The sequence below is a fragment of the Lagopus muta genome, chromosome 5, assembly GCF_023343835.1.
Source record: "Lagopus muta isolate bLagMut1 chromosome 5, bLagMut1 primary, whole genome shotgun sequence".
Classification (NCBI taxonomy): Eukaryota; Metazoa; Chordata; class Aves; order Galliformes; family Phasianidae; genus Lagopus; species Lagopus muta.
This window is the reverse complement of record NC_064437.1, coordinates 24,189,808-24,330,733: the sequence shown is the minus strand read 5'-3', so window position 1 is coordinate 24,330,733 and position 140,926 is coordinate 24,189,808. Positions and strand designations below refer to the sequence as shown.

Genomic DNA, 140,926 nt, shown 5'->3' with positions numbered 1-140,926 from the left:
CCGTTGTCTTTCCGCTCACTCCATGTCATGGCTTTGGTCTGAATGTTTGAGTTTAGCATTGAATCATAGAGTCTTTAAGGTTGGAGAAGACCTGCAAGATCCCCAAGTCCGACCCCAACCCATCCCCCCCCACTAACCACATCCCTCAGTGCCACATCTCCACAGTTCTTGAACACCTTTAGGGATGGTGACTGCACCACCTCCCTGGGCAGCCTGTGCCACTGCCTGACCACTCTTTCGGAAAAGTTTTTCCTACTATCCAACCTGAAGTTGAGTGAACTTCTGTGCTGTACAGCCCTCTCCTCAGGGTGATTGCTTATCTGGGGCAGCCCAAATGGAAGGCTGACCCCTGTGCAGGAGCACTGGCAAGGTGTGCGTTCTACAGGCCGTCCTTTGGGAGCAGAAAGAGGTTCTCAGGCCTTTGTGTCAGGCTATCAGTCACTGTGCTCAGGTCATGTTGGGAGCATTGCTGAATAGTCTCCATGGTGTCCTTGGGAAGTGGGCTGCTTCACTACTTTTGGATGCATGGCTGTAAAGACTTTTATGGGCTCTCCTGCCATGTTTATGGGTCATGGTGGGATCCAGAGGCAGAGCAGAGACTTGAGGGTCATGAGCGTGCTGCTGCATGACCTTGCCATTTGCCTGCCTGTGGTGTTCAAAGGCACATTCTGGAGCAAGTGCTTTTCTTTACAGGACTTGACCATCTCTCTTGTGCTCATGGGCTTGTCAAACATGGGGCAACCACCAATGTCCCATAGGCTGCAAGCAGAGCTTGGATTTTGTCCCCAGCTCCAGGTGGCTCATAGCAATGTGGCATCACCAGGGCTCCCAGACCAAATCGCCAGCAGGATGCTGGGGCTGCACGTTGGGCTGGGGTGGCATCTGTAGGTCTCATTTGCTTTTTGGAGACACGGCCCAGGAGGTGGGGAAGAGAGGAGGAAGGGGAGGGGGGCAGAGGAGGGCTGGGAGAAGGTGAGAGAACAGGAGGAAGGAGGGAGGGGGAGCGAGGGGAGGAAGGAGCGGAGCGAAGTAAACAGGGCTGGAATTGCAGGTAAAAATAAAGCTGAAGAAGCCCAGGTGGAATTCATGCAAAGTCTCCTCATCAACACTGCGACTCCCTCCTGTCACGGGAACTGTCATCCGGGCTCGGCTCGTAATGAAAGGGAAAATATTTTATTCAGATTTATTAATTTGAAAATGAAGCCCGCCTGTCGAGAGGGGGACAGTTCTTCTCAATCTGTCATCGTTGAACCACACGCTCCTGACACCGGGATTCATTTGTCTTGTCGGCTCTGACAGTCGGATTCTCCCAGAGCTGTTCCTGGTGGATCGCCCTGGGATTTTAAACCGGATGAAACACATTCCGACAAGGAACAGCCTCTTTATTAATGCAAATTACACGAGGAGAGAGCGCGAGGGAGGGGGAGAGGGAGGGAGGGTGACGCCAGCAGACGCACTGGTTCCTCTCCCTGTATCAGTCATTTGTTATCTACTTTTGCACGCATTTTTCAGGTTTAATAAAAGGAGACTGGGATTTTCGGTGACATTTATGGACGGGTTGGTTAAAAAAGAATGGTACCGTCGCCACAAATGTATGCAAAAATACATGTGTGTGTGTGTGTGTGTGTGTGTATTCGTGTGAGCCAGCCCAGCCTCTCTCTTGCTGGTCCGTGGGGAAGGGGTGGACTGGCCCAAGATGAGGTGCCTTGGAGCAGCTCCGTTAGCCCCTTAGCTCATCAGCACGGCATAAAACAAATGCCAGAGCCGGGAGTGTGGAGAGCCTGAACGTATGTGTCTAATGATGTCTCCACAGTCTATAGAATGAATATTTAATAGCGCTTGTCAGCAAGATCTTATAGAGGGATTTCTTTCCTAAAATGCTCGTTAACTCTTGTGATTTCCACAGCGGCCTCGGTTTTAGTGTTGGTGTTTATGGTGGCATCTGGCAGGCTTGTGGCTGTCCCCTGTGTTCACCTCCTCGGGGTCCATGCCAGCTTCAGTGAAGGCTGCTGCCACTGTCACAGCCCTTGGCAGCCCTGTCCTTAGTGATGCTGAAGATGCAAGGCTGTGGGGCTAATGGGCACCATTCCCAGATGAGGAGGCAATGAGCTTCAGGCTTGAGGGCTTTGGGAGCAAGCGGTTTGCAGTCCCCCTGGGCCAGGATCCCCACAGTAGCAGAAGAAACAGGATTGCTCAGATATTGCCACTGGTCTCCATACATGGACCTACAGAATCTTTAAAGTTGGAAAAGACCTCTGAGATCGTCGTGTCCAACCACCCACCTCCACCATGCCCACTAAACCACGTCCCTCAGCGCCACATCTCCACGGTTCTCGAACACCTCCAGGGACAGTGACTCCACCACCTCCATGGGCAGCTGTGCCACTGCATCACCACCCTTTTAGAGAAGAAATATTTCCTAATATCCAACCATTTCCTAATATCCAACCATGTCACACCCAAAGTGTGCCTGTGCCTGGATCACAGCCCATGGGTAGGTGGGAATCCCTGTCACCTTGTGGGTCTGAGACCCTCATCCCTGAATTCCCACACCCTGCACAACCTTTCCTGGAGAGACGTTCAGGCTTGACTTGAAGCCTGCAGGTGATGGAGAATCTACCACGTCATTAGGCAAATTGTTCTGCTGGTTAATTAGCTTTGCTTTTAATGCGTGGTGAGAGCAGTAATTCACATTAGGAACAGGGATGTGTGGTGAGGTGCTGGAGAGGTGGGGAGGAGGAGAATGGAAAGTCGGAAAATGGACTTGGAATTACAGCAGAGATGTTTTTCAGTGAATCTGTAGTTTGTGAGAGATAATGAGAGAACAGGAGGAAAAAAATAAAGGAAAAAAAATAAGCAGAGAGGAGAAAGAACATTTCAGAGGGACCGATGTTATTTTTGAATTTGGGTTGAGTTTTGCGAATGCTATTTTTAAGACAGAAAGCTAAAGGCTGGAAATGCCAAAATGCCATTTGGTGACATCTCTGAAATGTACCCTTGAACTTTTCATTGCCAAATGGTAATTTTTTTTTACATTTAAAATGTGGTCTGGAACCTCAAAGGAGAGAGAGAGAAAGAAAAAAAAAGTGGATGGATGGAGTATTTGACCCAGATTTATGTTTCTGAGATGGAAAAAAGAGTGTGATGGAGACCTCAGTGTGGTTTGCCCTGAAGGAATGTGTGTCTTTGTGGCCACCCAGGCACATCAAATGGGTGCTGCCCTCAGCAGTCCAGTGGCCATCAGTCCCCTGAAAGCCGTGTTGTTTCTGCACTGGGGTGGATGCAGCCACCAGCAGAAGCCAAAGGGACGTGGCCCCAAGCCCATCGTGAGGACAGCTTTGAGTGGAGCCGCCTGGAACCCAAACCCACTGCACTCAGAGCACCTCTAGATGGTATCAAGGAGCCCACCAGGTCTGTGGGGACTTTCTGAAAAATCACTTCTGTCCTTGGATTCCCATCTCCTTGCAAAGCCCATGGCTAGGGCTCAGCCGTGGGGTAATAGGCATCTGCCTGCAGTAATCTCACCATCCCTCCCCAAACCTACTTATAAAATAATGTACCTTGCACCAATTTTATCTGTGACATTGCATTAAAAAAAAAAAAAATCCATTAAAAGAAATAAAAGCAGGTGCAGTTTGTGCTGCAAACACTCCTTCACTCTCATTCTCTCCCTTCCGTTCTCTCTCTCCTTCGCTCCTGGTGTTTGCTAGTTTGTATGATTAATTTTATCAATTTTCCTGACCTGCTTTGCCACTGAAATAAATATGACAGCTGCAGTGCTGCCTCAATTCGTTCTCTTGCCAAGTGAGCTGCTGAGATGTGTTTTCTTGTTGATCGCAGACTTTGGTAAATATCAAGTAAATAGACTGAAGAGGATTCATTTCAGCAGCTTGGATTGTCAGGACTTCAGCCCCAGAGCCCATCCTTCAACAAGGAGACAAAGAGAGAAGGCAGGCTCCCGTCCCTCCCCAAAAAAGCAATCAGGAAATTTGCACGCTGTACCGAGCTGTGTCAGCCTGGCTGGTGATTAGCAGTGTCAGCAGGTGTGGTGGTGGGGACTCCTAAAGGCTGGGTGGAAGAAAGCCAGCCCCATGGCTGCTGTGCACAGGGCAAGCTTGGTGCATGGCATGGTGACTGACCTCCTGGTCCATTTTCTTTATGGTTCTGTTCTGTATCTTACTGGTTGGCAACCCTGCCCACGGCACGAGTTGGAACGCGTCGATATCCTTAAGGCCCCTTCCAACCCAAGCCACTGTGTGATTCTCTGATCACAAATGTGATCCATCATCAGCTCTCCCTTAGCATCTCGGTGTTGTCTCCTGAATGGGAGGGTAGCAAATGGGAGCACCCAAACAGACATCACTCTGTTCGGGGCCAGTGTTGGTGGAAATGATGGGGTGACAACCTGGCTTTGCAGCGTGTCTTCACATGAATGGGTTGTGTCCAGTACAGCATTTCTCCTGTGTGATTTTGTTTCAATGACCATAGAATCATAGAGTCACCAAGGTTGAAAAAGACCTCCAAGATCATCCAATCCAACCATCCACCCACCACCATATTTGATATAGTGACATTTGCAATATATCTTTCCATTTCCTTTTGGCATGACCAGCCCCTAGATAAGATCCTGTGATAGATCTGCCTGCAAACCATTCACCTGGTAACCCAAACACCTGATTTTTCAGTTCTGTCTCTCCTGATGGAACTCAGCTGATGACCTCCTGTCCTTTAGGGAGTGTCTCCAGGAGATGTTTTTCTATGGGGAGGATGCTGGAATACAGCTGTGGGTGCAGCATCTTCAGTGCTTCCAGTCCCATGCAGCATCATGAGCATGGCCAGATCATGGTTATATGCACCACACATCGTTGTGCACATAGGGAATTGAAAACATTAGAGGGGAATTCTGGAGCAGACATAGGCAGTAATGTGCCTACTGCACTCTTACATAAGTGGCTGTAGTCTGCCTATTTGGAAGTATGTAGGGCCGTGTCTACAAAAGAAAACTAAGCAGTGCTGGGGGTCAGTTATGTTTTATTCTATAAATGAAAGGGCTTTTGCTGATTTCTATATGAATTCTGTATTTTTAGGAACTCTGTGAGTAAGGAATGCTATCTTGAAGTCTTTGCGGTCTAATCACTGATAAACCTGAGCTGTGCTCCAGCTAACTGTAAGGAGCAATACCTGGCTCAGCCCCATGCTAAGGCCTTCAGCTGGCACGTACAGGCAGGTGGGGAAAGGAATAAATAGAAACTTTCAGCCTCCAAAATTGTTCTGAGAACTTGTAAACGTGACCCAGATAAACATGATGCGGGACGGCTTCCTTGAGTCAGCAGAGCCTAAAATACCGCCTCATGCGACCTTCATCCCTGCGTGTCTGAAGCCTGAAAATGCCTTTCACAAAGGCTGGGTACCCTGCAAACCACCCCAACCTGCTCTTTGCTCATCCAGAGTGGTTGTGCATGGCCAAGCCAAAGATCAGCAGGTCGAAGGCAAGGAGGAGAGCCCCATAAAACACCCGTGGTTGCCTGTAACACCAGAGATGTAGGGCTCCCCTGCTGCCTCCACTCCAATTTCTTGCAGATTGACTGTGCACTATAGCTTTATCTCTTGGAATTATTATATTATTACCATTACTAAGACAATAATTTTCATTAATGACTTGCTGCTGGAAGCTGCAGCTCTCTGGGACTTTCTATCAGAAGGAAGGTCTGCCCAACTGCAGGATCCCACCAGGGCTGAGCAGGTGCTCTCCTCTCCCCATGGCTGAGCTCTGATGGGCTAAACTGGCCAAGCAGATGCCTTCTACCGTAGGCAGAGAGAGAACAGCACTTCTTTGTTGACCCAGTGGTCTGGGTCTGACTTCTGACAGTCCTTTGGTGGAGTCAGACTCCACTGATGGTGGAAGAATTAGAGACGACCAGGACAACCAAGGCTGAAATGTCTGTAGGCAGTCATGGGGCACTCACCTGGAAACCAGGAGCTGCTGAAAGGTCCCTGCTTTCACTGGCCTTGGGGCAATTATTGTATTGTGGTGGTGTCATGCTGCTCTAAGTCCTTGTATGCCATGCTCTTGGACAGAAAGCCCAGCCTGGAACAAAGCTCCTGGCCAGCCTCTGTTGCGATATGACTTTTTGGATGAGGATGCATCACTTCTTGATGCTGGCGGAAATGCCCAGGGGATGGGAATGGGAACGGGGGGTGCTTCCCAGCAAAGCCGTGGTCAGCAGCATCCATCCTACTGGTAGTACTCAGCTGGGCTGAGCTGACCAGCAAGAGCTGGGAGCAGGAGTGATGGGGAGCAAATGCATTCAGCACTGCCCTCCTTCCCATGGGGATGGCCAGAAGCCCAGCTATGTTGACTGGGCATATTTTTCTCACTGATGCAGCTCACCTTGGTCCGGCAAGGAGTGCGTACAACAGCTGCCTGCCATCAATTCAGATACCCCCTCCCCTCATTTCAAGGACTTGGGAGAGCACAAGGCTTGTGGCTACAGAGATTTACACCCCCTCAGCAAGGGTTAACTTCATCTCGCCGCCACTATTGTCTCAGGACAACTTGTCAGTCTGCAAGAACGTGCCGTAATGGATTTGAAGTGGATTGCTCAGCCCACGGAGAGGGTGATGCTGTATTTATTGAATAGACATTAAAAAGAACATTTCTCAATTTCTCAGCACTGAACTCGAGGTCAATGGATCTTTTTGGCACTGACATGCTGAGTCAACTCCTAGCTTAAAGCTTTTAGAAGGACCAGGGTTAGATGAAAGGATTAGACTCCGTCTTTAACGTTTCCCTGGCAAAATTGTTGGGTTCTAAATCATTTATGTTGCTTTGCTCTGCTTTGCTTGGCCTCTCCCCATTACCTTGGGGAAAAAAAAAAAAAAAAAAGTTGGCTTTTTTCGGATTGAAATGACATAAGTTGATTATTTTCACCGTGCTGCCCCAAGATGGAATGGATCCAATGTGCATTGGGCTCCTAGGGCGTGGATCTGCCCTGACAATCATACAGGGCTTTGGGCAGTGCCGGGATGTTTGCTTGGACAGCAAGGAGGGGACATCTCAACTGAGCCCACCGGCTGCCAGCGATGTTTCCATGGATATGAGCAATGCTGACCTCCTTGCTGCCTTGCTTGTTGCTGCCATTCCCTGAGGTTCCTGGCAATTTTGTTGAGGTACGTTGGTGTCACACTGAGTGCAGAGCTGCAGTGTGCTGGGCAAGGTTTGGGTGAGCTTAAGAGAAAACCTTGGGAAAGATGTTTTTGGAACCACAAAGAGTGTTGAGCAGTGAGAAACTGCTGCACATCTCTGGTCCTCATCCTCCTGCAGTCAGCGTTTACCTGGAAAGGGCCCACGGTTTCAGGGCTTCTGGTAGCAGTGCAACAAATAAAATGCAATCCGCCTGTATCATAAAGTCCAATAAAAATGAAACTGAACATCCACTTTGCAGACAGCAAGTACACTGTAAATTTATGAGATCATATCTCGTGGAGGACAGGGTAGTTAAGGGGGGAAGGAAGGGGCTGGCAAAAATGGGAGAGAGCGGCCAAGGGGTAGTAAATATGTTTTCAATAATGAAGAGGCCCGATTACCCTCTTTGCAATAAAAGCGTGCACAAGGCAGAGCTGCTGTAAAAATTACTCCCGAGCAGCCCGGCATATTTGCACCTTGTCATCTTGTCAGCTCCATGCAAATCCGCAGGGCGGTGGAGGGCCAGGTGACCGTCCTCCCTCCTGCAAGAGCCATTCCATTCACAGCCCCCGTCACCCCGGTCCCATCCACCACCCCCTCCTGCTCTGCAAAATGCACAGATTTGCCCGTAACCGTGGCAACCGGCGAGGCTGCAGGATGCAGGGATGGAGCTGAGGGCGGCCGCGTGCCCTGGGTGCTCCCAGCCAGGCGAGGTGGTGGAAGGGGCTTTGGTTCCTGTGGGATCCAGGGTGTGAAGCTCTCCCCAAAAAGCAGTCGGGAAGCCCCATCTGCAGCCTCCTGACCTAGTCACTGCACAGAGGGATGTTTCTCATTTTTGGGGTGCCTCATGCATCCTCACTGAGTAAAAGGTAAGCAGGTGGAGCTGGGTGCCATCGGGCATCACGTAACTAAAGCAAAAACATGTTTTGTTTTCTCCTGGCACAGGACACAGCAAAGGCTGAGGCCTTGCTCCTCCAAAGGGGCTTCCAGAAGGTGTGGGTTGAAACTGAATTACTGGAGGTGAAGTAAACAGCACAGGTGCTGCTTTGTGTCGTCTGAGAATCAGTCTGAGCTGTCCTCAAATAAACCACCACTGGGCCCGGGAGAAAGCAATTACACAGGGGCTTAACTGTGCTGATTTAACAAAGCTGCAGTAATTAAACCTCAGACACTCAAGGCTGGGGATTCAGTGCTGAGTGCTGGCAAGATCCTGCCTCCAAAGGTGAATCTGGTCTGTGCTGGCAGCTGGGTGGCTTTAAGCACTGGGGTGATTCCCTCTTCCTGCCCCACTGCTTTTTGGCTTTGCCCTGCATGGTTCACAGCCTCCATCTGAGCATTCCACTCATCATCAGCAAGCTCTGAATCGGGCTGTGGAGGCAAACATGGATGGAAGGGTCCAGAATGGGGGCTCCCCATGGAGCATCCCAATGCACTGCATCCCACAGCCCCCAAAGTGCCATCCTCCAACCAGCCCGAGTCATGGGATTTAGGGACAGAAGAAAGGAATCGTGGCCGTGCAGCTTGACCTCTGCTATTCAGAGTGAGATCAAAGCAGGGGCAAAAAAGAGCACAGGGGCTGCTGGCCTGTGAGCTGAATGCTGAAGGAAGTGGGGGGGCTGGGGCCTTCGGCTCGTGATGCTGCAGCAAAATGAAGCTTGTGGGCGAGGTCGTCTTGTGAAGACAAAATGGTAATAGGATGCAGCTGGAGCAGGGAAGGTAAGGGCTCTGGGGATGAAGGATGTTGTGTGTGTGTTGAGGATGCATGTTCTTCTGGAGAGCTGAAAGCTAGGGGAGTTAGACGTGCTGGGTGTTAAAAGGAAGAACGCCAAGGTAATCATTGGAGGGGTAAAGGAGGCTTTTGGTGAGTGATGGGTAGCATTGCTGGATCAGTGTGGGGAATAGCTGCCTGGGGAAAGAGGTCCCAGCAAGTCCTAGGGTGGGGGTGACAATCTCCACCAGGGAGGGTGGGAGAGGCTGGCACCCCTGCAGTACAGGCTGGCTGGGGATGTGCAGATGGAAGGGCCCTGTGCTAAGGGAAGGGGTGGCTGAGCTGGTGCCTTGAGCGGGAAAGGAGGGAGCGCTGAACCTATGAGCAGAACTGGGAAGCCCAGCATAGGCAGGTCACCCTTCTGTGAGTAGATGAGTACGTCTGTGGGGAAAACATTGTTAAGGGGGTGTTGCCAGTTATTATGGGCACGGTCCAAACTCTGGTGTTGCAGGAGAAAGAGAAAAAGCATGGGGAGGGATCACGGAGCTTGGATTTGAGCAATAAACCTGGGGGAAACGAAAAGTAGGTCAGGCCATGAAGATCAAGTAGAAAAGCGCAGCGTGCGCGTGCAGAGAGAAGATCAGATGAGCCAAGGCACATGGTGAGATACAATTAGCAGGGGACATCAAGTGTAACGAGCGTTCGCTCCAGAAGCACATTAGCAGTCGCAGGAGGGCTGCAATTTTGGTTTGGTGCTCAGGGAGAGGAGAAGCACTCGGCAGGTGATGCCAAAGGAGTGTGCTGTGCCTTTTTCCCATTCGTTTTCACCTTTAAGGTCAGCGAGGATCCTGGTTAACAGCAAAGGCCTCGGGGGAGGGAGGTGTTTGGGCATCGCAGAGATAGGTTGGGTGCTCCCCAAGACCTGGGATGAGAGAGCTTCATCCTGGGGTGTCTGAAGAGCTGGGTGCAGCCTTCCCAAGGGATGCCTGGAAGGTGGGCAGAGTGCTGGGAAAAGGAAAATATCCCTATCATGGAATTGTTTGAGTTGGGGTGACCCTTCAAGGCCATCTGGTCCCACTCCCTGCACTGAGCAGGGGCACCTATAGCTCCATCAGTGCCCAGAGCCCATCCAGCCTGATCTTGGCTGTCTGCAGGGATGGGGCACCACCTCCTCTCTGGGCAACCTGTGCCATTGCCTCACTGCCCTTGTTGCACTTCACTTTCATGAATCTGAAACATCACTGTTCATGTGCAGGATGTCTGTGTGCTGGTACTGGATGCTGTGTTGGATGTCTGTGTGCTGGTACTGGCTCAGAAAGTAAAGAGATCAGACAGTAACCTTATTATAATACCTGTTTATTGCAGTACCGAGGCTGGCAAACTTTGGGAGGTATGGTTTTGAGATGCTGAAATTAGGAGAGAAAATCCTCCTGGCCGTTCTGCAGCTGAAACATTCTGGAGTGAATGAGGATACTTGTGCCAAATCTATTCAAGCAAATGGAGTTTTTTTTTCTGGTTCAGATGGTAAATGGTCAGTTATGTGCCCCAACCTCTCCTGTTTCTCACAGTGGATGCAACAGGCTCATAGTTTTTGGATGCCATGCAGACTCAGAGTGGTTTTATCTGTCTGTGCCTCATTCACGAGGCGTTTAGAAGGAGGCTGAGTGGAAAAGCCCTGGTGTGGAGAGCATCCCATGCATGGAGTGCACTCAAACCAGGGGAGCTCAGCCACTTTAGGTGCTCTAAGCCTGTAATGGGTGGAGGAGGACTCCATCCTGAGCAGCCTGGAGAAGTGTTTCTCAGGCCTCAATTGCTCCCATTGCAGGGAGAATATTTAATTTCAAAGCCCAATAGATCAAATGCAGCTGTGGGGCGGAGCTGCATCTTTTCTCTTGCCTACTCCAGTTGTTGGAACAGCAGAACAAATGATTTGATCGTGTTTTCCCCCTGCTTCTTCCCCCTCCCTCCTATCAGGGAATCATAAAACAGAGAGAGTCTGCAATTCTCCCTGGTTAATGGCATTGCTCGGCCACCTGAATGCCAGTGCCTTGCAGGGAAAATGCCCTATGTTACCTCAGTGCTCCATGGAGCTGGCTGTGTGGCCCAGAGCCCAGCTCTCCCCAAGGTGAGAATTTTTGGATACGCACCATGGGCACTGCAAGGGTGTTCCTCCAGCCCAAAAGGTAGGAAGGACTTGATGGGGAAAGAACCAGAGCCTGTGTGCAGGGAAATAAGCTAAAAACGGGTAGGAAAAATGGCCATTAGGCTTCATATTTCAAGCCCGGAGTGGTACCCAGTAGGATGGAAAGCTGTTTAACAGCAGTGGAGACTTGAAAGCCAGCAGGCTGCTGGCTGATTTTTGCTGAAATATTAGCTTTTTTTCTTTTTCTTCATTATAAGAGGGTTAAATGGAAAAGGAACCATGTGCTTGGGGAAATATATATATTTTTTTTTTTTCTAATGCTCCACACTGCTGACAAGAACTTGCCAGCCATGGCTGCTCCCTGCGGAAGCTCCCTCTGTGGGTGATGCTGTGGTAGAGTTGCTACAGCTCCAAGCCACGACCCTCTGACCCATTGCTCAGAACATGCAGATTTCCCAGCTTCTGGGTTCAATCCTTTCTTCTTTTTCCCCCCATCCCCTGGACAAAGAGAGGTTAAAATGTAAGGGAGTGTTTCTGAGCGGCTGCACTTGGAGGAGATAGGGCTTGGTGTGTGGTGGGGAAACTAAACCTGCTGGCACACATTGTTCCTTTGGGGTTTGTCCAGGTTTGTGACCTGTTGTGCAGGTCTGGAAAGTGCTTTTGCTTTGCATGGCGATGAAAAGCTGAAATTTCAGAGTAGCCATTGGAATTGGCATAAAACACTACCGCAATGTTTTGCTGCTGAAATATGGAGCATCCTACAAGGAAGTTCAGGGTCAAGGGGAGAAATCCTGTTTGATGGCCATGAAATCTCGCTTTGAAAACCTCTTGCTTTTGCAGAAGACCTGGAGTTGCTGAGGCAGCATTTCCCAGCAAGAATATCTGTGGGAGCGCATCACAGGGCAAAGCACAAGAGCTGGGGTTGGATGCAGAAGGTTTCTGCCTAGGGTCCCTAGGTGCCTAGGGTCCCCCCCTTTGCTCTGGGGCTGGGCCCTTGGCTCTGAGATGCCCTGACCTCTTTGCCAAGCAGAGTTATGCCAAGCTGTCATGTCAATGCACACCCAGTGGGAAGGGCAGAAGTGTTGCCACGTGAGGGCCATATTTTCCCTCACTGAGTAAAATATGGTGTAATTTTATCTAGTTACTATAAAGCAGTTTATAATCCTTGTTTATAAAAAAAGACAGGAAATAAAACCATTTTTCACTTCCCCTACTGACAGGGCATGGAGGAAAAATAGGTATTTTTTCTGCATTTAGTATTTCAAAACAAGTAGACCCAAAAGAAAAAGCAGCAATTAACCACAAGTACCAGCAATGTGTGCCCTGCATTTCTCCTGTCTGGATTCAGCTGCCAGGAGTGAGTTTGGAACAACTTGCTTATAGTCACACCATACCTTTTTAGAAGCAATTCTGCAGGCTGGGTAAGGAGGGAAGTAATTGGCACATGCACCTTTCAGACTATGGAGCTTTGTGATGAGACCTGAATTTGGTGTGATGATGTGCATGTAGGAGCTGCATCCTTTATGGTTGGTAATGATGAGCTGATATTTCACCTTATGGTGGAGTGTGTTTACGCATAGAATCAGAAGACCATGGAATCATTAAGGTAGAAAGAGACCATCAAGATCACCAACCATCAACCCATCACCACTAACCGTGTCCCTCAGTGCTATGTGTGCATAAGGGAATCTTTATAAAGGGCACACACAGGTGTGTGTTGCATGTGCAGAGCCATGTATTTTTCACCTTCCACACAAGACCTGCTCTGTGACCCCAGGTGGTGAGAGGAGCCTGACTGTTGTCTTGTCTGTGCCTCCTGCATCACCTTGCCAGCACTGCTCAGGCTCTTGCCACCGAAATAACGTGTGCTGTAAAGCCAGGATTAGCTGAATGCTCAGCAGGAATCCTGCAAGGACGCCGGGCTCCTCGCCTGCTGCCTGTGTCTCTAAATAGCCTGCACCCAGGCTGGCAGCATGCTGTGACTAACTCTTGTAGACTGGATTTCTCCAAGGGAGGACCGGTGCTTAATTTGGCTGACTGTGCTCTGTGGGAGCTCTCATCCATGCCAGCTCGAGTCCTTGCAAAAACCCATCATCATTAGTCCTCGAAAGGAACGGCTGGGATCTTCTCCACCCCCATTTGCACAGGCGCTGCGCCTTCCCCCCAACTGAAATTCCCCTGCTAGGCTCAATTACAGCAATCCGCCTTCACGCTCCTTTCCATGCTGCTGGCTCAGCTCGGCCACCGTGCTGTGCCTGGGGGTGGCTGTGCTCCCACTGGGGACAGCGGTACAGCTGTGGGATGCCCTGGGCACAGCTCCGTGGAGTGGGCAGAAAGCAGGGTGCATTCACTCCAGTGCAATGTATTGGGGTGGGGAGGATGAGGCCAGTGTATTTCTCCCTGCTGCCATGTTTGGAGACTTTCCATGAATAAAACAAATCCAGAGTAGCTCTCATGGCTGTTAGCAGGGCTGAGGAGCACCGGCTGCTTGGCACTGGCCTCTTCTGCTGCCTTTGGGGTGAGCAGTGAGCTGCTGGCCCCTTCTGCAGCTTTCCTTCTGCAGCTTTCCCACTCCAGCTTGGCATCCAAATCCAAATTTCATGGCTTCACGTGCTGCCTGCACTGGGCTGGGATCAATGCCTTTGCTCCAAGTGCAAAACCCCTCCAAAGAGCTGGGTGATGCCAAGGTTCTTCCATCTTTGGGGATGCCTGACTATGTGTCATGCTGACTTTGGGGGGGGGGTGCATGAAGGGGATGAGGGCAGAGAGGGGACATGTTATTTTGGCATTAACTAATCCTTTCTTGGAAGCAGACTGAGCCTGGAAGACCTGCTGCTCTTCTGTGTTTTGCAGCCGTGGCTTCTCCAACACCAGTTGTAGTTGAGGAGGGCTCCGCGTCTGCTGTTCTACACAAGGGTTGCAATGCCTGGTTCCATTTGGGAAGGGTTTGGTGGAAGGAGCTCCATTTCCTTTCCCTCTAAGATCCACCAGTTATTAAGCACCAAGAAATGTTAAGCGTGTCACAAAGTCTCTGCTGTCCAAGGGCACAACTAGAATCACAGAGCAGTTGGGTTGCAATGAGTCCCAAAGCCCCCCAGCCCCAACTCCTGCCATGGGCTGCCTATCAGATCAGGCTGCCCGTGGCCCCATCTATGGCTTTGGATACCTTCAGGGATGGAACACGCAGGCAGCCTATTCCAGCACCTCACCACCCTATACGAAATGATCTGGTGGCACCAAGCCAGGGTAAGTTCTATATTGCATCTCTATTGCAAAGCCCTGGAGTGCAGGAGGAGATGGGCCACCCAAAATACCTAACGGTCCCCATGACAAGTCCAAGATGCCATTGGGATGTACTGTAGGTGTTTCTTGGTAGGGTGTAGATCCAGCCACCATTGGCTGGGAAATTTCTTTTCCCTTGTCCTTGAAAATATAAAGAGGAGCAAAGGACTCTAATCAGTACCACACAAGTGCAGCTCCTGGGGTGCAGGGTTTTCTGCCTGCCCTTCTCCCAGCTCCCACCCTGCTGTCATCTCCTCCCTCCTCCTAGGATTCCCCTCCTGAAGCCTCACCCTGCTGTGGCACCTACTGTCAAACGCTTCACACGTTTGTCACCAAAATGTTTTGGCAGCAGCAACATCTCTAGGTTTTGACATAATCCCGACAGGAGACTTTCTCAATTATTACTAATGGAACATTATGCTCCTCTTTGGGAACTCCTGCATGAATAAAAAGGGTCATTAATGACATCTGCGCAGAGCCCGGAAATTATTAGTCAATGCTGATACAGTTTGATTTTAGTTTTTTAATTTTTACGTATATATTTTCTTAAGCTCCTGGTAATTTCCCACCTTGCCTCCCACCCTCTTCTCCAAAGCCTCCCATGCAAGCCAGAGCTGAGTTGCGTTACTGCCAACATTCTTGCTTTGTTCAGGTAAATGCAGCTCCCCTCCCACCCCTCTTCCCTTTTATTCCCTCTTGGCTTCTCTAAAGATTGTAGCTCTCATTTTGCTCCCAGGAGATCTCGTCGCACCTTCCTCTGGGCTTCATTTTACTGTCAGTGCAGCTCAGACACTCCTTGGGCCTGGAGAGCCCAACACTGCCTGCTTCTCCTGGCTCCATACTGGGTTATCAGTGCTCCCAGCCCCAACTGGCCTCCCAGGCTTTCTGCATAACACTTAGTGGGATTGGAGGTCCCCACACAAAACAGAAGAAGGACCATTTTCATGAATTTTCTACACTACAAACCTGTTGTTTTTTCTGTTTTTCTGCCAGGTATTCAGTTCTGTCTACTCAATAACCCTAAAAATAACCCATGACATATATTTTTTCCCCCTCTCTCTAGAATAATGCAGCAATTGGAGAAAATGGTACTTTGCAAGCAGCTCTTCCTGCGTGCGAGCATCCCAGACATGAGCTGCACCTTCCCAGGCACTTCCTTTTGCCCACCAGAGCATGAGCACCATGGCACATCTCTTCCTAAAGAGTGGGAAGGTCTGAAGGAAGGGAAGGACCTACCTTCAGGTACACAGATATCCCCTGACCTCATCACCCCCTGATTTCCCTAATGAGCCATAGGTGGGAGTGCTGAGAGCAAAACCCAGGTCTCACCGCCAAGGGGTCACGGCGTCTCCCCCACGGCCCCACCAGGGATGGGTAGGAGCTTTGGCTGTTCCCCATGGGATGTCTGTGCCCATGACAGAGCTGCTGCGTGGCCCTGGTGAAGGTCAAGCAGGGATCGCTGGCTGCAGTTCAAACCTGGCACCGGGGCTAAAAGGTTGATGCAGTAACTCTGAAAACTGCTAAACAAGAAATAGACTCCTTTACAAGGAAAAAAAAAAAAAAAAAGAAGTCCCTGGGAGAAGAGATATTTCAACCCCTTCTTGATTTATGACCTACTATAGGATATTGAGACATTATTTACAATCGATATATGCTCCTGCAGGACTCCCGCCGGAGCCATAGACCCTGCCTGTTAGAGGCAGACCGGTCAGCTCGCGCCTCCGGAGCGCGGCCGTGTCCTGTTGGAGCGAGCAAGGAGCCCCACGCCGCCGTATATCTCTCAGAAAATGGACCTGGTTACACGTGTCTTTGGGCAGCTGACAAGGGGATGTAGTTTAGGGCTAAGACAGCAGTTCGGTGACAGAAATCAGCGTTCTTCAGCCTCGCCAATAATGAAATCTCTCGCACAACACACTGAGAGCTCCGCAGCCTTCTAGGTGCGAAATGGAGTTGTTCCGTTGGCTTGGAATGGAGTCAGGCCAATTTTGAAGCAAGCGCTGGATTTTATTCTGGGATTTTATCTTTAAAGGGGGATTTGCAAACACTTGAAGGAGGGGAGGGGGGAAGTTCATTCAGCGTAAAATTGCGTCCTGGCCGAATTCCAGTTTGGGTAATTACATTCTCTTTCTGTAGTGGCTGCAGGACAAAGGGCCATTCATCACGCTCCAAACTGCTGCAAAGGGCTCCCGTGCTCCTCTGCAGAAGGGGTTGAAACTTTTCTCCCCGTGGTTGAGGCCACTCCAGAGAGTAATGGAGCTTGGCAGGGTTTTAGGATGCTTTTGGGTGAGATATAGGGGCAAGCGTGCCGTCATGCGCTGCTCGGCCTGCAGCAAATCTGGGTAAGTAGGGCGCTTGGAAATAGGCTTGTGCTCGCCCCGAGGACACGCTTTGCTTTGCAAAGTGCCTCCGGAGCTCCATGGGCACTCAAGGGAGCTGGATTCCCTCTCTGCCAGTCTGCCCTTTGGAAATGCCTCCGGGCTGGAGGTTGGGAGCTGAGTGGGTTGCAAGGACCTGGGGCTCGTTTGGAAACGGAGCAGCTCCTCTGTCCTTCTCTCCCTTTTTCTCCCTGGTAGAGTCCAGCTTGGTGAGACCCAGCAAGGCTCCAGGCCCAGTGGCCATGGGGAGGCTGTGTCCTGTGGGGCCAGGGGGCAGAGCATGTCCATGGGCTGTGTGCCTCGAGAGTGTCCCTTTGAAGCAATTTGTAGACTGTTATCCTGTATCATTAACCTAATTAGTGTAATTGCCGCCATTTATGTAATGAGTATAAATACTGGAGGAATCCCATAATTAGAAGATGTAATTAGGTAATTAATAGATGACATGGTAACAAAAATCCAGGGGAAACTTTGCAAGGTGGACAGTGTGTGCGTGCATGCATGCGGCTGCTCAGGCACGCCAGCCCCTACTGCAGGCGTGCTGTGGGGCTGGAGTCCTTTGCATGGCTCTGGACACGTCAAGGGCCCTCCAGGAACCAGAAGGCTCTTGCACACCTCCACCAGGCCTGCACAGAGCCAGCTTTGGTCAGGGGAAAGGGCAGACAGGCGGACATCGCCTTGACATCCTTTGCTTTTCAGATCTGTGGGAAAGCGAGGTGAAGTGAAGAGCTCTGCGACTGGCTGAGGAAGTTTCTGCTCTGCATGGAGGGCAGTTTTTGGAGAGGTTCCTGAACTGTCAGTGTTTTAGCTGAACCCTTGCTCATTGTTGAAACACTGAATTTTTCCTGCTGTTCTTTGTATCTTGCTCCTGTTCGTGCTTCCAGAGTGTTTGCACACAGAGATGCACATGAAGAAAACACTTTAAGGAAAAGTTTGCTGTTGCTGAGGATGGTTGGATTTCAGTTTGCACCTGCCAGGAGTCATTCCCTCCTGGCCTCCCACCTCCCTCTAGGAGCATCTCCCCTCCAAGAGCAGTGCTATACCACACTCCATTGCCATAGGAGGTGACTCCAGGGCCCGCAATACTGCAAGAGGGTTCCCAGGAGCCAGAGGGCAACCTGTGCAGGTGTCGGGTAGCCAGAGGCTGCAGAGTCCCCAGGACCAGCAGCTAGAGGGAGATATGACCTCACGCTCAGGGCCAGCCTCCTCCTGCTGCTGATGCCTGTTGGAATGCCAAAGCAGATCCACTCTCTTTCCAGTGTTTAGGGTCCATGTAATGAATGGCCATAATGCAGGCTTCATTATGTGGAATAAGTAATTCTCGAGATTAAAGACTTTGAAAATGGCTCTTGCTGGAGTTTCTGCCAAAGCGTTTTTCAGTCCCTGTCTCCATGGGGAAGTTTTATCAGGTGTATCATGATCAGTATGCAGGGGTCCAGTTACACCAGGAAGACTCTGTCTAGACGCTTTAATTCCAGCACAAAAAGGGCTTTTTTTCCCCTTAGCTGAAATTCATTTGCAAACAGCCTTCACAACATCGGTGCTGCTTGATCAGTGTCAGAATCTCCCAGAGCAGAGCACGACGTTTTGATGTTGAATCCCCTCCCAAACACCACTCTGCTCCCATCACGGCCCTGGCTCAGAAGGTGGAGGTGACACAGAGCTCGGCAGAGAGCTCTCAGTCCCAAAGTTTTATTCTGAGGCTCCCCGGGCTCTGACCTGAGTCCTGCCAGCTATCCTCTCCTGTATTTCTTCATTTCCAGATGTGTCTTCCTTTGCCAATTTCTCTTGCGACTCATCTTTTTCCCTTTGCAATCCTGATGCTAAGTGTGAATACCCTTGTCCTCTTAAGGCTCAAAGCCTTGCTTGAAGGGTTGTTCCACCTGCCTGTCTAATTAAAAGAAAAAATCTGAAATCTCCTCCCTGTTCAAATCTTCAGTCATGTTGTGCATGTCAATAGCGTCCTAGTTCTGCCCTAGTTTTTGTGCATTTTTCCTGTGAATTTCAATATCCAGGATCAGTATGAAGTTATTTTCTCTGCCAAAACTACAGATAAATGAGTGTCAGAAGAAAGCCCAGGAGCGGGTGTGAGCTTGGGTATAAGAAGCAGCCCAGTTTGACCAGTTTGGAGCAGCCATAAAGCAATGGCTGACACTGGAGGAGGGAGCGAGGCTTCAGCTGGTAGTAGTTAATTATGTTCCTCTGTAAGCTTTGTTCTGCTGCAAAGCAAAATGGATCCAAGAACGTGGCACAGTTCATGTTAGGCGAGAAGATCACAATGTTACACGTATTTTTTCCTCCTAACTATCTGTCTACATGCTTACTGCAAGTCAGGTTGCCAGGAGTGTAACTGAATAATTACCCTGTGCTGCCTTATGGTAACCTTTGCAAGAAAGTGTTTAGATCGAGGAACCGTGTGAACTACTCATTAATATCTTATAGGTCAGAGTTAAGGATGTTGCATTGTGATGAAATATGTATTTCTCCTTATTTCTTAGGAAAATGGGCTCCTGAGACAGAGGAAGATTTATGGTGATCTTAATTAGTTATTTCCTAGCTTTCAAAATGTTTGGGTTGCAGCGATGATATGATAGATAATTAACTTGTTGTCACACAGTGACTTTTAAAATTAAATGTTTGTTCTCCATACTATTTAATCTCAGTACACATCGCATGTGTGCCACAGTACATACACACAGGTATAGAGAGAGAATTGTGTGCACATGCATCCCTGCACTGCTCCCACTGTGGCACGATGCTCACTCCTTAGATATTGAGCCCAGGGTGTAGCAACACAGTGCTGCTAAGAGGTGGGGTGTCGTGATACTTTCTGCTGAAATGGTAAGGTCTAAAGGAAGGGAGCTGTATCACTTGGTGCTGCATCCCTCGGAGACAGCAGGGATCTGGAGAGCAGCTGCAGGAAAGGCAGAGGGAAGGGCAGCACTGACCCCAAATGGAGGTGGGCCCTGTGCCCGTGGTGCCTTGTTGCTCCAGGGAGCATGATATCATTTTTTTCCTTTATCTTTGGGGTTTTTCATCAAAGCTTTATAAATAACAGACAAAACCTCCCAGGGAAAACCCTCCCAACCGGCCGCCTGTTGCAGATCCTCCAGGAAACGGGAGGCGGAGGGAAGGAAGGCTAAATTTGGTGGCTCTTATTTTTAACAAGAGCTATTTCAATCCATTTAAACCCACGCAAAAAAAATAAAAAAGCACAGCCATGGGAAACTTTTGCTGGTGCCAGAGGAGCCTGGTAAGGTCTGCAACATGGCCAAGGGCATCATGGGGATGGGGAGATGGAGTGACATGCTCAAGGCTTTGTACAAGCAAAGGCTTTCTTCAAGCAAAGCCAAGAAATTAGCTTGCGTCCCTCAAATTCTAGGCTTGAAAGCTGCTTTTATTTTGCTTTATGAAAAACTCCATGATGAGCTTGTTCCTCCTGGCTGGACCTTGCAGGAGTTGGAGGCACATCCAGCAGCTTGGCAGCATCCATCCATTCTCCCCTGGTACTTTTCTGAGAGTGAAAGTGTTTACCTTGGTGTCCTGGCCTCCTGTCACAGTAAGTAATTACATTGGGCCTCCATAACCGAGTCCACTGCCCCAGGGTTGCACAGTGCCCAGTGTGCCCCAGCCCAGCACCATGGTGCAGGAGATTGGGTGGTAACCAGGCATGAGGGACATGGAGAACATTCTCATCCCACCACCGCCGTGTTTCCTGGTGCAGACCGCAAGCTGAAGCTGTTGAATCAGGTTGGATCCAGGACACAAGTGAGGCTGCACAGATGATGCAAAAGGTCTCAGCAGGAAGAGGCACGGTGGCATGTTCCAGGTCACCTTCTCATGGTCCTTGTCACAGGTTGGCTGCTTGGACTTCATTTCTGAGGCTGGGGACTGTGAGTCTGAGGACCACAGGGCCTCCATTTTGGAGTCTGGTTGGCTGCTGAGTGGTGCGCAGACCTCAGGAGCTGCTCTTTCGCACTGCTCCTCTGTGTGTGGGAAAGGATTTCAAGAAACTATTGACCAAATGAAACCTCCGTAATGCTTCTAAATACTCAAACACATTAGACATGCCTGCCCAGCTCAGAGATAAATTAGAGCTATTATCACTAGAGCCCAGACAAACAAACGGAGGGCTCTCTCCAAACAAGCCATTCACTCAAGAGACTGGATTTACAAGGGTCAGGGAAGCAGCGTGAGCTGCAGGCACCTGCTTTCTCCTGAAACCTCTTTAAATTGGCCATATTGACTGGGGCAGAGGGAAGGGAGGGAGCACTGCTCTGCCCTTTGGGGTGTGGCGATCCCATCCATGCGTGGCACCACAATGTACTGCTGCCGTTCTGCTCTCTGTCTGCAATTATAAGCTGCAAATCCAACCCTAATCCATTTTGTTTTTCTCCCAGATGTGGTTGGGAGAGTGAGGGGTTTGGGAACGTCAGGGATGTCGAGGCTGTTTGCTCTGCTCTGCTCTTGGGTTTTTGCTTCTGCTTCTATGGAGGGGTGGGAGCTGCGCTGGTGGTAAGGTGGCGATGGGAGAGGTCAGATCAAATCAGCATCTTGGGCATCACTGAGACTGCCTGAAAGGGTAAACAGAAGCTGCAGTGTGTATTTTGGGCTCGGTTTCATGCGGAGGAGGGAGGAAGAAGCAGACACAAAGAATAAAAGGAAGAAAAGAGAGCATTATTCTGCTGCCTCGATGCAGGGAACCTGGTAGCACTGCTTGCCACAGTGGCTGCAGGACTCTGCCCCCAACATGGCTGGGTGTCTGCAGATGAGCCATGCTCAGTCCCAAACCTAGCCTTGGTGCAACCAAAGGGAGCTGCAGGCTCATCAGCACCACGACCCCAGCCATGCGCTTGGCATCACATGGTGGCTGTGATGGAGAGCACTGTTCTCCTTGGAGGGATATTCTTGAAGCCAAAAGCTTGGTCCTGAACCTGTGTCTCTTCTTGGAAGACATCCAGCCTCTGTGTGCGACCTCTGGCTGGTGATGAATTTGCCATTTCCCTTGGTAACCAGACCTGGTGATTAACTACCCTCGCTGCTCAAAATTGTCTTTTATTTCCCATTCAAGGTTCCCTCACTCAGTGTTGTCAGCTCCTGCTATTTATTTTGGGTTGTGCTGCTTACTGTGCCTTTTACCTGCGAGCCTAACAATCATGCCAGTCTCAGCTATTTTCACTCTGTGGGTATCTGGGCTCAAGTCACGACGAAGATTTCCTCTGACTGCTGAGCAGACAGAGCCCTTTCAGCCTTTTGCAGGGTTGAGCACAGGCGAAGCAGGAGCTGTGCTTACCACTGCCTCGAGCATCTCCCAGCGCATGGGATTTTATTTAAAGTCCCAGCCTCTGGACTCGCACCATTACAAGGACTTGATTTTGCAGAGGCATCAAAGCATCACTCAAAAGGCAAACAAAAAAATCACCATATTCAGAGGGATTTTTTCAGTTGCGTAAGGAATTTTGTGATGTTTTGATTTATTGGGAGTTAAAGGGGTGAGGGTGCTGGCTTAGTGGCTGATTAATGAAGCTGCCAGCCCACTTGGGACATTATGAGGGTCAGGGGGTCCCGTGTATGTGGGGGTCCTGCAGGATCCAAAATTCCTTTGGCTCTTTCATCTGTACATCTCCCTCTGCTGGGCTAATGCATTTTGGGAACACCAGGGTTTAGGCTTTCTCATCTTCCACTGCTTTGGCCACCTCAATGTCTGCTGGTGGTGATAGATGGTGGCCACCCCTACATGGCCAGGACATTCCCGGAGCTGGAACTGGTGACTGCACAGGCTTCACGTGACAGAAAAGCTGCAAACAGAAGAATGTGGAAGGGAAATGGTAGTAAGGTCTTGGAAAGAGTGGAAAAGGATCTGCTGTGGACTGGCCTGGAGGTCAGAGGTTGGGGCAGTGGTGCTGACACATTTGGGACAAGTAGAAGGTCCTCTGAAATGAACCAAAAGTGTTTTGAACTGGCACAGCAAGATGCCTTCTTTAGACATAGTGAAACAAAATGTTCCGTCTTTCTTCTTCCTTCTTGCATTTCTTTCCAGGAAAAAAAAAAAAAAAAAAGACCTATTGGTGAAGTTGGATCTGGAGCAGCAACAGCTTTGGTTGCTGGCACAAAGTGCTGAAGCCCCTGGTACCAGGGTGCTGAGGGTGAGGAGAGGCTGGGGGCTCCAAGGCTTTGGAAACTTTCCTTCTGTCATAGGAGGGATAAGTTTGTGTTTAATGCCAGCAAGTTAATGAATTAGAGGACAAAGGATCAAATGAATGTTCTTTTTTTTTTAAAAAAAAAAGCAGGCTCATCTTGGCTTGCAGTTACTGCAGGAGCAGCTGAGAGCCATTCACATACTTTCTCTGCAAAATTGGTAATTTCTCCCTTTATTGCATCTGCCATTGCCTACCTATCCAGCACCTAGAAAAACGTCCTGATCCTGTCCACGGAGCAATACCAGTGCCAATTACCTGCACCTGGAGACCCCGTGGGTTTGGAGCTGAGCTCTGCGCTTCTGCTCAGCTCAGTGTCTGAGGAGGCAACGGCCTGAGCTGCTGAGGTGTGGGCATGGGCTGCAACTCCATCTCCATGTACCACACTTCTTGGGTTGGGAGAAGCTTTCCTGGCAAACTGGAAAGGAATCCAGCTGGGGAGCTGGTGTGATGGGAGTGACAGGGCTGGAAATTTGATTTCTGACTGTGCGTGCCTATGTGTTTCTTGTGAAAGAAGAAGAAGGAGAGAAAGCCAGGCATACTTTGAATCCTGCAATCATTAAAACCAATTCCACTTTTCCTGCCCCTGCCCACCTCCTGATATGTGTGTGAAACAATCTTTACAGCTACACAGCCATCAGATGGTATCGACCCAGCAGGGGAAATTGCTATTGACTGCTGCTGGTGCTGCTCTCTGCACTTCCGTGGCTTTTAAAGCGACACTATCCAGGTGATTTCATTTTGCCCATGATAAAGCCTGGGAAGCTGAGCCTCAAACAGGCTGGAATGGGGCTGTGTGTGATGTGTGTGAGCAACAGAACACTGCTCACTGCTGCACAGACAGAGGAAGGGTGATAAAGCCTGTGGGGAGAAATGCTGACTCCAGAAACGCTTGCCTGAAGGGGAGGCTCAGGAGTGTGCTTCCCATCTTTACTCCAGCAGGAATGGATTCCTGCATCCTGCTGCAGTTTTTCCATTTCAGCTCTGCTGCTTAAAAATCTGCTGCAATTCCAGCATCAAGCCAAGACTAGCCCACTGCACTTGTGAAGGATCCATCTAGTACTAGAGAGATTGAGGGATTGGGTACATTGATTTCTTGTTTTAAGGGACCCCTCTGATTCTGCATTATGAATTCTCTCTCATCTGCACTAGGTTCCAAAGGAAAAAGCAGGACATAGTAACGTTTGCCTTTTAGCACGAATGGTTTGTGCAGCCTAAAGAAGTCCTTTCATCATTAAGCATGAGAACAGGGCTCCAGATCAGAATGTAAAAATGTGCATTTTCTCTCCTCTGAGGCAATTTAATTGATGGCATTTGGTTAATCCAGCACTTGGAGCTAAGTATGGTGGTGAGGGGAGATAGTATAAAAGCTAAGGCTGGAGTCTGATTCCAGCAGCACAGAGTAAATGTTGTGTAACACCATTCTTGTGTCACCAGTATCACCTGAGCTTCTAGAATAGAAAAAGCCCTGAGACTGAATGGAGTCCAGCCCAACCAATGGAGGTGCAGTGGGGAGTATGAAAATAGCCTGAGCAAGCTTTGCTATATGGTTGTGGCCAAGGAATAAAGTAGAGTGCTACTTGTAACCAGGCCTGGCCAATTTTCCATCCTTCCTCAACCAGAGAGTTGGAGGTGCTGTTATGGAAGGAAGGGAGGTTGTTCATTCTCCTAAAACTCTGCCTTTGCTTTTCCTCCTTGTGCCTTTGACTTCAACCACACGGCAGTGCTCAGGGGCCAGATGTGTCCAGGAGCACGTCTCCTTTCTTGTGATCTGGAAGTGACAACCTAAAGCTTCTCAGACCCCAGCTCAAATGCAAGTAACCAATGCTCCAGCCCCTAACTGAGACTTGCTTTCAAACCCACCAGTTTCTCTCTGCCCTAATTCTTGTATTGCTCCAGAAATAAACTGTTCCACTGGGGAAAGAACAATTAGCTGGAGAAAGGGGCTGAGCAGTCTGGAATGCGCAAGGAATTTTAGTTCTTTCATTCAAGGCCAGGTAAGCTTGAGCCTGGTGAGGTTTACTCTCGAAATTCAAGCTCCTATGCAATGCTTATTTAGGGACCCTAACATCTGAAAGTTAGATCTTCACTGTGAGTAAACTGGTATTCAATAGGATCTCCTTCTAAAGTCACAAATCTGGAGAATTTGGCTCAGGGCTGAGGCTTGCCCTCATAGTAGGTGATGAACTGACCACCCATTGCATCTCGGTGCTTGGTGGATTTGAGCTCACTGCAAAAGATCCAAACACATTTTATTCTGAGGGCTTTGCTCTCATTGAGAGGTAACCACAGCCTGTCCTTTCTGGCTTTCCTTTGGGACAACTGTGCCTGTTCCTAGGGAGGACAGTGCACTCCCCCAGCTCCCTGCCAGCCCTCTTCCAGTGTCCCACACTAACTAGGTGCCACTGGACTGCCCGTGTGCCCTTATCAAACAGGCAGCCTTTGAGAGTTTTTCTTTCTTCCAGGCTCAACCTGCCTAAGTCTTTCTGGGGGGAGATACGATATGCGATTTGACAGCAGTTCTAGGTGAGATTTTTTCCTCCTGGGAAAGCGTGGTAAGAAATTAAGCTTTGTGGGTTTTCTGCCCAGTCGACCAGGAAAAGTGAAGTCCTTGGTGAACCTGGGTTGGGTCTGGAGGCGGGAGAGCTGCTGCTGTGATTTGTGGTTATAATCTCTGCAGCACTGCCTCCTTTCTCAGAAGTGAGAGGCAAGTGGCTTTGACACCTCTGTATGACCTGGGAGCTACAGGGAAGCAGCGGTGACATGTTCTGGGAAGACAAGGTCATCGGCAAGGGTGGTGTGAGCATCTTTGGTCCGGCTGACTGTACAGGAATCCAAACAACTAGGAGGAATTCACAAGAATTAAAGGGAAATATCTTCGATTTGGCTTTCTGTGTGCTTGTAATGTGGTGCTTCCCAGGCTGGTGTGCAATACAGCAAGGTTACTGGCAAAGCAAAAGCGGCAGTGAAAATGGATGTCCAGTTGTGAAACCTATCTGTCCTGCAACCTTCAGGGCCTGCCAAGGGACATGTTCCATGGGCTGTGAAGAACCAATATGGGACATGACCATATATCAGTGATTATATCGATCACTGTCTCAGACCCGCTCAGTCAAGGGCACCGGCACCTTTGCAGGGGAAGTTTTGCTCCTGCTCTGCGAGCCACGGGAATGCACTGAATATGTGGCAGTGGCTGCGTGAGAGGGGAAATGACCCCGTTTTAGGGAATGCTGTGCCTGTGCTCCAAACAATTAGTAGAATGGCGCTGAGTAAAGTACAGGAGGGACCGGACTGATAATAAGCAAAGTGCTGAAATATGGGAAGTTGGGGAAGAAGCCAAATGAAAATGAAATGAAAGGCTAAGGTCCAATTTCAGCAGTTGCATAGAAAGAATGGGACAGCTGATAATAAGAAAGCCTGCAGGAACACTGGGTCAAAAACACCACTGGAGGAAGCCACGGAAAAGCCAAGGGGATGATCTTATCGAAAAGGGAGACAGCAAATTAGAGTTGTTGGTTTACTGACAGCCATAGAGACCCAAGTGTCACTCTGTGACCTCTCTGCTCGCTGCTTGGTGCTGATGGCCAGCTTGAGGTGTCTGTGGGAAGGCAGGCTCCAGCTTGGAGAGCAGCAGGTGTCCCCTTGGCTGGAGGTCTTTGCACAAGAGGGGACAATTCCCACCAGCTTTACTGTCCAAAGCCTGCTTGTACTTTTGCAGCCTTTCTCAGCCTTGTACTTCTGTAGAAAGCTCCAGAGAGGAAAAGCAACTTCTGCTTGGGGGTGAACTCAAAAAAATGAGGGAAGGTGACATTGTGGAAGACATCCCAAAACCCTGAATCTGCTTCTGAGGCACAAAGGAAGTCATTCCAGATACCTGTAGTTCACATGGAGCAGAGGGGTTTTCTTTCACACTGTGCTTGAGGTAGATCCTGGGATCACCTTGGAGTGATTAACAGAGGCTCTTGCTCTTGCTGATGGTTCACAAAGGTGAAGCCCTTCTTGCCCCTTCATTTTCCCATCTGTAAACGAAGGCCAGGGGTGTGCCTGCTTTGCCAAGTATCTGGAAAAGGGCTTGCTACAAAAACGAGCCCATAGCGCTGGTGGTGAAGAGGAGCTCTTGTTTAAAGGCCTGACTTGTGAGGTCTCACAGAGAAGTTGTGGAATATAGTCGTGTCTGTCCCTCTAATGTGGCTTTCTCTTTTAAAAAGTACTGTGCAGAATGTGAGGCACACTCGATAAGAGTGAATTTAAGGGCTGTTTCCTATCCTTGGAGGAACATCAGTATTGGCTGAAAGAGGGAAAAAGGCTGTTGTTGTTGAGTCCAGAATAGGCCTGCTTTTACTGGAGGAATCTGATTGCTTTTGCTGATATTTCCTCTGATAGTTTTTACCTGACTTGTTTTCAAAATCCGCGTTGAAATTTTTCAGTCTTAAGAAGCTGCATTTCCTCGCTGAAACTTGGGTCTGAGATCTGGAATGGCATCCAAAATGACTTCACAAATGGCTCGCTACAATGTCAAAGCCTCCGAAATAGGACATTCCGCAGGGTAAGTCACCTGCTTACATCTGGGAGGGCAGAGAATTTATTTCAAACAATGCCATTTGCTTTTCAATTACAGACATTTTTGTGGGGAAAAAAATTGCAGCAGCCTCTAAGAAAAAGCACGTGATCACAATTAAAGAATGTGTTGTGCTGTATCAGAAGGTAGCATTTAAAGCGGGGAAAGACTGAATATTGGCTATAACTCATTGTAATTATACCATCTATTTCAAACATGTAAATATGTTTGGTAGCACTTACATGTTTATGTCAGCTATTGGGAAAAGCAGTTTTCCTTTTTGGTAAACTTCTGATGATAAGAGTTTTGTTACTTGCATTTGAATAAGCAACAAACAGCAAGTTTAGGCACATTTTTATGAGAACAGAAGTTGATCCTCTCCCTTGTGGCTGTAGTGTGTGAAGGTTGTTTGTAATAACATTGTGAATAGGAGATGGTAATGGACAGTGAAAAGTAGACGTATTTTAATAGAATGCACCATTAGGATGTTAAAGTTGGCGTGATGCAGAGTGTGATGCCTGGAGTCAGGTGGCTGGGAATCCATTTCTGGCTCTCCCAGTCCCAGTTGTACACCAGCAAATCCCACCCTTTAACTGGGAAGAGACGTATTGAGCTCCTTTGGAAAAGGCTTTGCGATCTGCAGATCAAGATGACTCCAAAAACCCAAGCACTTTGCTAAGGTCTAATGTGTGAACCAGGCAAAAGCTTGAATGCTGATTTAGCCTGGCACAGTGAGTGAAGTCACATCTCTGCTAAAATGGATGAGAAAACTCCCTTAGCTTCTGGGGACTGGGATCCTTCGCCAGGGGAAATTATTCTGAGCCTATTTCCTTTCCCTTTGACATTTTCTGTCTTATCAAAAGCCAGATGAGTAAGGGAGAAGGATAATGACTAAACTGACAAATAAACAATCAGTTCCAAAAAAGCAACACAACATTTCCAAGTAAATTTAAGAATCTTTTCTGAGAACCTGCTAGGAATTTAAACTCTGCCATGTTTAATTCAAGAGAGACCATCCACCCAGAGCTCACTGCACTGCCAGGGCTGTGGTGGGCAGTGGGATGCTGGGCTTATGCATGGAAGAAAGTAAGGAAAATTGCAGGAGAGAGAAGAAAATGGATTTGGTCATGAAGAACACAAAAGGTACCAGCATGGAAGGGTCTCAATCTTCAGACCCCAGAGCAAAAGAGTCCACGGAACTGAGGCTCTCCTCACCGAAATGGCAATATTTAGGGAGCCACAGGGCAGGAGATCAGTTTTCATCCCCTCGTGATGCGGGTGCTGGGGATGCTGACGGGGAGACGCTTTGCTCGCATTTGGCCTCGGTTTTCCAGGGCTTTGCTTTGCCACGGGAATGATGCATTAACAACAGCTTGTTTTTCATTTAATAAATAATAGGAATTATGTCATGACGGAGCCAAGATTTTAAACAAGAGGCTCCCATAAACATTTTCTTCAGGAATCTGTGATAAACCAAAGACAGAGATAGACCTACTGACAGGGAGCAGGGCCGGCAGACTTGGAGCCTGTCCATCTGCTTCACCATCGAAACAAAACCACTTTACAATAACCGCAGAGGAAAGGAAGCGATGCAGCTCGGCGTATACACTTATACTATGTGTGGTGGAAATGTTTATTCTTTATTTCAGAAAGATTTAGTGGGTGTAGAGATAATAGAGAATAGCGCCTGCGTGTGTGTTGGGGAAGGAGGGGTGATGGTGTTTGGGCTTTAAGGGAGTCCGGTGTCGGCTCCCAAGGGGAATATTTTCGGTAATGCCTATTGCAATCTCATGCACTTGGAAGTGGAAGGAGACAGAAGAATGAAATGTGCTTTTCAGGAGAGGTGTTGTAAAGGCCCCAGGATTAGTTATCTCTGACAGGAAGGATTTTACAGACTCCGGTAGATGGCAGAGAGTCCTGGCCATGCCTGACTGCTCCTCCAAGGCTCCGTGCTGGATGCCTGCCCGCCTTGGAGCAGCTGCTTTGGAGCAGCTTGGAGCGTGAGGTTCCTCTCCCTGTGACACACCACAGGGTTGCCTTGGGCTCATGGGACCATCTCGGGCAACTCAGCTCATCTCCACACATGCCCACCTGATGTGCTGAGGCATCAAGCTGTGACTTGGGAAATGGGGAAGGCTCAGCAGGCCACCACATCCCATGTGCCTCAACATCACTGGGGTGCCACTGTCTGTCCTCCCCGGACTGGCCTGTCACCACATTCTGATCCACCGTGCTTCCTCTCCTTGGAGCTGTTCAAGATCAAACCCAACAGATGCTGTACTGACCTCTGGGGATGGGAAAGTGCCTGCCAAATTTTGAGACGTCTAGACTTGGTGTGCGAGTAAGGGAGATGACTAAGTGTCTGAAAGGTTGGACCTTCGGAGAGAAGTCCCTTGGCTCCTTGTTCCTTGGGTTGAGTTCCATTTCCTGTGCAGCCATGGAGATACTGAATATTTTCTCCTCGTTTTTGGCCTTTTCAAAGAAAGCAAAAAAAAAAAAAAAAAACCAACAAAAAACAAAAAGACAGATATATCTTGGGTGAAAAGCTGATGAAAAATTTTGGCAAGCCAAGAAACAAAAAGAATGTGTTGAGTGAAACGTTTCGCAGCGACAAAAATCAAAACATCTCGCTTCGCCTTCAACCACTTTAAAACATTTTAATGGTTGGAAAGGAAATCTCCAAATGGAAAGCCGTGTTTTGCTTAAAATATTGGAAAACGTTTCATTAAAAAGGAAGGACAGAAGGAAAACAATTGCCTTATTTATTTTTTAATCTTTCCCATAAACTGGATGGCTTCATCCCCGACCTGAGCTGAGGTCGGGGACTGGGGCCTTGCCTTCCCTTATGCTGAGAGGGACAGCTTGGCAGCCCTCAGATCTGATGAAACCATCTGCCAAGCAGGAAGTTTTTGTGAACACCATAACTACCCTCTATTTTTTAAAGACAAGTTAGCAGGCTAGCCTTGTTTTACGGCTGCCCTTGTTCATCATCTGATGCTGACAGAGGTCTGTTTGGCCACTGGACAGTCTGAGATCGATGAGAATGCGGATGGGCATTCAAGAAGTCCTTTCACTCTTGTGTGCCATGACACGTAGATCTGAATTGAGCTCTCCGTGGCTTTGGGATCACTACCAGTTTCCCCTGCGTGGAAGATGTATGTTTTGTCCAGAATCCCTTGTGGGACCATCGAGGCAAGCACGTGTCCTGAGTGCATTCAAAATAAATGCCACGCACCAGGTTTGCTTGTGATGGGGCTTTTCGGGGAAAGGTCCCACACCACCATCCCCTGGGGCAATGGGTCCCTGTGAGCCCCCTCCTCTCTGTCTGGGGCTGCTTTTGTCACTCTCTTTGTCACTCTTGGCTCTCCCCATCCTTCCTTCGAAGGATCAAATCAGGGCTCCTTCTCCCAAGCCCTGCGAATCCCAGCACCATGGGAAACAAAGCAAAGGGACTGTTCATGCAGCAGAGCACTGGCAGCCACCTAGCAGCATCTTTGGGATGAACTGTGGGCCGTTAACTGACCACAGCCCTTCATCTCCCCACAGTGCTGGGGTGAGACCACCAAACCTCTGCGGAGGCCGCCTCCACGGCTCCCTGGCCACACACCTGATGTGCGGCAGTGCACCGGGCCCGATGATCTCAGAGGTCTTTTCCAGCCTTAACAATCCTATGCATAGGAGGCACGAGGGCGCGGATTCGCTGCTCGGCAAGGCCCCGCCGGCGGTACCTCGTGGGTCGGAGAAGGAGAGAAAGCACAGCCAGGAGGTGCGGGTAGCTGAGGTGAGAAGGAAGGAGCCGCTTAAGGCACGGAGCGGGGGGATGAGGGGAGACCGGGGGAGAGCCGGGGGTGACGGCGCAGGCAAAAGCACACCGCGGAGCACCGCAGCGCGGCGCCGCTCTTCGCCATCCGCCCCAGGCCGAGGCCGCTTTAAGGCGCGGGCGGGGCGCGGCCCCCGGCCCACCTCTGAACCCGGAGATTGACGGGCGGCCGCCGGGAGGGCGGTGCGGCCCGCGGGGGCCGGCCTTCCCGCCGCCGCCGCCAATGGGGCCGGGGGGGCGGAGAGCCGCCGCTGCCCCTTCCTCCCTCCTCCTCCCCCCCCCCGCCTCCGTCCCTCCTCCTCGGGCTCCTCCGTGCCACTTTGAGGAGTCCGGAGCCGAACAAAAGCAGGAGGCGAGGGCCGGGGAAGGGGGGGGTGGGGGGGTTCGCCGCGTGCGGGCTCGGCCGGAGGGGGGAGGCCCCGCTGCCGGGCGCGGAGCCGGGCGCGGAGGGTGGGGGAAAGTTTGGAGCCCACCCCCGCCGCGCTCCCGCCGAGCTCCGGCCCCGCGGCGCGGCGCGGCGCTGCCATCGCGGGGGCCGCCCCGCTCCGCTCCGCGCTCCGCCCCGCGGCGGCCGCTGCCCGCCGGCCCTGCCCGCCCCCCGCCGCCGCCTCCCGGGCCGCGCCGCGCTGCCCTGCTTTCGGAGTCGCCGCCGTTTCCCCTCCCTTCCCCGGAACCCCCCCCTCCCTCCTCCCTCCCTCCCTCCCTCCCTCCCTCCCTCTTTCCATCCCTCCTCCTCTAGCAACCAAAGGGATTTTTTTCCCCTTTCTTTTCTCTCTCTCTCTCTCTCTCTTTTTTTTTTTTTTTTCTTTTGCTTTTTTTTTTTTTTTTCCCCCTCTGTCTGTGTGTGTGTGTGTGTGTATGCATTTTTTTTCCCTCCTCCTTTTCCTCTCCACCGCCGAGCTTGAAGCCAGCGTGAAGGATAAATAATAAAAAAAAAAAAAAAAAAAAAAAAAAAAAAAAAAAAAAAAAGCGAAGAGGAGGAAGAGGCTGCGGGGAGGAGGAGGGGGGGAAGGAAAGAAGAAGAAGAAAGCGAGCAAGAAAAGAAAGCGCGGAGCCAGGCGGGGAGCCCAGCCGCCGCGGCCGGCAGCCAGCAGGGAGGCGGCGGAGCGGGAGCCGGCGGCCGGAGATGGACGAGCAGCCGCGGCTGATGCACACGCACAGCGGGGTGGGGATGCCGGGCCACCCGGGCCTGTCCCAGCACATGCAGGATGGACCAGGCGGGGCGGAGGGGGAGGCAGGCAGGAAGCAAGACATCGGAGACATCTTACAGCAGATCATGACCATCACGGACCAGAGTTTGGACGAGGCGCAGGCCAGGTGAGCGAGGGGCGGGCGCGGGGAAGTTTACCGGGGGGGTGCCGGGGGGGGAAGCAGCCCGGCTCGCAGCCCTTTGTGCGGCTTTGTTGTGCGGCGGGAGGGCGGCTTCTCCGGTCCCCTCGGCTCGGGGGCTGCTTCCCGTCCTTATTTCCTAACCCCCACCCCGATGGAAGCGGTTTTTTTCCTCCTTTTCTTGTAACTTTGGGGCAGTTCCCCGCAGCCCGCTCGCTCCCGCAGCGCGGTGCCGCTGCCCGGCGGGGCCCAGCGCCGGCTTGGCGAGGCCGTGCTTCTCTGCTGGCACCGCCTGCCTTTCTGCCTTTAATTTTCTTCCCATATTCTTATTCCACCCCCCCCAGTAAATCCCAAGGTATTCTAAAAGAGAGGGAAAGGAAGGACTGTAGGGTATGTGGACTGATCTACCCTCCCGAGTGCGGCTTCAGAGGTGTGAGCAAAAGTTGGGGAGAGAAGAAAATCCCGTCCAACTAAAAGCACGGTTTGAGGGGTAAATAATGGTAACGAAAGAGTTGGTCGGTGGTGTTGGGGTGCGCTCAGAGTTCACCCAGCGTGGGGCCGTGGAGTGCAGTGCTGCTCCATCCCTGCTGCTGGAGAAGGCACTGAACCACAGACATGCTTTGGGATGGCTTGCATGGGGAGCACAGCCCTGCAGTGCCCTCAGCAGCGTTCCTGGGAGCAGGACAGAGGACAGAGAGAGCTCTCTCCTCCTGAAAGTTGTGGGAATTATGAGCATTTAGGGTGCTTCATCAAACCAATCCAACTCAACTACCTGGAGCAGAGCAGCCCTATAAGGTGGCAAGGTTTTGCCTTGCTGGGCTGTTCCTGCACCATCCTCATAGGACTTTTTTTTTTTTTTTTTTTTTTTTTTTTTTTTTTTTTTCCCCAGAGGTGCCAAACACGCATTATTTAGCAGAGATCTTTGGCTTTGCATTTCCTGCACCCATCCGGCTATCGTAGGGGTGTTTTGCTGCTTTTTTTTCTCTTCTTGTTATTTTCCTTAAGTTTGGTACTCGACCTCTGCCCCAGTGTGATTTGTGGGAGGGCCCCTCTGGTGCCCTTACATGATTTGTGCACCCCAATGCCTGCTCCCATCTGATACAGGCACACACCATGGCTCCCGCGAGGTTATCCACCTTTGGGAGGCTTCGTCGGCCGCATAAATCTCTCCCAACATGTTGTGGGTGGTGGGGGAAGTGGTGTGAATGTTTGCCAGATGTTCACATCGGCTTCGCGTGTTGTTTCGGTTGGTAAACAGAAATCCCGTAACCGGCGCCTGCTAGGAGCAGCCCTTAGTACAACACAGCCCTCGGCCGAGCCGTCATACGGCTGCAGGAGGAACCCACAGCCATCCCACGTTGCTGCTTTGCAGGCACCCAGCGGGCTGTGAAACCTGTCCATAAAACCACCCCCGAAAAGCTCTCCATTCCCCCAAACCCGCAGGCGGAGAGCAGCCAGCCCCGCAACACCGACTTCGAGGAGGGAGCATTGAGCGCAGTGCCACGGCTTCCCAGCAACGTCAGGCTGGTTTTGTAAATATTTCCTGCCCCAATTGCAAGGAATTCAACCCTAGCACCTGCAAAGAAGCTGAGTGCATGCAAGGAGTGCAGCAGGGGCGCGGAGAGCCGGATTTATTTCTCCATCTGCGCGCGTGCCTGTGGCTGTGTGTGTCGGTGCTCCAAGTTGGGCGCTGAAATTGCCCGGGTTGACAGCTCTCAGCAGAGGATGTTTCAGCACTGGGGGGAAAGCAGGGGCGACTTTTTTCCTTTCTGCTTTGCAGGATGAGGATGAAACACATGGCTGGCTTTAGTTTGGAGGTGGGAGATGGAGTGAGCCCGCTGCTGCGCTGCGTGTGTGTGAATGAGAGTTAAACCAAGCCTGGCTTCTGAGCCTCCTGGCTCGGGGAGCAGCTTGCCTCGAGAGCTGCTCAGTAGCAAATGCTGTATTCAAAGCCATTCAAAATTGGCCTCATTTCTCCCCTTTCCACTGGGGAGATGGCTGCTGGCCACTCTGGTGCCGCGTCCCTGAGGTCCTAGCAGGGCCCTGCCCCAGACATCCCCCCCCACCCTCTGGGGTACACCAAGGAGCTGCTGTGAATCTGGGAAAGTTGTGGCTGTGTGACATCCTAACCTCACCCCTTTTTTTCCTTTTCTCTGCAGGAAACACGCTTTAAACTGCCACAGGATGAAGCCGGCTCTTTTTAATGTCTTGTGTGAAATCAAAGAAAAAACAGGTAGGGAAGGCACGCCGTTGGTTCCACGTTGTTTTTCTTTCTGCTCTTTGAAGGTGTTATTCCACAAAGTTTGTGACCCCCCCCCCCCCCAGCCCTGATCCGTGTGTGGGAGTGTTTAAGTGGGGAGAAACAACTCCCTGGTATGCAGTGCTTCTGGCGCTGGACTCGAGTGATGTGGTTTGTGTCTGCCGGGGAGAATAGTGTGGTTTAGTTCCTATTGTGGAGCCTCTTCTTATTCATTGTTTTTTGGGGGGAGAGGAGGGAAAAATGGAAAACGGTGCAGTTTCTCTCTTGCTTTGCTGTTTTGTTGTGTTTGTTTTTTTTTTTTCCTTAAAGCATGGCACTGCTTTAAAAAAATAATTGACTGCAGAGTGTTGTGTGCGGGGGTAAAACAGTGCAGTTTTACTGCTATTCATGCTGAGGTAGACCTAAAGGTTTCTTACTTTTGTTTTAATAATTTTTAAGAAAGGGTTAAAATGCTCGTGTCTGCCAATCATCCATCCCAGCTCATGTAAGAGCAAGTTGTCAGCTGCCTTCAGTGAAAGCAATATATTAGATTGTTAGTTACTTTAGGGTACTGTTGTTTTATGACATGGGGTGTTCTCAGGCTTCTAAAGAAGCTAATGACATGAGAGCCTTGGCTCTGCCGTTTCCCACTTTCCAGACCTCCTACCATGTACTAACACACTTATAACACATCCCAGGGGGGCATTTAAATTTTAAAAGCAACAATTAAAAAATAGCAGTCATCAATCAAGGGTGATCTTAAACAACAGATGCTCAGGGAAGGACATTTAGCAACATGCACCACTTATTTATTTATTTGCCGGAATCCTTTTTTTTTTTTTTTTTTTTTTTTTTTTTTAAATTTCTTTTTTTTTTTCTTTTCTTTTTGCTTGAGAGAAGGGGTGGGGGGTGGAAATAGGGAATAGCAGGAACGCAATGTGGAGGGCTGACTTGTGCTAATGCCTCTCAGAGCCAACCGGAGGTGCTCAGCGGGCTCTCAGCTGCCTGCTTTCAGCACACGGCAAAGTATTCGGCTCCCACCCCCCTCCCCTTTTACAATGAGGACTGTAACAGTCAATAATTCATATCTAAACCATATAAGCAAGGGCATGACATGAATGAAAGTGACAATAAATATGATTGCGCGCCCGGTTGATATACATTGATAGTTACACATAAAAGGGGAACAGCTTTTGGAAACCTGAGTCTGGGTCTTACTTTCTTTTTTTCTTAAATATATATGAAACCTCCTAGCGTGAGCAGCTGATTGAAAATACAATTACTTGACTCTTGCAATATATATGAAATGACTAAAGGGGACTATTGTTAAACGTTGTTTGTGCAGCTTGTAGCACAGACAAAGCACCTACGATGGCATTCAGCTCCAAGCCCTCACCGAGCAGCCCTTCGTTATGTAGTTTGCACAAAAGCACGCGATGGGTTCTGTAGGGGAACCTCTGCAGAGTTGATGGTGTGTGTAAAGTGGTGGAGACTGTGAATACATTTTATGACTGTTTTTTTAGGATTTTTGCTGTGTGCCCACCCTCCGAAAAAGAAGCCGTTGGGTTCCTCTCCTTCTTTTATTTTGCTTTAAGCATAGAAAATGTTTGCTGACGTGTGTGTGGTGCTGCATGTGGCACTGTTTGGCAGGGCGACCAGCTCTGGTGCCAGGGCACTCAAAGTTATGGGCTGGGGATAGGCACGGGGACTGTGTGCGTTCCTTCCCTTTAGCAGAGTGAAACCCAGAGAGGTGGTGAGCAGAGCTGTGCTGTTGGGGATGAGTGATGTCCAGGTGCGGTTTGGGGCTGTCTTACACTTCTAAAATTGTGTTTGCTGCTGTTGAGCGTGGGCTACGTGGATGCACTGCTGCTGTACGGCAGGCTCTGAGGAGGATGAGTGGAGGTGGCTCTTGGAGCGTAGTTTATCTCCCCTTGGATATGGTGAATTTTGCTTTGCAAATTAAAGGAACCTCCTCCCCTTTCCCCCATCTGCATCCCCAAAAGTCACACTTTGTCAACGAGCAAACGACCAGATGGTATTTTTCTTTCATTATTGCTTGGTGGGCCCGGCAGTGGCAGGAGGCTCGCCTGCTTTTCCAGGGGCCGAGGGCCCTGCGTTCTCCCCTTGGTCGCAGGGGTCTGTGCAGGCAAGCAGTGCTGTGTAAGTTGAGCCAACCTCTCCCTCCACTCTTCCCCTTTGGGTTCCCTTTCTGCGTTGCTGGAGATGCTGTCGGTGGGCACTGAGGGGTTTTTGGCAGTGCCTGCGTGCAGCTTCCCCCGGCGCTGTGATGTGCGGTAGCGTTTGCTCAGTTGCCCGCTGCCTGATTTAAGTGACTCCAGAGCCTTACAGAGACTTTACCACCGTCTCTCGCAGCATTATGGATAATATTTCATAGCGCTAACGTTGCCTGAGCAAACCCAAAGTGTCTATAAAGTTTGCAGAAAAAGAGGTTGTCTTTACTGGCCGGAGAGTTCCCTTCTGCACTCATCCCCTTCAATTATATTAAAGCACTTATAATCATTTTCTAATTTCTTTCCTAAACCTCAGCAGTTGGAACCCATTGGTTGCATTTTATCTGCAGGCTCTCTCCTTTGGGTGATGTTTGTTTAGAAGTAGTAAAAGTTGGGAGCATCGGTGCGGGTGGAAGCATGCAGGGAAAGAATCGCCGCTTGGATCTCGGCGCGAGTTGCCGGCGCTCATTTGGTGTGCGTTCACTTGCAGTTGGCTGCTTTGTTATGAGCTGGAGGGGCAGGACTGCCTTCAAATGGCTGGCTGGCTTTTTGGAATAATAATTATGGAAACGGGAGGCATTGTTGTCCAGAGTACAATCGATTCCTCCGTCGATAGGGTTGAAATCGGAAATTGCGTTGTGGATTTATAGAAAGTTTGAAGGCAGGGAGGGATAGGGGCTCTGACTCTCTGTCCTCTCTCCCCCCTCCCTTGTGTTGGTTTTTTGTTTTTTTTTTTTTTTTTCTCCCTTTTCTTTAAGCTGTTCTCTGCATGAGCAGAATAGCTAAGCAGAAGAAGCAGGCAAGGCGTGCAGACGTGGGGTCCTTGGATGGCAAACTGGAAAATATCTGCTGTCAAAATGCAGCAGCGTCTCTCGGCTGCGAGCCTCCAGCGCCCATCGCACTGCTGGGGACCGGCAGAGGCGAGCGCAGGATGTAGGGCTGCTTAATCTCATTCCTCCTCCTTAAGAGCTTTTTCTATCGTTGCACTTTCTCTGCTCTTTTGGGGGAGGTGAGGGCGTAGGGTGCACGGTACTTCTGTCAAGGCCCTGACTTCCTCCCTCAGAGCCCCCGCTTGGCTTTTCGCAGCCCTTCTGCAGCGCAGGGATTAGAGTTGAGTAGAAAAGCGTGCATACAGCCAATGGATGGAATTTACTAAGTGGAATATTTATAGACAGCACTGATTAGCCGTGCAATTGTTGTCGAATAATGGGTTTGTTTCTTTAATTTTAGAACATAATAGCTATATAAGGTGCCTCTCAGCTACCTTTCCCCGTGCATTATCTTCACCAAACTTAACTCAAATCAGATCTTCGGAGGAGGCAGGATTTTTTTTCCCCCTTCTTTTTCTTCTTTAACACCCCTTTGTTCTCTCCAGCTCTGTGTTCAATTAACACCCCCATCACAGAACTGTAGTCTTTTTTTTTTTTTTTTTTTTTTTTAAATGTCTGTTACTGTATTTCACTTCTGACACCTCTCTTATTATCCTTGCCTGCCGTTTCTCTTTAATCTAGCAATTACGTTATGGGGTTTCTTTCTCTTCCTGCCCCTGAAACCCCTACAGCGGAGGCACGGGATGAGAGGCAGCGTGCCTTGCATGGGGCTGGTCATCCCTGGGGTCTGAGGGTCCCTATGGAGGAAGAGCAGAATGTTTTGTCCCTCTCCTTTCTGCCCTGCTGAGAGTAAGGCCTGTGTGTGCAGGGAAATCTCTGTGCAACTCTGGGTAAATTGCTTCCAGAAATCCACTGCCTTGAAGGGAAGGGGATGTGCAAGGGCTGAAAGATAGGGATGATCTGAAAGGGTTGAAAGATAGGGATGATGGTATGGGAGGGAAATGGTGTCTGGGAGATGTTGGCTTGAGGGGGTCAGGCTGTGTGTCTGCAGGGGGAGTAGGCGCGCTCTGGGGCAGGTGTGGGGATGGAACCAGTCTCCTTAATGGGAAGGCTCCAGTACAACCCAGTGACTCACAGGGCAGCAGCATGCTGCATCTGTGGGGAATGGTCTGTGGGGTGGGATCTGTGAAGCAGTGAGTGCTTTCTCTGAGCTTTCCTCCTCGAACAAGATGTTGTCCATCAGGGCCTGTGGAGGACGGGTAGCATCGCAGCAGCGTGCTTGCAGTGAGATTGTTCTTTCTTCCTTTTAATTTCGTATTTTCTCCCTCTCCCCTGGTAGCATGTGGCTGGAGCTCTTTGAACGGAGCAGGCTTAATTAGTTTAATCAAAATTGGCCTCCTGCAATTCACCAGGGCAGGAGGTGGAAGCGGGGGCTGCCAGCAGGCTCCTCGCCCCCTCCCCTCAGGCAGTGCAGCGAGGCCATGGCTGGGCCTTATTGCTCCGTGCTCTTTGGGGAGAGAATTCCCCAAACGTGAGGTCTTTGTTCTGAGGTTGGGTTTTATTTGGGGTGCCTGGTGTCGAATCAACTTCCCTGTGGTTGCAGGCCTGTGGGGTTGGCTGCTGAGCCCCCCACCCCAGCTGCTTGCAGGCAAGGGGCTGAACCCCCTACACCACACATCTTCCTGTCCCTGGTTTAGGGGCAAATGCTGGAAAAACACCCACATAAACCTCGTTTAACAACTAATGGTGGTGTCCTCTTAATGACATGTTAGGGGTTTTCACCATCCCATGGGTTTCTGCCCACCCCCCTGTGAGTGCTCTTGGCAGCAAGATGCTGTGGTTAAGTCCAGTCTGGGAAAGGAGGGTCTGTTATTGGGCTGTGTAGCTCAAAACGAGAAACTCGGAAGATCTTTCAGGCCTAAATTTCTCCAGGGAAAACAGCTCTAGTTCCCTTATTTGAGAGCTGCAAAGGGATTTCCCCCTTTGAGCGCTGACTGTCTGCAAGCAGAGCTTTTCTAAACGGTCTCAAATGTTGGATTTATTCCTGTTAGCAGGCTCGTGCTCTGTGTGCTGGCCCTGGCTTTGAGGGCAGCAGCTGTAAACAAAATGCAGAGAAACTCTGATACAATTTCATCATGGTTTTTTTTCCACTTTTTTTTTTCCCCCTTGTCACAAGGAAATTACTGCATGCAGCAATTCTTTAGGGGAGCAGGGCGGTGTTTTAAATGTAAATGGTTTTGTTTGCAGTGAGATGCACTAGGCTATGCTGCTATTCGTGCTTCTGCTGAATCAGAGCTGGAGATTTTGGCAGGGAGAACAGAGAAATAAGGGATTCCTGCTTTGTCGCTGGTGTAGCACCTCATTTCCCAGCTCTTTCTTTAATCCAGGAGCTGCTGTGCTCTCTGTTGTTGAAGCTCTGCAGAGGATTTTGTGATCTTTTGAGAAGCTGTATTAAGCATTTTCCTGTCTCTTTCTCTTCCTGTGTTTGGACTTAGGGTGCTTTGGGATGCAGGGAGCCTGTGCTGTTGGCTCTGTGCAGTGAAGGGGCTGTTTGCAATGCATGCAGCTGGTGCAAAATAAAGCTCTCCAGGCAGGAGCAGGGGGTAAGTTTGTGTGCAGATGAATGAGATATATCTAGCTCTTTGATTTCCTTTTTTTTTTTTTCTTGCTCCCTTGTATTCCTAGGGCAGTTTCCTTAGGCAGTGAATTTATTCTATGCTTGGTTTTGGGGTTCGTGTGGGGGAAGCAGCGTGTTCCTACAGGGCTCCCCAGTCCCGTTTGAATATTTTGCTTCTGGATGCCAGAAGGAACACTCCCTTGCACAGCTAGGATATATGCTTTCCTGCCTGTACAGCACCTAACACAAGGGAAGTCGGTCCTGATTCGGCCTTTTGAAGGAGGTAATGTGATTTACAGCAGTGGATCTGGTTAATAATCTATAGCAGCTTCTGTATACTCAGGGGCTGCTTTTATTCCCTGCCAGGTGTTTGCAGGCTGGATCAATACATCCCTGTTTGCATGGGGACAGTCCATAATCTAATAAACCTGGGCCTTTCCCCACCTCAGCCTGTGAACCTTGGTTTCCCCTGAACATCCACGTAGAAACTGTCCGGGTTTGGTTGCCCTGGCAAGTGTTCAGGAGGGTGGCAGAGCTGTTTGGGAATGTTATCAGGCCTCCTGACTGCCAGTCTGGAGTAGCACGTGATGCCTAAATGCTGCCAGGTTGCATTAGGTGCCAATATAACAACCTCTGCCCAACCACCCAACTCAGTGGTTTGAAAGGCTGGGCAGTCAGCTTCTGCATACAGACTGTCTCCGGGGCACTGCTTCCCCCAGCAATTGGCTTAAATAACACAAGGTGATGGGCACTATGGATATAAATTGCAGAAAGCCGTGGCCTGGGGATGCTGTGGGCTGCATACATTATTATGCGTGGAGCTATCAGGCCACCAGCAAGGCCTTCACATGCTGCAGTGCTCGGGCTGGGGAGCTGCTGGGGCATTGCTTGGGCTGGAATTGGGATGGGAGGCGCTGAAGAATTATATCTCTTGGCCTTGCTCACAAGCCCTGCCCTTGTGTGTTTTGTTTTTTTTTTTTTCTTAAAGTCAGAACAATGTGATCCTGTGAGACTGCAGTCGTGCAGCCATGTGTAAGCTGTGGAAGGGGGTGTGCTGGGTGGGGAGAGCCCCTTGTGCCCTGCTGCAGGACTGGGGGCCATTCTCTGGTCCAGGGACAAGCCTGCACATCTGCTGCCTGTTGTAAAACATAGCAGTTTGACCCTGAACGCCATCTTCAGCTTTCTGGTCTCTCAGAGGGCTTAGCTGACTGTAATAGGGACACCCCAAAATGGGCTTTAGGAGGGGATCTTGCAGCTTAAGGTGCTTCTGTTGTCTCAGCTGTGTTTTTAAATCAGGCTCTCCTCCCTGTAGAGTCACCTCTTCTCTGCTCGCCTTCTGTTGGTGGTTGCTAATCTCCCTTCCCCAGCCCTTAATAGCTTTCTGGTGTGCAGAGCTGGGGAATGGAAGGAGGAATCCAGGCGATGGCTTGGCTGGGAAAACCTCTGCATACAGATTGTGCTTTACCAGCTGCTTCCCCTAGAGCTGGCAGCGCTGTGCTGGGGTATGGCCTTGCCTGTCCCCGGTCCATGCACACTGAGGAGCATTTTGGGGAGCTGATGAAGCAGATCACAGCGATCCCCTCCGACACCCAGAGAGCCGTGCGTTGTCACTGTCCTCGCCCTGTCCAGCGTGTTCAGTTTGCACGGCCTTTTATTTATAGAAGCCTTACCCGAAATAGCTTTTTGCCTTGCCCTGAGCCTGAAGGATTGTTTCCCACCCTCTTAAAAATATACAGATCAACTGAAACCCCTCAGATCAGCCAGTGCTGCCAGGAGTCGCAACAAGCTGAAATAACTTTGCCATTTTACTTCCGTCTTGACGGTAAAGCAAACAGAGCTGCAAGTGGACCCAGCCTGACTTTGTTGCGGACGGCTGGACTTGTTTCTCTTCTGAGTCCAGGCTGAGAAACTCGGTTCCTTGCTTTTCTCTCTCCCTCTCTGCATGGCGTTTTGTAACTACACATTTGGCCTAGCCTGGCTGGCCTGCCTCTCCTTGTTACCAGAAGAGGAAAATCAAGTTTCTCTCCTGGTTGGATAACATTTTCAAATTCCAGAGTGATGTCGATTAGCAAAATTAACAGTGGCAGGTTAAGCGGCAGAAATACCGTTCCAGTTGCTAAGTGTGCATTGTTCCTTGCTGCTCCTTTCCTAACTTCGGCGGTCCCAATCCTGCGTACGTTTCCGCAGTGCAGGTTTCTTTCTTTCTAATTCAGCACGACTCTCTCCTTTGACACTCGATATGCACGGGGCTGAAGCCAAAATGAAAGTGAATCTGCCTACAACTCTCGGAAACGTGCCTTTCTCGTTTCGGCATTAATGTTTCAAAACCCAAGCTGCTTGTGGGTGTGCGTCTGCTTGTTTACACAGCTCCTTCTTTTCTCACGCACTGTGATTTTCAGGTGAAACGTTAGGAATGATACAATACCTGGCGCCTGCTGGTTGCACCTCTGGGTGGATTGGTCTCCAGCTTTTAACTTGAGCAGGCTCTATCCTTAGAAAGGTTGCAAATGTATTGACTCAGTCCTGAGCATTGCTTTTTTTTTTTTAAACTTGTGATTAGTATGGGGTGTATTGCAGATCTCTATACAAAAGGCTCAGCCTACAGGTTAAGGAAAATGAGTTGGAAGTTGTTAGAGTCATTGATTCTGAGCTGGTAGCTTGGGATGCAACCTATCCTGGTAAGTTGATGCTTTCTTCTTAGCAGGGCACTTGCTCCCGTGTGACCAGGCTGCCTGCTAAGGACTGAGGGGCCTGCACGTGCCCAGTGCAGGGAGCAGGTGGCAGGGGTGGTGTTTTGGGGGGGATGTATTATCACCTAGAAAATCCTGGCTGTTGGAGCTGGTCAGCAGATGTGACGTACCGATCAGTATTGGCGATGGGGACTTGCAATATACTTTGTTAATGGAGAAAAATCCGAGGAGCGATTCCCTGATTTACGCTTTCAGCAGTGTGAAATGAAGCAGCGTGAAGCGCTTTGCTCAACAAGCTCTTAGCAGCCTGCTTTTCCTTTTGTACCTCACACAGAATTTCCCGAAGAGGCTGCTCCTTAACTTTATAGCACCGATACAGGTGCTCCGTTCGGAGGCACAGAGCCTTCTGCGTGCACCCAGAGAGGCAAAGCATCTCCTTTTATCCATAGGCTTGCTGCCTGGAGCAAGCAGTGCTGGCTTCTGCAAAGCCCCACCACAATCCTGTTCCCCACTGACCACAAGGTCATGTAGCACAGTAACACATTTCAATATATGTATATTTTGCTCTCCCTGAAATAGTTAAACGTGGTTCTTCTGGTCTGGGCGCTGCTGGTGGAAGTGTCCCTGGAAGGATTATCGGGAGGAGCGCCTGGGCTGGGGCTGCTTCTCTCCCGAAGGTCCCTGGCTGCTATTTGCACTTCTCGAGGTCTGACTGTGGCTGGCATTTCCCTGCTTGGCTGGAATTTACTTTCCTTCTGGCGAGGGCATTCGGTAACATTTGCGCACCTGGGCCGCTTAAGCTTTGGAGGGGTTGGGGGAATATGGCAGAGAAGGTCACGGGGCAAAAGTGATCTTTTGTCTCTGCTGTTCATTATTGGCAGCAGGCAGCGGTGGGAGCAGCTGTTAGGCACTGTGTCTTCCACCCAGCAGAAGGAGGGGAAACCGCATTATGGAGCATGATGGTGCCCATGCTGCCATCTGGGCCCTGCTGGGTTGGATGCTGGGTGGATCATTGTTGGCCCAGGCTGCAGAGCTCTGAGCCTGCTTGGTTTCTTTCTTTTTGTTGTGGTGATGGATCAATTTGGTAACCAAGTCTGGGTTTACAGGTGTTATGTTTATTTTATTTTTTCCTGTTGTGGAAGACTTGTATTTGCATTTGGATAGGGGTGAGATGTGCCACTGGAAGGGAGCAGAGTGATGCCTGGAGTGACAAAAGGAGGACAGGGGTGAGATGTGTGCTAGTGTGATGGAGGTTTAGGAAGACCATCCTGGGGCAAAAGGAGATTGTTTACCTCAAAAAGCCACATATAATGTGAAGCGAGATAAAATACAGAGAAGGATGGAGGTAGAGGAAGTCCCTGATCCTTAAATGAATCTGAGGCTGTTACTGTGCAGTAGAAAGGTGGCGAAGTCCATGCTGATGGCAGGACAGGCTTTCTTTTCCCTTTTCTGCAGTGTTTGATTAGGGTTTGGAAACAGTCCCTGGCAATGTTGAGGTGCTCCATGGGCAAATAGCAAGCAGGCTGCATGCAGACAGCAAGTGCTGTAGCATGTGGTGCTTCATGTCTTGATGGCCCCAATTAGAACTGCTTGGTTTTGGGATCTGGTGCTTGCAGAAGGCATGTCTTGGAGCCTTAGTTAAGGAGGGGAGATGGAGGTACAGAGCTCGAGTGAATTGAATCCTAGAACTGCTTGAGTTGGAAGGGACCCTTTGAGGTCTTTTAGTCTAGCTCTCCTGTGATGAGCAGGGACACCACAGCTGCTGGAAGATCCCTCCTGCTCATTGGTGTGGTTTGGCCACAGAATGCTGTAGGCCTGTGTGGAGCTCGCTGGATCCTGAATATCAAGGCATGTGGCTGTAGGCAAGGGCGGAGGACAGACCTGCCTTATTATACGTAGGCTGTGATTGAGAAAGGAACTGCACAATTAGGAGAGGTCCCTGCGGTTTGTGTTTGAAAGGAACTCCATTAGAATAATTTTTGAGCTCCTGTTTAATCAGGAGGCTGTCTGCTGATTAAAATGGAAACTGCTTGCTCGGGTCCTGAGCCTTGCTGGTGTGTGTGGCAAGTCCCCATCGCTCCGAGTCCCCTCGTCCTGGTCCCTTCTGCTTTCCCTTTGATTGTGTTTGCTTCTCCCATCAGGGCTGCAGACCTGGGCTGAGGCAGTGAGGCCCTGCGGTGTGTGTGATATTCTCCCTGCTGCCCATGGGTTCCTGTTAGGTGTTCTGCCCACCCGCCAGCTCCTAGTCAGTGCTCCGGGAGGCCGTAGTGATGTGCTGTCAGGCAGCTTTTCTTGGGCCCCTTCCAAGGGTCCCTTTGGCCCAGGGCTAGAGTAGCTCAAGCCCTGTCCGTGCTGCTGGGAAGGGGCTCTTGCTGACGGGTCTTCTGGGCCTTTTTGCAGCGAGCAGTGGAGCAGACTCCTTCAAACCACACCACATTTTCTCTGTGGAGCCAGCTCGTCCTGGCATATTCTGCTGTGTAATTTAGAGGTAGCCCCTGGGGACTGGCAGTGCTCGGAGCAGAGTTCTTCTGACGGAGGTCCCAGGCAGCGCCTCTTTGTGTTCCCTCCTAGCATGCGCTCTTGGGGGACATGGAGGAGGCTGGCAGCAGAGGGAGGACCCATGTTCCCAGCTTCTGCGAATAAGTTGTCTCTTCGCCTGGTTCCTTTGCAGAAATGAGCTTGTTTCCAATTCTTCTATTTTCTCTCTGGTCTTTGCATGCAGTGGGTGGATCTGTGGGAGGGCTGGAGCTGCATGTAGCTTTGCATAGATGAACTTGAGCCTTGATCCTTTCTGCCTCCACGAGTCCCAGCTTTGCTTTCCCTATCCTGCCTGGCACTGAGCAGGCAGGCCAGGCTGGAACTTGAGTCAGCTTCCTTGGTCAGCACTGCAGCTCTCCATGTCTTGCACTGGATGTGCTGGGCATTGTGTTGCTGGGCATGCTGTGCCCTTAGTTAGGGGAGAATACTCCCTTGCCTTCTGTGGCGTTGCTGCTTTGGGCTGTTTTGGTTGTGTACCATGTAGAGCTGGCTGATACAGGGTTATTTGACTGCTGATAAGGAGTAGAGAGAAAAGGGATGCATGGTAACCTACAACACCTGGTACTCAGCAGATCTCTTGTGAGCACGGCAGGGCTGCACGTGCAGTTGCAATAACTGTCCTCTGTGGTGTGGCACAGGGCTTCTTGATCCCCGTGCTGTGTCCGTGTTGTTCCCAGTGCTGCCTCTGGTGCTGCTGGGGGAGATGTCTACCCTCCATGGCCAAGGCATCAGAGCTGCTGAAAAGAAGATCGATTGTGGTTTTGCTGCCATCGTTCCCAGCCCAGGAGGGACTGATTTAAGTCACGCTGGCATGACTGCCACAGGGCTCTCCAGTTACAAACTGGTTTGCCTTCGATTGGAGGAGCAGCGTAAAGCAAAGGAGCTGTGTGCGCCTCATGGTGACTTTTTCACAATTGGTCCCTGAGATCAGTGAGGGTTTGTGGCAGCAGGAGTAGCAGTTACAGGTCTTTGGTCCCCCAGCCTTTTGTCTCAATAACCACACTGTGAGCACTCAGTTCCCCTGGTTTGTATTGGGGGGTGGGGGAAGAGCACTTGCATGCTTTTGGCCTCCTGGCCCTCAATGCATCCCGAAGCCCTTCATCTACGTTTCCAGAGAGGTCTGCGTGTAAGATAGCTCTCAGTGCTGCCAGCAAGCTTCCTTTTAACTGTGCCACGGTGGGGCTTTTTTTAAAACAAAAAAATTTATTAGGAAATTCCCATTGGGTCGCTTTAAAAAGCGAGTCCTTGTGGCTGGCCCCTGGCCCACCGCTAACAGATTTGTTTGAGAAAAGGCTGCGTTGGCATCCTGCTTTATTGAACATGCCTCCTGGGAAGGCGGCTTGAATATCCTTCTGTCTCCTCGGAGCAGGGAGCTCTCAGGACTGCCTGCCGCCATGGGGATGGGGAACGCTCCGCACTCCTCTCCCTTCCCCTCCCACCCCTTTCCCTTGTTCAAGGCTTTTTCTTTTTTTTTTTTTTTTTTTTTCGATGGAGAGAGAGAGAGCTCTGCATGGTGCGTCCCACTCCATGCAGCTTTTCTCTTTCCCCACGGAGTTCATCCAAAGTTCGTATCCAGACGATGAACAAAGTGGCTCAGACCTTTTCCTGACTCCTCACCCTTTGTCCTCATCACTTAGTGACAGACAGGAATCAAATGCCACAGACAGGCTGACGGGACCAAGCTCTGTGAAAGTCCTTGGTGGGGAGGCGGAGAGGTCCTGGGTGGGTGCGGGCTCATCTTTATTTAGGGAGGGAGATTTACAGAGCAGAGCTCTTTTTCTATTGGAGAGCAGCGGTATTTTTTTGGCAGAAGCTGGATGAATTTTTAGTGACAATAGAGGTGGGGAAGAAGGACCGGATAAAGTTAGCCTCGGCTGTTAGCTCTGGGTGTGCCTCTGGTTGCAGGCAGGGGAAGGAAGGGGCTAAGGGCCACTATGGATTTGAGATAAGAGTGCCTTGAAGGCAAGAATGGAGGTCGCTCTGTAGATGAGGCTGTCCTTGGGAAAGGGGCACAGCTTGCTTCTCGGCTTTGTCATCTCTGGTGGGCCAGCTGTTGGTTTGTGCTTCTCACTACAAACTTAGAATCGTAGTCATTATGGTTGGAAAAGACCACTAGGATCATCTAGTCCAACCATCACCCCATCACTTGCACCCACTAAAGCATGTCCTTCAAACTTGCTCATTTCTGCCTGCTGCTGGAGGATGCTGCAGGATAGCACTTAACTCATCCAACTGTCAGATGCTTCAGATGAATCCCGTTGATCCCTCTCTCAGGTGTCTTCCCTACCAATCGCCTTCTTTCATCTTTCTTCACATGAAAAATAAGAACTTGGCAGGAATGTCTGGAAGTTGCAGCTGAGGAAAGGGTGGCAGCGCCTCACGGTGGGGTTTTTGTGGGTGCTTTCACGGCAGCTGGATTGGCTGTGGCACCAAGTTTGGCAGGGTTGGGAGGTATGGATCTCACAAGCCTGCAGGCAGGTGAGGTTTCTGTGGGAAGACTTAATCATCCTTTGCTGGGAGCTGCTCCGTGTGAGGTGCTGTGGCTCTTCAGAGGCTGCTTCAGTCATCTTGTGCCTTGCTTTTGTCTGGATGGCATGAGCCTGCCTGCTCTCCTACTGGGTTTTGGGCAGAGGGCTGATGTCCTCTGCTGAAGATATGGAGCCTGTCCCCAGCACACATGCACACGTATGCCCAGATACAGACAGGTAGAGGATCAAATCACAAACATTTGAGGCTCCATTGCTGAGATGACAGTTCCCACTGCCATTTGCCAAGGGCTACACAGTGACTTTATTTTGTAATATATATATATTTTTTTGCACACGTGATGATTTCTGGAAATGTCCTGATGCTGTGTATGCCACTGTTCTTTGGGCACAGACCAGAGGCTGCAGCCTCTGTCACACTCCCAGGAGCAATGTACGAGGCAGATTTGGGGCTTGGCTTGCTTTGGGCTCACCCTGTTGGCAGGGAGACACGAATGCAGACAGACTCCATACCTGGCTGTTGGAGGCCCTGCCATGAGCTAGGCAGGGGCAGGGTCCTGCATGCCTCCTCCCAGCACTGTGAGTGTGCTGCTGTCTGCCCGGCCTGCTCTGGGGTCACCTCAGAGGCAGCAGGAAGGGGCTGGGGATGTGCAGGCATTGCCCTGTTTTGTTCCCTGGTCTTGCAGAGCTTGCCTGGCCCCCAGCCAGCTGCTCTGACTCACAGGGCTCTTCTTGTGAGTCTCCTACACCCTCCATTACCCGATCCGAGCGCTTCCCAGCATGTCAGCTCTTGCTGTTGTTGCCATCACGGAGCAGTGGCCGTGAAGGGAGCTGTGCATTTGCGTGCTGCGTGTACCCACTGCAGGCAGGTGCTGCTAAAAGGGACCAAAGCATAGGTCTCTGCTGTCCTGCTGAAAAAGCCCTTTGCAAAGCATTCTCCTTTTTTACAGTGCCCAGCTCTCCTGACCCCACAAATGGCAGCGGCACATACGTGTCCTCAGGGGCGTTTGCCCTGTATATGAGACAGAATAAAGATCTCTGTGGGCGCTTTGAGGAACAAACTTGGAGGCTTTATCTCTTCTCTATCTCTTATCTCTGTGCTGTGTTGATAGCAGCAGTGCTGCGTGCTGTAGGTGGTTCCAGGTTGTCCTCTAGCCTTTCCCTCATTGCTGTGGGACTGCTCTATTTCTGTTCCTAAGTGCAACAGGTAGCACTTGAAGGGGGACTGTAGCAGTGGGAAAGATCTAAAGGCTCCTCCAGCACTCCCCAGTCTCTGGTTAACTCAGTGTGTGAACAGGAGGTGACAAGAGCAGTGTCAAAACTCTGTGCTGATGCTGCAAGCCCTGAAGTTCCTATTGAGTAAAGGTGGGTGTGAGATGCTTGGAAATACCCTGTGTTGCAAACTGGAGTCTCCTGGGGTTCCCAGCTTGCAATTGTGCTATGATTTTTCTTCAGACTTTGTCCTCACCCCTGCAGGGAAGCAGCTAGGGAGTGTTCCCTCCAGATTTCATAGCCCAGTGCGATGCTTGGTTTGGCAACAAGTGCTCTTGCATCAGGCTGGGCTGTGCCCAGCACCTTCCTACCACTCTGGGTGTAGGCAAGGTCCCATCTTTCTCCCAGGAGAAAGGGCTGGTGGCTCTCGTGGCTGGTGCCAGCAGAAAATGGAGCCTTGTCTGCTGCCAGCTGAGAGCGTAGGAGGACTCACTGGGTGAATAACTGTCGGCTTTCTCTGTAGCAAGGAGTTTGTGGTCTGCTTGACATGTGCTTGCCTCTGTCTCCTTTGGGCTGAAGAGCATCTCCCTGGGGCTCAGAGCATTGCAAACAGACGCTGCACTACTAAGCCTCTGTATTCAGCTGTGTGCTGCCCATGCAGCCTGAGTGGACTTACCAGGAGGGTTCTTGGTGGCCTGGAAAAGCCCAGTTTGGGTCTGAAGCCTGGCCATGAGCTGGGTGAGAGCAGGCTGGTGCACACACGGGCAGTAGAGGAGCAGCATCTCCCCTTGTGCAGAAGCATTAAGCTAAGAGCATGGTCTGGTGGCTGAAGTTTGTTTCGTCTAGCCTGGGCTCCCCATTTGTGAGGCTTTTCTTCACAACCTGTTTGAGAGGTAGGATATCCTCCAAAAACACTCAGTGACTTCAGCGCCTTTTCAACAGAGCAGGTGTCCGGGGGCTCTTGAAGCCACTTCTTTGTACTTGCAGGAGTCCATGCATGCAGTTCCCCCATAATCAGAAGGGATTCAGGGTTTGGGGGAGCTGTGCCACCTGCCTCCTGTTGTCCCTATTCCCATCAAGCACAGCAGCATCCCCCAGGATGTGTGCTCCTCGGCTGGCCCTTTCTTTGGGGATGCAGCCAAGTCAGCCTGGAGCTGAGGTCTCTTTCTGTCTCTCCCAGCCCCTGCTTGCCTCCTCCATGTCTGTGTCTTCCCGAGCCAGACAGCTGCTGCTGCCAGAACCCCCGGAGCTGAGCCTTTGGGTCCTGGCCCCCTCCCCGCCTCTCCCCAACATTTATCAGCAGCCTCCCTTCCCTCCGAGGCGCTGAATTCTTTCTCTGTGGCGTCATCCTCCGGCCAGAAGCCGCCCGTCCCTGCTCTCCCTTCCTCCCGAACGAGCCCAGAACTGCTGGGCAAACATTTCGCCTGTTGTTATTACAGTATTCCCATCTGCATACTTAGTCATAAACCCCTTTTAATTCCAGCCTTTTCTGGGGCGGGGTTAAGAGTTCAAACCCATCATTTTTCTTTTGGGGCTGGAGGCTTACAAAAGCTGCCTGCAGCGAGATTGTTCTGGAGGATGGGCCCAAGAGTGAGCTTAGGGGGAGGGAGAGGCGCTGGGAGGGGATGGGGTGCTGGGGTTATGGACCCCCCCCCCCAGGAGGGCTTTGGCAGCGCTTTGCTGCCAAATCAGGCTGAGGGGCCAGCTTTAGTGTGGATGTGTGTGGGGTGATGGCATGGGGTGCTTTGTGCTATCCCCTCTTCTTGTTCATGGGAGGCAGATGAGGCTGGCCCCTGCTTGGGGAGGTGTGGAGTCTTGCTGCTGATGGGGTTTCTTGGGGTTACAAACAATGGAAGCGTTCCCAAATGTGCCCAGTCCCTACAGGAGAGCCCCTCCACGCACAGTGCAATGCCACTGATGCTGCAATGATGAAAACGTTGCTGCTGGGCTCCTTTTGGCCCAGCTCAGTGTGTTCTTCCTTCGGACTGCTGCTGGCAGCTCCTGCACTGGCTGCCTGTTTTGTGATTCCTTTGCTCTCCTCCTGTGCTGTTCAGGCATCCCCAGATCCCAATAAGCCCAGGTGTCTCCATAATTCTTGCTACCTTGGTTGTGAGCCTACCTGGGTTGTGTAGGTGGCTGCTGTAACTCTTCCTTCCTCCTCATAGGGCCTGGCTGCTTTCAGCTCCCTCTATCAGAGGTTCCTGGATGTTAGCACTTCCTACCAGCTTGATGCAATCCTGTTGTGGGGTCTCCCTTTCTGTGAACTGCCTGCAATCACCAGCTGGTTCACATGGGTTGAGTGTGGGATACAGGAACACCTCAGTCCTATTACTTTCTTTGGGCTCACAGCCTTGTGAGCTGGAGGTGGAGGCATGGCTGGGGCTGAGAAGGGGTGTCCTGCTCCTGCCTTTTGGGAAGCATCACTGTTCTCATTTCTTTTTGAGGAATTCATTTACTTTTATTTTTATTCTCCCTCCCCCCTCCCTCCAAATTAAAAGGTCTTGAGGAGGGAAAGAAATATGAACACGTATTTGGGTTGACAGAAATGTTGTGTGAATTTGTGCAGCTCAATTGCCCAACATCTTTGCGCAAAGAAGGCTCTTCGGGTTTGCTTTTGGGAAGCATAAAGAAGATGGAAACTTCTCATATTTACATTTGTGAAATTAAGCCTTTGCTTTTTTTTTTTTATTAAAAGCGTTTCTCTGAATTTGACTTCAGTTTCATATTACGAGAACCTTAAGGACAGCTGTAACTCTAGAGGGATGCTGCTTAGAATAACAAGTTCTGAAACAACAGGTATTTGGGCAACTGTCAGAAAAGCTGCTTTCGTGGGGCTTTCACTTGTGTTTTGTTTTGCTCAGGTTAAAGGGTTTTCCTCATTCATTTGAAGGAGGGGTGGGAAAAACCCTTTTGTCAAAGGCATAACCTGCAACCGGGAGATGAATGCTGCTGAGCTGCGCATTCAAAGGCAGGAAATGCCAAAGCCAAGTTTGCACGAACAACCTCCACTGTTCCTCCCTGTGCATATCCTGCCATTCCGCCTTTAATTGTATGATCATGCAGTATTACCCAATTTGGACTGCATGATGGCTTATAATGTGTGGCTCATTCCCCTCTCCGCTTTTCTTAGATGAGCAGAGTGAGGGTTTCGTGGCACTGTGGATACTGACCAACCAAAGGGAAATCATCTAAACAAGCTCTGTGCTTCCAGACCATCATGCAGGGCCATCCTTACAAGCAGTGTGTGTAGGTGCAGTGATCCTGCTAGCTGTGGGGCTGTCCCAGGCAGGATTAGTGCTTGGAATTTGCATCTAAATTAGCTTTGCTGCTTGATCCCCTGAATTACCCTGTGAGAGCTGCACTTCTGGATGGAGAGATTTTTAATTTTTTTTTTTATTTCTTGCACGTTTGCTTGTTAAGCTGCTGTAGAATGAAGAGGGCTTGTCACGTGAAAGAGTGGATGCTGGTGGGAGCTCTACAAACAATCACTTTTGCAGCTTTCAGTATTTCAGTAGTGTGATGCAAAGAAATGCAGGGCCTGGGCAGCTGTGTCTCTGCTCTTGGAGCTTTCCGTTCCTGACAGATTCCTTGTGGGGCAGCTCAAGCATAGCTGCATCTTGCCAACAAATCCCTGGGGATGCAGGGGCCATCCACCAGCGTTGCTCTCCTTTTTCAAGGGGTGCTGCAGTGCTGTATGCACTACGTGAGGTTTTGGATGCAGAGAGGGGAAACGCTGTCCTGAGGCCATCAGCGCTTTGCTGGGCTGGATGTTTGGAGCAGCCCAAGAGGAGGCTTTGCTGGAGGGGCCCAGCAGGGTGCACACAACGTTTATCAGACCTGTTTTGCAGGAAGCTTACATCTCCAAAAGGCTGGGCTCGCCTGCCTGGCGTGGGGTCAGGGAGCCGGAGAGGTGCCGGTTTGGTTTCTGGGCACGCCGCGTTGCTGAGCGATGCCGGTCAGGTCGCCCAGCTTCCTGCTGTGCTGCAGGGCCGGCTGTGGCTGCACATCTTATGGCTGCTCGATCGATTACAGCAGCTTGGGTCGTTGCAGAGGGAGAAGGGAGCCTGCCTGCTGCGCTCTGCCCGCTGCCCTGAGTCACACAGCGGGGCTCTGCCTGGCCTGCTGCAGGACTTTGTGATGTGGAATTTGTGCACTTTTTTCATCTATCTCCTTTATTATTCCTTTTTTCTTACAAAATGAGGGCTCGTGTGATTTCTCCCCCGCTCACCTGCATCGTTTGCCTTTCAGCCACCCTGTGCACTGACGACAGCTCACAAACCCATGCACCAGTAAATCTTGGGAGAGATCAGCCCTGTCTCTCCAGGCCCTGTGTGTCACATTCCAGCCCCAGGATGGGAACGTGTGTTCTCAGCTCCTGCCTCCCCTGTGCTCCACCAACATGTCCTCAATCGCCGCTCTCTCCCTCTCTTCTTAACGTGCTTTCTTAACGTGTTGCCTGCGTAATTGTTGGCTGTTTGTCCGCTAATGATTATAAATTAGCGGCCGAGTGTATAAAAAGTTAATGAAGTTCTGTTAGTGGAACCATTACGAGTTCCCAGGCTGGCACGTACAGGTCGGCTGAGCCGGTAAGAAAAGCCAGACACTGCGTCCAGCATTACAGGATATCAGGTTTCAGCTTGCTCACTCTTTCCTGCTGTGGGCCCTTCTTACTTTTTTTTTTTTTATTATTTTCTTTCTGGTTGGAGCCAAAGTTAAGCACTTTGGGAATGCCTAAAGGTGCCCAAAGGTGGCAGGTGATGTTTGCTCTGCTGTTGAGGCATCAAAATGCCTTTGTGTCTCCTGTTCATTGTGCGGTTCTTTCCTCTCCTTGGATCCCTCTGTTCTGTTCTGTGCCAGCTTTTCTTCTGCATATGAGCTTCTCGAGTTGGAACCAAACGTCTCTAAGTCCTTCAGCTTCTGTTGCTTTGCCTTTAGAGCATCGTGAAGTGGCTGCTTCCATCTCAGCACTCAGTGCTTGTGGGCATGCTGGAGGAAGGCTGGGCACAGAGCATGACTAGAGCTCCTGCAGGTTAAAGCTGTCTGCTCGAATTCTCCTGCCTCTTTATTTTTTCCCATTTTTTTCATCGTTCGGAGCTTGGCAGGACTCTAACTGTGCAGCCTGAGGTTTCTCCAGGTGGAGGCAGATTTGGTGCAGTGCTTGCTAAAATGAGCTGAATGGCTCAGAAAAATGAAATGAAGAAGGCATCCAGCTTGCAGTGCATGTGGGATTTTGGAGGTGCCTCTGAGGCTCTGGCACCCTTCCTCTAGGGAGGAGTTATGGGAACGTGGCAGTGGGATTGTGGTGAAAATTCAGTTGAACATGGTTACCTGTCTGTTTAGCACGTCTCTGAGGAGCCTGTACTATGTTTTGGCAGCTAAACTGCCAAAAGAGCCTGTCAAGTTGCTGGGGTCTGTGCTTTCGCTGCTCCTCAGCAGGGTCTCTCTCCCCGATCCCAAAGTTTGGGCTGTCGCTTTTGCTTTTTCTCCCCCTCAGAACCAGCTTCCCTCCTGCTGTGTCCCTATGCTGCGATGCCCTTTGCTGCAGCCCAACTCAGAAAACCACATTCAGAGAGACAGGACAAGATCTGCAGGGCCAAATACTGTGGGACCCTACAGTAGGCACTGAAGCAGTGGCTGAGAGCCTTGGAGAAGGTGCCATCTTTTTTTCCCCCGGACTCAGGTTTTTCCCAGATGGGATTATTTGCGCTCTCGTGGCTCTCTTCCCATCTCTAAGGGTGTTAACACTAGTCTCCTGGCCCCGTGCCAGACTGAACGATTGCTTTCGCCTTCCCTTATTTCCCCCTGCTGCTTTCACTCGGGGCCGGCGCGGGGCTTTGTTCTGCAGGGCTGCTGCCTGTGCTTTTTAAGGCTGGGAGCCTGCATCCCTGCGGAAAGTACCCTGCTCTTCTGGGGAAACCACTCATAGAGTTGCTCAGAGGATGGTGGGAGCAGTATGAGCGTTGCTGGACAGTTGTGTTTCAAGGTGGGCTTGAGCTGCCAGCTGTGATGCTGGAGTAGTGGGCACTGAGGCTAGCATAGCAGGCTGCCCAAAGCCTTCCCTTTGCTTTGGCTAAGATCCATGCTGGTGCCTGGCTTTTGGGATGAATGATGCGAGCCAAGGAGGGGGCAGCCCTGTGTGGATCCAGCTGTGAGTGCAGGGATTAATGCTGGAAGGCGTGGGTGAAAACTGGAGCTGTGAGCGATGCTGCGATGCTTGGCACGTGGTGGGGATTACAGGCAAACATCCTCCTGGATGTCCTGTGTCAGTGCTTCATTTGGGGCTGGGGGCAGCTCACACCTCCCCTGCGCCTCGGTAGGCTTAGGAAAGGTGTGTGGGTCTCAAATTTTGGTTCTGAACCCTTCGGAGAACACAGCAGCTGCACTCTGTAGCAGCAAGGAGGAGTGCGTGGAGATGGGATGGGGTGGGCCATGGTGGGGACCCCAGCCCCTCACGGGGGACCCACGCCTCCTTCCCTGTGGCTCGTTTTCGGAGGGCACAGGCATTCCAGGAATTTGTAAGGAATTACCGGGCGGGTGGTGGCGGGGACGGGAGGAGGGGAAGAGCGGGAAGCCTCCTGCAATAGGAACCATCTGGCCTCGGTCTCTCCGAGCGGCGGTGCCTGGGATAAAGGAACTGATCGAAAACAGACATTGTTTGAGACAATAAAACCGTATTACACGTTAATGAGAAAATACATTTGAGAGCTGAGGGCCTGGGGCGAGCTGGGTGTTCTCCTCCATTTCCTCTCGACCCATGCACGGCCCCGAGGTCGCAGGCAGCCGGCTGCTGCTTTCCCCTCTGCTCCTGGGTGCTGGGGCTTTGCCCCTCCAGCACTGTCATAAGGAGAGGCACAGTTGCTTGCATGATGCTGGTGCCTAAGCTGGGGTTCGTGCAGGGTTTGGACTTGGCATGCTTTACTCCATAGTTTGGTATCAGCTCCTTGTTGCCGTATGTCTGCTTCAGGGGGACTTGCTCTGTTTGCACCCCCTTCCTTACTCGGTTGAGCCTGGATGTCTGCAGGGCCTCAGGCTCCCACCGCTCTCTCTCTAAGTAAATAAAGCAGGTTAGAGCCTGCTTGCTCACACTGGGGCAAGCAGCACAGCCTGCCCTGCCTGCATCCCTGAGTGGGGCCACCTTGACTGGAGCTGAGCTGGGCTGCCTGTGAGCAGGCACAGGATGGACTCTGCTGTACCTATAGCCTTGAGATGCTGTGCATTGCTGATGCTGTTTAGTGATCCTGCAGGCCCTGGTTTCCTCCTTGCTGGCTTGTGTGTCCACCTGAAGGAGCCTCGGTGGGATGAGCAATCTTTGCCTTGCCTCCAAGGGGACATGAGGTGTGTTCAGGAGCCTGTGGCTTGGCAGGGTTCCTCTCAGCTCTGCCCCTCAGGGTGTGGGCCCTGGTGTTCCCATGTTTCTTCTCTCTGAGCTGGGTGTGAGCATCCACATGTCCTCTGCTCTGCTTCCCCTTCCTGCAGAGAAATTTGCTTCCTTTAGACAGAAAAACCAGGAGAAATTCTCACCTGGAGGGAACTGTTTGAACCCAGCCCCATGCATTGACTCAACTCATCCAGGCTTCAAGTTGGGCTCCTAACCTCATGTCATCTTGTAGCTTAGCTTCCTGGCCTCTTGGCATGTAGTTTTTTTCCACAGAGCTGATCCTCACAAGTGGGTCTGAAGGAGGATAAATCAGCAGAAGTCTGCCCCTCACGATCTAAGGAGAAGCAGTAATTTGGAAGGTGGGAATCGGGAAGAAAATGGGAACGGGGCTATGAGAGGAGAGCCTAGAGCTTGTACCTCCCAGCCGAACATTTTCCGAGATCTTTCTTCACCTAAGGCAGGAGCAGGGAGCTGACAGTCCACAACAATGGCCCCTTTTCTTCTCCAGTGCTGGTGTTTTCATAGTGTTGGGTTACATCCCCCTCTCACTGGGAGAGGGAGGGAGGGAGGAAGGGAGGGAAGGGGGCATTTATAGAACCTGACACAGGCTACATGATGTAATGTTATTTTTCAGTACTGAAACGAGGCAATTTTTCACTCAAGGTCAGCAGAATTTATGTCAAATCCTGCTGGAGGGAGGGAGCATGGGCTGGGGGTACGGGATGGGGTCTGCAGCCAGGCCCCCGATACCCGCTCTGCTCAGAGCTAACACGCATGTAACCCCGGCCATTCCCTGCTCCCACTGCCCCTTGCCTCGTGCTTGAACTTAAATATTTTAATTAAAATAGATTCTGCTGGGAGCGTGGAGCTAGGGAAGCCTGCTGCAGACCCTGTTCTCGGTGCTTGGGCCCTCAACATCTGTTTCCTATTGAAAGCTCTTTGGAAAGGAGAACTCACCCCTCCTCCCACCCCACAGTCTGAGTCCCTTTGGAGACCCGCTTGCAGGCCTGGCTTTCCAGCCTTCCGACCCCTCTCAGCCTTCCCCAGCCTCCCAGAGCTGAAGTTTTGCTCAAACAAAAATAAACAAAGTTGATTGCGGCGAGGGCTGGCAGCAGGGAGGCTCTCACGCAGGGGCTTTGTCCGTGGAGATGGTCCCTCCAGGAGCCACCGAGGCGTGCTCTGAACATGGTCCACCGCGCTTGGGTGGAAGGCGGCTGGGAAGAAGTGAGCGGGGTGCTTGGTGTGGGCCCCGTGTGCCACGGGAGCATCACTGTGGTCTTCCAGCAGCATGCCTGTGTCAGAATCGTTCATGATTGTAAGAGGTAGCTCGCTGTGTATCTGCTCTCTGATGTAAAGGAGAGCTTCCCTGATGCAGCGTGAGGCCTGGACATGTTCCAGGAGCACAAATAGCGGTGGTATGCCGTTTATTCAGAGAAGTGCTGCCCGGGCAGCACTGAGCTGCAGTGTTGTCAGCTCTGGGGTTGCTTTCACGCTCCTTCTAGCCACAGCCTGTGGTGGGCCACAAGGCTTCCTCCTGAAAGAAAACCAGCAAATGGTGACTGAGCCTGCAGGTTCTGCAGGACTTCTGGTGCTTTCCTACCAAAACACACGAGACTTTGCTGTGCTCCCAAGGAGAAACCCATCCGGAGCAAGGACTGCTTGTGCCAGGCTGGCTGGGAAAGATAGAGGCTCTATGAAGGGTGGTCTTCTATCTGTTGCTGAAGCAGTGTGAGGTTATAGGCCTCGTAGACCTTTGACTTCAGGATTTGAATGGGTTGGTTGCTGTTGAGGCTTTTTGTTTCAGTTGGTTAAATCTTCTGTTTAGCTTGGTTTAGGCAGCCTGGTAAAAACTTCTTTCTTGTGTAGAATTGCCAGGCTGCACAGAAGGGGTCACGATCCTTCATGGCAAAGGTAATTTTAGAGTCATAGAATCACCAAGGTTGGAAAAGACCTAAAAGATCATCCAGTCCAACCGTTCACCTGTTCCCAATAGCTCCCACTAAACCATGTCCCTCAACACAACATCCAGCCTTTCCTTGAACACCCCCAAAGTGTTCAAGGATCCTCCATCACCTCCCTGGGCAGTCCATTCCAGTGCCTGACCACCCTTTCTGAAAAGTAAGACTTCCTAATGTCCAGCCTGAATCTCCCCTGCCGTAGCTTGAAACCATTCCCTCTGGTCCACATTTTCAATGTGTTTTTAAGCTGTATTTCTGTAGTTGATGCCCATGTCTTACCCGTGCAATACAGCAGGGGAGCCTGCACTTCCCATGCGTGGAAGGCTCAGCAAAGGGATTGTAGGTGGATGGATGGGCAGGAGAAGGGAGATCAGATTGCCAGGAAGGTCTCTGTACTGCTTGGACTGTGGAGATGGCCAGATGCAGAGATGAACCCTGAGCCCTCCTGCTATGGAGAGGAGAGGTCGTAAAGTGCTGCTGCCATCTGGGGTGCAAAACCACCTGGGCTCAGGAGAGGGGAAGAAGGCATGAGTGGGATTTGGAGGGAGGGGGGAGGGTGGAGGTGTTTGAAAAGCCACAGGGAAAAATAAAAAGCTACAGATCTTGATTCACATTGCATTCAAGGGTTTAAAACAGGGTTGTCTCTTCCCTTTCCTGGAACTTTTTCCTGACCCCTTTCAAATCAAAAAGCGTTATCAAATGTTAGTGGCTTTTCTTTTTTGTGATTGTTGCTTTTGGCTTGAAAGGCAGGAAGCAAACAAAAGCAATATGTGCTGTTCTGCCTGCTGCAGCCCCCCTCTTCCCAAAGCAATGGATGGCTTCCAGTGTCTATATTTCAGCAGAGTGTTATGGTTGGGGTGGCAGGGAAGGGAGATCGCTGTAATGTGAATGAATACATCTGCCTGCTTGGGGAGACCTCCTGCTCCTCCCTTGGCTGCTGAACGGCCCTGGAGTGTTGCTGACCCCCTTGCCAAAGGCCTGGGTGAGGCTGGTACCTGATGTACAAAGGGAGATCTGGCTGAAGGAGTTGGATTCCCCTCCATCTCCCTGAATCCTCCGCAATAGGTTAGGACAGACCCACGACACCTACGTGGGTGCTGATGGCAGAAGTGAGGCACGGACACCCCGTGGCTCTCCCAGAGCCTCTCCCAGGTGTGGGGAATCCAGCCCCTTTCCTGGGACTCATATTCCTGCAGGCTGCCAGCCGATCCCACACTCTCCTGCCCTGTGTTTTATCTTGCTGGTGATGGTTTCCTGGCTGTGATGCTCCTCTGGTATTGGGACCAGCTGCCGTGTGAAGACACACGCATGTGCGGGGCGCAAAGGTTGTGTGTATGAATGAGTGCAAACTCAGAGCCTAACGCCATGTTTATCTCACAGAAGAGGAATTTTTTGATGAAGCCTCACAAAATCGTCCATCATCTCCATGTTGTTCTGGCAGCAGTGTTGCCCACGAGGATGCATCCTGCCCATTTCTTAGGGGCGTGGGGGCTTTGCTTCAGATGTGTGTGAACAGAGCCCCTGGGCTGCCTTTGCGGAGCTGAAGTCTTTGTTCTGATAAAAGTTCTCTGCTGCTTCATATTTCCAAGCTGTTGCTGCAGCGGAGGTGGTGTGAGCTCTCAGCAGCCAAAGAAAAGCTCTTGGTTGTTTCCTGGTCTCCCCCCACCCCCCAACCTTTGCATTAACATCTGGATGGAGAAAAACGCAGGCGGGCTGTTTTCACTTGCTTTGACTCCTTTGCAGCTTCAATGGAAAGATCGTTTCCAATTTGGAGGAGCAGTGGCACGGATTGCGCTGGGGTTTGCTCCCCACATCCCTCCCCAGACAGCAGCGTGTTGAGAACATACTCTGCAAACTTGGCACAGGCAGGGGGAGCGTAAGTGAAAGCTAATTGGAAGCAGCCCTAACTTACACTCTGCTGGAGCTATTTACAATATCTTTCATGCGGTGACTTATTGAGTTATTTGCTCAAAGGGGAAAAAAAAAAAAAGCCAACGCTGCTTATTTATAGCAACAGTGGTAACCACTGATACATGAGCTGGCTTGGACATGGAAGCATCTGTCCTGGTCAAACCTTGGGCTATTAATTCACATCCGTCACCCCCCAGCCCTGGATGTGTCAAAGCACACAGGTGTCCGTTGTAAATGTTGCTGTCTGGGTGTCCCATCTGGGGACAGGAGCCCTTTCAGACCTTTCTCTGTGCTCCTGTCTGAGGTCCTGTGCCGTGGTACCGTCTCAGGCTGGTTCTCCAGCGGGTTCCATCTCATGCTGTTTCATGCCTGGTGGGTGCTGGTCTTCCATCATTGATAGGACTGTGGTTGTTGCTTGGTTTTGCTCAGTGTGAGCCGGCTGGATGGAGGTGCTGGCTGGTGCTGCATCGTGTCATTGTGCACTGTTGTAGGGCAGGGCAGAGGGAGCACTTCTGAAGGAGGGAGGGATGTGCACATCCCACATTGGGTGTTGGGCTCGGTTTCGTGCTGAGATGGTGCCCTGAGATGGAGGGATTCAGCTGGGGGTGCTTTTGTGCTGTCATCTCGCCCATACCCAGATTTATCTCAGTGTGGGAGATATACAGAAGCCTCTCAGCCAACCCATGGCTCTGAATCTCCACAGACAGCCTTAGCCCAAGGTTGGGCCACATGCTCGGTTTGGGTTGATGTCTAATGTGGATTCTGGCCGTAATTTCCATTGTTCCCAAACCCTCATGATGAGTTTGAAGCCACGATTCCCATTCATCCCTGCCCTGCACCATCCCCAGATCACAAGGCATTATTTAGGCCCAGGAGCACATGGTGTATGTGAAGTATCTCCATGCTGGCCTATCTCCACATCACCCTGCTTTCCTGGCTCTTGGCTCCTGCCCTGCCTGCCTCCCCCTGACTTTGTTGTTATTTTCTCAGCCCAGCATTAACACTTGTGATGTTCCCAGCCTCCCATCTCTGAGCATCTCCTGCAGCACCAGCCCCATGCCTTTCATTACCGCGTTAACAAACTCGAGTCGTGCCTAACGAGGACGCCTCATACGTTATGCTAATGATCAAGAGACATGTTAATGATATTTTAGAAGCCTAATTAGTGGAATATATAACTATATGCAATTTGGTAATGGACTGTGACAAGAAGTTGTTAAAAGGGGGCTTGACAAATCCAGTTGTATGTGGCCTCAGACAAACAGTTGCTGGAAGAGATGAGCAGGAGCGGGGCTGCGCTGCCTGGCCGTGGCCAGGGGCTGGGCTTGGTGCCCGTCAGCCTGACTGACACAAGCTGCTTTGTGGCTCTAAATTTCCCATTCTGCTTCTTGAACTGACGTGACCAAAGCTTCAATTTATGGGCACGGTAATTTTCTCTCTCCATCTGTCGATAGCTGCACGCATACGTATAAAATACAGTTGGGCTGCCTGCATTGGACGTGCTGTCCTCCGCCTGCGAGCGGGCAGAGGGCATGGAGCAGCACCGCGTCTTGCGTGCTGCCTGTGAGCCATCAATGTCACCTATTGGCAGCCCTTCCCGAGGTGCACACAGCCACAGAATCACAGGATGGCTTTGGTTGGAAGGAGCCTTCAAGATAGTAAAGCATCACCCACCACCATGGGGGGCTCCCTGCATGACTGGGGCTTCCCATCGGTCAGCAAGGGGACTGCTCTCCTTTGAGAGCAAATGGTTAACAGTGTTAATTCCTGTTGCTAGTGAAGCAGCTCCAATTAGTAGATCTTGTTTCATGATATCAAGCTTAATCTTTGTCCTTTCTTAATGACTTCACGGTTTTCCCAGCTGTATCCTGAGAGCTGCGCTGTTTTGTTGCTTTGTGCATCTTCACACGCAGGGCTTCTCAGCCTGACCTAAAATCGAGATTTTAATACAAATACATTCTCATTTAAACTCTCACTACTTTATTATGTGAGTATATACATGCCACCTCTCTCTGTCAAGGAGACACTGAATTGAAGGGATGTAGGAAGATGTATGTGGCCTTTCTAAGAGCTTCAGATATCTTCGGAGGCATTTCTTGGTTTTGTTTAGGATGAGAGATGATGCACCAGAGGAGCTTCAGATTGGATATTAGGAAAAACTCCTGCAAAGGACTGATTGGGCACTGGCACAGTCTGCCCAGGGACGTCACCATCCCTGGAAGTACTACAGAACCATGGAGACGTGGCACTGAGGGATGTGGTCAGTGGTGGGGATAGGTTGGGGTTGGGCTTGGGGGTCTCAGTGATCTCTCCCAACCTTAGTGATTCTCTGATTCTGATCTGGGCTTGAGCTGAGTTAGCATCCACATTTCTGCCCTTCAGCAAGAGCTGCCGTGTACTGACCATAATGGAGCTTTTCCCCAAGGAACCCCTTGATGGGCTGGGTGCAAGGAGCAGAGTCAGCTGGTCCTGCTGGTATGGAGACATGCTTCTGTCTGTGCCATGTGTGCTCCATGGGACCCTGGGCAGGGAGCAGGAACGGATCCGTGACCCCTAAAGCAGAGTGCTACTTGTTGGGCTGCTTAAAGTGTTTGAATTGGGAATTAGCAGCCGCTTTGAAGCTTGGAGAACTTTCATCCAGTTGATTTTTCTTTTCCTTTCAAATATTTTTGTATTTTAAAAACGTTGAAATTCTTCTACTTATTTGGTTTTTTTTTTCCCCTTGCTAATAACTAAATTATAATGAGGCTCCCAGTGGGATCAAAGAAAAAAAAATCCACAAAAAAAAACCCAACAAACCCTCACAGAAATTATTCCTCTTCCACCACCCCCCTTCTTTTTTTCTCTTTCCAGTGAAATCCATTCTGCATAATAGCTCTTTGTCTTGCTCACAGATAGGCACGGGGGAGGCCAGGAGCCAGAGCTGAGCAGCAGGGCTGTGCAGAAGAGTTTGGGAGGTCTGCAGGTTGCTAGCTGTGCCTGGGGGTCCTTACCCACAGGTGGCAGGGCTTGGTGATGATGGGGATCCAGGTGGTTCTTTGTTCAGTGTCACCACCTCTGTAAGGGAAGATGAAACCTGGGGAGCAAGGAGCAAGCTGCAGTGCTGCACGTCCTCCTGGCTGCAGCATCCCATTGGAGCCAAACCATCGCCCAGCTAAACGGCACCAAATTCTTGTTTCGGGGGTGATGGCAGGCTGTGTGCCATGAGCCATGGGAAACCTGGCTCTGTGTGTGAATACCACCCTGCCTGTTCAGTGCTGGGGCAGAGGGAGAACTGGGGTGGCCCCCCACCGTGCTCACCACAGCCTCCCCATTGCTGGGCAGGTGCCATAAAGCACGAGAATCTCTCCACTCCGTGATTTTATTCCACAGATCAGGGATCAAAGCAGAGGACTACACAGCGACCATAAAATTAACTGCTTTTTCAATTTTACAATGCTTTCAGTGATAAAGAATCATATAAATTTAATATTAATTAAACACTTAGCTTTTAACCTCCTCCTGCATCTACTTTTGGCTCCTTGTTGGGGAAAAATTAATTGGGCATCTTAAATCTTGCGTTACTAAACGCTTTGACAAGGGGGGGCTTCAGAAGCACTTAGAACTTGAGCAGAATGTATTTGCACCATCCGTCCTTCCACTCACCTAATTGAAAAGGGGTGGGGGCAGGGAAGAGGGGGGGGGGTGGAAAGGTGGGTTTTATGGGTCACTTTCTTAAAAGGGATAAAAAAAAAGAAAAAAGGCATAACTTATAGCTGCTCTTACAGGCCGTGCTTTAATTCAATCCCCACCACACTTAACGCCCGGCGCAATGGAAGCAATTGATCTTCTATTACACACTGCCTATCGATCGGCGCTGCGTGCCGCCCGCTCCCACGTCGGGCACGCGGGGACGGTGCAAACATCAGTGTCTCTCTCTCCTTGCCTGCTGCTATGGTAATGTATGGTATTAGCTTCCTGGCCCTTGGAACGCCGCTGCCTTTGGGGTAGAACCCAGCAAGCTGCTTTTTAGTGGCAAACAGCAACGCTTCATAAATGCGCGAGGAAGGAATTGCAAAATAGCTCCGTCGCCATCCAAACCGGAAAGATGCATGGGAGGAAAGCTCCTGGAAATCAGTAATGTTGCAAAAGACCTAAGGAGCACAGCGGAGAGCAAATTAGATGTGTTATTTGCAGCGTGGCTTGGCAAAAAGAGTGCAGCAGTGGGCTTTCTGGGCTGCGCAGCCACACTTGATAGAGCAGCAGAGATCTTAGTTCCTGTTCCTAACTGCCTATGGCATGTGTCTCCAGACATCTTATTAATATCAGTAAAACGGAGAGGGCTGTGGAACTGCAGGTGTGTGGGGCTGGGAGAAATTCTCCCTTCCTGGTGGAATCTTGTTAAGGTCCATAACAAACTGGGGGATCTAGCACTGCTGAGCGGAGATTGGTGTTGGCACTGTACCTCTGTGGAGATGTATGGGGGCTCAAGCAACTCCAGGATGCCGGAAGCAGATCTGCTCGTGGCATGAATTGCATTCTGCCTGTTTGGATCAGTTCTTTGCGTAGCTCTGGAGCTTAGTGGTGTCTTTTGCAGAAGCACGATGGCAGCAGACCCTATGGCTGCAAATTTTGGAGAGCAGGTCTATAGGTGTGCATTAGTGAAGCTGCACAGGTGCAGTGCAGCATCTCAATGCAGAGCAGCAGGGTGGAAGCTCCCCTGCACCTGTTCTGTGGGTGGGCACTGTGCTCCAGGGCTGAATTACTACCCTGTGACTGCTGAGCAGCATGGAGTTAATGATTAATGGTCTCATTGGTGTTCTCGATCTGTTTGAATTCAGATTTTCTCCTCAAATTTCGGGATGGTTAAATAATTATGTTTATTTATTTATTCATTCATTTTCACAAAAGAAGCTCTTTCTTGCTAAGGACTTGGTGCAGGGTAACCTGATGGACAGTGTGGCTGGGAGCTGTATGGTGAACATTGGATCAGAAGAGGTGTGAACTGAAAAGCAAAGTCAGGAGCAGGTCCGTCCCCCATCCCATTCTTGGCTGGTTGACTGCTTGTATTTCAGGTTGGATATTGGGAACTTTTCTTCTCAGAAAGAGTGGTGAGCACAGGTTGCCCAGGGAAATGGTGGGGAGTCATTGTCCCTGCAGATGTTCCAGAACCATGGAGATGTGGCACTGAGTGATGTGGGCAGTGGGCATGGTGGGGGTGGGCTGATGATTGATTACTTTATTTTAGTAGTGTTCTCTAACCTTGATGATTTTCTGGTTTTTAAGGGGATCTCATACTTGAGGCTGAGCCTGGAGGGGATGCTGAACACCATCTGGTTCAGCACATGGTATGAGGACTGACCAGTGAGAGGACCGCTGTCACACTGCTGAAAGGGGCATCCTCTGTGCAGGGCAGCATTCAGACAGCAGCAGGGCCAGCTGGATCTTCCAGTAGGCTGTGATGCCAGCTCTGGATGGCCCTATGGAAAGCAGGGGGCTGCTCCTCTTTGTGTGCTCACCCTGACTCCTTCAGTTCGGCCTGGAACTGGGAAAAGAGCTGCTTTGAGTGCTTGGTTGATCCTAAAATACCTTGGTCTGGATGGGTGGCAGTAAGGAAGGACTGGGCAGCAAAGAATGTGCCGCTAAGTGAAGTCTCCCCTGAAGTTTAGTTGAAGTTTGGTATTGATACTTAACATGTTTGCTTCCATCTTCCCCTGAACACACAGGTGCTGTGCAGGGCCTGGTAGTTCCATAAATAATCCTTAGCTATCCCCAATGCTCCGTACGCAGCTGTGGAAGCGCTTTGATATGCTTTATCCTGCAGGATCCATAAGAAAAGTCATTGAGAAACAGCATGGTGCCAGTGAGGGTTCTGTAAGTAGCCTTTTGTGCTGCGACTTGAGAGATAACACTAAGAGCAAAGCATAGCAGTGCTGCTCCCCGAAGCATTGGGCCAGGGAAGCACTGTGGGGCCGCTCTGGGCTTCCCTCTCCCCAGCGGCTGCAATTTGAAGGTTTTAATGTCTGTAAGATTGCTGGCAGCAGAAGAAGGTCTCGTGGGTGTAGCGGTGCCCCGAAGGCACGGATTGAGACCCTGCTGCCATACAGGGGATGCTGCGACGGCACAGCTTCGCACGGCTGGGGTGAGATGCTGTGGGGGAGATGTGTTGAGACCTGGTAGGAGACCGGGAGGGATCAGCAGCTGGCTTACAGCAGGGTGTTCCGCGGGTGCTAGGGGAGCTTCACCGATTCGTACCAGCTGGGACTCGTCTTGTTTTTCTGCTGCGTGCCTGAAGCTGTGTGCGGGCAGCAGCGCAGAGCTGCTGGTTTTGGCTTGCTATTAACCCCCTTGGTGACGTGTCGGAGCTGCCCGAGCTGTGCTCTCGTGAGAAGCCTGTTCCTGTATGAGAAGCAGACATGGGGTGTGCAGTGTGGGTGTTGGGCTGGGGGCTGGAGGTGCTGTTACTGCATCCAGGAGCCAGGCATTTCTGCAGGGCTCTTTGTTCCCGCTGCTCCCTTTGCTCCACTCAGCACATCCCACACCCTTCTTTCGTTTTGATGTTCTGGTGATGCCGGGGCTATCATTAACCCTGCCTGCTGGCTTTCTCCCTGCTGCTCTCAGGCTGAGGCCCGCAGGCAGGCGCAGGGCAGTGCCGGTCACTTTGCCAGCTCTGGCTGTGGGAGGAGAGCATCTGAATTTGGGTCAGTCACTGACCAGTGCTCTTCAGGGAGGGTCTGATTTCAGTGCCGAGTTATGTTCACAGAGGCTCACTGCTGGCTTGCAACATGGGCAGGATCTCTCATTACCTGCTCCAGCTTTGGAAAATTAACTCTGTGCTTGCAGTTTGCTCTGGGGAACTTTGCAGTTTTTGCTCTTAATTCACTGTGTTTTCTCTAGCTTCTCCCTTTAGTCCCTTTTCCATGAAAGTAAGCAAAAGGACGAAGGCAGCAGACAGAAGGTGGCTTTGGAGGGCTGATCCATCAGTGAGGGGATCAGACCTACCTGCAGACATCAGGAGGTGGGTGGGAGCGGTGCACTCCATGCCTGCCCATGCTGCTGCCTGCCCCTGGGCACGAGTGTGCACTCACACCCGGCTGTGTGCTGGCAGGAGGACCACAGCTGTGCCCTGGCCAATAAATACGTACGTCAGAGAGCAATGCAGAGGCCCTGTGCTCATGTTTTGGGCTCAAATCCCTCCCTGGTTTGTTTGGGAAAGGTGTGGAAGCAAGCTGGGCTCGATTTGCTGTTCCTGTGCTGCTTTCAGGGTCAGGCTGCTTTTCGATGGGGCTTGTTTGCATGTATTGTTTTCAGCCCCTGTCCCCACTGACGAGCTGTGGGGAGGGAGTGAGCTGTTTTTCTGGTTTGCAGCTGGCTGTGGGGCAGGGAACGACTCTCTTCTGGTAGTTTCGGCTCCTTGACAACTCGGTGTTATTCAGACCTGAAAGGGGAGTTGGAACCAGCCTCATCTCAGCATTGCAACACTTCCGGCCCAGTCTTCTGCGTGCCACAGGCTGCTGCCCGGCTCCTGCGTCTTCATCTGCGACCACCCCTGCTCCTCATCCTTCCCGTGATCAGTTCTCTGCAGCCCTGACTGGCTATATAGCAGCACTTCCATGCGGCGTTTCCACACATGGAACAGAAGGCCTCGTGCTGTGAGCAGAGCAGGAAAGGATCCCTGTGCCATCCCTGTGCCATCCCTGCGCCCTGCTGGAGCACAGCCCCATCCCCAGCCCATGGGGACATCACTGCTGTGTCCCCTGCCCTCTGCCCGCCTCCCCCCGCGCACCCTCCTCCCCACTGTCAGAAGGAGGGGAAGAAAAGGAGGAACAACCATATGAAAAAAATGTTAATTTATTAATCACGGAATATATAGCAGTTCATCTGAAATGCTGTTGCTATGCCAACACCCTGGGAGTTTATTTTCTTAATCCAGGAGTGAAGCGTTTGGTCCCCTGCTCTCCTGCTGAGCTATTTGAATATGTTGCTGCCGCCGCTGTATCTGTTTAAAAGGGGGAAGGAGGGAAAAAGGGGGGAAAAAAAAATAAAGTAGGCTAAACCACCAAAGCAGTCAGATGCAAAGCAGTAAGAAGCCTTTCTCAGTACGACTTAGTAAAAATGACACAAATTAATATACTCTACTTAAACCAGACCAAGATTAATGCTTCTCTTTCAGAGCAGCTTAGTCCAACTGTCACTCGACAAGCGTTCGTTGGACAAAATCAACACTAATCAACATTTATTCCTCTCTTGCCCTTGGGTCTGAGGAGCGTAGAGCGGGCTGCGCCATTCTCCGGCTCGTCTCGCCACGCTTTTCACCCTCCATCCAGCTTCGCCATATATCACCCTTCCTCTCTGTGCTTCTGCTTGTACGGATCCACACGCTCAGCTATCAGGCTACATTAGAGGCATGATAGATTTTCTGTTTTAATTTACATCTATTATATTACAACATAACAGATCTTGATTCAGTGGAGACCAGTGTCTCCTGTAGCCACACTCTTTGGGAGGATTTCTGCATTAACTTATTAAGGCTGGTTAGAAAGTGGCTTCGGATGGACTCTCCTTCTCCTTTTCTTGCCTCTGTGTGCTGAGCCAAGCGTGGCCGTGCTCTTTGCCTGCTGGGAAGGGCTCACCTTCATGGGCCAGCCCACGGTGGGGGTGGTGAGTGTCCCCCAGAGCAGGTCAGGAGAACGTAAGATGAGAGGTGATGGACTCAGGTTGTACTGCGGAAGGTTCAGGTTGGATGTGAGGCAGAACTTGTCAGAAAAAGCAGAGGTGCATTGGCACAGGCTGCCCTGTAGGGTGGTGGAGTCACCATCCCTGGAGGTGTTCAGGAAACCTGTAGATGTGGTTACTTAGGATTTGGTGGGGTACTTTAGGATGGTTATCTAGATGGTCTTAGCATTCTTTTCCAATTTTAACGAATGATTCTGTGAATATCTGTTAAGGGTACTCTTGTTCCTGTGCTGGAGGAGGGCTCAGGCTGTGTGTGGCTGCCCACCCCCTTTTAGCTGGAATACTGGGGAGCCTGGCTCCCCAAGAGAGCCTGGCCTGGTGTTGGATCTCTCAGTATGAGGTAGGTGCTGATGTGCTTAGGATCTCTTCGCTCCTGTTCCTAGAGGCCAAAAAGCTGAGGTTGTTCTGTGTTTGGATAGGGTTAGGTGGCACTGAATCAGGTGGTTGCCCCTGTAGGTGCCGTTCCTCTTCTCTGGGACTCCAACACATGACATGCACGTTGTTGCTGCCCAGTTTGTGTGCTGTTAGTGATGACCCAGAGGTTCTGAGAACAGGATCCAGTTGGAAAGCAGAAGTTGGCTTCCCAGGTCAAACCAGAGCTTTGATGCTTTTGCTGTGCGCCCTGTGGCTCTGTTCTGCAATGGATCCTTTTAGCCTGTGTTGCTAATTCTAGCTTGAAGTTTCAGTTTCCTCTTCTTTCCTGCAGGCTTTGATATGGGGGTTTTCATTGTCCTCTCCTCGCGTCGGAACCTCCATCACATCGTATACAGGCTTCTGGCAGCATGCAGGAGCATTCCCAGCCTGCTTGGAGCTGGTGGGATCTCTCCCCGCCTTCCTGTCTCCCTGCTGGTGTGAAGGAAGATGTGATTGATGCGGGCACTTTAGCACAAGTGCCATTTTCCAGGCCGTAGCTCTTGGCACAGGGAGTGCTGCCGGACCGGAGCAGAGGGAGCTGCAGGCAGCCTGTGCGTGCCGGGCGCTTTACGATGCGCTGGGAGGGGAGCACTGCATCCCTCCCCAGCCCTTAGTGCTCAGCAGTAAAGTAAATGATGCTTAGTATAACTTTGCACTTAGAGGACTTGCAGCTCAATTTGAACAAAACCAAAACTCTGGGAACAGGAGGGGCTCTGTAGCGAGCTCGTCTCCGCAAATCCACCTCGTTAATTTTAACGGGGGGAGGAAGGAACGTTGCAGTGGGGGTGCCAGCAGCCCAGGGCATGGGGTGGGCTCAGGGCAGACCTCGCTGGGGAGCTCTGGCTGCTTTGGTGACTCGTAAATTACCAACCCCAAACAATGGTCTTGGGCAAACGCTGCCTGCGCTGGGGAGCGCTCGCTCCAGGGCTCCCTGGGTCTGCTGTGCTTTGCCAGCCCTTCAGGGAGGTTTTTGGAAAGGAGATAACGTGCCCAGGAATGAAAGCTGTTTGTGAAATACTTGGAAGATGGAAAGAGCTATAGAAGTGCTGTAATTAATAGGGACTGGCTAATTTAATGTTCTGCCTGGACATCATCTCTGCTGATATATATGTAAGGAAAAGCACCTCCATTAGTGCTAGGGAAAATCGTTCCCCCTCCTGTGCTGGGAATAAAGGAGCCAGATTTATTTCTCTTAATTGTCTCCAGGAACTGAAGTCCAAATGTCCCTGCATCTTGGATGTGTCTGAGCCAGCAAAGCTCTGCACAGAGCCTCTGCTCCCAACAGCTGCCCTCCTACCTTGCAGGGACCTGGGACAGGGACCAGGTTTGGGTCCAGAACAACCCGTGGGCTCGTACAGAAAGCTGTGTGGGTCTGCAGCACACAGGACGCTTGCAAAACTCAGAGGTTCTCATGCTTCCCGTTTGCAGCCTGAATGTTTTGTATTGGGCTGGGTCTGTGCTGCTTTGAGTGGCTGCTGCTGCAGTTAGGGGCTTTTTAATGACACCTGTACTGTAGAAGGACTTGCTTATATTTTGCTTTTCATTGCTGTAGGTCCTCTCTTTATTCTTTTAGGCACCAGTTCTTGCAGCCATATCTCTAATGCTGGTCAGCACAGCTCTCCCAGCCTCTCCTCCCTGCCTGCAGCTAGCCAGCCTGCTCTCCACACTCCATATATAGCTTGCAGGGAAGTTGTTGGAGCTGCTGCTGCTTTGTGTCCAGCTTTGGATGTGTGCTGCTCACCGGGAAGCCAGTGCGTTCCCTTCGCCTGAATATGGTGTTGGGACCTGCCCAAGGCTGAAAGGACTGGCCTTATATGCATCAGAACATGCTGTTTCTGTACAGATGTTTTTGTAAGGGCCCTAAACCTTTGCTGCGCTGTGGGTAACTTCCAGGAAGCATTGTATCCCAGCTCCATCTCCTGCACGCGTGGGTACAGCAGGATAGGGGGCTGTGGGCACAGGGAGCCAGCCCCAAAGCACAAAGCGAGCCTGGAGCTTTCTAGCTGCCTATCCCAGATGCTCTGTGTGCGTGTGCACACAGGGTGACACCAAAGGCAGTAGGTGTACCCAGCAGGGCTCGATGAACACCCTCCCACCAGGGCCAGCTGGCCGCTGTACTGCATTTCGGAGATGCTTTGCCCTGCTGCTGAAAGAGCAAAGGAGAGATCCCTCAGGAGGAGGGTCAGCTGGCAGCCCTGATGCTGCTGTGTGTCCTGAGCCTGAGCCAGCCCCCAGGGCTGCCTGTGCCGTAGTTTCCCTCGGATAAAAATGATGTTTGGTCCCTTTGAGCCATCTTTCGAACCATGCTTAGGAAACATTAAGGGAGTCCTTGCAGTGCATTGGCATGGTGTGGAGAGTTGGGGAGAGGTCCCAGCCACTGGGCTGGCTTTGTCTTTAGCGGTGCAGAGCTGGGACTGAAGCAGCCACCCTGCAGGAGGCACCCTGACCCTTCTCTTCTGTGCGTGGGGACTGCCCAAAGGGCAACTGGCCCCGAACCAGAGATGCTATGGTAACTTAACAGCACCCTGCAGGGAGAAGCAGTGCTATAAAGAGGTACTGATTTAAACAGGTATTTAAGGGGCTGGGGCTGCTCTGAGGTGTCTTTCAGGCTGCTTGAAAGCTGCATGCAATCCACCTTAATTGTCTGCCCTTACATGTTCCCAAATTGCCAGGATCATGTTCTCTGACGAGCCTCTGGCCAGAGGCCACAAGGATAACAGGTGCCTCCAGGAGGGGATGAGCCAAGCCCGAAAGGCGTCCAAGGGCTGGGCCAAGGGGACCTGGGAGCCTGGCAGCAGGGTTTGCAGTGGGGTGGACGCGTGGGTCACAGGGGCTCCTCCGGTTTCACCTGAGGCGCTTTAGGGCCTGGTGATGCTGCACAGGGTCCCTGTGCAGCCAGCACATGATGTCCATCCTTGGAGAAATGGGATGGACACCAGAGAGGTGCTAAAGGCCACGCAGTTCTCCTTCCCTGTAAGACAGGGCAGGGACAGGCCCTCCTGTGCAGGGGGGCATGGTGGGGCTGGAGGCTTTATGTGCTTGTGGGGTGAGGCTGGCTTTGTGGATTACCTGGCTCTGGCAGTGGCCTGGCTGTGTCCCTGTGTCTGAAGGGAGGACTGGGGGGAGCTGGATGGAGATTGGAGAAGCCAGACCTGCCAGCTGGGGATGTGGGGAGCCCCAGAGACAACGCCAGCCTGCAGGGAGCCAGAAGGCAACAGCTTTCTGTTGCTGTGGCCTGGGCTTGGGTTGAACTCGTGACCCAGAGATAAAAGCCTGTCTCCTCCCTGCCTGGCTCCAGTGCCCCTTTCCTCCAGTTGCCCAGGCTCTCAGGTTTGCATCCAGCCTCGCAGTGCAGAAAGGTCACCAATGGCCATCCGTGCCTGCTGTCTGCATCCCCTTCCACCTCGGGCTTTAACCACAAGGCCATCTGGCTCCACTGAAAGCCTCCTCCTCTCCTCCCTCCTCCTCTGCTCCCCACCCAGCTCTCAGAGTGCAGAGATGTGCCAAAGTGAACGCTGGTTGTTCTTTGGCTTTCGTGGGAGCTGCTGGGGAGCCCTGCCGTGGGGGTGGCTTCATGAAATTCACCTGGATTTGGGGTGTATAGGGTCATGGGAGGGCTCAGCAGAGCAGCATAGGACTGGGCGAGGGCTCCATGTGTGTCCCCTCCCTGCCCACCCCATGGAGGATCTGTGGAGTTGGGGAGGGAGGAGGGGGTCTGCGAATGTCTGTTATATCTGCCGTTAATTTCGTGATTGGAAACGAAGCAACAAAGGGAGGTGGTGCAGTGTGAGGATGGTTTAACCTTGATAAAACAGTGATTTCACCAAGGATGATGTTCTCCCATCTATCTTCATCCATCAAGGCGCCGCTGAAATATGCTGATGAAGCCTGTGGATAGGAGTACAGTGCAGTTAAATGGGGCGTTGCAAACGCTCTCTGCACCCCCGTGACAAGGTGGCGTTACTTACTGTCCAAATTTAGTGCAGGGAACAGCACGAGAGCTACGTTTTGCTCTGGGCTGGGGCAGGATGCAGCCAGGGCCACAGCCCCTCTGCAGAGGAACTGGAGGTGGCAGTGGCACCTTGGCGCATCCCTTAATTTTTCCCTTTCTATTCAGCTGCCACTGAGAGTCATGAGCGCAGAAGCAATAAGCAAATTCAAGTTCCTTATGCAGTTGTCTTCCCCTCCATAGCAGATGGAGAAATGTGGTTGTGGAAGGGGTCTGCTTTGCAGGTAAGGGGGTGGTTGTGTTGGCTTTGGTTGAGCATCAGCTGGAGGGTCTGCTCAGTGAAGGAGCGGGGGAGTTGGGGAATCCCAAGGCTTTATTTGTTTGGCTCCGTGTGTTGTGCCTGGGTGTGCTGTGTCGGAGCAGCAGTAATTAAGCTTTATTTATATGGGGTTTCCCAGCTTACGGGTTGGGAAGTCTGTGTACGTGGGTTTGAGTGCTGCGTGCGAGCTTCACATGAAGTTGGGGGATTAGCAGCACAGGCCTGTGCGCTGCAGTCTTTTTTGGTCATGGGTCTAAAGCTGGTTTGCTGGCTGCAGGAGGGAGATGTGAGTGTAACTGTGGATAGGTCAGCAGTAACTGAGCCCTGTAACCCAAGCTGCTGCCCTACCCAGCCCTGCTGGGAATGGTGGCATTCTGCTGGCACTATGGTGTCGTGTGTGGCTCCAGCTTTTCCAGTCTGGACTGGGAGCTGCTGGTGGCGTGGGGCCATCCCTATGCTGAGGAACCGAGGGTTCAGTGCCCTGTCCCATTGCAGGCATTGCTGCTCTAGCCAGCTTGTCCTGGTGCAGTCAGGTTTTCTTCCAAGGAGTGTTACCAGCAGGCCTCCTTCCCAACTCATGCTTGCAACGAGGTAAACCTGTCTGCAAAGCTTCTGTGATCTCCAGGGCTCTGACACAGCTCCAGAGTTCTTCTCCATAAATAACCCAGACAGTCAGATGCCTCCTGACGGACAAGATGGTGAAGGTTGGAGAGCTCTCCAGACCCGGAGGGTGGCTGCTGCAGAATCATCTCCAGCTCAAACAGCTGCCTCAACAGCACAGATACTGCACAAACTTTCAGCCCGTGGGACTTCTCCATCCCACCGGCAAACTCGCTGTTTATGGGTGGCTCATATTTTGTCACAGCCTCCCTTGTGTGACTCCCAGGATCTGGAGGCCAGGGGGACAGGTTGCTTCAGGGCATAGCTCGCCAGCTTACAGCAAAGCTGTTCCTTCCCACCCCTCAGCCTCCTGTGTTCCCATTCTCCTATTGCTGCTTCCACTCCTGATGCATTTGGGAGCATTTGGGGAAGAAAAAAAAAAAGTTGACAAAAGAAATGAATTATGCATAAGGAATTAATTTCCTTGATGAATAGGGACTTACAAACTCAATTGCCATTCGCTTTCAAGGGATGCTTGGGGGAGTGGTGCAAGGGAAGAAAAGCTGAGGATGGAGGAAAGGGTGAGTGGCTGAGCCTGGAAGTGTTCCTGGCCTTTGAGTGGACTTCTGGAAACAGCCTTGGGTCATTTAAACCATATGATGGGTCCCATATTCCCATTGTTGTGTGGGGTTCTTCACTGGGGGGAAAATCAGGGTGGTGGATATCCAGCAAATCTGGCAGTGCATCTGACAATGAGTGCCATCCTTTGCTCAGAAGAGGAAGAAAAAAGGGCCAGATGGGGATTCTGCTGTTTTCATAAGAGGGGAAACTGAGGAATATGTGACTTGTTGAGGCCGGGTCTGAATCAGGAGCTAGGACAGGAGCAGAGCTATGGGCTCCTGTGTTCCAGAGGTTTGGCTTCTTCCCCTCCTGGGTCCTGCTGCGTCCTGGGAGCACAGCCAGCAACCGGGAGCATTAAAAGCACCAGAGTGAAGATTCTGAAAGGGAGCCATCTGGAAACTTTATCCAGCCAGAAGACATTACCCCAAAGCCAAGGAGAGAGCTCAAGCTCCTGGTGGGGTGAGCGTATCCATCACCCCCAGCTGTCTGCCTGGCATTCGGCAGATGAGCTCTGGTGCTGTGTACTGGTGTGGACAGGAGGTCTCCTCTCGTGGTGGCGTGGTGGGACAGGTCAGTGCTTTGCAGGAAAGCAGGCTTTTGGTGGCAGTCACTTTTGGATTGAGAAGCACTTCGCTTTGCAGAGCATCAGGGCCCCTGTGTCCCAGGTGTTGCCCTGGCTGATGCATTTGGGAAGTGGTGAGAAGGCATGGAGCAGAGCTGCACTGAACCTCGCAGTCATTCCAAGATGGAGCAGAGTTCATGCCGGGAAGGACAGCAGCTCTTGTCTTCCTTCAGATCTAGTTTCTCAAACCTCAGCATCACCAGTTGAGACTGGGAGGGAAGGAAGCTAGGGGCACTTGTGCAGTGCTACCCCTGTGCAGAGCCTGGGCTCATGCCCAGCCCACAGGGAGGAGGTGGTACGAGTGTGGCTCCCAGCTCCATGAGCCAGTGGAAGGGGCACATGGACCCTGCTGGGGTGGTTTAATCACTCATTTTCTTTCCCTTCCCCATCTCCCCCACCCTTTCGCTTTCCCAAGCGCAGGGCAAAGGGGAGCTGTGGAAAGAGGGCTGTGGAAGCTGTCGCTTTGCATTGAGCGGATGGGGAAAGGTCTCTACCTGCCTTATTTTGTCCCTTTTGCTGTCAGCACTGACAGTGCTCATGTTTATTTCATCTGGCGTGGCGGCTGTCTCGTTTCCCTATCCTCCGATGTCATTAGCGCGCTGAGAGCGGGCCCTGCAGTGCTCAGCCTAATGAATTCCGCTGTGGCTCTTCTCTCCCCACCTCGTTACCAAAGCTCAAGGTGTCAAATTAAACCCGGCCTGGGAAAGGAGAGCGAGAACAAGGCATGAGGGGAGGTGGGGAAGGGAGAAGGGGGGCACCGCATGTTGTGGGGGTTCACTGCCTTCCAGGTTTCCCATTTTCCAGCTGCTTTTATGTTTAAGCTGTTTCCTGTGCAGCTGGGATTTCTCCTTGAGGCTGGGCTTGGGATGACTTCGTCCTTGGCCTTGGGTGCCCTCCTGATGGGGATAAAGTGTGCAGAGACCTCCCGGCCTTGCCAGGCGTCATCACAGCAGTAGGCTTCATCCTTGTCCCTGGCTGGCTTTGTAGATGTGACCTCAGTGGGCAGAGAGAGCGTGTCCACAGGCTTCTTCCCTTCTCTGTCCCTGTCTGGATCCACAGCTCGTGGCAGGAGGAGACTCGTTCCCACTTTAAATCCTAGAGATCAGCGGCGGCAGAAAGCCAGCTGCTCCATTCTGCTTGTGCTGAGCCAGCTGCACTTCATTAGCTGTCCTCTGTGTTGGTCAGAGCGGCCGTGCTGGGAGTTTGGCTGCACCACCCTGGCTCTCAGGGCTGCTGTTGGCAGGAGATGAAGACCCCGGCTCTGCTTCCAGCTGCTTGGGCAGGCTTGGAGTGGGAGGAGGAAGACAAAGAGGGGGAGATGCCAGACATGGCTCTCTCCATCTCCACATATCCTGCCCGAGCCATTGGGATGGATGTGCTCAGAACCCACAGGCTCCTGTCCCCCACCTTGGGGACACTGGTGATGGCTTTTACCCACCCGGGGCACAGCTTGGTGTGACAGGAGGTGAGGAGCAATTTCACGTGCAATTGGAACTGCAAAGGGAGAGTGGAGGGAGCCGCGATTTAATCACCTCGGCTGGCCGTGGTCCAAGACCACCAAGGTTAAAACACCTCTCTGTTGCAGGAGGTGCCAGGGGAGTATTAATTGTCATAATTCATCAAGCACTTGGCACCTGGTGGTGTGCTGTCCACGCGCTGTCCTGACACGCCGGGTTGGGGTCAGCATTGGGTGGGGACATTGGGCAATTTGGAGGCTTTACTGGGAAGTTGGGTTAAACCTGGTGGCTCCTGGGGCTGGCAAAGGGAAGGGCCTCCAGAACCACCTGTCACATCAGGGTGAGCATGGGAAGATGTCAGGTTTAGTCTGTGCAGGTTGGCACATGGACTGGATATGGGTGCAGACCCAGCCCGATTCCCTCTCTGGCCTGGCCACGCTTGCTTCTTGGGAAGAACTTGGTGCCAGGGATGCTGCAGGGGCAGGATGCCCTGTGTGGTGGCAGCTTGCTGGATGGGGACACCTGGCATGGCAAAGAGGTCTCAAGAAGGAGTTAAGTGATGTGAATGCTTGCTAGAGGAACAATCTGTGATAAAACAGCAGTGTTTTCCTTGCGATGCCCTAGAAAAAAAAGGCAGGTGAGAAAAAAATGCAAGTATCTCCTTACCTCTTTGACCAGGGTTCAGCCTGCTGAAAGAAAGACTCCCTGTGCATCAGAAAGGGGTGAGCGTAGCCCAAAATGGACTTAATGTGAGTATCTGTCTGCTACATGCAGATACGGCCACTTTTTCCTACATGGGAAGCATTGAAATGCAACCAGTTGTTCTGATTTAAGCAGTTTATATTGTATTCTCTGTTTGCTGGAGGTAGTGTAGTAGTAGGGAAATGAAAGGCTGGTGTGAGCTGTGTGTTGGTTGGGAGAGCTGGAATCTGCTGAGTGGAAATCAACTCCATGACACAGGGTTCTCCAGGTGGTTCGGGCTCTCAGTGCCACATCGACTGACAGTGAATGCAGCCCAGGAGGCCAGAGAAGTTGAAAGAGCAAAAAAGGGCAATGGGTAAGGGGGGGGACCCTTCCCCAGTGTCTCCACCAAAAGCAGGGATAGAGCTGGGTGATGCTCACTGGAGTTGGCTTACCCAGCCACGTGGCTGCTGTTTTGCTCTGGAGCAAGCACAGGAGCAGGGTTTGCACTCAATAACATTTGCTGGCTCTGTACTGATTCCTGTTAATACGAGAGGATTATTGTGAGATCCTCCTCATTAGCACAGCGATGCGGTGCTTCGCTTCCCAGCTACCTGTCTCAGGAAGCACGGGGTCATGGCAGTCAGCGTTGCTAAGTGCAGAAGTGCAAAGCTGCTTGCATGATAGGCCCAAGGCACCCAGCAGCATGCCTCAGTTTCCCTGGTGTTGCAGAGGTTGATGTGCGTTTGCTGTGGCTCTGTGGTACAGTGAAGACAAGTTCATTCAAGCACATTTGAAGTCCTCTGATGAAAAGCACTGCAGGACAGAGGCTTATTAATTGTTGTTGAGAGTATCTGTCAATCCAGCATGAGGAGCTGCTTGCTGAATTTCTGCTCTTTCTGTCTGGAGGAAGATAGTGACAGTATTGAGACAATCGGAATGGGGCTGTCATTCTCATGGAAATCAGTCCTGCAGGCTGAAATCCTCCTGGTTTGTAGGAGCTGTATATCCAGGTTGTGATGAGAAATAGCTGTCCTGGTATGTTCCTGTGAAGGCATGGCTGTTGTTGATGGTCGCCTTCCTTTTCCAGGAACTTGCTGCTCTTTTTCCTCTTTTCCCCAGCAGTGAAGGATGGAAGAGCTGCTTGTTGACTTCAGCTGCTTAATTTTCTTGTTGGCACCAGCACATGTTAGACTTGAAAGCTGCGGGTGATAATGGGGAGCTGTCATTCTGCGTGCAAAACCAGGATGCTCTTGGGGGGGTGATGGGCTTGTGCTTGACCCATGCCCAGGCTCAATTACTTGGAAAACTTGGGTTTTATTGCTCTGGAGAGGCTTCTCTGCAGGTATGCTGTACCTCAAAGGCTTCAGCACTCTTTGGAGCAGGCTCCCATGCGATGCACTCGGGCTGCGGCGCTGTGCCCGCTGCTGTTGAGCTGATGGGTTGCTGCCAGCCCAGATGGTCCGCGGGCCAGATTTCCTTGGCTGGTCAGCTATCAGCAAACCAAACGGCGACGGCTTGTATGTCCTACAGCAACTCCATCTGGCAGAGCAGGGGCAGCATCCCAGCTGTCTCAGCTTGACGTCAGAAATCACCCGCGGAGCCTCTCTGTGGGTTTGTAGCTCCGGTTGAGGCTTTGTGCTTTCTGTACTCTTCTGATAAAGCTCTTGGTGGGCTCTGGTCTCTCCGGCCTGAGCTAGTGTGGAGATCTCCCTTTGCTTTGCAAGTTGGGAGAGATCAAGGAGATTGTCCTCCAGTGATCATGCATGGTCCGAGAGAAGGTCGAAGCAGCTCCCTTCACCCTCTCTGATCTCCAAGACATGGGATAAGGTTGCCCTCTATTTCCTTACAGCCCTTCGAGCCTAAAGTCCTGCTGTGTGAATGCTGCCCTTTTCCTTATGGCTTGGGGAAGGAAGAGCAGGATCCTGCTGGTGATGGTGGAATGGGCTGCCAGGGGAGGGCAAACTTTCCTCCCACTCAACACATCATCACTTGCTCCTCCACCTGGCCAAGGGCTGCAGGGCTGAGATAACTGATAGGGTTCTGGCCCTTTCTGATGGGTTGGCTTGTCTTGCTGATTGCAGAGCAGCCCAAAGTGAATTTGGAACTGGGAACTGGATGTTGCTGAGGGAGTGGCTTGTAAGTATAGAGATCTCTGTGCTCCAGAGCTGGGCAGATGGGTAGTGGGAGTGCTCCTTGGTGAGAGGTCTCAGTAGGACAGCAAAGTGTCCCTGACACCGTGGAGAACTGTTTGTCCTCAGACACCGTGTGTAGATGGGTATTGACCACACACAAGACTTAGCTTAAGACCCTCCTTCCTCCTGGATGGATGCTGCCTTGCAGCTGCACATCCATTGCCCCATCCAGGCTCTGGGAAGCTCTTTTGGCACGTTCTGCACCCGTGGCTAAGGGGGACAGACAAGGATCTCCCGAACTCATCACTTTCCAGCATGAGCAGCCCTAGGATCTGTCCCCTTTCACTCAGCTCTGTCTTGCTCCTCCCCACCTTCGCTATGACATGTAGCATCTTTCTGGCGGATGAGTGTGGCAGTGCCAGGCTGGGCTTTCTTGCCAGTATGGCAACAGCCACAGCTCCCAGCTTGTTAGTCTGAAAGAATGTGCCGTTTTAATTAATGATATGTAAATATCCTTGAATGGGCCGCATTTGCATATTAAGAGAGATTTGCGGAATCTGCGGAGTAATATATTTTAATTAAGGATTAATTAAAAATAATGGGAATTTCATTTCGCCTGGCAGAATCCGTTTAGATCTTAGCACATGTCTGCTCTGGAGTCTGGTCTGAGCACGCTGCCGCCGTGGCTGGGGCTGTGACCTGGGTGCCAGTGCCAGTCCTCTCCGGGCAGGTCCTGGAAGCAGCAGCTGAGCTGGCAGTGGGGTGAGCGGCCGGTCCCCTTTGCCATGCTGCCCGGCTGCGGGTTTTTGGGCTGTTTTTTGATATTCTTTATGGCAAAATAAGCAAATGGCTGTGAGACACGGAACACTAGTTGTGTTGGCAATTATGTTAATAGCATGCTATTAGGCTATGATTCTATATGAGCAATTGGGGAGAAGAAATGCCTTACTGAGAGAGAATGATACAACAGACGTCTGTCTTATTGATATAGCTCCAGAGGAGCTTTCTGTGTAATTACACTCGGCCACTTTTCAGAGGTAGGGGAGAGGCTGCGGCCATGGGATGGAAGGGAGCGTGGCCCCCAGGGGCTGGCCCTGAGGCAGGGATGCCCTTGCAGCGCTGCTGCCGGGGATTTGATACCCAGCAATGACACTGAGCATCCAGACATCCTTTAGGCTTTGATCCTGGGTGGCAAGATAGGTCCTGCCGTTGGTGGCACAGTGGCTGCTGTAGGGCATGGCACTTGGTCCCTTGGTGGGACCCCGCAGCTTGGTTGCAGTGATGGAGCCTTGCTGGTTCCTGGTCACAAATGGACCAAACGGCACTGATGGATGGTGGAGATGGCACTTGTGGCTAGTGAGGAAGGGATGAGATGGGCGGGAGGGAGAGCAGGGGCACTGAGGGTGCTGCTCCCTCCATCCCGCTGCATTTTCCATGCACTGAGCTTTCTGCAGCGTATCGAATGCAAATGGAGAAAATGCAGTTTGTGGTAAGTGTCCGCTAATAAATAACCTCAGAGTCTTCTCCCTATCAGGCGGTGACATCCTGCATTTCTCTTCCCTGCCGCACCAGCCCAAGACATTAATGATGTGGTGCTCCTTACGGGATGTGCTGTCCATGCTAAGCATCTCTGGGCTCACAAAATGGTGGGAGGAGAGCCCGGCCCCACTCCTGCAGCCCCGGGCAGAAAGGTCAGCGCTGTCCCGGCATCCCTCCGCCCTGCAGAGCCGTCTGCTCCAGCTCCTGGTTGCTAGAGGATTTCATTAACCGAATGAAGTAAAAAAATAATCAATTTCAGATGTTCCCAGTGTTTGTGGTAATGGTCTCTCTAACCATTCTGATTAGCCGAGTGAAATGGAATTTTTCTTTTAAATTACAACGCGTTGACATTAAATATAGGCAAACTTTGTGTGTGCAGGGGGAGGGGACCTGCTTTTTACATCCGTCTTATCCTCCTCCCTCCCTCCCCAGCCTCTGCCTTATCTCGCCATCACTCCCCCCCAGCCCTGCTGAAATCCCCTGTGACTTCTCCCTGCTGCCCACCAGGCTGTGATTTTTCCCTCTGCTTGCTGAAATGTTTCTGAAGGTTTGGGGTCCAGCGGGTCTTTTTTCTCCTGCAGTGCTTTGTGGCCTGGCCAGAGCCATGAGGCGGGCTGTTCCTCCTCTCTTGGGTTCTGCCACGACCCTTTTGGCTTCCTGGTTTCCTTCCAGTGCCCTGAGCTCAGTAGTGGTGCTGTGTATTTGGGAACAGGCTGGGGCTGTGTCCCCAGGGCTGTAGCCCTTCTCTCACTGCAGCCCCATCCCAGCTCTGCAGGCCTATTCCAGACCCACTCACCATGCCTTTCTTCCTTGCCCACGCTCTCCTCTCACCACAGCGAATTCACCACACCCCAAACCAGCCCACAGTGGCTTTTCCATTATTAATATATTTTCCTTTTTATTTATTTTTCATGCCTTCCCCCCGCCTCAACCCCCCTTATTCCTTCCTGCCCCGGTCAGTGCATGACTGCAGCATGCTCTCACATTGACTGTGTGTGTGCTCCTGTACCGAGCCCAGTGCTTGCACTTCTCCTTTTGATAAGCTGTCATCCTCGGGCCCTGAGCAGGGATTTGATCAGAGCACTCTCTCGACCCCGTGGAAGACATTAAACACCCTCGCAGACCCTTTCCTCTGTCTCCGTCTCTGAACCTTTCACTCTCCTTTAATGAGAATTTCTCCTAATTATTTCAGTGGCTGCAGCACGGGGACCGCAGTGTAGTTAGATCTTGATACTGGGACGTGACTGTTATGCTGATAAAGGCAAAAGATCAATAATTTAGGCCCTGGCGTTAATGGCAGAGCTGAGAGCTTAAGTGTCTGTATTCAGGTTTAGTCCTGAAGGTTCCAGGAGTATTAATGATTTCCAGAGGAATTCCCCCCCTTCCCCTCCACTTGTGCTGCCGTTGCTTTTTCCCCAAGTCCTGTGTCTTTTTAAAAGCCCCTTTCCCTCTTGTTTTGTTTCATTTTTGCATTCCCTTCGCAGCTTCCCCATCATTGCACACCACAGCCGCTCTGCTCTGCTTTCCACTTGCCCCAGAATTGCCCTCCCGCAGTTGGCCTTGTGGTGTGTTAGAAAGCAAAGGGAGGGGGGGAAGCATTAAAAGGGGGGAAAATAACCAATAAAATGTGCAGAAAAAAAGCTGGCTTTGGAGATGGCGGTGCTGACCCTGCTCTGGAGCTGAGCCCTGGGTGTGAAATGCTGCTGCAAGCCACTCACAGTATTTTCTCTCCCCATGCAGTGCCCCTGGGCTGCCTGGGTTGTGCTTGCATGCCTGGGGTGGCACGTGCAAAGTTTGGTGAGACAAGGAAGGGAGAGGGGTGGGAAACGTTAACCAGTTTTCCTGGTTAAGCACTTTCCTCCTTGGCTTTTTTCCTAGCCTGTTAGTACTTGAGGATTCAGGAAATACTGAGTTGATTTGAAAGATGACAAATGATGAAGGGAAATTGGGGGATAAAGACTGTTATTTAGCCACTAACAGCGATGCCTGGGAAACACTGTTATATGCATTAGCTGGTTAATGGGAATTTTGCCTGGGTTATCTCCATCCTGATTAGGGGATGGAGGGTGGGGGGCTCAGATTTTGTGGCCTTTTGGTCCATGTGGTGTCCCAGGCTGTCGCAGGGGAGCAGTGAAGGGTTTCTTGGGGTGGCTTGGCACCTCCTTTCTCACATGCATGGGATCTGAAGAGCTGAGATCTTCTGGTTTCCACCTTTTCAGCAGAGGGTCCTGTTGGCATCGAGGGGGCACTGTGCTCCTTTGCATCCCTGTGACCTGGCTGGGCTTGGACAGGCAGTGAACAGGAGCTCAGTAGGACAGTCCTGTGATGCTCAGTGCAGCTGGCCTCTCCTGTTCAGCTTGTGTTGGCAGGGCAAGCCAGAGTATAAATTAGTTTTAACTTATTGTAGTCACTGAAGTATATAAATATAGCTGAAGACATGCAGGGAGAACATCTGGCCAGTGGAACAGTGTTTGCTGGCTTTCATGTGACTGTTATTTGGAGTTGGGAGTGAAGAACCTTTAAATGCAGTTTTTTTTCAAAGAACAAGAAGGATTTAAACAGTGCCTAATTCCACTGGGCTTACAGAAATGAATACGTACATGTGTATGCATGCTTGTGTCAGTGGTGGTGATCTGCTGCCCAGGCCGGGAACTTGAACACCATTTTCAAGGTCTCTTCTTGCTCTTTCTGGTGGGTCTCAGCTTCTTCTCCAGGGCAAGAGATTTTTCCAGTGAGGGCAGTGAGGCGGTGGCACAGGATGCCCAGGGAGCTATGGGTGCCATTCCTGCAGACATCAAGGTGAGGCTGGGTGGGCTCTGAGCCCTGATGGAACTGTGGGTGTCCCTGCTCAGTGCGGAGAGCGGGGCCAGATTTGCAGTGCTTGTCTCAGCAAACTTCAGAAGCCATAAGGACACATACAAGTAGCTGTGGATTTTACGGCCACCAGAATGGTGGTAGTGAGCTAAGGGAGGATTCCCAAAGCTGTGCTGGTATTTGTTTGGGTAGCCCTGGGGAGTGGGTATTTGTATCTGAAGTGTTAATAAGAGGCTGAATTGAATCGTGCGTGCTGTCGCGGGAGCGGTGAAAGCCATTTACAAAAGAAGCCAAGAGAAGATCAGTAGAAATGCACACAAACCCTAAAAGTCCCAATGTGACGCCTGTATAATCGCCCATTTGTCTGGGGAAAGAGATTAATCCAGCCAGGGTTCAGTTTAACAGGATTATTGAACGTGGGAGGGGGGACAGAGGCAGGAGAGCACCCTGGGATTTTCATGCTGCTCCAGACCATGGATCTGCCATTTCCGAGAGCCCCAACAGGGCTTGGAGGCTGTGGGGTGAAGGTGACAGCCGGGTGTCCATGGGTTGGCTGTAGTGGGACTTCTGGCCTTCTTTTTAAGGCAGAGATGGGGGCGTGGGCATGGATGTGATGTGTGGATGGGGTGTTCTGTAACAGGGGAAGGTGGAGCTGATGGTTTGGCTTTTTAACCATATACCACCAAGCAATCTGTTTTTCATCTAACTAACACCACGTTGTCTGTTGTTGGTGTCTCCAAGGAATCTCCAAGGATCAGCTTAATGGTGTCTATTGCAATCCTGTTGGGGAAGTCTCTTTAGAAAAGCCAAGCAGGGATTTGAGAGGTGTTGCTGTGAGGGGCATGGCCCCTGTAGCCTCTGGAGGGGAACACCAGACTTGTGATGGTGCTGATGAAACCCTGTCACAGGGCTCCTTCTGCAGAAGGTGCCTGGGGGCAAGGAGCTTTCTGTCCTTTGGTGTTTTGCTGCTTGGTAGCTCTGATCCAAGAAGCTTTCCTGTCTTAAGCTGTTTTTTAGGCATTAATGTGTTTTCTTCTTTAAGGAGCTTTTTGCTCTCAAAAACAAGCATGCACGTAGACAAGCAGGGAGACAGTTCTGCTGCCTCTACAACATTCCCACAAAGCAGATCACACAAAGTAAAGTGAAAGGAAGAATGTTTTTATAGTGCTGCCTGCATTTATGTGGAGGCAGATAGGAGCATGCTTCTGTATGTCTTTGTGCATGCTTTGTAATATAAAGCAACCCCAATGTCTCTGTGGTGTTTCCAGAGAGCTGCTGATGTGCTCTCAGATACCATAACCTCTTTTAATTCTGCCTCTTGTGTAGAGTGTCTGAGCAGAGGGGTTGGTGGGAGCAGGGGGCTGGAGCTCCACTGGTTCCTTTTGGGATGTGTCAGTGTTTTCAGGGGGAGGGGTGGTGAGAAACAAAACCCTCAGCAGGCACATAAATGATGTCACTTTTTTATGAAGGCCTCACTTTCCTGTTTCACAGTTTCCATGTATTTAACTCACAGATCAGTTGTAAAAGAGCCTGTCATTGAACAGCGTCCCCTCCTGTGCACACGTGAGAGCAATAGCAGTGACGTTGCCTTTCCAGCCTATCTCTCCTCAAGTCAGCATGCTCTTCTCCTGCAGCAGGACCCATTTTTCCCTTCTTCCCCACTTGCAGCTTGGCGTGGTTTGTTCAACCAGGAGTGCAGGATATGAGTTAGAAAAATCCACCGAGTGATTGAAGCCAGGAGCTGTGGGTGTTACCCCAAAATAGTGTTTGATTTGGAAGGAGATGTGTGCGATGGATGCTCATCAGCAAGTCTGGTCTGTGGTTTCTGGTCTCGGGGTGTTTTGGAATCGATGTCTGACTTTTGTTACTGGATGGAGGACCCCCTGTCTTCAGAATGCTGCATGCCTCAGGAAGCAGTGGATGCCCCATCGCTGGAGGTGCTGAGGGCAGGTTAGATGGGCCCTGGGCATCCTCATCTAGTGCCTGACTGAGTAGTTTGGTAACCGTGCCTGTGGCAGGGATTGGAACTGGACAATCTTTGAGGTCCCTTGCAACCCAATCCAGTCTATGATTCTGTGAAAGAAAAGTCATAGGAGAACTAAGATGGCAGTACCATGTGTGATGTCTGTATGCAGCAGGCGTTGGTGGGGTTTCTTCCCAGTGCTCCTTGAACCCAGGGGGAGATTTGGCACCCTGAGCAGCCTGTGGCAAGGAGTTACTGCAGCTCGATGGCACTCCTGCAGTTCCTTGGACCTACAGATGCTTCTGGAGCCTGTTTTGCAGGGAGGCTGTTTTCTGGTATGGATGAGGAGTGGGGCTGCCCACTCTGTGCCCCCTGTGCCCCAACCCGCAGCCCCCGGCACCACACCATGCCGAGCTGGGAATGAGTGATGGGGGCTCAACAAAGTGTTTAAACACCAGAATGGAAATTAATGTCCCCTCATTGCTGGTGAGGCTGCCAATACATTACGGCAAGCACCTTCCCAAAGTGAAATGAATGTTTGTTTATCCTCATGAAATATACATCAAAACATGTTGGTGGGAGAGGCTCCTAATGAGGGACAGGGCCAGCTTGCCATCAATTCCCGGCTGGGAGCGGACGCTGCTCCCTTGCTGTTCCTCTCCTCTTTCCTTTCCTCTCTGGCCTTTATTTCTGAAGCCCAACCTGTCCACAGCTGTGCATCCAAAAGCATTAATATGGCTTTAATGAAAACTCCGCTTGATCTGTCCAAAGATATTGATGAGTGGTCCTCGATCGTATTCATCTTCTCGTTGCGGGAGGAAATGAAGGCGGTGAGCGCATGGGGCTGCTGGTGCCACGCTCAGTGTTGGCAGAGCAGAGCGCAGGGGCCTCACCACCCCAACCTCGGGCACATTCCCCAATTCTCAGTCCCTTTTTTTGCAACAGGAAAGAAAGCGATCGCCTCAGCTGGACTGCGCGGTGAAATTCCAGGCCGGTATTTAACATTCAAATCATTAAGTTGCTGCCAATAAATCCATTACTATTAATTATATTGAAGGGCCTAACGATCCGTCGACAGTATTCTCCCATTGATTTCCATTCGTGTCGAATGGGCTCCTGGCCTTCTCTCCGTGCTGGGGCGCGTTTGTTGGGGTTTGCTCTCCTCCTTCCTTGCAGCACAGCAGCAGTGCAGCGCGGCCGCTCGCCCCACTGAGCCTGCTCTCCCCGCACGCAGAACGCTTCTCGATAGGAACAAGCTACATTTCTTTATGGCTTATGGCAAACTGCCTTGATTACTTCTACTGTTGTACCCATTATGTGAATTAAATATGTATTCAGTTGCATGCTGCTTGCGTTGTTATTGCAGGGTGACATATGGTAGTGACTCAATTAGAATGAAACTAGCATTAGATAACCCTTCTGATTACATGCATCCCAGCCCGCTCGCCAGCCTGCCGCTGCTCTGCCTGCTCCCCGGCCATCACCAGGCCGTGGTTCTCTTCGTCCTCCATCGTCTGCACTTGAGTTTCAGGTACGAGCGTCCCGTCTGTGTGCTGGATGAGGAGCTTGGATTGCACCTTGTGGCATCCTATTGCTGCTGGGTTTTGCTTTCCCTTGTGGTAGCACTGGAACTTTATAGGTTACGTGGGTGCCCGAGCACAGGGGTTGCTCCGATGGGGCACCATGGTGTTTGGGAATGTCCTCACAGCAGCAGCAAACAAGGCTCTGGCTTAGGTTGTTGCATGGTTGCATCTTGCAGGTAACTGCTACTACACTTTCTGTAAAGGAGAGGAGTTGAGTGGATGATGATGTTTCTTTCCTCTTTTTATCCATGTAAAATGAGCGCCAGGTGAGAAATGTCCTGCAAACCTAACCTTGTTTGCCTCTCTTTGCTGGGTGGCTTTGTCACTGCTGCCCTCTGGTGCATGCAGTGACCGGGTCCCTGGGGAGCCCTGTGTTGGATCGCAAGGTGCTGGGTTAAAACTGCAGGTTTTGGGGCTTCCTCAGCTTCCTCCTGTTCTGCAGAGACCAGCCGGAAGTTCATGCTTCCTGTAGCTGAAAACTGAACCTTTCCCTGCCCCACACGCACCTGGAGTTTGGAAACTGGGTCAAAACAGTCGCAGAAACCTGCATGCCAAGCTCAGTGGCTGGGTCTGGCTGCCTTTTTATTTATTTATTTATTTTTACCCTAAGGAACTATCCGTGTGCCTGCCAGCAGAGGGATGGGAAGGCCCAAGCTGCTTTTCCCTTAGTGCCACTTGAGGTCCTCATGTTCACTGGCGCACACAACACTGATGGTGAGCCCTCCCCGCAACTCCCAAATCCCCTGCTTTAATTTTAGAGTTTTGTGGATTGTTTGTCAGCAAATCCTGACTCAAAAGCAAATAGGAAATGGATTAATTATATAACCATGAGGTGGTTCCACTGGCGAATCTCAGCCTGCATGCTGTTTGCAGGCATTCCTCCTGCAGGGCAGCTCCCTGGCTGCACGCTGGGGTCAGTGGGATCGGCAGGGATCTCCTCCTGCACTGGGCAGAGGGGCTTTTCAGAGCCCAGTAATGACTGTGCTTAGGGAGCAAATAACATGCTTGTCAGTGACAGGGTTTAGCTAAATACAAATTTTATCTGTGTACATATATAGCTATTGAGGGATGTTTGTGAATGGAAAATAATAGAGTTCAACATTAAAAAAAAAAAGCATTTGTGAGCTTTTTCATATCAAAGCTGGGAGTTCGGTTTGTGGCTTGTGTTTGTTGTTAATTCTTTGTATTTCTCTTGCATGTTGCCCTTGTAAGTATGCCTATATGGGTATATATGTGTACACATGGGTCTGCATGCATATTATGCTGTCAGACCTCTGTGGGAAGCTTTATTCTTGCTTTTGCAAGTGGGAAGTTTCTTTTTTCAGAGGAATAAAAGCCCAGAGCAGAACCAGGAGATATGGCAGAATAGTTGCTTCAGGAGCCCTCATCCTGTATCCCCTTCCAGCCCCAACTGGTTGCCCCAATCCCATTAACTCTGTATATTTTCCAAACATGAAGCTTTGCAGGTTGCTTGGTCCATTCTCCCCCAGCCTGGTGCTTGCTGCTGGAGCAGAGTCCAGCTCTCTGTTTCTTGCCTTGCTATCTCTTCTCTTGCTTTTGGCTGGAAGACCGTCAGCTCATACAAATGACTGACAGCAGGCAGTGTCAGGCCTTGGCAGGTATGTAAACAAAGGAGGGAATGGTTTTCTGCTCTTCCCTTTTATTCCTTTCTTTTATTTTTGGGGAGGAAGGCATTGTTTCAAGCACACATGTGAGGTGCACGCTGATGCGGTCGCATGCACGGCCCTTTTGGGGCTGGCAGTGGCTCTGATAGGTTTCAGATGGGTGTCAGCTTTATTTCGGCACCCTGTGAGCCAAAGGGACTGGGGAGAGGGATAAGCAGGAGATTGGTGCCCACATTGCATGCTCCCCACCGGTTCCCTGGGTTTCCTAGCCCTTTTGTTTCTCACCATCCCACACATTTCCTCCTGCTCCGCCGTTTGCAGAGTCTCCCTTCTCTGTTCTCTGAGCTGCCTGCTGAGCCGAGCCCCAGGTCTGCAGGGCTGTCAAGGGCTCTGTCTCTGTCTGATTGATGGGAAAAGTCCTTGTGCATGTATGTTGTCTTTTTCCCAATGAAAAGCACCACCTGAACGGGTCTCTGCTGGTAGAGGCTACTCAGCTCACAAGCTTTAAGCCAATGACTTCAGTGCTATTAGGGGAAACCAAAAATGCGGCAAAAAAAAAAACCCACCAAAACAACCCTAAAATTATGGTTTGCTGAGGATGCTCAGCCTGGGGGCCAGCATGGCCACAGCGATGCTGCTCCTTTCTGGACAGATCTCGGTTCAGGGGGATTTCACAGGAGTGAAAGTAGATGGGAAATAATGTGAGGCCACAGATTATTTAAGTGGATTAGCAATTCCTGAGCGAGGGCTCAGGGCCGTGGCTCTGGGAGCAGGAGGCTGCAGCGAGGCCTGCGCAACATCCAGGCCCCACGCCCCAAACAAAGGCCATGGGGGGGCTGGTGCTGCATGTCCCCTCCCCGCAGCCAGCGATGAAAGCGTGGGGTCAGAGGGGACGGGGCTGGGGGCAGCGGGGCCCTCTTTGTCTCACAGACTGCTGTGTGGGGAGGAAATTCCCTCCTTCCCTCCATGCTTTCTTGGCACTGTGCATGCACACACTTCTTTTCTTCCCCCCCTCTCCCCCCCCCCCTTTTTTTTTTTTTTTTTTTTTTTTGTTCTTTTTCTTTTCTTGCTTTCCCTTTCTCTAAAAAAAATATATATATATAAAAAAATAAAATAAACCCCCAGCAGAAAGCAAGCTGTGATACTGTTGGGCCTGGCGTTGATGTTATTTATTTTCCTCAGTTGCTGCTCTGGAAGCCCGGAGTTGACAGAGCGGTTTTGTAGAATAGAAACATTATAGACTGTTACTGTCAGAGTGTTAAATGTGATGGATAGAGAAATACAGGAGAGGGAGGGGACTTTATACTAGCCATGTCTGCCGGCGAGGGTGCTCATGGGAGAATAAACCATCCGCATGTAAGAAATGAATGAGGTAATGTGGCGGGAGGTAATGGACTCTCACAACATGCGGAGCAAGGATGCGTTGCTGCCCAGCCTTAACCCTCGCTGCTCTGCTGTGGGGCTCACACCCATGGGACCATTGGATGTGCAGGGACCATCAGAGTGCAGGTGTCACAGCTGGGTGCAAGTTAGCAGAGCCACTTGTGTTATATAAGACATGATGGGCTGCTGCAGCGTCCTGTAGGGTGGACTTGGGGCTTTGCTGAGGATGGCATGAATGCTTGGTGGCCCCCCAGCTGCCCTGCCTTAGCCAGCAGCATCCATGGGTCCTGGCTCAGTGCTTCCGGTGTCGGACCGGGCTCCAAAGCCGTCACCTTGTGGTTGCAGTGCTCAGGTTGGGTTCTAGCTCTCGGTTCTAGTGTCTGCAGACAGGATGAGGGCCCAGCTGCAGGCAGAAGCTGTGTGCTGTCTGGCTCCTGGCTCCGCCTGCATCTCTGAACTCCTCTTCTGGTTCGCGTAAATGGCTTTTCCCGTCGTCCACGTAGCTATCAAATTGCATTTTGAAGCCTAATGAGCGCTTGGTGCTCGTTCCAGTCTCTCCTCTCCTCGCTCTCCTCATTACAAAGTCTCTGTGCAGCTCCGCTTGTTTTTATTGCCTTTGCCTGAGCCGTGTGTGCTGCGGCTTTTTGCACTGGGGGGCCACCAGGACACCCCTGTGTTGGCGCTTCCTCCTCTGCAGGACGAGGTCAGGAGGCAGCAGCAGGGCCACCCGGGCACCAGGCCTGCAGCACTGCCCACCCCTCGCCTTCACGCTCAGCTGGGCGGCCGCACCAAGTTTGGCGTGGCCAGCGTGTGTGAGTAATTAAATTACTTCCTTGCGCATTTCACCCTCGCTGACTTTTACCTAGCGTCTTATCTCCGGCTCACGGAGCTTCGGGTGCATGGCCTTGGAGGAGCCTTGGTGCAACAAGCTAATCCACGCTGCTCGTGCTCTCCTCCAGCTTCCTGCTGCTCCTTCCGATGAGCGTACCAAACAGCAGCCAGCCTTTGGATGCATCTCTTGAAGTTCTGGTTGAAAAAGCTGATTATTGTTCTTCTTCCACCCTTTTAGCCAACTTTTAGTCTTTGTGTAGCTGGTGAAACTTTGGGGGAATCCAAGGAGCGTCAGCTGTGCTTGGTGTCTTCTGTGGTAGGGTGCGTGGCAATTGTAATAGATTAGCGAGGCGTGTTTTCCTCTTTCTTACAGGCACTGCTAGTTAATCTCCGCGGTATCGTGTCCATCTCGATGCTTTATCCTGCCTATTTATCATCTGAGCTGGTACTGAAGTGCGGCTCACGAGTCTGAATCCGTGGCTCATCTCACTCCATTTTTTAAAAATAGGGTATGACACTTTGTGTCCTCTGGTGTAATGAGAGATTGAGCTGCTAATGAAAATATGCAATCATTTTATTTCGGAGTCCCTGCAGAACTCTCAGACAGGTATTATCTGGTCCTGGTGACTCCTCATTTTTCATTTTCCAAACATGTTTTAACATCACTTCTTCTGACATCTCAATCTTGGACTGAGCCTTGTCACCACCTGTGGGATCCCCACACTGGGGGCAGGCTGAGCACTGGGATCCTCTCACTTGCACCTTGTACTGGGGCCTGTTGTTAGTTGGTGTAACGAACAAGTTCAGGGCATTTCCTTGCATTTGCCTGCTGCTTCTTAAAGATTTGAGTCAGATTCTGTGAGTGCTGAGCATACATTCACCCAGACGTTCAATGGGGGAGGCGTTTGGGTGCTCTGTCCCCAACAGCTGAACGTTGGATTGCTGCTACTGGTCCTGTCTCCAGCTTCAGTCATCACCGGAGAGGCGGGAGGAGCCCTCTTCATCCCAAATCTATTCTTCAGGTGGGTGCCACCACACGGGGTGGCTGCCAGCCCCAGGGATGCTGCAGGGCTGGCAGCAGTCAGGCAGTCAGTTAAAGAGCTTTTCCCAGCTGCGCTGAGAAGCAGCCTGCAAATCCCTCTTTTATTACAGCTCCTTACATCTTCCTGTTCCCTGAATTACACTGGAGCCAGTCAGGAGGAAAGGAAGAAAAAAGGAGAAATATCCCCTTGTTTGTTAAGGCGTGCTTCGCTTTCTCCCCGAGAAGGAAGGAAGGCTGCTCTCCAAATCAGCTTGATTTGGTAAACTGCTTCCAATGCAGCGTGTCACAGATAATTTATTCCCGGGTGCTGTAATCTGAGGAAAAACAGATAGAAGGACCTCTAGTCACATGCACACACACACACCAAAAGTTAAGTATTCTTGCTTTCGCTGACAGTACAAAGGTGTCATATACGAGAAGGATTGACACAGACCAAAGGGTCTTGTGGGAAATATGATAATAACTATAAAGAAGACAGATTATTCCCCAGTTGCCAACATTCAAACCTTTTTACAGTCAGTTCAAACATATAAAACTTTATTGCTGTAGCAGAAAGGGGAACAATTTCTGGTTGCACAGCTTTCCCAGGGCTGGGTTTATACTGTCTGTGTTATTGCTCTATAGTGGCATTTTAAAGTTTATTGAACAAGACTTTTACAATTGAAGGAAGTATATAAAACTGTAAATTTATTAGATTTTTCAGGATAAGTGCCCTTTCTAGTTGTGCTCAAGAATTCGGAGCTACGAGAAACTGCTAGTTACAAGACTTATTAATATTAAAGACTGAGAGAGTGCACATTTTATACCTTAACTGATCTAAAAAATAATATTATGATATTACTGAAAATCTGAGCTGTCACAGAGTGGGGCGTGCGGAGTGCTTGTGTATGTATAAATATTCCACAGGCGTGGATCTGTATAGGTGTGTGAGCCGGGGTGTGCCTGTGGGGTGTGCAGGTAGATGCTGTGCATGCATCCCCTTGCACCAACGTGGAAGGAGATGTGCATGTTGGAGTGCATGCAGGCAGACAGGTGTGTGTACGTAAATCTGCGTGTGCGTTATTTTTACGTGCGTCCGCTTCCTGTGTCGTGCAGTTCCCAGGAGTGAGGGATCTGGGTGCATGCGGAAGGCTTTCAGATAGTGCAGAAATACAGTAGGGTTCCTGCATAGATGTGATGGTTCTGTTGGGGTTGTTTGCATGTGGTGCAGGTGGGCACCTCTGCGTTACTCATGGACGGGCATTTGCAGCGTGTGAATTATTCCCTTATACCGCATCCAGAGACCCATCTGGGCTTCTGTGCTGCACACTGCTGTTGGGTGCCACGTCTGGAGGGCTCAGCGTGCCCTGCTCTGCCATCCGCTCCTTGGGGCTGCAGTGGAGTGCACAGATAATGAATGGGAAAGGACGGGATTCTCGGGTCTGCAGATTTGCTCAGAGCTGCTTATGCAGCAAAACAGGCTGTAATGCTGCTGGAGACAGCAGAACCCTACAGAGAGCTCGTCCTGACTGCAGGCCGGTGGGAAGCCCTGTTGTCCTCCTGTAGGAAGGTCTGCCCTCCAGCTTTGGCATGATTTTGCCTTAATGCTGGACTCTAAATAATTGTGCACGGAACTCCACCTGCCCACTCCAGTGACCAGTGTTACCATGGGGACACATGTCTCTCAAGGGGTGGCCCTCGGGCTTTGCCAAGCCACTGTGACCCCTTCACAGCAAAGCATGGCCATCACCGCTCTCTCCATCCTCTGGTTGCTTTCCATCCTGTTCCCGTGCTAGCCTCTTTAATTAGTGTTTCTATTAGATTTAGCTAGGTTTTAGCTGGGGAGAAATAATCTCCCTGTAATTGCAGTATCTGCATGCGCGTGTTGAGGAGGAGGAAGAATATGAATGAGAAGCAGTGATGCTCAGCACAAACAGGCGCAGCTTGACCATGGAGTATCTCGGTGCTTGCACAGAGGTCCTCTCAGGGAAGCGGGTGGTGCCAGCGGTCCTGCCAGCACCCTGCTTGTCCTCCAGCATGGAGCATAGTGGGGATAAATCCTGCTTAGGGAGCACAGCTGCTCTGCACCACATCGAGGAAGGGCCTTTTTTTCAGCATGGCTGTCTTTGATGGCAACTTGGAAGGGCCATGGGTCCTTTGGAGGCTGAGAGGGAGTGAGAGGAGCAGCACGGAGCAGCAGCAAGCATCGGGAAGTCAATAAGCCCTGAATCTTTTATGAGACCTTGGATATTCTGATCACAGCTCCGCTGGCACCGAGATTGGAATACAGATTATGTGAGAAAGTGTCCGTGACTTGAAGCTCAGTCCTGGGTCTTCCTGAGGTTTTTAACTTGTCTCCCCATATTAAAGCTTCACCGCCATTTCTGGGGGGTTTCCTCACTCTCTTCCTGCAAGAGAGAGAGCTCAGTGGTATCCTGGGGTCAGGGCTGGCTGGGGAGGTTCTGCAGCTTATGGGGCTCAGAGCCTTATTCTGCGTGTTGTTAATAGCAGCAGCAGGCAGAGACACAGCGTGGCGAGCCGAGAGAAAGGAAAGCCCTCGCATCTCCTGTAATCCTGCACTGCACAGCACGTTGGCACCGGCATCGCAAGGGTTCCTGCTGAATTCATTGCAGGTTTGGAGAGGACAGGAGAAGGGAAGAAAATAAGGAGGATAGGGAGGGGGAAAAAAAGAAAAAAAAATCCCTCGCACCGAGATGAATTTATGCCTAAGCTTGTCTTGAGAATGCAAATGTGTTTAAGACTCTCTGAGCTAAACCACCCCTTTTGGGAAGAGGGAGGGGGAAAAGGGGGAAAAAAAGAAGTATGACATGGAAAGGACACTGGAAGAATGTGAAATGAGGGCCTGCCGCCCCTCCTCCAGCACCCTGCACTGCTGAAACAGTACTTGGGCTGGGATCAAGGGGGGGGGGCAGCAGCAAGGTGGGGAGCAGCAGGGATAGGGACTGCTGGATGCTGAGTGCTGCAGGGGAGCCTCTTCACAAAGCTCATGTTTGCAGAGCTGTGCACTCTGTTAGGGCACCTTTGCTGTTCCTCTGTGCTGTGGCCATCACTATCTGGACCAGACAGGAGGCATCTTTGTGCCCCTTGGTCCCCACTCCATCCTGCTGAACCCACAAACAATTAAGCAGCAATAATTTATGGCATGGTTTCTCCTCCTGGATCAAGCAAGCTCTCCCAATAGGCTTGGGAAGAGGGGAGCACAGGCGATGGAAGCAGTTCACTCTTCCCTGCTCTCCTGGCTGAGCCACAGCTGGTCCCATGGGACTGGGTGGTACTGCCCATGGGAACGAGTGGCAGGGTGCCACGTGCCTGTTCCTTGCACCTCACAGCAGTGGGGACCAAGCAGGGCTCCTGAAGTGGCGTGATGCTCACCAAGGGTCTGCAAAGCACTGCAGGGCCAGATGGCTCCCTGTGCACCCCTCTCTGTACACAGGTGACTTGCAGGTCCCCATCGCCTGTTAGATCCAGGGAGAGAAGGGAGAATGGGGAGAGGAGAACCGCAGCAGCGAGCAGGAGGGAGGGGGGTGCAGAGGAGGCGAACCCACTGCCAATTGGGCAGTTGTGTCTGTTGTCTGGAGGCTGCTGCTAACCACTCGTTACAATTAAAATGAAGTGTCCGTCAGCGGCTATCTTCGCTGTGTGGCCCATATGTTTCTGAGCTGATACTGTCCGGATTATTCTGTTTGGGAGAACGATAACGGCTGTTTATAACCTTGGCAAAGACTGAGCCCTAATCAGGCTGGAGCACATTTTCACTGACTGGCTGATAACGGGCTGTTAGCTGCCTTATCGCTGGGGAGAGATAGGCCAAAATAAGCAGATCTGTGAGCACAGGAGCCCAACCAAGAGGCACATTCTCTGGCCTGGCCTTTATTTTTAGATGCTTTTCCCCCCACCCCTCCCTATTCCTGGCTGATTTCAGAGAGAAGGGGGGATTATTGCAGCAGAAGGGAAGGGAGGTTTTGTTCACATCAGTAAATGGGATGGCAAGAAAGGCGTGCAGTCGTCATGCAGGGTGTGCCGTATTGCTTCCCATGTGCCCATTGCCCCGTGAATTACACTGTGCCCCAAAGCACCCTGGGGGTACGTGTGAGTATCTCCATCTTCAGAGATGCTCAGAGATAGGAATGTTCTGCTGGAGACACCGTGTCAGGCTGGAGCATCTTGAGTGATGCTCAGGTGCATGATGCAGCACCTTCCACAGTGAGGGTAGATGGAGCATCTCTGTGCTGGTGCAGAGTTTAGGCTGCTGCCACGATCCTGGACGTGCCGTCCCCTTTGTTGCCATATCCCAAAGTTGTTCCTTGTCTCTGCTCTCGAATCTTCCAGTGGAAGCGGTCCAGCGCCCGGTGCCGTTCCTCCCTCCCTCCTTCGCTCAGGCTCCATACTCTGCCTTGAAGTCTCAGGCAGGTGTTCAAATAAATAATGCAGCTAAAAATACCTTTTGGCAGCAGCTGGGAGTTCTCGTGAGCAGCGCCAGGGCACTGGGAATACAGCATCCCAGCTCTGCAGGCAGGTGCGGCTGTGTGTTCGGGAAAGTTAGAGCAAGTGTTGGGGGCACGGGGCTGCGCTCCCCCTGGAACAGAGATGCTTATTCTGAACAGCGTCTCCTTCTGCCTGCTGCCCTTTCCTAGGAATGGCCCCATGGCTCCCTGTGGCTTTTCCTTCTCCATTCGCCCACGTGGGAGCCCGGATACTGGTGGGTGCAGATGGCTTCATCTCTACCAGTGCCCGTCTCCTGGCCTTGCACGGAGACCTTTCGAGATCTCCCCTGACAGCAAATGGTTGGACGCCAGATTTAATTATCGCAGCAGGAACATGGCTGGGGGCAGAGCATCTTTCAGTAGGCCACAAACAAAACTGACCTTGGTTTTCCTCTCGCCCAACCAAAAGCAAACAGCGTGCTGTGGTCAGAGCTGCTCCCACTGTGCTGCACAGAGGACGAGGGCTGCCGGGCTGCTCCCCTCCCACACCCATGTGTTTTGGGGTGTGCCTTGTCCCCTTTTTCAGACATTGGCAAGTGTCACCCTGCTGTCCTGCACAGCTTCTGCTCTTTGAGACCTGGAAGAATGAAACTAAATGGTGAGCTAGAAAACCTCCCAGTTTCCGAGGAAGGTGATGGCATGCTTTTTGGATGTATTCAGGCCCATTCCAAAAGCAGAAGTGCAAGAGGTTAAGACGATTTGGGGGTGAAGTTGCAGAAGGCTGCTGTTGCTCCCACTGGTGTGGTGGCTTCCCTATGTCCCCAGGGCCGCGGGGTTCATGCAGCTCTGCAGCCCTGGAAGCACGGGCAGAGCTGCGCGGCTGCCACGAGCCAGGGCAAGCTGACTGTTCCCATCTCGTCCTGCACAGAACAAACAGAGCTCAAGGTAAAGCGCTGAAATTTCACCATGACCTTTTCTTAAAGCATTATAATCAAGTTGAACGTTTCCAGTTGTCCCACTAATGTTTGCCCCATGGGAGCAGGCGTCCTGCTCTGAGCAGGATGTTTGTGGTGAGGCCGCGCGTGCCCCGGGAGCTAATTGCACTGGATGCCAAACGAGCGCTGGGGGCGGGGAGGCAGGGGCAGAGGGCCGGGGCTGCTTCGTGCCTGGCGCTGCGACTCAGCCAGGGGAATGAATGCTCTCAACGCTGTGCATCTGCTCCAGCCTTTGCTCTGGGCTCTCCGACACATGGATTGTAAAGCACACACAGCCTGGCGTGTTGCTTGGCACCCGTAAGGCCTCACAAGTGCGATTTCAAGGCGCTCGGGCTGCAGGATGAGCATCTCCTGCCTGCTGGTAACCTGGGGCTGGTGCTGGAGGGCATTCTCCTGAGGGTTTGTGAGCTATGGGAGCCTTCCCAGCACAGCACAGACCTTTCTGGGGTGGAGGATGGGCTGTGTTTATCTTGTTGCATCCTGGGCTGAGCTCCTTTGCATCCCGTGGCCCTTGATGTCCTGCACCTGCATGCAGGTGCTGCCCCAGCATCCATATCCCTCAGCCAGCTCTGCAGGAGATGGGACTGCCTGCCTTAGTGGGAAGGGGGTGGAAGAATGAGAAGGGACAGGGTTTAAATTCAGCCACCACCGCTCCCCCCTGACTCCCAGCTGTGGGAATCATCCTCTCAGCATTCGCTGTAACCCACAGCTCCCGCCCTTCCCCTGCACAGGAGGTCCCTGCCACTGCCTGAGAGCCCTGCTGGCACCATGACATTTAGCTCGGCTGCCTCACCCCATCCATATGTATGAAGGGAAGCTGGTGAGGCTGGCCTCAGCCTCGCGACCTCCGCAGACAGCGAGCTGCTCTGCAGGGCTTCTGTTTGAGATTTCTCGTTGAAATGATCCAGCAGGCCCAGTTCCATCCTGTTGCCTCCCCCCATGCACTGGACAGGGCATGGCCAAGCAGGGTGCTGCATCCTCAGGGTCCCAAAGATTTGTGCTGCAGAAGGAAGGACAGAGCTGGGGGATGCTCAAGAAACCATGGCATGGCGCGGCCAAAGGGTGCAGCCAGTGGTCCCTTGGAGTGGTGATGCCACCTCCCCACCCACCACCGAGGTCCCCAGGTTGGGCCCTGGGTGCTCTGTCCCCATCACATCCCCTCCCAGGCTGCTCTCCCTGCACAGAATGGCTCCACGGGCTCCCAGCCTCCCCCTCCCCAAAACTTGGTGCTCTAGGGTTCTCTGCAGAGCTGTCCTCTGTTCGGTTGTTCCCGGCTGTCAGAGGTTATATATATCCGCTCTGTTCATGCTCATCCTCTGTAACCATTTTCTGCTACAGAATCTTCTGGCTGCTCGTTGAAGCCTTAATCCGTAATGCAGCGATCAATGGGTGTGCGCCTTTACCACTCGGATGCTCATTTTTTAATCCCCACTGCCTCCTTCAATGTCATCCCTTCCCATTTTTCTTTATAGAATTTCAGGTCTACTGTACCTGCTGATTACTTAGCGGAGACCGCTGGACATCTCCCTTAATTAATTCCATCGATTTCTCAAATCCCACAAGGTTTGGGGTCCTTAGATTTCTGAAGCAGCTAAATGGAATGTCTAAATTCCGACATTTTCCCTCTATAAATTGTTTTGCCAGGGAGACGCCGAGAGGCAGCGCTCCGGCTTTATTTATTCGGAGCCGATCCCGACCTCGGAGCTGTCCCTGTCCTCGCTGCAGGCAGGGGACAGGGCTGTCCCTTGATGCCCCTCTCCATGTGGCACCCTGCAGACCCCCCAGCCCCCGCTGCTGGAGCCTTGGGGTGGGAGCAGAGCTGCTGGCAGGGCCCCGTGCACCAGCGGGGCTGGGGAAGACTCTGTTGCTATGCGCAGGGAGCTTAATTTTATTATTGCTCTCTGCTATTTAATGTCTGTCTCTCAGGCAGCTGGTGATGTTTTAATGAAGCTGGAATCGTACAGTCTGTAGCGCTGGGTGAGCGTAAGCTGCCGAGTCAGAATCGAATTAATAATTCATGAAATTAAAGTGTATAATTAATTCGAACCGTGCAGATGAGGAGGGACCCCGGTCTTTGGGCCGCGAGGAGCACACATACACACGTGTGTGTGTCCAGCCACATAGCTCTGCCCCTGCCCCCCAACCCTGGGTTTGGGCTGATGTGAAACGCAGGGACCCGGTCTTGCCCTCTGCCTTATGGGAATTTCCCTGCTCAAGGGTACTTACTTCAGATTAAAACTTAGAATCATAGAACCACAGAATCATTGGAGTTGGAAGGGACCGGTAAAGGTCATCCGGTCCAACCTCCCTGCAGTGAACAGGGACACCTGCAGCTCCATCAGGTGCTCAGAGCCCACCCAGCCTGACCTCCACAGTCACAGTCCAAGAATGACACTCCTGGTGAGTTAAACCCAACGGGACTCAGGTTGTGGCTGCTCCAAATAGGAACCACTCTGAAGAACCAGCAGGCAGTGCTGCTACATCCTGGGCTGGTGAAGGAGCACAGTGCTTTCAGTCTGGGTGCAGCAGGATGCAGAGATGAAGATGCCAGTCCCATCTTGCAGGAAGCACAGACTGCTCCCCATTGCATGGATTTGCCGGCGCTGAGAGGAGCAGGTACATTTGAGGGGTGCCTTTCTCTAAGACGTTTGTGGGGGTTTCTTTTGCTCATAAGAAATATCTTTTTTCACCAAAAATCTGCCTGCGGCAAGATCACGTGATGTGCTGTAAGTGCTGTGAAAGATCTCAGATTTGCTGTGAACAGTCTCTGTTAAAAAGCTGGTGGAGTATCTGTTGAAAAACCTTACGACTGAAAGCAAAATTGCACTGAGAGGACAGTGTGGGTTCGTTTTTGGAGTGTGAATCAGGAACCCTCCCCACTACTTGAAGTTGACTACGAAATCCCCATCCCTCTTGGTGCAGTTGTGGTTCACATGCAGTAAATTCCATTGAATAAGCTTGGAGTTGTTGTGCAGCATAGTTGGGGCACCACGTGGTAGATGAAGCTTTTCTCCCAGGAGGAGAGGACATGGGGGTGCCCATTTCTCCGGGCCCAATGCAGATCCCAAAGTACACTTTTGGGGTGGATGCCTCTTCTTTGTTGGTGGGGTATAGGCTCAGGGCTTGGCTTTGTTTCAGTGGTACGTGAGAATCCAATAATTAGAGGTGCAGAACCCATATTCTTCTGTGCGGGCAGGAAATTCACAAGGTTAGTTTTATTTCTCAGTTGAGGACAAATGTTGCTCCTTTCAGTGTATCACAGAACGAGGTTCTTTTGATCGTTTGCAGGGTCTGTTGCAGCTGTTGGCTTTGGCAGTTCTGTCTGGCGTTAGTTCCAGAGGAAAAGGAGATGTTTCAGTATTGAAGGGTTTTTAATGTTCTCAGTGAGGTTGGAGAGCTCAGTGCAAAGGCACAGTACATCCTGTGATGGAAAGGCTGAGTATGCTGGACCTTCACGCTTATTCATTGTGTGCAGTTAAACCCTGAAGCTTGAGATACCTTGTGAAATCAGGCCATTTTGCTTGGGCTGTCCCAGTTACAGTTCTCCTCCCAGAGTCTCATTGGCATCTCTGTGCAGATGGACATCTCCATCCTGGGAACTGCAGAGGGGACCTGTTCCCCTTGTGAGTTGTTGCTGTGATTTGTGCCTGATGTTTTTCCAGGCATTCAGAGCCAACCACAGCTCCTGGTCATGTGCACACGGGTCAGCACAGTTTGCTCCCTAGCTCTTTCTCTTAGCATACAGATACCACAAATCATAGCTGAGCCTCTTGTGCTCCGCTTCATCTCACTGTCTTGTGGTTTCTTCATTGTGAGGAAGGAAAGGGAAGGATTTCCCCCTCCCTGCAAGCATGGCTAAACATCAGCAAAGGCCTCCGAGACTGCATGGTGCTGGGGAAACGCTGGGTGGTATTAGTAATAGCCTGAGCCTTTTGCTGTTGTGCTCCACTTTGGAGCACGGGTCTGTTGTTGTTATTGTTATCAGTATTGTAGCTGCTGTGAGACCAGATGTTGGGAAGCCAAGGCTGCTTCTGTGGCTGTGGAATGGGCATTTTGTGTGCCTTGGAAACTTACTGTACTGTATCTCCGTAGCCTTGTATGGACTCAGTGCCACTGCCCAGGATGAGCTGTGGGGCTGTAGGGAGGACACAAAGCTATGGGTGCCCCATCCCTGGAAGTGCCCAAGGCCAGATTGGATGGGGTCTGGGCAGCTTGATCTGTAGGGGTTACAAGCCCGTGGCAGGGCTTGGAACTGGATGGACTTTGAGGTCCCTTCCAACACAAGCCATTCCATGGTTCTCTGATTCTACAGTCCTCATGTCCCTGGCTCTTCCATCCCAGCTCACAGATTCCCGGAGTCCCCGAAAGTGGCAGCATGTGGGGTGACATCGGGAGGTGGAGCAGGGCAGGATCAGAGGTGCAGGGCAGGAGCCCAGCTGAAAGGGTTACTGCAAACAAAAACACCATGCAAATGAGCTGCCTGCAACAGGTAGCCTTAATCAGATGCTGTCAGATGAATTCAGCATCTCTCCGATTGTCGCCTGCGCTAGCCTCCCGTTCAGAAGCCCTCATCTGCTCCAGATGTGGTTTAATTTACTGCGACTTGGCTAATTACTGTAATTAAGGATTAATTACTGTTAATTACTTTCACATAAACTCAACGCCAGTCAAAGAGCGGAGCCTTATGAAGCCTGCCACAGCAGCGAACACGAGCTCTGCAGCCTGGGTGGGCCCGGCAGGTCGCGGTGCTGCGGGTTGGTACCCAGCATCAGCCCACAGGTCACCTCGTGTCCCCAGGTGGGGCGGGGGCAGCTGGCAGCCTCCACTCATAGCAGTGATAATGAGGCAGAGCAGGGATTCGCTGTGCTAACTGGTTTCCAGCAGGCTCTGGAAAGCTGCGCATCGGAGCATCCCTCCTGTCCCAACAGGATGCTGAGGTGCAGTGGTGGCACCCAGGAATGAGCCGTGGCCATGCCGTGGGGCACAGCTTGGCAGCAGCACGTGCAGCATGAAGGAGAAAAATAGGAATGATTTGATGGGTATTGTTCTATTAGATCTCTGCCTGCTTGCTATTGTGTCTCAGCATTTGAAGATGAAACATATTCATTTAGCTCCCAGGATGAATGGTTTTAATAAGGGGAGCACGATGAGGTGGGGTAGTCCTGATGACTTCAGAGACCCATCAGCTCACCCCCTAAGGCCATTTCGGCGATGACGTGGGCCGCACGGCTATTAACACCGCCATCAGGACAAGTTTTCTGCGTCCCTGCAAATCCTTCAGCCGGGAGGAGCGTGTTCGGGAGCCCAGCGGGAGACGTGTATTGGCCATAATCAGATTGGGGCTGCAGGAGGGGAGGGCAGGGCTCTGCGGTGCCATTCCTGGGGGACGCAGCTGCCACCCAGCACCCACTGCTTTGCCACCACCTCCTCTGTGTCCCCAAACCCGGCTCACATCACCAAGACCTCGTTACCCAGCACTCGTTAGTTGTGTCAGGGAGATCCGGTGCCTCTCTGCCTTTCCACCCGGCCCCGGCTGCTTCATTACGCTCTGCCTCCAGGCTGGCTGTGACCTGCTTAAGCCTCCGATCACCCTAATTACCGTTATTAGGAGCATCTCTGGGTGCAGGGGTGGGGACACCACGCTGCTGCTCTGCACGCCGGTTTGGGGCCGGGGTGTGCGGGGGGAGCGGGGTGGGCACGGCTTGGGCTGTCAGCTTGGCTCAGCCCGGCTGTCAGGCGTGGGGACGTGCGGGGGCTCATTGCTCTAATTGACACCTTCCTCTTGCACCCCACGTGCGGTCATCCCAGACTTCGTCCCTCTGCTTGGCTGCATGTGGGAGCAATGTCCAGCCCCTGCAGCCCATAACAGGAAAAGTAGCTTGGGCTTTCATGGCTTGTATCAGAGCAGTACTGGAGAGGGAGAGGCATGGAGTCGTTGTGGATGGGGGCTGCTTCCAGGAGCACGGTGGCATCCCTCGGATGACAGCTTTGCGTGCTGATGTTCTGAACACAGGAGCATCCCGTGTGGGTTCCCTTGCTCCTGTCTGAGGTGCTGCGGAAATGCCTCGTGTCAGTGCTCCGGGGTCATTTCTGTCCATGGAAGGATCAGAGCCTTGAAACCCGCAGGATTTCTGGTCACGCTTTGCTGTTCTGGAGGCATCTCAGTGCACGAGGGCTGCAGAGCATGCAGGGGCTGTGTTGCGAGGCCTTTGGAGCGCACAGGGAAGGCTGGGGGGGAGCTGGTGGGATGACTTTGTCTTAGCCTGTGATTCCTGCTTGAAGCCAGGAGATCTGTCACTGAGAGCCAGAAGAGGGGTTGCTCCATTTTTCCTTTCACTGTGACCCCGCTCCTGCAAGCATTGCACCCCAAATACCAGCGAGATTTCCCCTTTGTGCACCAAGGAAGGCATCCCCGGAGGTCACCTGTGTTTTGTGATCCACGTTCCTCCCAGGCAGTGCAGAGAGAGAGATCTCTCATTGAATCTGCTGTCTTTGTCATGTATTTATTTTAAAGTTTTCCCCTTTGATGTCTGACTTTGCGGCTTGTTTTATGCCAGAAGGCTCGGAGCAGCCTGTGTAATTAGCCCAGAAAATGCTGCTTTCATGTGGGCTGGGGGACCCAAGTGGAGAATGGATTTTGAGGGCTTTGTTCTGCTGCGGAGAACTGTTGTTTGGTGTTTGGTTGGTTTCAGCAGAGCTCTCCTCGCCCTTCCCTTTTTCTCCTTCGGCAGGGTGGAGCTCAGCACTTTGGCAGTGAAAGCACACATGGTGAGCTGCTGCCTTGCAGGGCTGTTGGCTCCTAAACTGCATTTTCTGATAGCCAAGTGCTGCCCGTTCCCACCTGGCAGCAGGCACAGCCTGACTTTCTTCCACAGAGGCAGTGGGACCAGCAGTGAGGGCCCAAAGGGCCTTGTGGAGATGTCCCCTTGCCATCCCCAAACCAAAACCAAGGCACAGAGTTATCATGTGGGCAGAGGTATTGCCTTCTTCTTACTTTCACATTCTCAATGTGTCTTTCACTAAGAAACCTCGTGCCATCTTCCTGCATGTACCAGCTCCCCCAGCCCGGCCTCATTCTGCTCTTGTTGGGGGCTGAACGGATACGGTGCAGCCTGGTGTGGGGCACGAGCTCCTCGTGCGTGGGTTATCCACAGTGATCCTGTGTTTAGAGCACGTTAATGAGCGTACGGGAGAGCAGGGAAGATGGATCGTTTATGGTTATGATCTGGCTACTGTCAAAATAACGTGTTATTTTGACGGTTGCTTTGTCTTTGCTCTTGGAGCAATACGGAGGTAGTTTCTTAGCAACAAAACTGTGTTCTCAAACAACACCAGTGAAAAACAACCCCCCAGAAGAGCAGCGCCGGGGGGAGAGGCGGGGTGGAAAGTGTTCTCCAGCACGTTCCCTGCCTTTGGTGCACCCACAGATCTGATGGAGAGCACCTTGCATGCACCCGAGGGTGGCAGTCCTGCCTTGGGAACACGCTGAGACACCGCAGCTTGGCTGGCCCAGCTGGGTGCCAGAAGGAGGGCAGGAGGGAGCTGCCTGCAAACGATTTGGCAAAGATTTTTGTGCTCAGTTTGGAGCATCTCCTTTGAAGCCAGCGCCGGGTCTTGTGTCTGCACTGACGTTGGAGTCCATGAGTGCAAACGGCTCCTGCAGCCAAGTATCTGCCAGGCTGTGTCGGGAGAACTTTTATCATTTCTGTCACAGACATCACAACTCGCTTGTCTTACCATACATCTTCCTAAATGTGACAGAATATTCAGCTGTTATTAATTGAATACTCTCTAATTTAACTGCTTAGCAGGAGGAAGAGCGACTGGTTTGTTTCAGCACAGAGAGCTGCCAACAGGAGGCTTCGGGGTACCAAGGGGTGGTTTGTGGGTGAAATGGCGCTTTCAGACCAGGCACCCCAGTTGATATGGGAGGTGGCCGAGGAATGTCTCCCTTCCATCGGCCTCATCTTGCTCCAGTGTCTGCTGTGCTCCTGGTCCCATGCCCAGGCATGATCCCGTGTAGCATAGCCCACTCTGGTTTGAACCTGGGAGACTGGGGAGCTGCAGGGACGGGAGGGAGGGCTGCAGAGCCCCTCTGTCACCCCGCACGGCAGCACCAGCACTGCAGGACCTACCAGCCCTGTCCCATGTCCTGTGCCCACCAGCCACTTGTGCACCTGTGTGCCCGTGTCTCTGTGCTGCTCACCGTGAAAGTTCAAAGCCGGAGTCAAGTTTATTGTTTCTATCTCGTTTACTTTAAGTATAGTTTTACACTTTATTATATGCTGTGACATCTTAAATGGAGCCTGTCACTCCATCTTGACTACTGCTAGGGGCTACAGCCACTTACTGTGTCAGGCTTTTCGGCAGCCCTGATTAACGATATCAAAACGAATGGATCCCAGCACAGGCACAAGCACGAAAATCAAGGGGTGATTTGCATATTCAAATTGTGCACAGCATTGAAAGGATGTGGCTAATGCAGGTATTGCACCCATACACCCTACGGATGCAAATGCGTGCTGCCACACATCCCATGTACATGACCTATTCAAGCTGTTAAGGTTCATGCACGCATACGTGTGTTTATTTAGCATCTTCAGCCAAAGGGAAAAAGCACCTGCCCGTTTTTCTCTGAGTTTGTTTTCTTTTTTTTTCATTTCCCAGGACAATACATCAATTAGGATAGCTAAATGGAAAAATATTCAGTTTTCTTGATAGTCCATTGGAATAGGTTGCAGGATTACCCAGGCAAGAGGTTTTTTTTTCCTGAAAGTAACATTTTGTTAGGTTAATTCATGCACTGGAAAAACAAACTTTCTGTTCTTCCAGTCCAATCTCCACTTACAAGTCAGGTTTTTGTAACCCTGTCATTAAAATGCGAGGTAGCCTACAGTAATTTGAATATTTCATTCTGCCGGCTGCTAATGCACTCTGCATTACAGATGGTACTTGCTCCATCCTTCTGGACTGGGTTCAATTATAAATGAAAGTAGGGAGCTGAGATTTGTCTTTTTGTCTCTGCTTAGTTGGAATAACACAATAAAGCTTGATGGGTAGGAATTCCTCAAGCTGCCTCCTCTTTGCCTGCTACGTTTCCTGTGTAGCTTTCAAGCCGAGCCTGGAGTATTCGGGCTGGCAGTGGCAGAGTGTTTCACCGTTCCTTTGTGCCTCAGAGGCATTGCATCCTCTTTTTGGAAACTCAGTTCCGCCCCTCTTCATCCCTGTGCCCTCTTCTGCCTCCTGAGCAGAGGGCAGTAGCAGGGAACATGCTTGAGATGCTCTGAGGACGAGGAAGGAGGATGCTGCATGGGTGCTGGGATGCTGTAGACCATCCCATTGCTCTGCCTAGGGATGCAGCTTTTCTCCTGATGTGTCCTGTCTTAAATCCTGACCAGAGTGACAGCCATGTCCTTAGCTGTGGGGCACAAGGCAGCCCAGTTCCAGCCTGGGGCTGCTGCTGCAGGCTGTTCCCAAAGCTCTTTGCAGTGATGGGGCCCCTGGAGAACCAAAGAAAACATTTACCTCTGCTTCATGATTAACAAAAGGGGGGTAGCAAGGCTATAGCCCAGCTGCACAGCGGCTCTATATTACATACAGATGCCTTTTGCGAGCTCCTTCCTCATCTCCAAACGGTAAAAGCGATATTGCCAGGGGAGTCGGAGGAGGTGAGGGCAGGGCTTTCAATTTGGTTTTACATTTACAAGGACCAGATGGCCCGCTGGAGATGATCTTTGATCTGGGACACAGCCGGAGTTTGTTGAAGATTTTTGCTCCCTTTTTTAATCTCCTGCCTGTTTATGGCGTGGGCCTCTCGCAGAAGGCTGGAGGAGCCGGGGGCTGTGCGTCAGTCTGTCTGGCCAGCCCCCCACCTCAGACCTGGTGTCAGCCTCAGAGCCTGCAGGGAGGTGGGAGAGGATGGCTTTGTGGTTTAAAACCCAAGATTGGGCTGCCCAGGGTCATCGATCACCTTGTTGGGCCCGCTGCTTGGTCTCCTGCATCCTTCTAGTTGTGCCCCTAAAATTCAACTCAGCCCAGTTTTGGGAGGACCTGGGGGCTGTAGGGCTACACCAGCCCAGATGCTGTTAGACCGTAGCCCCACAGCGTGGAAATGTGTGTCAGTGCGATCTTCCATGGCACGTAACTAAACAGACACAGATGCCTTGAAACAGAAATGCCATTAATTGATCCTTTTTAACGATTCCTCTCCATTTTCTCTGGTGTCTCCCAGGCACGTGGAGGTGGATGGTCTCCTCTCCTCTCTCCTCCCCACCCCTCAACAGCAGAGACCCATTTTGGGTATCTTTCTTCCCCCACATGTTTCGCATGGAGCCAAAGCGAACGCTGCCGATCCTATTTCACAAGCGCTTGGACTCTTGCAGCATTCTCCCTCCTGTCCAAACAGATCATTTACAGAAGGGGCCTTTATTTAAAAAAGGAACTGAACGTTCAGAGCTGCTTTCTGGCCTTAAAACACTGCTGACCGGCTGTTGCCTTGCAGTGAGCTGGGCTTTGCCTGGCCTGCTGTGGCCAGGCCCAATGAGTTGGTGTGGTGTCCAGGTTGGATGGGTCCCTGGGCAGCCTGGTCTAGTATCAAATGGGGTAGTTGGTGGCCCTGGATGTGGCAGGGGGGTTGGAGATTCATGATCCTTGAGGTCCCTTTCAACCCTGGCAGTTCTGTGATTCTGTGGCACGAGGGGCTGAGCGTCGCTCTGAGTGCATCCTCATCTGTTTGCTGAAATTCCAAGCAAAATCGGACTGCTTGAGCATCAGTTTGCAGCTGTGATAGGTTTGGGGCTCAAGTGGGAGCTGCATGTTGTCTGTCCCTGCCTGCTCTCTTCTTACATCTCTTGCTGGACATGAGGTGATGGCTGTTGCTGTTTCTGCGGAGGCCTCTGGAAGGCACAGCCCTGCGCCGTGGCTGAGCTCTGAGAATTGCTGCTACTGCTTGATGCCAAGTAGTGGAAATTATCTCCGGTGCCTGGCCCTTGGCCACTCCTGCCACTCTTTTCACCTATGACTCCTTGGCCTGGCTGCTTTGTATGGAGAGCAGCAGGCATGGCGGGGCAGGGAGGTGACCTCAGCAGGAGGAGAGCGGCTGGAAAGACCGCTTCCTTCTGGGGAAGGCCTCCCTTTGTTCCTCCCGGGCCTCTGGGCTTGGCCTGGGGTGTTGGGATCGGGACCCCTGTCCTCAGAGGGGCTGCAGAGGCCCCGGCTTCTCATTAGTAGATTCAGCTCATTCAAAGGACCCGTTTCTTTTCAGCAAGGAGAATTCATATGCAAAGCACCACATGGAGCAGGAGGCAGATCCCAGCCCAACTGGCATTCAGGGTTCTTTTTTTTCTTTTCTTTTTATGACTGGACTTGTCCTCGGAGCAGTCCCATCTTTTGTTTGCTGATTTGTTCCTGCAGGGCTTAGGGAATCCCGCGTCCACTTCCATATGTGTCCAGTGCCATGTCTGAGCCATTGGGGTGGGTGCAACGGCTTGCTCTGCCCTTTGAAGAGTCGCTTTTGGGACTGTGCTCTGTCTCAAACTCCAGCAGATGAGGGTGAGGTCCCACCACTGTAGGCACTGCCATTTGAGGGATGGATGTGGGGCCCTATGTTGAGTTGCTGGAACAGCAAAATCTTATTCTTTTGCCCCATATCACAGTCCGGAGTTAGAAAAAGTCCCAGCTACCTTCCAGGAGGTGTGGGCACTTTTGTGTTGCCCTCCTCCCCTCGAGTGATTGAAATGATTGATTCCCAGCATCATGTGCCTCCAAATCCCTCCCATGAAGGCATGGAAAGGGGTTTTGCTGCTGGACAGGATGGCATCAAAAGACCCATGGGAAAGCACGGCTGGTGGTGCCAGGACTGTAAAGAGAAGAATGGAAAATACATCAAATTTCTGATCCAGGGTGCTTTGTTTGGACCCCAGCGTAGCATTAACTGGGTTCATGAAGTCAAGTTTCTGTACCCAGCTCACTTGCTGACCATGCACTAACCCAGTCAGCGTGGGGAAGGGCTGGAAAGAAGCACTCACGTGTGCTCATTCTGCTCCCCAAGGAGTCACACTGCCTGGGGAATCAGGTGTTCAGCAGTCACCGATGCTGTGTTTGTTTGTGTGTTTGTGTTTGTGGAAAGGGCTACTTTAGGTCACTGTTCAGTTTTGGAGGATTTTTCTTTCCACTGTGTTTGTGATAATTTTCCAGACCTTTTGAGCATTGTGCTGCCAGATTCTCTCTTGCTATGGCAACTGGTTTGGCACTGGGGAGGAGCTGGGAGAAAACTTGCACAGATTCCCCCCATCCTGTGCAATCCACTTCTCCCTTCTGCAGCTTCCATAGCACATGAGCTGCATCTCCCTGAAGTGATGGAAAGCTGCTGTTAGGAGATGAGAGATGTTTTGGCATGTGATAAGTCCACCCCCCTCCCATTCTCCACACTCCAAATTACAGTGTGAGGTTAGTTCAGGCTTTTTTTGTGTGTGTATTTGGGTTGAATTCAGGAAATAATTTGGCCTCTTCTGCCTCAGAAAGATGCAAAGTTATTATTTTTCTGAAGTGCTTTTTCATTCTTTTGAAGCTGACCCAAATTTTGATTAAAAAGAAAAGCAGGGAGGGGGAAAATTATGACGTGAAATGGAAAGAGATTTCTTTGTTGGTTCAGGAAATACTTTTTGATTTATCTGAATTTGGGTTGTGATGCAAGCTGCCCAAACGTGATGTTTAGGGAGTGCTGTAGCATCTGATGCTTCTGCTGTGATCATGGCCCTGATGGGGTCTAATGGGGCTTCTTGGCTGTGGCTGGAGTTGGCCTCTGGGCTGGGTGGACCTTTCATCTGAGCAGACACAGTGCTTATGGATCATTATGCAATTGGTAGGCGTGTTTTCTTGTATCCTGTATTGGTGACAGCACAGAGTGTTGCATGGCTGGGTGCTTCGGCAGCACTGTAGGGTGTTGTGGTCAGTAGGTCTTCTTCTTGGGGTTAGCCTCTTGTACAACCCCTCACTGAAGCCTATTTGGGGTTATGTATTTTTTCACAGCTGTGTGTGCTTTACAAACTGGATGAACACCTCCACCTTCAGAATCCTCTCACAAAATCATTGAAGTGCTTGGTTTCCAAGCAGCCCTGACGGACATCCCCATGCTGAGAGAGGACTGTGCAAAGGACTGGGCTGAATTTGCCACGCTTTTGGGCATGAGGCACTGTTTTTAGATTGCTGCTGGGATTTGTTGGTTTGTTTCATGGCTTTAGACTGCAAAAGCTGGTGACAGAAGTGGCCCATCAGTTTCACAGTGTTCCTCCTTTCTCTGAAATAAATAAGGAGATGCACAAAAAGCTGTTTTGCCAGCTGAAATTTTCCATGCCTCATCTCATGGCAGCCTGTTTTGGAAAATCTGAGCAAAATCTGTTCATCCGTTTGTAAGTTTTGGAAAGGTTGGAGGGAGGAGGGAAACTTTTATGTCAATTGTAAGAAAAAAAATACAACTTTTCTTAATTCCCACTTCCTGGAAGGGCGTGTGCCTGCGTACTTGGAAATACCAGCTTCCATTCATGTTGGAAATTAGTACTGACGTTTTGATGTTGATTTTCTCAGTTGCTCTTCACGGTGAACATACCCAACTGAGGTCTCAGAGGCTCTGGGTTGACTTAGCATGGAAGCACTCCACCTTGTTGGCTGTGATTGGTGATTTTACAGGGCTGTGACTTGGAGATATGCAGTTTAGTGCCTCTCCCTACATTGGCCAAGCTGTTGGCTGAGGTATGGCCATAGTTTTCTGTATGTATTTTGAACATGAGCTTGCTGCAGTGTGAGTACATGAGCTTGGCTTATGCAGGATCTCAAGCTTCAGGGCTTCCAAGTTAGGGAATTTTGTATTTTCCTTTGTGTTTGCTTTGTTGTTGCAGAAGAAAGCAAGCTGCACTTATACTTGAATAGGAGAAACAGCAGGAATTTAGGTAGGTGCACGGTGATTAGAAGCGGTATTGAAATGCAAAATTTGGGAAGAGCAACTGAAGGCCATGCCATCATGGATTGCCCCAGCTGCCCTGGGTGTGGACACACACAGGTGTGAGCCCCAGCCAGCCACAAACCACCCACATGTGTTAAGTCCTTGCAGTTTTAACTGTCCTCAAATATGAGGCAGATGGGAGTATTTTTGTACCAGGTTCAGTGCTGTTGATCTCAAATGTTCACAAATGTAGAACCAAGCTCCGGGGAATATTGAGAGTAGCTTGAAATAATGCAATTCGTTAGTGGTTTTGTTTGCACAGTGTTGGCATCACGGCAGTCCCTCTGGTTGCTGGCTGTTGTTTCAGACCTAAAAGCATTTTGTTAAACAGTGAGCTGGTGTAAATCCTGAAGCTGGGGCTCTCTGAACCCAAGCAAATGGTGTTTAAATTGCAAAAGGTGGGAAGAGTGTTGATGTTTGATGTGCTGCTGTGTGGGTACACACAGGAGTACTGTGTTCCCAGAGGAGCTGCCATGCCACCATTGTGTTAGTGGCACATCCCAGTCTAGGAAAGGGTTTGGGCAAGTCATCTGCTGCCAGGAGAGATGTAATGTGCTGGTGCAGAAGGAGGCATCCAAATGGTCCTTGTCTATGGAAGTAGCCAGTGAGAGCAACCAGCAGGGCTCCGCAAGTGGCATTGCTGCTCCCATCTCCCCATAGAAAAGGCAGCAGGAAGCTCACAACCTGGCAGAGGGATCCTTGCTTTTCCTGCAACCGCTGCTGGCTGCGTTGTAACCCTCTCAGCACATCTTAGGCACAGTGGAGGCAGGAAAGAAAACCCTTCTGAAAATCACAACCTAATTACTCCCATCTGCTCCAGCATGGCTTCCCATTTCTGCCTGCCAGGATGCTTGTCTCCAATGCTAAGTAGCACATTATTTTCGATAAGTTGCAATCATTTACTTGAAATCTTCTTCTCCTTTAAACATCCCCCTGGAAAGGCACTGCAGCAAGTTGGGAACAGCTAGCAGAAAAGCCATGTAGGGGCATCCCAGCTTGGGCAGGGGCCCTCTGTTACTCCTTCAAAGCCATCAGCTTGTTTCTTTCTTTAGTTGTCTTGTTTTGCTGTCCGGCTCTTATATCACCACCTGGCTTGGCCTCTGTTGTGTCCCATGTCTTCTTCCTGCAAGCTGTCCCCAAGGCATCCCCATCCCTTCCCTGGGCTTGACCTGGTGCATGAGACCCACTGGCATGTGCTGGGTGCTCTTGGCTGGGGGTCACCACTGGGGACAGCAGGGGAAGGAGAACATGGCTCTGTGACCCCAAGGGGAGCCATGGCATGTGGCTTCAGTGGTCCTCAGCTGCTGGTGATGGTCACCCTGGTGACCAGTGGCCATGGAGGGGCCATGCTCAGCACACAGCAAGCGAGCTGAGGGATGGTTTGCAGCAGTGCACATGGGGACAAGGAGTATGGTTTTGCTTTGATTTTTAGAATATAGATACGTATCTATTTATGTGTATTTGTGTATGTATAGACATGCATACAGAAACGTGGTTTGTGCCAGCGGGTGCCCTCGGTGAGGGCTGAGCACCCTCTAGTGGCATTTGCTGCAGCTCAGGGCTGCCAAGCCTGCAGAAAAGCAGCCAAGGATAGAAGCTGTGTCACGAATTTGCCTCCCCCAGCCCCAGCTCTCGGTCATTATCTTTCCTTTGGCTTCCCCTTCCCCTTTCTTTAACCAGGAGCAGCAAATGGGTGTGCACTGGGGTACTAAGCTGAGGGATGCGGCCTGTCAGGATCTGCATCCATTCCATGCAGACGTATCGCCCTTCCCATTTGTTTACCCAGCAGCCTAATTCCACATGGCCCCCAGCCCCAGCTGGGTTTTGGGAACACGTATGTGGGCATGCCCACAGCGCACAGCGATCCCAGGGTCCCGCTCCTGCAGCACGGCGATGGCACGGAGATGTCCTGTGCTTCCCATCACGAAGCAGCTCGCCAAACATAAACTAATTAATCACTTGTGCCTACCTGTCAGGTCAATGATTCCCGAGATTTTTAATCTAAAAATATTTCCCTTTCGAAATCCAGATGCAGCCGTTTCGGCAACTCTCTTTTTTATTTGTTTTCAGGTTTTTTTTTTCAATTAGTGTTTTACCTGGCTTGCATTCTATTTGTGTTTGGGCTTTTGATGCGTTACTGTTTAGTGATTCTTTTTTTAATAGGGGAATAGGAATTTATTCTCTTTATTTCATAGCAAGTTCATATGGTGAGTATTATCACTTCTTCACCTTCTGGAAGAGCAGTGATGCCGGCATGAGCTGAGGATTGCAGGACCCATCTGCTTCCTCTTGCTTGGAAATTGGCCTCTGCTCCCCAGTTTGGTGCCATGCCTCCACCCCTCCTTTTGTAAATGATTGTCTCCAGTGTGGAGTTGTTTAATATTGGTCTTCTCCAACCTTGATGATTCTGTGATTCTATGATCTTCGGCGTTTTTCAGAGCGAGGAGGAACGCACTCCTTGCTTGGCTCTGTTTCTTATCTACCCTGATTTTACATCTTATTGGCAACTGCCTTCAGATATGCTTTTAAATGCGCTGAAAATCACTTGCTCTTGTTGCTGCTGCTGTGGCCTGGGGTTCAGAAAGGATGGGATGAGCATCCCAGGTACCTCAGGCACCGCTTCCCTAAAGCCCACACAGCATCACCCAGCTCCAGCAATGCAGGCGCTTCCACGTGAGGGATGCTCATGCATTTCCACTGTGTTTTGAGTCCCTGTGACAGATGAGACGGGAAAATACAATTTGCTTCTCTTCTGAGATGTCTTTTTTTTTGTTGGCTTGTCAAGGATGTATTTTATTTAGTGCAGATGCGCACACCTGTTTGTGTACACGTGGAAAGCGAGGGCCATATCTGTGTGTGCAAACAGCCAGCAGGTGGGACCACAGTGAGATTTCCATGTGATGAAACCCCTTGAGTTTTGCTTGGATATGCATTTGTGTCCATGTATGCCTCCTTCCTCCTCAGTCCAGTCTGCAGGCAGAGCAGCAGCTGAGCACCCCACAGTTAATTGGTAGAGGGAAACACTGTGAGAATGACTTTTACTGGGAGCAATAATTGAAGCAGTGAGTACAAAGAGGGGAAAAGAATTCTCTCCTTGGCAAGTCGTTGTGTGCGGATTGATTTATTGATGCCCCTTTTCTTAGCACAGTTTTAGAATTCACTAGAACGACCAGATTCTAAAAAAAGGCATTTTGCAAATGGTACTTCTTATTTCATACATTTTATTATTATTATTTCCTTGAGTGGCTAAAAGCTCCCTGTGCTTTGGCTTCACTCGTATTTAGAGACAGGGAAACTGAGGCATGGCCTGCCCTGCACTCTGTGCTGCCTCCTCCTCCTCCTGGGGCTGAGGATGTCTGGGCAAGCTGAGGTTTGGGCTGGAGCCTTTCCATCCCATGCTTGAATTGGGAAGTGGTCCCTGTTACTGATTTCAGCAAGTTTTGGTACACTCAGTGTGGTTTTGGTTGGTGTTGTTGGAACAGAACTGAGAAAGGATGTGGTTTAGTGGGCATGGTGGTCATGGGTCAGTGGTTGGACTAGATATCTTAGAGCTCTTTTGCAACCTTAATGATTCCACGATTCTTTGGTTCTGTGAGAGCATCATGTCGGTACAGATGTGATGGGAAATGCAGGCTGCGAGCGAGCAGCTTTGCTGTGTGTTTGCAGCAAAATGCAGCTTTCTGGGTTACTTCTGCTGGGAGGTTCCTGCTGCTTCTGCCCTATTTCAAGAGGAAAAGGGGCAGAAATGGGAGAAAGAGATCGCGGAAGCCATGGGGAGCTCTCAACTTAGGGCTGTGCCATGTGTGTCACCACGCACCGACTTCTACACCCGCACACCGACGCAACTCATCCTCTTCCCTTCATGTCTCCACAGTTCTGAGCATCCGGGGAGCACAGGAAGAGGAGCCCACAGACCCGCAGCTGATGCGGTTAGACAACATGCTGCTGGCCGAGGGCGTCGCGGGCCCCGAGAAAGGAGGGGGTTCTGCTGCTGCCGCCGCCGCTGCTGCCGCATCGGGAGGAGCTGGATCCGACAACTCGGTGGAGCACTCTGATTACAGAGCCAAGCTGTCCCAGATCCGGCAGATCTACCACACGGAGCTGGAGAAGTACGAGCAGGTAACAGGCTCATTCGTGGCATGGGATGGGATGGGTCTGGCCGGCATAGAGCACGGTGCTGCTGCCCACGCCAGGCAAACAGCCTGGACCACTACTGACATCTATTGTTAGCAGAGTGCGGGCAGTGCAAAGCTGTTGCTTTCCACAGCAGTGGAAACAGGCCTTCTTAGCACTCGGACAGTTCTTTCTTGTTTTGTGCTGGGGTGTGCTATTAGAATAGGCTCAGCATGTGTTCCCCCCTCAATTTTTTTTCTTCTCTCCTCCCTTTGCATTTGGCTAAAAATTGGCACTGCCGAAGGGGACTCCTCTTTGAGGCGCTGGCCTCATTGCAGGCAGTTTTCCAAGGACCCTTAAGCTTGAATCAAAATCTCTCTTGAGTATTACTTTTGCTTGGAAAGTTAATTTTCCAGAAGGGGGAAAAAAAGGAAAAAAGAAAGAAAATGTGGCTTTTTTCTTGTGGCAAATGATTCTTTTTTTTTTTAAAAAAAAAAAAAAAAGGACAAACTATTTGGGTCATGAATGCAGCTATTAGTAACACTGACAATTGCATGAGAAGCTTTGCAAGCCAAAGCTCCAAATCGCTTTCTTTCAAATGCTTCCAGATGTTCTGCAGAGCTTCTTTCCTGGCTGTACAACTTGCTCTTGTGATGACTGTGGTTTGTACCCCGAGCATCTCTCCTTTTGGGTGGAGAAGCAGAGCATGGCCTCAGTGTTGCAGACACTGTGCCATGGAGCAGGGAGGGCTGGTGTGAGGGTTGCACGGTGTGGGCTGACCTTTGTGGCTGTCCTCAGCCGCTGCTGCTGCTGCTGCTCCTGGGCAGTGTGGCCGACTCACATGGCTGGGGCACAAGGCATGTCACAGCTCATCCTTCAGGCCTTGGTTGCAGAGGGAGAGGGACCCCACGTCCTCTGGCACCCCACCCCAGGAAGAGCAATGGGAAGAGCAGAGCCCACCCAGTGCCTTGCCTCTGGCTTGCTCCTTCTCACAACCCATTCCAGTGTCATTTTTACCACCAAGATGCTTTGGGAGTGAATGCACTGGGCCACGTTTTTACAGCTGCAGGAGGCAGAGCAAGTACCACCATCTGCAGCCCTACAAAACCAGGGGTTGGGATGGCTCTCCTGACCTTTGTCCCCCCTCTTTCTAGCTCTGTCTGGCTTCACACAGTTGTCTGGCTGTCGCTGTGACAGCACAGCACTCTCCTGCAATTTTCCTTTAATGCTCTTATTTCATGCTAAGAGGAGACAAGCTGAAATTGCTCAGCTGTCTGGGAGCAAAGAGTCACTGGGCTCAGAGCTCTCATACCCAGCCCCACAGCCCAGGCAGGTCAGGGTTGTTGGCTGCAGGGTTCATCACCTCCCCATGGGCTGACCCTGGGGGCGATGAGCAGAGGGGGAGAAATTGCTTGGGATGGGAGATAGATAGTCAACCTTGGGTTACCACTCCACACAATCTGTGTTTCAGCCCCATTTTCCATCTCATGGGATGGGTGCTGGTGATGCTCTCCCCAGAGCAGCTTCATGTGTTTCGGGAGCACCTAAAGCTTCTCAAGCCACCAACTGGTTGCCAAATGCTGGGTTTTGGGGCTTGGGCCCAAGACTGGTTCTGGAAATCAGAGGATCTGATTTTACCATCCAAGGGGGTGGGGGAGAGCAATGGGGTTGCCTTCATCCAGCCTCAGAATCATAGATCATAGAATGGCTTGGGTTGGAAGGAATCTCAAATAGCATCTAGTTTCATTCCATCTGGAGTCCTCCCTGGCCCCTCGCTGCTGAGTCCTCAACATGCCATGGAGGAAGTGAGAGCAGGCAGGCAGTGCTGTGCCCACAGCAAGCTAATGGGATTGTTGCCTGCTTGCCCTTACGTGTCAGAACTGCTGCCTCAATCAGACTATCATTATTATCCTTCCATGCTTCTCATTCAAAGTGCTAAGGACCCAGGACAGGGCTATGTCTCTGTGGGGCTGTTCCCATAAAGCAGAAGGGGCTCTGGAGAACACATGGTGCTGGTTGAAAGGTTCGTGGTTCTCAGATTCATCTGTAGCTCTTCCAGCCCTATCCAGGAGAAGTACAAGGGCTGGGACATACTGACAGGTCCTGGGGCTTGTTGCGCCAGCTCCATCTATGGTATCTGAGAGCATACAGTTGACTCCTGCTTTTTGCTCTGTATACATTCTCTTCCCTTGAGAGGAATACATGTCCCCTTGAGAGCCAGCACTCTTTTGTGGGTCTGCCCTAGCAAACCTTAGCCATTGAGGCCACTGCCTGCGTCTCCTTCTTTAGCTGTTCTGCTCCTGTGCTCTCCTTGACGCCATCGAATGACCTTCCGATCCTGGGGTTTCTTTTGCTTTTCTTGCCATCCCAGGCATGCAACGAATTCACCACCCACGTGATGAACCTGCTGCGTGAGCAGAGCCGGACCCGGCCCATCTCACCAAAGGAGATAGAGCGGATGGTGAGCATCATCCACCGCAAATTCAGCTCCATCCAGATGCAGTTGAAGCAAAGCACGTGTGAAGCCGTCATGATCTTGCGCTCCCGATTTCTGGATGCACGGTGAGTTCACTTCCCCAGACCTTTCTCTACATCCACTGAGCAGCTTTGTTTGGGCCAGGGAGAGCTTCTGAAGTGACTCAGGAAGCCTGGGAAGGGCAGGGCCCCCGGTTTTGAGCCACAAGGGCTGTATCCTCCTTATCCTTCCCTTGAGAACTACACACTGCTGATTCTGCTGCAACACTTCAGTTAGGGATGAAAACTAATCCTACAAGCTGTCCTGTTCCCTCTGGTTTTCCTGTTCTTTTCCTTCTGTTCCCATTGTCCCAGATTCTCAGCGTGCTTTAGAGTTTATTCACTTTCCAAGCTGGTTAGATGCAGACTGTAGGCTTGTGCTACATCTTGAGATAGGGAGACTGGGCAGCTACAACTTGAGAACAAATAGCTGACAGTATCCAGCTGTAAAAGGAACAGACTTCCCCAAGGACTTAGCTGTGGCTGCTTTCTCAGCACAGGGCTTTGCAGAGCAGCACTGACCTCTTCTGCTAGGACAGCCAGGTGTCAGGGGTCACCTTGCCAGGTGCAGGGTCTGGGTGCTGGTGTTAAGGAATGAGATGTACTTGCTTTGGAAGGTGCTGAGGGAGGAGTCCCCAGCAAAGTGCAGACAAGGATTCCTGGCCATGAGTCTGCTGCACCCTATGCTCCCAGGAGCAGGGGAAGGTGGAAGGCAAGTAGGGAAGTTCAAAGCATCTAAAGTTTCCTCAGAAGGAGTGGTACTGCACTCACAGAGGCCTAGAGAAGTGGTGGAATCACTGTGTTCAAGAACCGTGGAGATGTGGCACTAAGGAACGTGGTTAGTGGGCATGGTGGGGATAGCTTGACTGTTGGACAAGGTGATCTTAGTGGTCTTTTCCAACTTTAATGATTCTGTGAAGGTTACGTTTCTGTTTCTGAATCTCTGGTACTGAATCCTTTTTCTTCTGTTTTTCCTTCCTTCTTCCCTACAAGGCGGAAGAGAAGAAACTTCAACAAGCAGGCTACGGAAATCCTGAATGAGTATTTCTATTCCCATCTCAGCAACCCTTACCCCAGTGAGGAAGCCAAAGAAGAGCTAGCCAAGAAATGCGGCATCACAGTCTCACAGGTGAGAGAGCCCAGAAATACAGCAAAGACAGCTGCTGCTCAGGGAAACCAAACACCTTGGAGGGCACTCAGTCCTCAGTCTAGTTACTTATGTCTCACCGTTGAGCATTTAATTGCTAAATGGGATCAGAGTAAACTGGTGAGTAGGAAGTAGACAGCAGACTTACAGGATCAAGCCATGGGTGAAAAAGAGTGTTTGGGAGAGGACTTAGACGGGATGAAGACTTAATGTGTGTGACTGCGTGTGCAGTCATGGTGTCAGCAGTACAGAAACAGTTCAGCACAATGCACAGAGGCAGTTTTCTCCTCAGGGAATCAATGCTGGTTTGCAAGGAGAGCTTGTATGAGCTGAAAGACCATTCTTCAGGGTAAGGGATTTGAAGATAGTGAGAGGGTTTGAGCAGAGTTTGTCTGATGAGGCAGAAGGAACAAGGTTCTGGTGGGAAGGGATAGGGTCAAACAGGCTGATGGTTAGAGCCAGTCAGTGCTCGAGGAGAGTGGGCTTTCTCAGGGTTGTTTCCCCCTCTCTCTCATTTGCTTATCCCTCAAAGAAAGGTGGTCAGTAAAGGCAGACTGAATTATTTCCATGCATTTGAAGCAGCCGTGTACTTCCTGAAGTCTGTAGTTTTGAATCACTAGCTGTGGGGATTTTTGAGGAGCACAGTCAGTCCTTGAAGTGTTCAGCTGTACATTACTCAGGCCTGCCCTTTGTTTTCTCACTTTTTGGAGCAAGCCTCGTGACTGAGGGCTGGAATGTTGCCTCTGGTAGTCTCCTCCTCGTGTGAGCTTAGCGCTCCCTCCAGGCTCCTGTTGCACTCCCCATCTTGGGCCTCCTTCCAGCCCCAGGGCACATGCCTGCTCATCACTTGAGTAAACTGAAGACAGCGGCAGCATCTGGTGTCCTTGTGAGAGCATGTCTGCCTTCAGCAGGAGCAGCAGCATCTGAGAGTAGGAGTCGTCACTGTGCCGAATGCCCGCTGAGCCACTCCGACTGCATCCCCTGTGCCAGAAGATCCAGGCATTGATTCTGTCCAGAGTTACCTGCAGGAGACAGGACATATTTGGCTCAAGTAAAACTGCAGCTGTCCTGATGCTTCCCCTCTCACTTTTAATTCATCTGTTCGCACTTACAACTTCTCCCCGGTGGAGAGAAAATGCCCAGGAGAAATGCTGTGCTTATGAGCTAAATGGGAAGCTGGAGACAGAGCACATTGCCATTAATGAGAAAGCTGGACTGAGAAGTGGAATGGAGCTCTTAACAAACTGTGCCTGCTCCCAGTGCCATTGAGTATTCAGTCCCAGATCTGGCTTGGGTGCTGATCTGAGTTATTGCTTTTTGCCTCCCTAGAGTCTGCGTTTTACATTTTCCTTTTCCTCCTACATGGCAGCAGTAGGTGCAATTCAGTACCGGGTAAATTGGTGGATGAAGCTGCTTTTCTATAGAAGCTGCTGAGCTGTCTGTGAGCACTCCAGACAGAAAACGTCAGAGGAATAAATCTTGAAAATTTTCAGTTATCAATGCTCAAGTCAAAACAATTTCCATAAGATGAGGAAAAAGCAGTGAGCTTCCCAGAATTAACGTCCAGCCTTATCCTTTCTGACTTGGCATCGGGGCAGTCTATTTGCGGAAGGGGGACTGATGACCAGCAAGCAGAGGAGTCCCATGAAAGAGGCTGATCTGTTGAGTCCCAGCTCAAGATGTCAGCTCCAGTCAACCCCAGGAGGAACTTCTGTTGGAGAATTACAGCGTCCCCTGGCCTTTGTGCATCTCCATCATCCTATTGAGCTTCCTAAAGCAAGGTCAGGAACGACTGCAAGTCTCTGCTTAGACACCTGCACATAGGAAGACATCCCCCCAGTTCTCCATGTTGCTAAAGAAGCTGGGAGCTGCATCCCAAACCCTAGGCTGAATCTTCCCTACATCTCTGAAATTGTTGGCTACAATGAAGCTGCCACAAGTGAACAAGATCATGTCAGCAAGGCACTGACTGGGATTTGGGGAAAGCTGTGTGGTTCTGGAGGTTCCCTAACCTTTTCGCTGGAGAAGCAGCCCTGGCAGGGTGCTACAGCCCTATTTCTCAGACTCAGAGCTTCCCATTGCTGTGCTGAATGTGCAGACTTTGGGATGTTTGTCTAGTCACCAGGCCAAGTGACTGTTCTTCAAGGCGTTCGTACCACTGAGCCCACGATGTCACATCGCTGAGCTTTAAGGATTGCCTGCTCACACCCCTCCTTGGGTCTTTTTGCTGTCATGTTACATTCCTGCAGGCAGCTCTCTCCAGGACAGAAAGGAGCACAACTGCACTGCTTCTCTCTGCCTTTACATCCAGCCCATCATTTTCAGCCACCTCCAAGGGGCACACTTGTTCCCTGGGACCAAAGTTAGGTCTTCAGGCAGTCCCTGCTCTGCACACAGGGACAGGCACACAGCCCTGCTCTGAAGGCACCAGATGGACCCACACAAACCCTCTGTTCTCAAGTGTCCCCACTGTCTTTCAGGGGGTTGTTGTAGGTAGAAGGTGCTCCCTCCCATGGCTGAACAAATGGGGAAAAAAACAATTACGATGCACTGTTTAACTTGAGCTAATCCAGTGTCCTCACCCAGGCACTCTTTCCAGAGCAGAAACGTTAATGTTTTTGTCTTTTCTTAAACTCACTCTAGGTATCAAACTGGTTTGGAAATAAGAGAATCCGGTACAAGAAGAACATAGGTAAATTTCAAGAGGAAGCCAATATTTATGCTGCCAAAACGGCTGTCACGGCTACCAATGTGTCAGCCCATGGAAGCCAGGCTAACTCACCCTCAACTCCCAATTCAGCTGGTTAGTTTTGTTTTATTTTATTTTGGGTTGTTAATGTTTGGTTTTCCGTTTGTTTGCCCCCCTCCCTCTAATCTCTCTCTCGATTTCTCCTTTGGGTTATTTCAGTTTTTATTTTCTGGTTTTGGTTGGCTCACTTTTGTGGTCTTGAAAAGGAAAAAGACAGATGGGTTTGGTTTTTGGGGTTGTTTTGGGAGGGTGTGGGGGGATTTGTTTAAGCTTTCTACTTGGTTCCCCTCTCTGTTCTGGTTCTCATTTGAAAAGCAATGTGATCAGACCATGTGAGTGACGGCGATGTGTTGGGTTCTATGCACAGGCACAAAAGCAGAAAAAATGACCAGGAAAAAAAAAAAAAATGCTGGGTTTGTTAACTCTTTGGGAAGAGGGGAAAAAAAAGGGAAAAAAAGGAGAAAAAAATCCTTGTTCCAATTGTTCCATTTCACTGGGGGCAGAAAGCATGAGTGGCCCTCGTTAATAAAGCCCAACATTCTGGGATGTGTGAACTCATGCCATTTGGGAGCTGTTTGGGGCAGATTTCTGTCCGTTGCTTTTCTTTCTGTTGTGGTTACCTTTGATTGCTTACATGATGATGTCTGGATCACCTGCAAGAGTGTGCTCTGTGTGAATTTTGTTTTCCCTTTGTGTCAGGATGACCCAGGGAGACCTGTGGGTCACTTTGTTCCCTTCCCGTTCCCCCTTTCCTGCCCATTTGCTGTGGTTTCCATCTGTTTGTTTTGAGGGTCAAAGGCACAGAGCACTTTGCCCAGATTTCAACGCCTCCGCTAGAGAATGATGCTCACTGTAGTGGCTGACTACAAAACCATGCCAGGCTGTGGTTGGCATGCTCTGTTCTGGTTATGCCCAGCTCCCAGGAGCGATGGAGAACTGAAACCTGATGAAAAAGAACAAAAAAAGGCAATTTTGTGGGTGCCACACTCTTATCCAGACAAATATCCATATGCATCTTTTCTTTGTAGGGGTGGGAGAGCGTTGGGCAGCCCATCACTCATACACCATACAGATGCTGGTTGCTACTGGGACATGTGCTCACATAGCAAATGCAGTATCTACACAGTAGAAGGTGTCAGGGGAACTGCACCCCCAGATCTGGAGGTCTGGGGAGGCAGAGAAAGCAGAGCCCAGACAAAGGGAAAGCCAGCAGTGTGGGTTTTTTTTGTTGGTTTGTTTTTGTTTTTTGTTTTTCCTCTTCCTTCCATTGCTGTAACTGCAGAAGATCTAAATGCAGTTTGAAAAATGTCATCCTTACTACCTGCTCAAATGGCTAAGGCCCAGCTGTAGGAAAGCCTGGAGGACAGAGAGCAGAACTGTGTGTGCTCGGAGGATGGTTACCTGCTGCCCTGCACACACAGCTTGGGCCCACAAGGCACAGCTCTCCTCCTGTTCTGCCTTTTTCAACTGGAGTCAGACCCAAAGGTGCGGAAGGGCAAGGGAGCAGCTTCAGATGACTCAAATAGGTTTGGAAAGGGCTGTTGGATGTAGGCATTTCCCCAGTGCCTGCCCTGTTAAATAGTGCTCCAGCGTGAGTCTGTTTCTTTGACGTCCCCACAGGCAGTAACATGGCTGTTTCAGTGATAGATTGGCCGGTACCCTGCAGTAAACGGCTGAGATATTCCCTGGATAACACTGCTTTCAAGGAAGGACAAACAGTCTTGTTATTAACATGTAAGAAATGAGCTCCTGGGTCCTCTTTCTTACTCCCTTTTCCGCTCCCCAGGAACACCAACCCCTTTTCCCATGCTAAGGCAGTGCTAAAGCAGCTTATTGATGCACATGAGCTCCTGCACTTTGAAGGTCCTTGCTGTGCTGGAATCAAAGTGTTTCTGGGCTGACCACTTTCCCTGTATGCTGCAGCAGTGGCAGAGCAGGGAGACCTACAGCCCAGTCTATAGGGAAGCTTGCAGAGACAGTGGAATTGGATGTCCTTATGTCCTCTCTTGAGAAGACAGATGGAAGGGCCTTGGGACTTCATCTCCAGCAGTGGCACCTCAGGTTGAGATTTCCCCTGCTCAGCCAGGCATTCCTATACTGTCATGTCGTAGGGCAGAGGTGTGTCCCAGTGGCATCTGAAGTCGAATGACCTTCCCTTCTTCAGGTTGTGCTGTAGGTGCTGACAGCCAAAAGCACACCTGTGCATGCTCGGTCTGAAGTTGCTATCAAAGACTTGAGGATGGTGCCAAGGATTTTGAGCCATCCAGGTGTGCTGCATTGCCCTGGGAGGAATGTGGAAGTGCATGAAGAGATGAAGGACTAAGGTGGATGAAAGCTCTCCTTTAATACCACGGTCTTTTTTCTGTTTACAGATCAGTGGCAGGGATTTTGGTGAGGAAGGAGCCTGAACAAAGACTAGATTTGGTGATTTGTAGGGTCCTCTGGTTTAAATACATGACAGGGCACATGGAAACAAGGGGAGCAGACAGAGGACAGGTCATGAGAAGGAGGCAGCCACCAGCAATGTAGCCCCTGGAGGGCCATGATGTTGGAAGAGGAGGTGGAACTGGATGTGCTGGGACCTGGGACAGGAGCTAAATTCATTTCTGCTGTGGCTGTGCAGACCCATCTGTTCTCTGCATTGACAGCCATGTTACCGGAGCTCGGTGAATGGCTACAGTCAGTCAAAGAGATTGGCCACACATTGACAAGGGCAAGGACTGCATCTGGCTGGCCATCTGGCACCTTCAGCACAGGGTCCCCCACCCTCAGTCACCCAGGCCTGAATGTCAAACACCTTTTCATCCTGAATACACGCAGTTGGGTTTTATCAGCCAGATGTTCAAATAAGCTGAGATGTCTGGCTCATTTGGGCTAACAACTCCCCATCCTCACTTTGATTGTATGGACAATCTCAGCACAAAAACCATGTGGCAAATGAGAGTTATTTTATGTGGACTGACCCTTTTGCCAACCAGAGTCCTGGAGGACTGCACATGGGTGATGACATTCAGTGAAATCTTCCATGCAGAGCAGACAAAATTATCCTGAACTTTTTATTATTATTATTTTTTTACCTGCTCATCCTTTCATTTTGTAAAAATCTTCATGCACAGCTGCTGATGGACAGGATTTGGAAATATGCTTCATCAGGCACGAGCCTGATGGTTGTATCTTCTCTGCCTTCCCCCATTTGTTTGTGGCAGTTGCTTTTTGTGGGATGCCAGAGTGAGCAAAGAAACCATGCTCATCGTGGTCTCACTGTCTTCAGTGTCATTTGGCAAGTGAAAAAGAACAGCAGGTGTCCTGCAGGACCAGCCCAGGCTTATGTTTGCTTTTAGAACTTGTGTCAGATTAAGGGACGTTGTCCACCTGAGCTGCTGCATGGTCCATCATCTTCTTCCCTTATCTTTGGCCATGGTAGAAACACAAGGAAAAGTTACTTTAAATCAAATTTTCCTGATGCATATAGGTCGCAGCCATTGACTTTAATTAGGAATCTCATGTACACGACCACAGTTGATTTCAGTGGTTCAGGATACTAGATTTGTCTCATTGGTGGTAGGTGGTAGGAATAAGCAGCATATAAATGTGAGAAGTGGAAGAGATCTCATTGTTGGCATTGCTTTGATGTAGGTTTTCACCCAGTGGCAAGATCTGAGTGCCAAAGCTCGTTTCTTTTTAAGCATTGCCACCACTTTTTCTGAAGCTGGTGTTCTGATGGGAACTCGCCACTAAGGAATGATGGTGATTAGACTTGAGTTTGATAAGATGTGTGGATGCTGAAGATGGACCGCTGCTTCACACTACTACAAATGTTTCTTCCTGTTTTCTTTTGTCTGTGCATGGAAGCATCAAGGGACTTACATGTGCCAAGTTCAGAGACCTTTCATTGTGGGTCCACAAGCTCAAAGGTGGTTATTACATTTCACTTCTCAAGGAGTTCTGTGTCAAACTATGACCGCTGTGGTGTGTTTCCAACGGAGCCTTTCAGAGGGACAGATCAGATTAAGGATGGAGCATCCTCCAGCAGACAGACAAGACTTGTTTCTGTGAAGGATACCAGTGTCTTAATTTTGAGGACTCTTTGCATTCCTCCCCCTCCTCTTCCACCCCAGCACATCAGTCCCTCGTAGCTGTGTCTCTGAGGCTTTGGGCCATGGTAATTTTCATACATGGCTAGCACATAGGCAGCAGAGTGCTGAAACAGCAGAGTAGCAGCTGAAAGGGCTCTCTGCAATTATGGCTCTGATACAAATGCATCCATACATGCGGGCCATTGGTATGCGCATATTTATCTTTGCATCCACATCAGCAGCAAGACATATTTGCCGTTTAGATATGCACATATATTGTAAAAATACCCTGTGCCGATAGCAGTGTATATCTTGTAAGTGACATCTCCAGCACTCCTCATGGTTTCCAAGACACCGGTGCTCTACAGAACTAGAGTTTGTGATTGTTTATTTTTATTTCCTCCCTCCCAGTCTCAATTTTAAGGGGCAGGTTTGTTAAATTTCCATAAAGACCAGATAACGTTTATGATATTTTTGTTATTATTATCGTTGTTATTATTATTATTATTATTATTATCTTGTTTTGGTAGGGAAAGCTGGAATGCTGCTCTGCTTGGGGGTAGAGTGATGGTGGAGTCCTGTCAGGGTTTCCCAAGTCCTCTTTCCAGCTCTGACACTGATTGCTTGTGTCGTCTTGAAGGGTTTCGCTCACCTTAAAATAACTGCAGAATATTCTCTGCTTCTTGTGAGGGTTAACTGCAAAATCCTTTGGTTCCCAGCCACTGTGGGAGCACAAAAGCCATCACACTGCTCTGGGCTTTATGCTGGTAGTCAAAGTGATCATTCAGAAAAGCCAGTAGGAAGCAGTTTTTTGTACATAAGTGTCCATCCTCATGCTTTATGTTGAGTGGTGTCAGTGGGGGATATCCTCAGTCTCCTAGTTGACATCCATAGCTTTTTGCCTTTAGAACCTGACAGGTGGGGAGGCAACAGGAGCTGGGTACCAGCTAAGCAGGGAGGTGCTGGCTGCAGCCCTGCCACCTAGTGCTGTTTACTTCACACAGCATTGGTGGGTTGCTCCACCGTGTGCACTCCTGATAAAAGGGCCATGTGCGAAGAGTAAGGTTTTTTGCAGGAAGGTGTCGTGAACGTGAACTCTCCAACTTAGACCTCCTACTTGTGGACTTGCTCCCTGAGCCTTCTTGATGTTGGCTTCCATCTGGTTCCTTCCTGGCTCATCTCCAGGGCAGAGCCTGGGCACTGCCAAGAGGGTTTCTTCCTTCTCCTCTCCAGCAGGAGATGGGAATTGTTGGACATTTCTCAGAGCACACACATGAGCCATAGTTGGGCAGTTCCAGCAGGACTGTGGTTGCCAATCTTCCAAGCTGGAAGCAGCAGCAGAGATGATGAGAGCGTATTTTGGGTTGGAGCTGAAAGCAGAGCTGACCTGGGCCCCTGAAGTCTCTCCTTTCCAAGGCTAACGTCATGTATATAACCAAACCTTGCACGTTGAGCTGTCTCACACTTAACGCGCTGATCTGCACGATGAGTTCTGAAATAATCCCATAAAACCTTTTTATTTATTTTTAACCCCCTTCCCTCCTCACCTGCCTTCCAGTTGCACATTGGGTTTGTTTCTCCTGTTCGGTAGTCAAGGAGGTGCTCAGATATCTCAAAGCTGGAAGCAGGACCTTTTTTATTTTTCCTTATCATCTGTTGGTTGCTTTTTTTTTTTCCTGATCCCACCCAGTTGTCCTCACCATTATCGTTTTTGAGCGTAACGCTGGCGACTGGTGCATGCAGTGGGGATTTGCTTACAGAGCTTGTTGTTCTGGGACAGCTGGCCCCATGGGGCTGGGACACCCAGGTCCTCTCACAGCCCACTGAGATGAAAGAAGGTTGTCAACAAGATCATTACTGGGAGCCTGGCCCAGGTGCCTTCACATTTTTGTGAACCTTCGCTCCTGGTGCGTTGTGCTCACCCCTGGGATGGATCCTGATGTCCTGAAGGCAGACCATGCATAGCTTCCTCAAGGGAGCTCTGGGCATGGAAAGGGGTGGTGCTTGGATGTGGTCACCCGGCAGAAAGGCCCCGTAAGGGTGCATGGCCTAGACTTACCTGCACTGAGCTGAGCTTCTCAGAGACAACAGCAGCATGGGCCCAGTTATCCGTGCTGAAGTGGCTTCTGCTTTTGATAGTGAAGCGTTCTTTGGGTAATTCTGTTCTCTGGTGCAATCTGCCGGGTAGACATCTCCAAAAATCGAGATCTGCAAAGCTGCCTGAAGGATTTTGATGGCCAGAAATGAAAGAAAGGGCTGTCTTGAGTCCTCCAGGCTGGGTTTTGTTCATCTTAGTCCAGAGCATGAAGAATCCTTCCTCCAGCTGAGGAGCTGTTGAAGAAAGTTCTTGGCATTGAGCTGTAACAACATGTGGCTTTGAATAACCTCAAGAGTGCATCCTTTTTTTTTTTTTTTTTTTTTGCTTGCTCTGTTCTTCATACTACTAACCTGATTGTGTGTTTTTTTTTTGTGGTTGCTTTGCATGTTGTTCCTTCCTCTTGGCTGAGAGTCATGGGGTGGATCTTTTTCCTTTCTGTGATTCAGGTGCCTCACTCTTTCCTTTCCAGGTTCTTCCAGTTCTTTTAACATGTCAAACTCTGGAGATTTGTTCATGAGCGTGCAGTCTCTCAATGGGGATTCTTACCAAGGGGCCCAGGTTGGAGCCAACGTGCAGTCACAGGTAGGGACCCATCCGATGTACTGCCAGTGAATGCATTAGTGTTGGAGGAGCCTTTGATTGTATTGGCACTTCTCCCTCCCGTCCGAAAAGAGCAAATCTCAACCAGCACAAACGAACCAACCAACGCTTATAAAAAAGTAAAGCAAACCAAAAAAACAACCAACCAACCAAAAAAAAAAAAGCAAAGGCAACAACCACCCAAAAAATCAATCAGAAAGAAACCAAAACCGAACACCCAACCAAACCAACCATGGTCTTGAGGAGACTTGCCCACACTTTGTGAATGCATTTGGCTCTGGCTTGATAGTCGTAACAGGAGGAAAGGAGGTTTAGGAGAACAGGCATGTACTCAAACAAAAGCAGATGAGATTTAGGTTCCGCATGCTTTATTCTTCCAAGGGAAGGGGTCAGATGTCTGGACCGGTGTCTCGTTTTACATGGCTTCCACTTACTCCTTTGATGCCAAACCAGGTGTCTGCTGCAAGGCAAGAAATGTTCAAATACACAGCTAGGGTTTTTGTTTTTTTTTTTTTTACTTTTTTTTTAAACTAAAAGTCACCCCTCATGGTCTCCCCATATTCCCAAAGCGCAGGCACTCACACTGCCCATGTACACACCAGCAAGACAGAGTGAGGGAGCTTTGAGCAGCGTTACTGAAACATCAACCTATGCTTGAAGAAGAAAGAATTTAAAATAGCCGATAGCTCACTTAGATCTTCCCCTTCCTACCTGATGTCCAGATATGCCATGAGTCTTCTCTCTGGTGTCTAAGGCTCTGTGTTGAGAGATGACAGCCAGTCTGACATGTTCACATTGGGCAAGGAGAGCTTTCTAAAGCCCAAGTCACTCCCCTTGCAGTGCTGGACACAGAGATGCACATCACTGTGCGTACTGCTGCCGGGGTCTGGGCTGAGCAGTAAAGGGAGAGGAGCGAGGCACATAGAGGAGAGCTGACGGTGCCTTGCCATGGTAGGTATATTCTCTGGGCCCTCCAAAATGGAAGGAGAAGCTGTCTTCACCCAGCTCCAGAGATCTCCTTCCACTGATGTGAGCTCAAAGGGTGGAAGGGGATGAGTAAGACTGTGGGTCCTTGGGCACGATGCTGAAGTTGGCCCCAGCGATGTGCCCCAGGAGGTGCCAGCTTGTGCTTGCCATGCTGTTCTCCCTCTCAGCTCTTGGTGTCTAAGGGCTTGGGGCCACCAAGAGTGTGACGGGGGTGGGCCATCGGGGAGGCAAGGGAGCGCTCCTCCGACTTGACTCTCACCATGAGTCCAACCACGGTTCTTTCCCCCCCCCCCCTCTTTAAATACGTATCTTTATTAGTGCTATTACTATTACTGTTTATTTGTTCTACTGTGCCAAAGTTGAACCGAAGCGGCTTTGCCCACTAACCTTTCATTCACTCTAATTTGTGTCTTTGTTGTCGTTGGTCTGTTTAGGTGGATACCCTTCGCCATGTTATCAGCCAGACAGGAGGATACAGTGACGGACTCGCAGCAAGTCAGATGTATAGTCCGCAGGGCATCAGTGTAAGAAAAAAAAAATAGGCTTGGGTTCTTGTTTTATTTTTTTCCCTCCCTTTCATTTTTGTTCTCTCACTACCAATTATTTCAAAGCCATAGGGCTCAGAATGCCACTTAGTAGGACTTGTCTTTGCTTTTACGGTCACCTAGTTTATTGCTTCTGTATCGGTCACGCCAACGGCAGAGCTTTGCCCACGAAAAAAGTGGCGACTGGGCAGGCTCTGTGCAGGCAGCTGGCGTCTAGGACTGTCAGAGCCGATCAGCGTTCGCGTGGCACCTGCGGCCACATGCGTTCGGCTGAGAGGAACTGCTAAACAGGTGACACCTCGCGTAACCGCGGTGGGGAATGTCACCACGAGCACCCTAACCCAGAGATGGCTCCACGCCGATGAGGCTGATGGCAGCATCCTGCAGCGGCCACCTAAAAATAACCCAACCCTGGCCAGCATCTGAAGCCGGGCTGGGTGGGCGGGAGGGGGCTGAAAGCACAGCGATGATGGGGTTGACGGCGGTAATGGTCATAAATAGAATGAAAAGGGGAAAAAAAACAAGCGCAACCCAAGAAAACCTCGCCCAACCGAACTGGGGGAGGATGCGAGGGGGAGGGAGGGCTTTGGAGCATCTTCTCCTTGTTCTTGGGTGCGCTGGCGGGTTCTGACTAGCATGAAAATTCGTAGCGACAAGCTGTGTCGTACAGGGTGAAATCGATCAGACACACACAAGGAGAACCGAGTGTAGATTCGGGACAGCAATCCAACTTCATTTCTCAGATCAATCGTCCACCATCTCAGCGGCGGTGACAGCAAGCTGGGAGAAGAGGGCAGCCTGGAAAAGGAGGCTGTGCTCCTGGAGTGGGTGGTGGTGGTGGTGGTGGTGGTGGTGGTGGCCAGGCTGGCGAGGGGAGGAGGATGGCTGTGGCCCGTGGTCAGCATGCACCGTAGTCCCGTTGGGTGATGAGGAGGATGAAGGTTGAGGTGGGGCAGTCTTGGGCTGTGCAGGGAAGTGGTGGGTGCCATGTTGTGTTTTGCTGCCTATGTTGCTGACTGGAAGACTGAGAGAGTATTGTCTTTGTGGGGAGGGGGTCAGGCCCAACCTTGGTTTTGGGCTTGGGCCAGTGGCAGCATGGGCTGCTCCAGCAAAATGCCGCCTGCAGCGAGGCGGCCAAGGGATGCCCAGGGAGCTCCAGCTCTGCCAGCCAGCGTCTGTGGCTTCCTGTCAGTTTGAAACAAAGGCGCTGAGATGGAGACGTGATACATGAGGAGGCATTAAAAGAGCTTCCTCACAGCCTCCAGCCCTTCCCTGCCTCTGCCTTTCATTCAGGGACGGGAGAACATGGCCTCAGCTGCCAACCACGGGGCACCTCGCCCTGCCGCATCTCCCTTTGAGTCCCTTCACCCTCCAAGGAGACCGCTCTCCAAGGAGTCTTTGCCATTTGGCACCTTGCATCTGACCAACTTGGGGCCCTTGGTGTCTGAAAGACCACCACCGACATGGGGAGACCCCGGGGGTGGAGGAGGAAGGGGCTGCCGAATGGGGGCTGCGCTCCCCGCTCCACCGGGTGCCGGGGCTTAGCAGGCAGCTTGACGTCACGAGGCAGAGCCAGGGAGGATTTGTGAAGTAATGTAATTGAACATGTGCAGATAATTATGTCTCATTACATAAGCCCGTTGCAAAAACGGTGCTTGGAAATGCCACATGAAAGAGCCTATCGTTCCGCATTAATTTCTCTGTGCGCTGAATTTATTCCCTTTCTGGCTTTTTAATACTTGAAGAGTAAATGAATCGGAGGCTGATCATGATAAGAGATGATACTTTTGTATAAATTAAAATACCCCCAAGGAAAGAGGCTGAGCTGATTATGGTTGCAGTTGGCTTGGAAAATAACAGTGGGCTGGGTTAAGCCAAAATTTGGGGGGAGGGTTGCTGATGGGGATTACAAGGCAGGGAGGGGGACAAGAGGAGAGGGGAGAAGAAAGGAGGAGTGCAAACTTGAAAGCCAAATAGGACATCAGTGGATGGACTGGTATTTCTGGCAGCCAGTGGTGGTCATAATGGGAGCAGCACTGGGAGTTGATGAGCTGATGGCAGCAGCTTCCCAAATAGTGACCCAAGATGAGTGGCATGTGGCGTTGGATGGTTTCTAGGAGGGCAGGAACCCAAAGTTGCTTAAAAAGGTCAGGCTTATGAAGGATGAGGGTCAGAGACAGGCACAGGCAGGGAGGCAAGTGGGTAGGCAATCCACCCAGTTCGGGGGAGACTCCTTCTCTAGCTAGCGTGTTTCCCCAATAGTATCTGGAGCCAGTCTAGAAGAGATTAGAAGGTTTAGGAAGCACTTCTGGGTTGCCATTCTTTCCCCATGCTTGTGATATCATGTCTTCTCATCCATGCAGATCCCAAAGCGTTTGGCAGCCCCCAGCTGAGTGATCTGCCACCCCTGCAGCCTGGCTGCCTTCTGGGATGTGCTGGTGCTGGGTCCCATAGGTGCTGGTGTTGGTCCATATAGGCAGGGGCTGTCTCATAGCCAGAGCAGTGGGCACGTTTTCCCTGCCTCTCCTCAACCCCTTTAATGGTGCAGAAATGAAGCGGGATGCAGAGGAAAGCTGCCAGCAACGCAGAGAGCTGCAATCCCTGCCTAACCCAAGCATCCCTGGGAGCTGCTGGAAGGAGATGAGCCGAAACCGAGTCAAGAGCCCTGTCACAAAGATCTCTGCACGGGGCTGAGGTTAACTCATCCCTGGAGCCCGTCAGGTCTGGGAAGGCAGCAGCAGGTTGCCCGGCTCCACCGCTGTAAAGCTTGGCAGGGGAGACAATGCACAGGGCTCGCCTTCCTTGGTGGAAGATGAATTTTTAAACGCGTGCACGTCGTGACAGCTGAGGACAGAAATACACCCAGAGCCCAATTTCCTCCGTGGTTCTTCTGTGAGCCTGTCTTGCTGGTTGCAGCTGCTCAGCGACTGACAGCCCGCCCGGCACTGTCTGTGCATCGTTAGCAGGATGATCAGCCATGTCCCTGCCACTGGATCTCTGTGACCTGCAGCGATAGCTGAGGCAGAGCGAAAACAGCCGACCTCACATCTAAGTGGAGATGGTGTTGGGCATCCCCATAAGGTCTCTTTTGGCCTTGGTGGGTTAGGACTCAAGTTCTCATTGACCACATCTAGAAGGAGGATGTCCCTGTATGTGTCCTCCTTGCCATGTACACAGGCAGCTGTGTACTTGCTCCCGTGGATCTGCCTGTAAACACTCTGTTAATGCAGGCTGGGTTGCTGCAACGACTCTGATCAGTCTGCTAATTAATTAATGGTTTATAGTCCTCTTAAAGAAAAGTCCTGTCAGAAATTTCTTTTTGGACACCTGGCTCCTCCTTTCCTTCTGCCCTTTGTGCCCTCCATCCCTAACCCTCTAATGAAGAAAACGGAGCAGGCTAGTTCATAAATCATTGCAAAGTCTAACACGGGAGGCTATTTTTAAAATTGGTCAGTGTGGAGGAGTTTTGATTTAAAAATGCTGTTCTGCTTATTTACACAGCAATGTTTGTCATTGTGATGGTGGTGCCCCATTGCACAGTGGTTGTACATCCACACCTGCCAGCTGGGAGTGAGGACTTTCAGTGGCCCTGCTGGCTGTAGGAGGTGAGACCTCCTTGTTCATGTGAGGCAGGCTGCCCGGGGGCACATCCAACCTGCCCTTGGGCACCATCAGGGATGGGGGCACCCACAGCTCTGGGCAACTCTCTGCCAGCACCTCTCCACTCTCTGCAGGCTCTTTGAAGCCTGTTCCCCTCTGTCAGACACAGCGTCTGGTTTGTTGGGAGGCTGAACTGACTTCCTGGCCCATTGCTAGTGGGACAAGGATTTGGCCATGTACAGTGGGATGTGGTGACAGGCTTCATGCAAAGCTGCAAGCTCCTTGAAGAACTGGCAGAAAATCAGCCCCATGCAGGAGGCCGGGCTGGGAGCCAGCCTGATTTGCTGGAGAAAAAATGCTGTGAGACCTGCAGAAACCGGCCCCAAACTCAGTTACTTCAGCAATCCATCACCCTGGCTCTACGCTTGGACAACCACCAAGGCCACGGCAGTGCTCTGGCATCAGAAGGTGACATTTGAAGAGACATCCTGGAGACTATTGCTGCATGTCTGGCTGTGTCCCCCCTGCAGAAGTCAGAGCTGTGTGCAGGGCTCCTCACAAGGCCCCCTCTTGTCCACCACTTGGGCTGTAGTTTGGGGCTACTCTTGCTGGGAGAGTGTGAGACTGTGATGTGTGGGGTATCTTCAAGGCCAAACCCGTTGGAGCAGAGGTCAGCACCTGCCCAGCAGCATCTCTTCTTCCCACTACGTGGGATTGAGGTGACAGTCATGGCACAGAACCACCTTTTCTGCCAGAAGTGAAGGTTGGCTCCCAATCTTGAGGCCAGAAGGGCTGCCCAGCGTTTTGGGGGTACAGGGAGAGAGGGCAGCCATTGTCTGCAAGATGTTCTCCCCCTCGCTCCTCTCAGCCACGGCAAGCATGAAAGAGCCTCTAAAAATAGTGCAACACAATAGGGACCGAGCCCTGCTCCAAGCAGCCCCCACCGCCTCTCCCCCCTTCTGCTCACTGTAATGACCCTGCAAACACTAAATGGCATCTGAGTGCATTAAGCAGCAAACTCTCCGGTGACATAGCAATTACGGCTCTGAAATAGATTTGGTGCGTCACGGAAGATAAGGGTTTTGAAAGTTTCTGTTGTGATTATAGCTTGTAACTCCAACAAATAACAGGCTTCGTAATAAGAGGCTGCCAGCGCCGCTATTGTGGCTCTCTCTCACTGATGGCACGTAAATTGCTATTAATGTCCTAAGTGTACTTGAATATGCCAGTCTCTGGGCGGCGGAGTTGGCTCCGTGTCTCTCTCTCCGCGGCCTGTCATTTTGGGGCTGATAATCTACGGTAATTGCTGCCTCTTGCAGTGGACCAAGACGTGGAGAAGGGTGGGTGCTGCGTCCTGGGAAGCAGGATGTGCAGTGGGGATGCAGTGGGCGCATGTGGGGTTGTGGGTGAGGCCGTATGTCTCCCAGACATCCCTGTGTCCCCCGCCCATGAGGTCCCATGTGGGACCGTTGAGCCCAGCGATGGATGTCCTAGAGCAGGAGGCGTAGGGATGGCCAGAGCAGGCAGAGCAGACTGGGCACATCCAAAGCGGGATGGCTGCTGCTGCTGGCTCAGCACAGGCAGGAGTCAGGGTGGATTAATTAGCCGAGCACTGAATCAATGTCAGAGTGAGCAGGGGAGGTGGGGGCAACATCTGCTCCTCTCCAAAGGGGTCGGCAGCCAGAGAAAAGCAGCTTCCGTGAGCTATCGTGCGTGGCAGCCGGGGGCCAGCTCTGCCCTGCAGAGATCTGGGTCTTTAGGTGGGAAAGCACCCATTGGCTGTGGGAGGAAAACATTGCCTGCCTTTGCTGTATGACCTCTTGGATGAGGAGGATGCTCAGCTGCACCTCTGGGTGGGCTGCTCTGCTGCCAGCTGTGGTAGGACAGCACTGCAGGACATTGGGGCAGTGTCAGGATCGGTGTATATGGTGCAAGTGGGAGCTCCAGGATGGATGTGCAGCACACTGAGCCTGAGGAAGCTGGGGAGTGTGGACAAGTTGCACTCATAGGTCCCTCGTGTGCTGGTGTGCAGCACTTATTCTGCATTTTCCTAGTGCTTGGGTCCAGGTGGAGTTCCACAAAGGGGTTTCAAGTTCAAAAACCAAGCTTGTTTAGTTGTTTGCTATTTTCCTCTTCTATTGGGAAGCATCCTATTGTAGTGTAAAAAAACAGACAGAGTTCGGGGTTTCTGCAGAAGCCCATACTTATTTTAAAGAGCAAAATTTCTGTGAAGGCTTGAAATTATCAAATCCTGCCGTTTTCATCAGTGCTGTCCTGAGCTGTTCTTGTACTTTGGGTGTCCACAATGGGATGGGGTGACAGAGCAGGGGATCCTTGCCCTCCATCCCTAACACCACGCCATTATGCAAATGGAGACCTGGGCTGGGCAGAGACATTGCAGTGGGGCTCCGTGCTGCTATGACTGACGGCTGCCCATCTCTATCCCTGCAGGCTAATGGAGGTTGGCAAGACGCTACTACCCCATCGTCGGTGACCTCCCCCACAGAAGGCCCTGGCAGCGTTCACTCTGATACCTCCAACTGATCTCCCAGCAAATTGCATCCCTGGCTGATCCGGCCCCGGCGGGGCGGGAGGGGAGGGGGCCTCTCCTAACACCGCAGCAGTCAGACTGGAGGTGAAACCAATCAGCACACACAAGAAGACTCCTTCTCTTCTCTTCTCTTCGTCGGGATGCTTTTTTCAGCCAATCTGGACACTTCTTTATACTCTCTTCCCTTTCTTTTCTGGGTAGAAGCCGCTCTCCCCCCCCTTGCCGCCGCCACAACACCTCCCTTCCCCTACCTCCCCACCGAAGGGTATTTTGACAGCTAGAAGGATTTTAAGGAGGAAAAGCAAAAAACAACCACCGCCACACCAACCGAACCAAAAGCAGTGCATGGCCTCGCACTGAGCCAAAACCATACCTCGGTCGGGTCTCGCTCCTTCTCCACCAAGCAGCCCCGCTCACCCTGTTCCTCTCTCGCTACCTCTCCGTAGGAAATGGTCTCGGCAGCCCTCTGCCCTGCTGCACCCTCACCTCGGCTGCTCTGGACACTGAGTGCACCCATGCTGTGCCCCAGGAGCCATCCCCGTGCACTGTGGGCTGGAGGGCAGGTGGTGCAACCCTGCTGTATGTATGTAGGAGCTGGAGCCGGGGGCTCCCCACTGCTTAAATGGAGGTACCAACCAACCCACTGCCAGCCCCCAGTCAGCACTGCTTGTTCTTCTCCCAGCCCTGCTCTGCCGCAGCTCCCAAATGCGTTGGTGCTGAGAGGTGGAACCCTGCCACAGGTCCCTCGTGGCCACCATTCTGCAATGCTGGTGGGGAGGGCAAGAAGCAGAGGCAGGTGGGTCACTGCTGGTAACCAAAGTGCTTTATGTGATCAAGTAATGATGGATGGAACGCGAGCAGTTTTCTCACTTAGGGAGGCCAGCAGCAGATAGTTCTGCAGAGAGCATTGCACGGTGTTAGCTCGTGCTTCCCCCTGCAGGTCCACCAGCTGCAGAGGGAAAGGAGAATGTGGGTTTCTTGGTGAAAGGGTTGGTGGCCCCCTCTGCATCCCCAAACTGTTGCCTGGTGCATGGGACCCCACAGGCTAGATGCACTCTGGGTGCCTTTGGAAGTCGGTCATACAGTGGCTTTGCTTGAGGGTGAAGCTCTGCAAGGTGAGTGGACGTCCCTTTGGGGTTTGTCCTTCTGCCGTGGCTTGGAGTTACTCTGAGAAGTGGCATCTAAAGCCTTGGGAGATATTGTGGGGTCTTCTGCCCAGCATTTCCCATCTGCTTTAGGAACAGCTGGTGATGGGTGGAAACAGAACTTCATCCTGCTGCAACGGGATTCTGGGCAGCAGGAGGGAATTGCAGTGACACCCACTGCCTCTTGTCATGGGTGATGGGCAGCAATTTGTTCGGTCGGCAGCGTGGGGCACCTGGCAACAAACCTTAAGGCCTCCCAACCTCAGCTCACCGTCCACGGCTCGCACTCTGTCCACACCAGCATTGGCTCCTTTAAGCTGAAAATCTGGCTGATGCAGAGCAAACATTTCACGTTAAAGCTCTGCCAGAAACATTTCCACCCCTCTGCTGGGTGGCCCACAGCCTGGTGCCAGCAGCTCGCGGTGCCTCGGGGGTGGCCGTGGGGACGTGGCTTTCCATAGGGGCTCCCGAGTGTGCAGTCGGTGACCGCCAGATCAACGAAACGTCCATTCCCTGGTCGCTTCTGATGGGTGACGGGATGAGCGCGCCTCCCACTGCTAACAAAAGGGAGCGAATGCCCCGAATCCTGAAAGGTTCAGCCCAAAGGAGAGACTCCGCGCCGCCTCAGTCGGAGAGGGCCGGGCTGCAGGCAGCACATACAGCACCCGAGGCGAAGGCCTGCCTCTGCCACGCTTCGCTTCAGGGCACGAAATGCAGAGGGCCAGGAGCGAGTTGGTCCCACGCAAGGACAGCCCCGAGGACGGCACCGCGCTCACTCCTCCACGGTACTTTGCACCCTCAGGTTCGTCCCTCTGGGTCGCGTTGTCGGTCGCACTCCTTATGTCTGTGCTTTTTTTAAACTGGTTTTATCCCCTCTCCGCCCATCCCTCTACCCAAAAAAAGTGTTGTGGTTGTTTTCTTTTAATTATTTTTAATTTTTTTTTTTTCTTTTCTCTGCCCAGAAAAAAAAAAAAAACAAAAAAAAAAAAACAAAAAACCTGACTTCGATACCAAAAAAGAAAAACCCCCACAAAAAACAAAAAACAAAAAACGAAACAAACAAACAAAAACCACACACACACAAAAACCCAACAAACAAAACACTGCAGAAACCCGGAAAAAAAATAATAAAAATGAAAAAAAAAAACAGAAAACCCACGGGAAAAAAAATAAACAACAAAACTCGACGATTCTTTCAGCTTTATTAACATTTTCCATTGTTTCTTGCGATTTGTGTCTCGTTCTTTGTAGTATTGATGATAACGAACATTTGATAATGAATGTTCTTGTATATTCAGATAAAGGAAAAAAAAAAAAAAAGAAAAAAAAAACAAAAAAAAAAAAACCAGAACCAAAAACGCAGTCTGAATTTAATAGTGTTTATAATAAAAGAATAAAAAATGGCCCTTTTAGCACGCAAAGTGGAGCAGGGGAAGGTCCATCCCTGCTCTTCCTGTGGCAACAAGCGCTTCATTCCTGTATAGTTTATAACATCAGACTACCTACATTCATCTTCTTTTGTTTTGTTTTGTTTTGTTTGTTTTTCCCTTTTTTTTTCTTTTTTTTCTCTTTTTTTTTTTCTTTTTTTAGTTTTCTCGCATTTGTGAATTAGTTCCAGAATGCTAGAAAAGTGTAGAGTTGTGCACACTCATTTCTTATTACACAATGTTTAAAAAAAGTGACGGTAATTCATTTTGTAAAACTTTAAAGGAAAAAAAAAAAGATGGTTGGAATAGTGAGCATTAATAGGTACATTCTAATACTTTATGTTTCTTAACGTTGAGACCCAGAAATTCCTTTTTTTAAAAAGAATTTTGGCTTTTATTTTTCCTTTGGCGTTATCTGGGGGGGGTGGGGGGGGTCTTTGATGATGACTTTCTTTTGACCTGTCTGAGATGATGGCCTTGCAGCTTTCCCCTCCTTTTGGCTTCAGAGCTGGGATCCAAATGATGTGAGAAGTGCTGGAGGTGGTTTGGGGAGGGGTGTGCAGGGGGGGGTCCTTCTCTTCTCCATGGGTTCTCCACCTGTTTGGCCACCCAAGAGCTTTTGGCAACCGCTTTGGGGTTTGGGGAGTAGATGCCCCAATGGGAAGTGAGGACACAGCTCTGAGCCTGCAGTTCCGATGCCTTAGGGTGATGTGCAGTGTTGAGCTGTACAGAAGGGATAGGAAGCCATGAATTCTCCCCCAGGCTTGAACTGTGGGCTTCAGTGCCCTTATTCTCTGCCCTACATCCTTCCCTCGCCGTCACTCCATGCATCTACTCCAGAGCCAATCTTGGAGGCACCGGTTGACCCAACTCGACCCAAGATTAAGGGATGGGAAGCAATGGAGGTGCCAACCCCCATGGCCTCCATCCACCTTGAGTGTTGGGTGAGGATGGATCTTACAGGCGTCACCAAGC

At 51.0% G+C, this 140,926-nt stretch overlaps 1 protein-coding gene across 3 annotated transcripts; it reads left to right on the top strand.

Moving 5' to 3' along the window:
- The first annotated feature begins 32,123 nt into the window (after window positions 1-32,123).
- PBX1 (PBX homeobox 1) lies at window positions 32,124-140,325 on the top strand. 3 transcript variants are annotated; one of them, XM_048944448.1, is made up of 9 exons: window positions 32,124-32,586; window positions 34,758-34,831; window positions 116,274-116,518; window positions 118,884-119,074; window positions 120,020-120,155; window positions 122,817-122,976; window positions 129,566-129,678; window positions 131,118-131,207; window positions 137,280-140,325. In XM_048944448.1, the coding sequence occupies exons 1-9, from the start codon at window positions 32,396-32,398 to the stop codon at window positions 137,370-137,372; spliced, it is 1,293 nt and encodes a 430-aa protein (XP_048800405.1). In that variant the 5' UTR covers window positions 32,124-32,395; the 3' UTR covers window positions 137,373-140,325. The 3 variants fall into 3 exon arrangements, with proteins under 3 accessions (XP_048800405.1, XP_048800407.1, XP_048800406.1); XM_048944449.1 differs by having other exon boundaries at window positions 32,473-32,586; window positions 34,758-34,828; window positions 116,270-116,518; XM_048944450.1 differs by lacking the exon at window positions 129,566-129,678 and having other exon boundaries at window positions 32,126-32,586.
- Window positions 140,326-140,926: the final 601 nt, after the last annotated feature.

Bases quoted from the DNA above. Each gene is read 5' to 3' on its own strand.
- PBX1 (XM_048944448.1), top strand. From the start codon at position 32,396: ATGGACGAGCAGCCGCGGCTGATGCACACGCACAGCGGGGTGGGGATG. The intron at 32,587-34,757 runs GTGAGCGAGGGG...TTTTCTCTGCAG, and splicing joins TTGGACGAGGCGCAGGCCAG to GAAACACGCTTTAAACTGCC. The intron at 119,075-120,019 runs GTGAGTTCACTT...CTTCCCTACAAG, and splicing joins TCCCGATTTCTGGATGCACG to GCGGAAGAGAAGAAACTTCA.